Source organism: Epinephelus fuscoguttatus, linkage group LG18 (genome assembly GCF_011397635.1).
Source record: "Epinephelus fuscoguttatus linkage group LG18, E.fuscoguttatus.final_Chr_v1".
NCBI lineage: Eukaryota > Metazoa > Chordata > Actinopteri > Perciformes > Serranidae > Epinephelus > Epinephelus fuscoguttatus.
The window spans coordinates 9,769,567-9,913,745 of NC_064769.1; the positions used below are offsets into that span (position 1 = coordinate 9,769,567).

Genomic DNA, 144,179 nt, shown 5'->3' on the forward strand with positions numbered 1-144,179 from the left:
AGTTGTGGCTTTTTTAGGTGGCTAAAAACTAGCCAATGGTAGCATTTGCTCAGTGCCAATTCATTTTATGTGCATGATGCAGGGGTTTTCTACCTGGAAGTTATTGTAATAAACGTTGTGATTCAGTCATGAGCTTTTAAAAGGTGCTGATAAGGGATTTGTTTGAACCTTTGGGCATAGTCAAGCTGGTTTCCCCTGCCTCTGGTTCTTATGCTAAGCTAAACTTAGCTCCAGTTTGTGCCTCAAGATGTTCCGAAAGTATTAAAGACTTCATCTGGATGAAAATTCTTTTATCTAATGCATGATTAAAAATCTTTTTGACCCATTTCCTAGGTTTATCAGAAAGACCAAGGACATAATGGCAATAATCAGACTGCAAGCAAAACAGATCTTTAGGAAACACTGTCTGCACTATTATTTGCAAGTGATCAGATCAGATTTGTGTGTCCAGACATCACCAAGCAATCTGTGTGGGTTGCTGTGATAATGACATAGGCATCAGTCACTACTTATCTTCACTAGTAATGCTGCCTTCCAACTCAAAAGCATGAGAAACTTTTTGAAAGTTTAGCAAAGTCACCTGATTAAATCATTTTATTCCAATTCAGTTAGCAAAGGGCTAAACCGGAAGTTAGTTGCTCAGCTGATGGAAGATAGCCACTCTGCTGCCATAAGCGTCTCGTGCACTTGCTCTATGGGCCCAAAAATACAGATGATGTTGGTAATTTTACATGGAAACCGAAGTTTTTTTGCCATCATGCACTGAGCAACTTTCATAGGAATAAACTGGGCCTTGCCTCCAATTTCGTAACCTTCTCTTTATACATCCATGGGTCTATAATTTCACCCTCCAAACAATTGCGCCGTCTGGTCATGGTCATTCATTTAAACTTATTTTGCTGTCTGTCCATGGACTATTGTTTTCCATGTTGTCCTCCATAGTACTCTGCTAGTAGCAGCATGGATTCTGCTCAGTTCTTCCGTTACTTGGATTTAATGCTGTTGTTGTACAGACACAGACACTTTGAAATTTATTTTAGTGGCCAGAGCATCTGGACTGCAACACATCACTAGAAATCCGATTGGAATCGCACTTCAAACCACCTCCAAATGTGGTTTGGAGCTGATTTGCAAAATCACATTTCATGTGGGTTTTTTGCTGTCAAGACTTTGTAAAACCAATCTGGATATATCAGAAAGCATATTTGGGCTGGCAGTCTATACAAGGCATGTCATATTGGCTACCAGGGTTAGGAAATACAGTCACAACTTGAGAAACAAGTTAAATGTTTTGGAGGGGGGTAAAACAGATTAATAGTGAATATTTTTTCATCCAGATGGTCTGAAGAGTCATTGGGGATTCTGGAGATACTTTCAGAATAGGCTGAGTACGTAACAATTTTTTGGGGGGGTTTCAGAGATTGCAGCCCATGGTTAGCACTGTAACTCAAATGTAACAGTAATACACACAACCTAATCACCAGAAAAGTGTTGGCATTGTACATTTCTGCAGACCACAGATATGTTACATTTGTACGTAATTATGTAGCAAATACATGAAAACTTAACATCCAATAATGCTGTGGTGACTGCGTGGTTATATTTAGGCACAAAAGCCACTTGGTTATAGTTCAGAAAAGATTTGGCTTAGAAAAACTACAACAGGTCACTAAAACACAACCGGTTTTGTTGTTTGTTGGTCTCCAACAATGGTCTGCAATGGTCTGCAGCTTCACAGACATCTCACCAAGGTGTCACATCATCCTTTGTCACTTTAGAAACATTGATATGATAAGTATGAATCATACAAATGTACTGTATTTGTGGTTCGCAGAAACGTACACTGCCAACATTTTCCTCTGGGGACTGGGCCGATTTGCAAGACCTGCAAACTTTGGGTAAGGTAAGCTAACTACCTACTGGCTCTGGCTGCATACTTACCAAACAAACATGAAAGTGATATCAATCTTCTCATATAACTCCAGGCAACCAAGAAAAATGGCCGTATTTCCCGAAGTTTCATACTACTAGTTTAAGAGCAGATGGATTCAAGTACCTTGCTGTACTACAACTTTGCACTACCATGATGTCCAATAAAACAGTGTTTCCATTTGGAAATTAGTAGACAGATTTGTAATATGTTGGTAGGAAACTTCCTTTTCCAGACAGATTTCATTTTCAAACTTCACTTCCAACCTATATTACTTTCAAATACTTTAGCTGTTCATCGTGGCTGTGTGTGCTAATTGGACCTGCTTTTTATTTCTTCTCTGACATTAAGTTATAGCAGCTATTACATTTTTGAGAGGTTTACTAGTGCATGTCCTTATTTATTCATGACAGCTGCCTCTTGATTTCATAGACATCTATAAACTAATCTTTATTGTACTGTAGTTTTAGAGCCATAGAAAGGGAGGCGACAAATTTGTTTTACTCTAAGTAAAAGACTGTAAAAGTTTCCATCTAAAACTGACATACGCTCTAGTTGCAACAGTAGGAGGAGGGTTAGAGTAGAATGAGGTACATGTGGGAGGAAAAGTTCCACAGCTAACAAATGATCAGCATTCAGATGCACAGATTTATGTGCTCGCTCTGTGACATCCTAGCACCACCCAACCAGCACTGCATTTCACCCCTCTTCCCTCATCGGCACATGGTAACCCTATCCCCTCTGGTGTCGGGCAGAGAAATGGAAACACGCTGATCTGTGTAGCATATGTGCTCAGACTGGACTGAGACCATGTCCTGGACCCCCTACCGCTTCGTTCCACCTGAGTGCAGAGTGACGGGAGAGGATGGAGAGATCAAGAAGAGGAGACCAGTGCGGCCAGTGAATCAATTAAGCTACTGTAAAAACAACAAGCTGCACAGGTGGGTGGAGAAGTCCCAGCTGTCAGAGTTGTTGCTGCTGTCTGCATCCTGTCTGCATTGCGGCTTCAGACAACCTCTTCTTGGATTTGTTGTTAAGTTTGTTTTGTAAGTTTTAGTAGTTAAACGAGTCATTCTCTAGCTGGAATTCAGGAATGGGTTTCAGGAATACATAACTTTCCCTTCAACTTAACTCTCATTAACAAACACATGGTGGGTTCATTCAGATGGCTTTCAGGAAAACATACCAGGCTCTTTTTTAAGCAAATTATTAATATTGTCAGAATTCTCAACTATGTTTTTCTGGCACCTAATAGCTTTGGTTTTAAAACAAGAACTCACTCTGTAATCCAGCTTTGTTGAAAGTTTCCAAATGTATTATTCCATCATGTTTGAGTTGGCTGCATCAGCCTGCAGCCCTGTACATGAATCAGTAAAGAATAAACAGCCACTGAAGACCATCCAGGGCATCGTTTGAGAAACTTCCACGGCTAAAGAAACAAATACAGACTTTAAACAAATTTTGATATTGTTATCTTAGGCCACACATACAGCAGATCTCAATTAGTAAAGCACTGCATATGGTCAGCATAACCCAAGATAATCCTGCAGAGGAACATGAGAACATGTCACAATGTTTTATCGTCAGAGTTCAAGTTGTTGTCATTCATTTGGCATTTTTTTGTTTGGTTGCTTAATTGAAAAGTAAATAGTGAAGGTGCAGATACAGTACAGAGCTGCATGTGCGAGAGCCCATGGGAAATACCTGATCAAACACTGCACGCAAAAGGCCAGAGCTGACCTCTGGACTTACTGTCATTATCTTTCATTTTACTTATGTATCTCAGGTGCTTAGTCTTTATAACAATACCAAACTAATTAAGAGACTAAATCATGGCCGTATGAATACTAAAGTAAAAAAAACAAATTCCCCCAGTGCCAACTACAGACTGTATGAAATACTGGATGTAGCCACTGCGACATCACCCACTGGTTTGTGGACACCTGCATAGAGCATATCAGTCGTTGCCATCTTGGATGTTTGGAGCACAGGTAACCATATTTGGATGAGAGGGTGGAGCTATGGATGAGCGAGGGGTGTATCTAACTCATAGACTGATGCCTTGCAGATGCCTTGCTTGTCACTGAAAGCAGCTTTCCTCAATTATGTGTAACTTTAGGCCTAAACTGTCAGCAGGTGAGTTATATAAAAATTCACTCCCTGTACAGTTGTCATAAAAAGGTAAAATTATTAATACAGACGAAAACCATTTTTGTACCAGGCTGTAAACATCTTCATCTCTGCTGTAAAGGGCATTTTAACATAGGGATCTATGAGCATTGACTCACTTTTGGAGCCAGCAAGATCAGTGCCAACCCATCCCTGAAGAAATCTCTGTCTAGCTACCAAAACATTTCCTGATTATTTCAAATTTTGTTTAAATTTTAATATTTCATTTAATTTTATATGGAGAAATGTTGTTATGTTGTGATGTTAAAACATCACATCATATCATACCACATTTGAATTCTTTTTTTTTTTAATAACTGCTTAGCCTTCACATCCTTCAAGCAAATTATGCAACGGTGGGCCCCTGGGCACAGATATGCAAAGAGCCCCACCACCTCTCCTAATTAAGAGCAAGACACACAACCCATGTGTCACCACAGTGATTTGGTTTCACATCCCCTTTCTGTAGTAATTTTGTGTGTCTTTGCAGTTCCTTTGCATCTCTTTGTGGTCATTTTGAGTTTCTTCATGGTTGGTACTTGTTCATTTGAGTGACATTTTGCAAGTGAAAGCCAAGGGGGCCCATGGTACTTTGGGCCCCTGGGCCTGTGCCTCGTATGCCCATTCGGTAATCCACCCATGAGTTATATATAGTCACATACCACAAATATGTGAGAAAATGATCCATATGTGAAAAGGTGAATTTATGCTATACATTTTTCTGGTAAAAATCGTATTTGATTAGAATTTTAATTAGTTGTGACCTCATGTGCAATATATTAAAAAATAAAATCAGAAAATGTATTTAGTCTAACAATTATCATAATCATCCTTCACAACTCACTGTGTCTATTTTGAGGTGTAATGTGTAAACTCAGCCAGTTTGTTAAAACTCCTAAATTGCTCATTGAATTATTAACCTGAAATGTCAAAACTGTAAATATGAAATGAAATAAGCACTTTGATAGCTGGCAGCTCCTCAGTGGCCACATCATCAGTATCATAGAGTCAGAGTAACAGCACAGTTTCATAGTAAAACAGATATGTTGCTGTTTGGAGAAGGCTGCTTGCATAATGATCACACTGAATTACCACTATTGGATGGCGGTAATTAGTCTTGGTGTTCACATTTAAGTGTGTGTGTGCACTGATGGTATGTGGGTGTGTAAAAGCCACTTTTGCAGCTTTGCCGTGTACGAGAGGGCAAAATGGAAGCATAAGTGAGGCACTCTGAACATTGGAGATAAAACATGTGGAAAAAACCCTAAGCAGAGTGATTGTAGATTCAACTGGGATACATGAAGCGAGTTCACATTATGGAACTTCAGTAAACACACAAGATGGACCTCTTTACTGCTCCGTGAACTGTTGCAATTTGTGTGAATTGAGTAGGAGAGCAGCTTTTTGGGTCCCGATCAGGTATATTTAGCTTGTAAAAGCAGAGGAGTTACATTAAAATTCAGCCTGTAAATTTAGCCTGTGCTAACACTAGAGTTAGGCTACATTTCAGCAGGTCTGCTGCACCCTGCTGCGTCCTGAATATGTATCCGGTTACCTGCCAGTGGAGCCACTTCACATATCCAACAGAGTTCCGTTCAGAATTGGCGGGCCTGGCCACCCTGAAGCACAGGGGCTGCTGGACACCCCCCTTAGTGAAGTTATACTTTGATAGAGGCCCCTGAAAATGTTGTGACAGGGAACAGGAAGTGCTTACTGACTTGGGAGGAAATATCAAATACAACAGCATCTTTTTTTCCACTTCAGTGAGATCTTGCCAGTTAGATATTTTCTATAGCAAGTTTTAGCACTGGCGCGCCACACAAAAGGGGACTTTTAGCAGGACCTCGCTAGAATATACAGTGCTTTTACAGTTTTTTTTCCTCCCTTTGAGAGAGTCAACATTGTTGTTGCACACTAGGTGTATGTTTTCTGTCATTATTTTACCAAACCTGTGGGGGGGGGGGGGGGGGGGACGGGAAGGGAGACGGGTTTGGTAAAAAAAAAAAAAAAAAGCCAGCATCAATCTCCAGAAAGTTTCTCTACTGGCCTTAAACCAATCAACAATAAACCAAGTTTTACCTAAGTTGGTGCACGCGCCCGTGATCTCAATTTTTTGGTGCTAGTTGGTCATAAAGGTCAGTCCAAGCGGTCTTTTTCTTGTCTTGACGTTTCATTTAACCAAACCTGTTTGATATTACTTTTTTTGTTTTGGCTCATGCAAATACTGAAGTTCATTGACATGAACATTGTCACCACATATAGGTTCGAGTCAAATGACTTGATTGCTTTAGACTCAACTTGACAAATTCAAAGATGATTTGCAACTTAACTTGGACTTAAACGCCAATGACTCTGGACTTCATGAGCCTTTTGTCTTCTCCCAAGCACAAATATTAAAAAGTATGTTATTTAAAAATGTGCCATCAATCATTTCATTTCCTGAATCAACTGACATTAACACTATTCATTCCCAGAAAGTTGATATTTAATTCCCCAGATCTATTTTGTCTGAACCAATCTTACAGCATCCAATCAAGTTGTAGCAGAGATCCAAGAACACCAAGATCATTTTGTTCACTTACAAAAACTATGGTGGTCACCAAAAAATAAATTGCAATATGCAAAACATGCAGGTTGAAAATTACAAAGGGAGATGCAGCAACTTCCAAGAAACCTGTCTCAACAGAAATTCAAATTTAATATTTTATGCTGTTGTTAAAACAGAATCACATTTGACGAAGACCCCATAAGGACTCGTTTAGGACTCAAAACTCAAAGTTTATAATAAAAGACTTGTCTTGGGACTTTTCAGTCTTGACTTGGGATTTGAGTACAAAGACTTTGGACTTATTTGTTACTTACAAAACAATGACTTGGTCCAGCCTGCCAGCTGGTGCTCTCTCTCCAGCACCAAACAAGAAACAGCAAGAGGAGTAGACAGCAAACATGGAGGGGACCTCAGTGTGGTGCAAGAACATGAACAAGTCTTTCTCATTCTCTTTGCTAGAAACTGGTGGAGTTGTGGAGTGAACTCGGGCGTACTAGAATGTATTTTAGTGAGAAGTCTTAATTTTCTGAACAGTTTGCCTCTCATCCTCCCAGTCTCCTCCCGCGAAAATAGCACAGCTAACCAACAGAGCCTTTTAGTGATTTAAGGTGACAAAATCCAAAATGTAAAGTTTGTACACAAACACAGTTTATGGATTACACTGATGCCAAATTGACAAGAATACTGTTGACATGTGACTGCCAGCATGCTGGTATACCAGAAGTAAAAGAGGCATGACAAGCGTGACATGTAACACAACGGTTTTGGCTTCTAGTATGACATTTAAAATATGCATTGGCGATTCTTTATAAACACTAACAATGGCATAACATGGCAATAAGAGTTATTTACTGTCCCTGTCACATGGTAGCTGATCTCGTCCTCTGCTTGGAGGGTAACGAGCTCCCAAACCTCATTGTTTACCCAATTTGCAGGCAGTTTCAGGTTCTGTTCTACTTTTTTGAGTTAGCTGCTAACTGCTTCTAGCTGCTTTTAAATCTCCTAGTGGTGGGTCACACACATAACAAGTCATCAAAACATTATGCCCATCCCGTTCCGTTTGGCACTGTTACTAGTTCCTCTGCCACCTCAAAGGTGAGACAACTCTGTCCCCCATTCTGCGATTGTATGTGAGGCAGTGAGGCCAAATAATGGTGAAAAAGTTCCACTTTGAACAGGCAGTGTAAAGGGAGCTATTGACTCTGCAAGATCCCCTTAATCTTTGCAAAATATTACTGTCTGTGACTAAAAACTCACATTGCTTTTAGATGTTAGAGGGCGTAAGACATTAGTGACTGCAGGCCACTGTGAGCTGTACATGCACACATGCAGTAAATGTTGGGAAATGAACACTTAAATACTCACATATACTGTATTTCCTCTCATTCCTTCCCCCCCAGTAAGTGTTCTTTTTCCAGGCATTACCCAGTCATGACTCAGAGGGCAGTTGACAATTTAAGAATGTGTCTTTCTGAGGCATTTTCCTCACCTCGACAATGTCATACATAACCATGCAGTGTGTGATCACAAAATCAAAGCTCAGATCCCTAATATGTTGCAGAGGGTCATGGTTTTGTCTTTTATGTGGCTCACATTCTGGCTACATCCAAGAGTCGGGGTGCTTGTGAGTGTGTCCTAAAATCTCTGGATCTAATTGTGGGTCGATCTGTTGCTGTGTGAAGAGCACGTATGTCAAATATTGAGACAGATTCGGGCAAACTTCCAAAAGCCTGAGAAGACACAAGCGACACAGAAAAAGGTGGGGCGGCTCAATCCCCACCACTTAAATGCTCAGCTCCAGCGTCTCCCTGCTCCTTTCAGAGATCGGAGTCATCTGCCATAGACACTTTGTGGTCGAGTCAATGAGGCGGAGAGCTGGAGAAAGAGGAGGATGGGGGGGAAAGACATATACAAACAGGAGGGAATGTTCGGGGGAGGAGAGGGGAAGGATATTTAGGAAAGGAAAAGTGAGGAGTGAATGGGCCTACATGGGTGGCTTCCAGTGTTGACGTTTTTCCCTTTTGAGTGACAAGGCCATCGTCATTGAGGAGTCGATGACATAACACAGAGGATGCAGACTGAAATTTAAACCTGGAAGCTGTTTGAGGAAGCCAGAGTTTGAACTACCCCCCACACCACCCCTCCATCCATCTACACAAGGGCATAGTTTTTGTTTCAACATTGGGGGGGACACATACGCATGGGTAAATTATGAGACAGTGGGCCCCTGGACATGCATGCAAAGGGCCACACCAACTCTCCTACAGACCTGCAAGTCATACAGTCAACTTTTTTTTTCTTTTTTTTTTGTTGTGTGTGTGTGTTCAGCATCTCTTCGTAGTTAATGTGAATTTTTATACAGTTTTGTATCTCTGTGATAATTTTGTGTGCAGTCATTTTGTGTCTCCTTGTGGTTGTTTTGTGTCTGTTGTTGTTGTTTTGTTTTGATGAGATCATTTTGTGTCATTTTGTCTTTTGGTAAAAAAAAAAAAAATGTTGGTCATTTATGTCTCTTTGTAGTCATTTTGTGTCCTGTCCTTGTCATTTTGTTTCTTTGAGATCTCTTTGAAGTAATTGTGTGTATTTCTTGGTCATTTGTATCTGTTTGCAGTCATTTTGTGTGCATATTCTGCATCAATTCATGGTGATGTCATTAATTAGAATTAATTCTGACACTTTTTTTGGACAAATGCACATACATATTTTCTAAATATTAAGGGGCATGTGTCCCCTGCATCCCCCCCAAATCTACACCCATGCATCTACACAAGCATAAATGCACCACATATGTATACACAAAGGCAAGCGTTTTTCGCCTGTCTGGTTTACTGGTTTTGAATATATCCTATATTTACTGAGTGTACCGTTGTGTGTTAGATTGCTGGCAGTCTGTGTTTAGAAGCTCAAAGGAAATGTTTGGGTTCTGCCTTGTGTCAGCTGCAGCCATTGGTGTGGATTACCTGTGGGTGTCACGATGATGAACGGGCTGCAGGAGCTCGATGAAGTGTTTACGACCGAAAGGCGTTGTTGCATGTAACTAATCAGGCCTGAAGCTGGTAGAGCTTCTTTGGCAGAGCCCTACTGAACGGTAAGGCGATGATGCTTAATGATGTGTAGGATGCAAACGGTCAGCGGATGCTGCGGTGACATCACACAGCTGCTGGAGTCAGAAGCCTTTGGAGTGACCACAATTTGGGACTTTCCAACTGTGGCTGTATGTGCAGTCGATTTCTTTTTGTTCTATTTATTGTTGTAACCTAAGTAGGAGATGTCTAGGTAACCTCTGTACTTTGTTTCAAGTGGACAGAATAATAAATTCTGCTGTAACAAATGGTTTGTTTCAAGCCGCCTGTTATTTTATCATCACATTCTGCACAAGCGTGATGGATAAGCTACGGGCCCCCAGTTGTTTGTATGAGCGGATAGCATGCCAAAGCAAACACGTGCAGGGCTAAAAAAGTGAAAAATGCAGTGAGAGGCAGCAACATAATTCTGCAGCAGATCCCGGATCTGCGAGTTCACACCGGGGTGAGACAGGCAAGATGTAGAACAAATAAAAACACCTCTGAAAGTCTTCAGCTAAATAAATTATGTGCAAGGACGCGTAAGCTTGCACTTCATGAAGTGGTGAAAGCTCGGTGTTTCTCCCCGGCCTGTCTGGAGCGAGGTGGCCTGGAGCCAGAGTCTTTAATTCCTCTGTCAAACAGCACTTCATGCATCTCTACAGCTGTTACTGTAACTGGGAGTCTCATCATGTGTACTCATCACTGCTGCACGCTCAGGCACTGTACTTCCACCATCACTCTGTGTCTGTTGGGGAGCAAAAGTGCTAAAAACATGATGAAAGCTTTGTTCTCCTTTTTGTTAGCAAGCTCTGATGTGAGGACACAAAAAGAAAGAAAAAGAAAGAAAGAAAGAAAGAAAGAAAGAAAGAAAGATGTAATGGGTCAGAAAAAGAAAGAGCAAAAACGATGGCATTACAAAAGGGGAAAAGCAGAATGTATCCCAAAGCCACTCTTGTGTAGCAGGTCCTTGCAATTCTGAGCAGCCTCTAATTAGGGTAGTATTCAGGGGTGGCATTAGTTCCCAAACTTTTTAATGGGGTGGAAAGCGGAGCTCCTTTTAGAGAGAGGGGATAAGTGTAGCGACTGTTCCATACACTGAATAGCAGATGGAGAGATTCTGCACCTCCCTGGGAGGTATTCACTCTTTTTACTCTTTTTATTATTTTTTTTTACATTTCACTCCTTGTACTCACCCTCTTTTCCTATTGCTCTCTTTTTCTTCATATTTCTCGACACATTTCACATCAACAGATGTTCTCAGAGTTTACACACATTATTCTTGCTTCTAATTTAAATTAACTGATCCGAGGGAAAACAACTGAAATGTAGTCCTTCAGTCAACTCTGGCACATTAACAGTGCTGTTGATCAATGTGCATTAACATATGCATAGATTTGCCTCAAAACCATTTCTTTTTTACAAATTTATTTTTTGTGGATCAAACAGGAATTAATACAAAATTAATTCCTGACCTCACTATGAAAAGGAAACTTTAAAATACTAAATATATTTTAAACTTGTGCCAAGATATACAAAAACGTGGAAACACATAATTTCTAATATGCATTATGTAGGATCTTTTAGCTGCATCCTTCCTTTAAAATGTCTTTGAATTTAAAATGCTTTGAAATTAAAAAAAAAAAAGAATAAATAAACATTTACATTGCATTTATGTTCTCAGACAAAAAAATGTTGTTTTGAATTAATTTCCACTATTTGTGCTATAAATTAAGATTATTATGATAATGGTGATTTTTTTTTTTTAGAAAGTATAATATCAAACAAATTTTTAAAAATCACATGAATAGTCCTCACTGAGGACTTCCGGTTACACCTAATGCAGTGCACCTGGGGCTGTAAATAATTAAACATTTTATAGAGGCATAATGAGGCCAGAAACATGACATGTTCACTATTTAACTCTTTTGCCAACTGTTTTAGTGAGATAAATTAAATGAATGTACAGGTCAACTTGCATTTCTTATTTATTAGTGAAGGGTTATAAAAGTGTAGTTGTTGGCGTTTTTATATCATAGTGCTTGTAGGCTTATTTTATTAACCTTCAAATATTTCTAATTGGAGGAAAAACAAATATTAGTACAAAATTTTACAGCGTGGAGTCATTAATAGGCTAAGATGTGCAAAAGTGATAGCTCATTAAAGCAACACACCAATGAATATTAATATAACTGTACGGTTATACTCTACAGTACTGTTTTTTTTTATTTCATAGCAACACATTTAAAGCCAGGAGACATTTATAAAATTTATTTTACAGTTTGAATCCAAGTAGTGTATTCTCATTTGTTGCCAGTTTTCTGTCTTTACAACACATTTGTGAAGTGAGGACAAAAGCTGATGAGGTCAGTGTGAGACTTACTTATTCAGTAGGACCATAAAGGTGTCCAAAGGCAGCCCAAAATGACCTGTTTACCGGCCCTGCAAGTTTTTAACGAAAGTAGCCAAAAGTCTTTACTGCTTCCTTTGAAATATAGATTATTCTCACAGCCTTGAATGCCCCAACACATTTACCCAAAGCCCAAAGTCTTTTATGGGCTGAGTGTGGTGCTTTATCCCCTCTCCTCATGACCTGTGACCCAGCAGGATAAACTGCTAACTGAGCTTCAGTCATGCTCAAGACGGCTGATGCCCACATGATCCATGACATTTCATGAAAAGAGCCTTTTTTAACTGCAGGGCTTTACCTACCTATTTGTTGCTGTTGTTAGTGACTAACGACCCAAATTCTTAGTAGATCATTGCAGACATTTTGTCACCTGTATGCACAGATAGTTTCATGTATATCTTTACCGATCTGTGTTCAGCTTTGTTGTCCTTATCCTCAACGGTCTGTCTATTTATATCTATCTATCTATCTTTCTGGAAACCGCACTTGGAACTGTGTGTAAGTCCAAGAGAAACGAAATTCCGCCGTCAGATTCCCTATATGTTTACATACTTGGAAAAAGAAGCTGATTCTGATTTTAATATGAGGTTTAATATTTTACTGTTTGCTTATTGGTGAGTGAACTCATTAACCTTAAACATTGCCTGCTCCATTTTAAACACTCCTACTGACTTCCTTTAGTTTTTATTTAAATATTAGGCGCTACACTGTTTGATCAGTCTGTTCAATTATCTATAAGTTCTATTACAGAGTGCTACTACTGCTACTCCTAATAATAATAATTATTATTATTATTAATAATAATATTATTATTATTATAAATGAGTGGGCGTATGTATAGGCCGTTTTTCTCAGTACAAAAATTGTGGAACAAAAATGTAGAACCATTTTTGGTGATGTGATATACAACTATACCATTTTAATCAACCTCACTAGTGTATGTAGCCCACTGGCTTAGATAGACAGATGGATAGATAGATATCGCCGTGATCGACGCACGTTATCACGCGCACGTTATGTTATCGTTATTTATGACTTTATTTTTTCACTGAGCCTTTTTTTTTTCATTTCACCCTGAAGTCTCTTGAGCTGCGTCATGGAAGCGCCAGAATCACATAAAAATATAATTTACAGTGTTGCCATAGTTCAATATATCACAACAACACAGGCCATGAGCGGCGTAAAGGGGAGTTTGACTTCATTCACTCTTGTGTTTTCAATATGGCGTTTGGATGCTTGGGGAAAGCAGTGTTTCCAGAGGAAGTGTATAAATTATTCCAAGCCCAGGATGAGTCTGCATAGGCTATATTTTCGCAATAACAACCCCCCCCCCAACGTTAGCAACTAATATTTTACAAATGTGATGTTACCAGCGCAATTACGCAGAGAAAAGACTGTAAGGTAAGGATGAAGGAAATCCTACAGAATATCACAGGGCCGCAGACACACTGTATCTATTTATAGAGAGAGAACAGAAATATTATTTAAATATTTCAGATATACCACATGCGATAAAACACCGTGAGAGGGTCATAGTTTTCACTACAGAATACCTCTAATAGGTAACACACACTATTAGTGTATCTGGAATATACGTACATTATATATTGAAAATTCCCATAAAAAATCCCATAAATTTCAGTTAACCACATATACAATGCCCACATACTTTTATTGTGAAAGTACAGCAACTGGAAAAATCCCGCGCGGGTATTGACGTTATTAAAATATGTCTCGTCTTATTAATTAATCTGGCCTCTTCCCTGTTTAACCTTCTGTTTTTGTAAACAAGTCCATACAGTACAACTGACCTGCTTCCCTGCTCCTGCTCTCCCTCTCCCTTCAACGTGTGTGTGTATGTGCCTGTCTTTCTCTCGTTGCGTGTTACATCATCACGCAATAGCTGTCCTCTCGTGGCCTAGTGAACTGGCTCTAAGCGCTGCACCAATTTAGCTATCTACTACACACACGTTGCTTTGAATCAGGGGATGCAGACACACGCAGTCGACGGGCGCACACATCCAGTCACGGAAGCAGCGCTGCTGTACAGTAAAGGCTGCATACAGCAGAGCTCGTGAAATATTCACAAAGCAGAGGTCTGACACATGCAGCATCACCCAGGAGTTGCAGCCCTGCAGCTTCAGCACCTGCTTCAGACTTAGAAGTGGGGTTTTTTGGTGATTAAAATATAATAAATATTAAGTAATCCACTCCCAGGTCTTTCTTTATAATATCTCCTTATGGTGCGTAATTATCTCCAAATTTCTGCGCTTCTGCGTAAAAATGGCACACTTTGGCTTTTTGTGTCAAACCACATGCTCTTTCCTATATGGGGGCAAAATGAAGGTGAGCTAACACAAAATAATGGTGAGTGGATTAAGATGGTTTTAACCTCCACTACACATCCGTCCATGAGCCCTGTTGGCCCCGTGGCGCGCCAGAGCGAGACTCCAGGAGCAAACATTTCATTTTCTCTGGGAACAAACTGTGTCAAATAAGAGCAGATAATGAAATATTACACCAGGAGTGTTTTCTCAAGAGCTGACCAGCTGTCGACATCAGCACCGGTATAATCACCGACCTGAAGCAGGCAAAATACAGCCCCTGTCTCACCTCGCTGACACCTTCCTGTCCGCTCACCGTAATTACGAGGATGAGTGTGAGAGAGGTCAGATGGACACGCAGGGCCTCGTGTGCGCATGTTCCAAAGCACTGACATTAGAGAGTGTGCAACATCTGAACAAACTGTTTGATCTCATAAACAACATACAGAAATGTTTGTGTGTGTGTGTGTGTGTGTGTGTGTGTGTGTGTGTGTGTGTGTGTGTGTGTGTGTGTGTGTGTGTGTGTGTGTGGCTTACACACGCTTTCTGAAATTGAAACTCTCTCCACCCAAAGCCATACAGCTGTTATTCTACTGTATTTGGGTTGTTGTTACTATATCCTCTGATTGATTACCATAATCCCAATGCAGAGACCCTTTTAAATCAATAACACTTCCAACTTTAGTTTTATGGCAACATTAGCTGGTCTAATTAAGTATAAACCCCGGGTTTATAGTGGCACTACAGGCCCAGGATGCTGGACGTTATTTAATAAATTTATTTCCAAACAAATTACTTTTTTGCAAAACGAAATTTATTCTTGTTGAAAAACAAACTGTGTAAAAATATCACACTTCAATTACACAATACTTGCCCAAAAAATGTACAATGTTTTATTACTGAAATAAACACACACTGCATATTATTATTATTATAAATGTATGACTTGGCTCTCTGTGTTTTTTTTTTTTAATACAAACTTCAAATCAAAACCACTAAAAAAAGTTTTGATTTGCCAAACTAATAAAAAGAAAACATGGATGTGTTTGACACAAATACATTATTAGCCTATTTTAAAAACATGTGATCATTTATAACCTGTCCATTAAGTCCTGAGACGCCCTAAAACAGTGACTGAAATGAATTACTTCATGGAAAATACAAGGAAAAGTTCGTGGTCAACAGTCTGATTCACACCGAGAAAATGAACATAAATATATCTTTTTAAACAGCATGAATATAGGCACAAATAGTGTTTCTTTATGTCCATCATTCAGCTGCGTGCTATCAAATAAACATACAAAAATAATCCTACCTTCAAAGAGGGGCGTTTTTTGTTTTTGTTGCTTTCTTTTTTTAGTTTCTTGAAAAGTTTGTTGTTAAGACATTTAACAGTCGCTATGCCGCTGACAGCTCTGTTTGGAAAGTTTTATACCGGGTGTAAAACAGCTCCGGGATGGACGGTCTGCGGCTGACCGGCCGCTGAGGGCCCCAGAGAGGACGGTAAGACCGGGATAACTGCCGGAGAAGTCCTGGAGGGGCTCAGGGACCCCCCGATGATACTCTCTATGGAGAAGGGAGACCGCTGCACCGGAGAGCTGGACTTCTGCACCGGGGCTGCAGCCTGCACGCTGGCTGATCCCAGACTGGAGCTGAGCTGAGGGTAAAACCTACTCCTGGCTAAGTCCGTGGTGGTGGGCATCAAAGACGGTGCAGGGATAATGGTTCCCGTGTGTGCGTGTGAATGCCTGGAGTGCTGCTGTTGTTGCTGCTGCTGCTGTTGGAACGCAAAAAGTGCAGAGTGTGTGTGGTAGGACTGGAGCTGGATGCCGTATCCTCCGCAGCCGTACGGTCCGTACCCATACGCAGCAGCGGCGGGGATAAAACTGTTGTGTTCCCGCAGCAGGTCCTGCGCCTGCTGCCGCTTGAAGCGCTTCCTCCGCCTTAGAAAGCTCCCGTTGTCAAACATATCAGCCGACTCCGGGTCCAAGGTCCAGTAGTTGCCCTTCCCAGGGTTCCCGGGCTCCCTCGGTATCTTCACGAAGCAGTCATTTAGGGACAAGTTGTGTCTGATGGAGTTCTGCCAGGCCGGGAACTTCTCCCTGTAGTACGGGAAGCGGTTGCTGATGAAGTCGCAGATCTCGCTGAGAGTCAGCCTCTTTTTGGGACTCTGCAGGATGGCCATGGTGATTAAGGCGATGTAGGAGTAAGGGGGCTTCACCAGGGTGTTCTTGCCCGCCGGCTTGTAGGTATCCCTTGAGGAGGTGGAGCTGTCCAGGCACGGAGGAGGAGAGCCAGCCAGGAGGATGCCGTCGTGCATCTGTGCCACCTCGTCCACGTAGGAGCGCGTCTGGTTGTCTCCATCCTCCCCTTCGCCGACCACGTCTATGTCGGTCTCTTCCGAAAGGATGGAGGCATCCGACATCTCTGAGCTCAGAGTCATGGCTCACACACGGCTGTGCTCCTCCGACGCCAGATGAGGAAGACGATGAGATGCACAAGCTGCCCTGCCCTCCCTCTTCAAAAACTCATATGAGGAGGGGGAGAGGAGAGGAGCACGTGTCGCCGTCGCTGAGAGATGTCCCCTGTTTTCTCGCTATTTCCATATGTTTTCAGGGTTTTCTTTTTAAATAGCCGACTAACGAGCAGTCCCGTCGATGCCAAGCGGGGAAAATGTGCAGGGAAACCTGCAAACGGGTCAAACCTGAATCACAGAGGGGGCGGATCTTCTCCCGTTATTTATACCAGCGCCCTGATCACATGGGGAGGAAACGTCACCGAGGCAAATGAAAAGAGAGAGAAAAAATTAAATAACACAAAAGGTCTTTGAAAATTAACTGTGAGTGTTTTTTTTAAAGTTTGGTGTGGCCTACATCCTTTTAGTGGTCATGGACGGTGGCCTATAGCGCGCATCAATCTGAAGCTTTTATTCCACCACAATGTTTTGCGCAAAAATAGATGTTAGAATTAAAAAAAATCTTAAGGAAAGTCTAATCAGTGGCACAGCCATTGCTAAGATCGACGAGGATATCTTGATTATTTATTCAGGCTTTCATTAACAAGAAGTGCACACATGTTCATTTTTTTTAATGTGCAGAATTAATACCTCCAAATACTTGGGATTAAAAAATAGGTTGCTGCTATGATATAAAATTTTAATATGGAAGAAGATATTTAATATGAATGCGTTGTGAAACAGTGCCGGAGAGTGTTGCACCATATCCAGGCAGCTCAGTTTGCGTGATCCGGTAGTTATCTAGATTATCCGCGAGCCATTTGTAATGGAAAAGAGTCAGCTGTTAACTCGAATCAGTCACGGGTCACGCAGAGCATGCAAGCCCCAGATATAAGGCCTCTGCCGTGCGTCTGGAGCATGGTGCTGTGTGTGTGGTGCATGGACATTTTTATTAATCTTATTTTATTTTATGGAGTTACGATGATGGAATAAATATTATGAATAGGTGTCTAAAATATTTTTTTTTAAGTTGTAGGTAATTTATATAGAAGCAACAGAGTGTCAGTTAGTGAACATTATACATTGTGTGACGGCCCTTTAAAAAGTATGATAATAAATAATATATATAGCCTAATTGTCTAGACTGTCTATTCACATGGAACCTAAATAAAACACGTGCCCAAGTTTGTTGAATTTATTATTATTCGTCGCGGTTCACTTCCTACACTTGTTATTAGAATATAGATGCGTGAGAGTGAAGTAATACAGTGTGAATTATGTTTTATTGTGATTTAATTTTGACGGACCACCTCGCTGCCGTTCATATGGGACTGTTATTGATATGGTTGCCTGAACATTATTTTTTAAGTTCTTTGGGGTTTTTTTTTTTCTTTTTTTCTTGTCAGAGAAAACAGCAGATACGCTCTTTTTTTCTTTCGAGCAAAAGCAATTCAAACAAAGCAAGCACATGCACCAAAAAATAATGCAGTTTAATTAAATTATTAAAGAAAAAACAACTTTCCCAAACTTTATTTCTCACCTTATCTGTTCTGAAAAAGAGAAGCCAGTTTTCCTAAACGCAGGTGGCATAAAAACACATCTATACTTCTAACAAAATCTCTATATAAAGTGGTTTCTCGTTACCTTATTTTTAAATGATAGATGTATTCAGGTTTGTGGCCCTTCAGAAACTTTTTCAGAGGTTCCCATTTGAGCAGCGCCATCTAGCGACGAACTTGTTTCACAGTTAAAACACTGGAGGCCTATAAAAGTTAAAAACTGTTGCAGCTGTGTCACAACCAGCGACTGATTAACTTCTCTTGAACTAATCGTTTTTAGTATTGATTTAGGTGTATATAAAAGTATAAGTACTGACTTTTTCTAACTTGTCACCCTTGAAATAAGCTCCACACTATATAATACTGCACTCATAACTTATTTTCATGCACAATAAGCGTCACTTATTTAAGGTTTAGTTTTAAGGGAAAATTACACTTATTTTCTGTAATTTCTAAAATAGAATAGAATCATTAGCCTATAATAAAAAATAAATAGATAAATAAATAAATAAATAAATAAATAAATAAAAAGTGATTGTGATTTGCCTCGATTAAAACTGATTGAAGGATGTATTTAATTTATTAGACTATAACTCACCATCACAGAGTATTCTGCACCATCACCTTATAATAAACTCATATACCTTATATTGATTATTGTAATTTAACTTATGGACAAAATATAATCTGATGAGAAACCTCAACAGGAAAAGTTAGTCACACACTCTCTACCCACACTTTATATGAACTGATTAATAAAATAAAAGTGTTTTATGAGTTACTATTGCAAATAAACTGAATGAATTATTGCAGCAATGTTGCAACAAGACATGATGCTGTTTTAATCGAACAGTTCTGGCCGATCAGTTTCCATAAGCTACTGGCATTGATGTTATCCTAATAATCAATAACCAATGCATATGGATTTTGCGATGATTTCAGATGTGTTGTCCTCCATCAGGAATGATAGCAGGCTAAAACACTCCATCGTGGATTTATCAAATTCACCTTCAGTCTCCAGTGAAAAGAAGGTGATGTGCCTGTTTCCAGTCAGCACGCTACGGACTCGTGCGCATTAAACAGTTACATGCAAGCCTACATTAACTCTCTTTATCTTACTCCTCAGATCGTCATTGAGACCAGCATGCACGAAACCAGAATGCAACATCAAAGATTAGTTTTCATGCAGCAAGTTAATTAATTGTTGATTGTTTTGTTTTAAATGCATAGAATATGATCAACATTACATTTCAGTTTAATAAGGCGGGAACTGCAGAGCCAAAATGATCCAATTTAAACACAAGACGTATGTGAATGCACTGACTAACACTGTCAGAGGGGAACAAGTCCGCATTAAATGAATGAAGACCAGGTGATTTTTTTTTCCTCTCCTTGAGCCGACACTTCGAACAGCAGCTCTCGCATGTGTGGTAAACCGCCTCTAAAGTGTTTCTAAATTCCCCCTCTGCGATCCGAGGGTGTTTCCGTGCCACGGGGTACCAAGAAAGCACTTAGCTGGTTAAACGCAATCCCTGCCTGCCTGCCTCCTGCTCTGACAAAACCCCTGAGTGTCACCAAAAAACGGGCCGTCTGAGAGGGGTCTGTGGGGCATGTGATTAATGTGTATCACATGCAGGAGAGGCGAGACAAAGCGCCATACCAACAGAGATACTGTGCGTGAGGTGGACTGGAGTGAAGGAAATTAGCCTGTGGGCCTATATACATGAAGAATACCGCATCCAAAAAAGTCTCTGTTACATGAGAAATATTTTTACTGCATTAAATGTCAATTGAAATATTTAGAATATAAATTAATATGGGTTGCACCTGAAGGGAACAAACACCCATTTCTTCGGGTATCCCAATGTCTCCAAAATATGGCTCTGAAAGGGCTGTATACCTGTTGCCGTTTCTCATAGCACCACTATGATCTTAAATTTTGTGCTGTCGATCATTGACGCCTCTTTTCAAATGTCCTCTGTCACATTACTGAACCAAACTTAGCTGATTCTGACTGTCTCCGGATTTTCCCCAAATTTATAACCTACATTATTTTTTGTAATCCCTGTGAACTTCTCATCGCACTTATTTTACATGCATTAATGAATTCAGCTTAAATTTACACGCTTTACTTTTACATGGGGGTAATTATCACACACTAATTAGAGCCAAAGACAAGAAACATTTTCTAAAGCCCCCCAAAAGTTCCTTAAACTGCACCGAAGGTCCCTGATGCAGCCTCAGGTCAGGTCCCCGATCAGTCAACTGGTAGAAGACATTATCATGGGGATGCACGTTATGCATGTTATAAGGCTATATATATATATATGTATATATATATATATATATGTATATATATATATTCTATTTAGGAATAAATATAAGTGCTATTGTATATGTTGTTTTTATTGGCTTACATATAGGACATTGTACCTGGGGCTGTCCCTAAAGGTTTTTACCTGTCTTCAAGAGAACATGCTTTTATGTTTATTTATTTTTTTGGCTGTGCATCAGTGTCATAGGGTGAAAGGTGGAGTGTAGGTGCTGCATATATTTGCTTCATATGCAAGTGTGTGTTAACACACAAAAGGAAAATATTTAAATTAAATACCAGATGAAAAAGGAAAACCATCATCATTGTTGTTATGGATATGGCATGTAAGCTAAGTGTTGTGATAATTTATTAATTATTCAATTTGCTTAGTTTTTATGCAGTTTGATTTGGGAGATAATCTATGCACAACCCAAATGTGTATCATTTTAATTAATCAAACACTTCTATGTAAAATCCCTCTGATGTTGATACCATATACAGGCAGTAACATCACTAATAAGTTTTAGTGACAGTCCATCAGAATCACAGTGAAAATGCTTCTTTCTTTTCAAATTTACTGTTCAACATCACACAGAAAGAAATGTTCAGAGATACACTAGTTTTTTAACTTACAGCACCCTCAGTAGACCAGAATGCAATGCACTCACTCACAAGACAACCACACCACACACACACTACTGGGTCTACCGGAGCAAAGCTGATCTGATCTGAGGTGAAATATCCTTTGAATTCAAAGAAAGTCCACGAATTGATATCATATCCCCATTTGGCTTTTTTTTCCTACTTTTTTTTCTCTTTCACTGCAGCAAACAGCAGCTTAGACTGAATGATGAGAGCAGAAATGGTTACAGGGGAAAGTTCCTCGATGGGAGGACCAGTGACTGTAAAATCTGACATGTTGATCTTGTTTAAAAAAATCCAGGAACGAGATGACCTGTAAGTAAACGTAACCATTAGTCTTAAGATATGGTTACTTACTAATAGTGGTGTTTACTCATAAAGACTAATACATATTTCCTCCAGGCAATCAGTTGATTTGTAAGATCCACTTGTCAGATTTTCCAGTGGCCATGTGCACATGTTGGATATGATGGACATAATTTGCCTTTATGTGCTTATGAGGTTTACAGAGAATAGAACAAAAGGATCATTTATGGTCATGAGTTATTTGTCATCATGAAACACGAGTGAAGCTGAAAGCAAATACTCCAATGACCAAATCAAAGAGCAATTTGGGGAAAGAAGATACATAAACCACATCACATTAACACCATGCATGGTGTTTTTGTATTTTCAAATTTGATGTAGAATAAGATTCTAATAACGTGCCAAATATTCCTGATAAATGACAACAATTACATTAAATGTAATCTAATCACACTAATGTAACTGGTGTTAATCATAAAACAATTGTCTCACTGTCATTATCATGCAGAAACAAACAACATGTCAACAGCGCACTGTGATATGCAAATTTATTATCAGCACACTTAATAGGGTAATGGTCATTAACATTCCTTGTCCTCTTTCCACAGGTGCCGAACATGTCCATGTCTTATGGCCACCCAGCTAGTGACTCTGTAAACCTATAGATCCATCTGAAGGAAGCACTGCAGCTGCAACCTGAGCCTCTTTTGCTGCGTTACATCAGATGTTGAAAAGGTAGAAAGAGTGGTAAGATTTCTTAGTGGTTTGATTTTGAATTGATCTCCCTTTGAGGCATGCTTACAGACTTGAGGAGAGTTAAACAAAATAATGGCCATAAAATGCATTTAACAAAGGGTGGAGTGCTGATCTAGTGATAACCATCCCAGCTGCAGATTTATTTATATCTTATATGTGTGATTGCATTTCTGAATAAACAAGGTGTCATATTTTTCCACTTTGTTTTTACTGGGTGCACCCCTCAGAGGCTGTCTGGCAACCCTGCATGGAGGTGTCCTATTGGCACCTCTCACTCTGAGGTATATCTCCTCCAAGGACCCCTCCCATTTAGAATTCTGCAGGTTGCAAATAATCCTGAGGAGAACAGGGGATCTTGTTGCCCTGAGTTGGCACTGGATCATAATCCCTCATCTTTTTCCTGTCCAATTCAATGCCCTGACAAAAGAACACTGAAAATGCAGGAATACAAGATTTACTTCAGTGAGCAATCAATTCACTTTTCAAACTCTCTAAAACATCCCCAGACACTGTGTGCACCTGCACGTGCTCCAAAGTAAAATCTTTCCACTCTTGAAAATGACAAAAGCTATGAATAAGGTAAGGAAACACCAATGGAGGGCTTTTATAGTAAATCAGTTTGAAGAAGATGCCATTAACAGTATGCAGATGTACTTGAGGGAGCCTGGCATGCTTGTCAAATGTTAGTCTAATCAGGTCAGCACTTTTAATTAAAATTTTACTTGTCATTAAAAATTATGCATATTGATACATAATGGCTGTGTATCATATTAGCCTATTGTTGTATTTATAAAGTGAAATAAAGGCAAAAAATGATTTCATCATGCTACACAGTTTATTCTAGCTGGAAGTCTGTATAACATCCAATGAAGTTGTAGCCTCTATTAAGCATTATCTTTTTTTTAATATGCATGTAAATTTAAAATCTATTTAAATATATAATATAACAATATATGTATATATCTTAAATCAATATTGCATAACTGGGCCAGCTCTGAAGCTAAACTATTTTTACTCCCCAGTCAGAACTTATTGACACAAGCTTGGCGTGGTGACAGTGTTGCCTGCAAAGCCAAACTCGGGGCAAGAAAAACCCACCACAGCCCTGCGCTTTTGGCCGTACGTCACTTCCTCCTTCCTCTCTCGCTTCCATCTTGCTCCCCGCATGTGTCTGCTGTTAGTTTACAGGTCAGTGAGGAGCTTTAAATACCTTCTTCTCTGCACTGTTTCCCCCCGATCCGACGGAAAGAGGTAAACGAAAGCCTTTTCTGACTAGATGGCTGAAATCTGCCGGGGTTTGAAGCTAACGTTACTGACGGTGGTGTGTTGGCTGTAAGTGACAGGCCGTCCACTCCACAAGCTCCCAGCTAGCTAAGAAGCTAGTTAAAGTTAGCCGACAAGTTCTGGCACAAAAGCTAAACCACACCTTGTTTCGGTACAAGGGTTGGCTGAATTAGTCAGCAAACGTTAGCTTAAATCTACCTGACGCTACCTGCGGTGCTTTGACTTATTCTGTTTGGCCCAACACAGCATTTTGATTTGTGGCTGTCCTCGCTTGTTGTCTACAATTCAGTCTAAATAAAAGGGGAACCGTTAGCTTCCGGCGGCTAATTAACCAAACTTAGTGCATTTGACTGTGACACTGACCGCTCTTAGTGGGTTTTAGCATGGAGTTGAAACGACTAACGTTAACGGTACCACACCCACACCAAATCCTTAGCTCCCTGCTGGAGTGTGTTAACATGAGTGTCTTTGTAGTAGGGTCTCTTAACATCTTATCACATGCTTACACCTTGATTACCATTAGGAATGCGAGGTATTAACTAAGTTACACTCTGACAATGTGTGTCCAGATCGTGTGCATGTCTTGATGTAGATATTTGAGAGCTCACAATGACAGATTTTCTTTCTTCTTTATTACTTTATATGAAAAAGCTGCAATGATATGTTTATCATGGCTGTATATAATATAATAAAATGGTGTTATAGTATGTATACCTTATTTGAATTGAATTAATATAATCATGCCCTCGATGGTGAGAGTTCTGCCAGTAAAACCTGTTTGTATGTACATACTCTATCCACATGTGCATGACTTCAGTAGCAGAAGTAGGGCTGGGTAATATGTTGATATTATATCTATTTTGTGATATGGGACAAAATATCATCTTAACTTGTTTTAAAAAAGGTAAATATATATTTAAAAAAATCCATATATTTTATAGTTTCTTGGTTCCTTGCTAATAGGGGTGGTGGACAAAATTGAGACAGCATAATATCACAATATTTGTGTATCAATATTGTATTGTCACACAGTGCCAAGTATCATTTTTTTTATTTAATTTTAATTATGTAAATTATTAATATCACAAATACAAATTAAACTTTAGGTAGCCTACTTGAATAATGCAATCAGTTATTTTTTAGTCCCCCACGCTCATTTTTCTGCCACAAAAAATGGCCGAAGTAAGATGAGCAGACTGAAAACTTTATCTTATTAAATAAAATGGATGTTGACAGAGTTTTCCCTCAAAGACATAATTTAAAGTTGAAAAAGGGTAATAAATCGCAAGATATGGCACATATTTTATTGCAATACTCAGCATATTGCAACACATTTAAAGTCTCAATAATATTGTATAGTGACCTAAATATTGTGATAATATATCATGGAGCCTTTGGTGACTCCCATTCCTACTTGCTGCTTTTGTGTTTTTCATGTCTTTCTTTAGCTGTAATTTTATTACTTACATTTACAGTACATTTAGTACTGACTAAAATGTTTATACTTTTTTTCTATTCTTTTGTTTGTGTGTTTGTATGTTTAAACCAAGGGTCGGGGAGAAACAGCATTTCAATTCTGTCTATGTCCTATACATATGGCAGTATTGACAATTAAGTTGACTTTGACTTTAAATGCTGTGTTACAGTAAAGTTATGTAATTTTCTGAACTTACCAGACGGTTCTAGCTGTTCTATTATTTGTTTTTACCCACTTCGTCATTATATCCATATTACTGATAATTGCTGAAGGTTGTGATTTACCAGTGAGGCAGTGCAATGAATAATGAAGACAACACAATCAGTTCTTTGTTAATAATAACACAGAGTCAGCATGTCACATTTCAATTACACCTAGTGTGTTTCTGCTCCTAACATTCATGTTGTCAAAAGGGTGGGATCAGATACACTGCGATGTAATCATGATATAGCCCTCAAGAAAATGCCATAGATCATTCACCATCCATTTTCTCTTTCCATTATCCTTTACACCCCATACGTTTAAACCATATTGTTTGTTCATGGGTTAGATTTTTCAACAGCATATATTGTGTTTTCAGTGCTCAGTGAAATCAGAACCTTAAGTCAGCATAACTGAACTAGATCACCCCAAGTGCTAGTCACTAAATGCACAACCTCAAGTTGTTACTTGATGTCAGATTATCAAGATACCAAGAAGTGTTGCTGACTGAATATCTCCTTATCTGCATGGTGTGCTTCAAGTCTTGTTGCTTGCTTTGTGCTGTATCTTCAGCAACCATATTAAATTTAGTGTATTCCCTCTAACATGTCTTTTAATGTCGTGACAGTGTCATATTTCAATTTATTTTATCATAAGTTTAAGTTGTGAGCTATATAATATTTCAGTGTTACATGAGTTAAATGTTAAATGTCTAAAATGTATGTGAATTGTGTTAAACATGGATGCTGTCAGTGTAAATATACACAAACATAATTGCATGGAATGTACTTAATTTTTCAGATGAAAGAAGCAACTATGAATCAAGAAAAACTTGCCAAATTGCAGGAACAAGTCCGCATCGGCGGGAAGGTGAGTGACAAAATAAACATATTAGAGGTTTTATGAATTGCTTAGTTTTGTGCAAAGCACTTGACCTTTTTTGCTGATTCCTAATGCTTTAAGACGTGTCAGGCAGTGTAGCTAAATACATCTTGAGGTCTGATCAAGTTTTTGAAGGTAGTTTTCATGATACCCAACAATTATGTTTATAGTTTGTGTCATGTAGCAGCATTAATATTAGGCAACAGTGTACTGTGGGCCAGAGAGTGACCTGAAATAAAAAGACTAAAAACGGCTGTAATCCAGCATACAGGTTATGATGAATACAGTAGAGTACAGTATTCATTAATAGGTCATTAATCTGTTTGTATGTCCCTACAGGGGAGTGCACGCAGAAAGAAGAAGGTTGTACACAGAACAGCAACTGCAGATGACAAGAAGCTGCAGTTCTCTTTAAAGAAACTTGGCGTCAACAACATCTCTGGTATTGAAGAGGTAGGCATAAAATTTCATCTCTGTCTGGTCCCAGTGGGATTTTAGGCGACTCTGTTTCAGTATCACCTGGTGTTTTGTTGTTAACAGTATGAAACTTTGGTCTGTTACAGGTTAACATGTTTACAAATCAAGGAACAGTCATCCACTTTAACAATCCCAAAGTGCAGGCCTCCCTCGCAGCCAACACCTTCACCATCACTGGCCACGCTGAGACCAAGCAGCTGACCGAGATGCTGCCAGGCATCCTGAACCAGCTGGGAGCCGACAGCCTGACGAGCCTCAGGAGACTCGCCGAGGCTCTGCCCAAACAGGGTCAGTAACCTGTTAGTCCCGCAAAGCCAGGTCGTCTCGTGCTGTACCAGTGCTGCAGAAAGATCTGGCTGAATCCACCATAATTCTGCACTAAGGGAATAAGTGTTCTGGGTTGTTTGTATTTCTTTAAACTAATCCAGTCATCTTGGTTTGCACCAGTGCGGGGTTCACACTACATGAGAATCAAGTTGATTTTGGGCCTAATTCTCCCCTCCTGACATTTGTCAGCTAAGCCCCAGATTTGTGATGATTCTAAAGGTTATCTGGCCAGATTTTCCTGTGGTGTGAGAAATGTTAAGAATGTTTTCTACATTCCCAGATCTGCTGGGAAGACCATCCTGGCAGCACTGATTTCAAATTGCAAATACTCCAAAGGTTTAATATTTATGATCTGATATCCAGTTGTGAGAGAGGAACCCTGAGGATCACCTGCAGTCCCGCAGGGCTCAGAGGATTATAATGCATTGTCATATGGGATTCAACGCAGAATTTACTCACCTCCAGCTCACGCTGTGACATGTACACTCCACGTTCATGCCTTCTGAATGAATTTATCAATATTTCTTTTTTTGTGATTTCTGTTGGTCGTCCAGGATGTAAGACAGTGTCCTTGCAAAATAGTGCTGATATAGAACTTGTTTTTTTGGAGAGGCAAGTGCTGGCATCGAAATGGCTAAATCTCCACAAAGGAAAATGCCTCATAAAACATCAAAAGACATTTTACCATGTAGGTTGCTATCCTGGAGGTTGTTGTGTGAAAACAGAAGTTTGAAGGCTGGTCTGGCGTAGTGACAAGGATTTTGACAACAGGAACATGTAGGAACTATCTGAGATAGGCAGCCAGTGACAGGCTTTATACCCACAGTGTACATCCTGTGAGCCAGACTAGTAACCCATCATACTACAGCTTATACTAACATGTTGAATAAAATCATAGTAGAACATAAATGACACTAAAGATTGAGAACTGTGTTTTCTGGGGCTGTAACAGTTGGTGTATTCAAACCTGCACCAGAAACTTTTATCTGAATGACATAAGCAGAAGGCTGTGAGCTGATAGGTGTATGAGTCAGTCACACTTTGGTGCTAGTGAAACAGTTGAGCTGGAAGATTCTCCTGCAGGTTTTCAGTTGGCTACAACAACAACAGAGGAAGAGTTTTGTATAAGATGAGGGACGTGTGTGTGCATTGATCCACCACTGTAGTGTCTGTGAATAGAGACACACCCTACATGCTAAAGCACATTTGATGGCATCACTCAGATGTGCTGATAATTGGGATGATAAATGTTTAGGTGCTTTGAATATTCAAATGTAGCGGAGGTAGAACTAACTGCAACACTTCTCCTAATGCACAAGTTTTATGTTGTATTCTGCTCTGTATATTTTGGTATTTTCAGTTTCATAGCATAAGAGATGCTTTTCCTTTATACTCTGTTGTGACCTGTTGCCTGTGGGGAAAGTGTTCATTGTTCAGTGTTATACAAAATTGAAATTGTCATTATTTTTATAATGTAAGTAGTTTACCAAAGTTGCCAGTGAGTAAAATGCCCCAGCAGTCCCCTCATGCATCTGTTATTTGTCAAACTGTGATTTTTAAACCAGGGTATGAACCAAAGTGTGATTTTTCTGTATCGTTACACCCCTAGTATTTTCTGTTTATTCAAACTTTTAAAAGAGATGTCGTACAGCCTCAGAATTTAACCTTGATTGTTTTGTGGCAACTTGACCCTTTAAGCTCCTCTTCAAGCTTCTCACATATCTTTACTTTTCTTGCAGCTGCAGATGGAAAAGCGCCGATTGCAACAGTAGAAGAAGAAGATGATGATGTTCCAGGTGAGTGCTTAAACGTACAGTATGTAATTTTATGCCACTAGGGGCCCTTCACTCAAAACAGTGACAAAAGACAAAGCAGCGCTGTCACAGAGTCAGTTTCTCTCGGTCAGGATTCCTTCAGCGTTCGTTGGCACAGTTGCCACTAACTTGTTTATCTGATATCTTAAGATCCAAACATCTGATGATACAAGTCCTTCCTCTGGTTAAAACATATAGTTAAAAACTACCAAGATCAAAAAAAGTATTGCAAAAGTCAATTTGTGACAGTGTCTGGCAGACAACCACAACCCTGATACATGTGCAAAGCAGATTCCACTGAGTGGTGTCAGCGACCAAACGACACCAAAGGCGTCTTTGATCAAAGTTACAGATCCCTCTGGGTTTGAACGTTGTTGGAAATATTGAGGATAATGTAATTACACAGCTCAACAATAACATTGGCCTAGTCATTTTTAGACATTTTAATGCGGAAAGATTACACATTATATTTTTAAATGTCTGATTTTGCATTACACTCAACTGTCCATGTACAGCAGTCTGTACAAACATTCAAGATGAAACATTTCTTCAAAAATGTCTCACATAAAATTTCGTCCTGCGTCAAACTCCTTTGCAGTCTTATTTGGAAATACTCCTTCGCACTTGTCCATTATGGGGCAAGGTTTTTTCTTCTCTTTCTCTCAGTTAAATAACCATGGCAGGTTTGTTTTCCTTTGGCTTGTGAAAGGGGTCGTATGAAGGGGATTCATCAATGACTTTAGAATGATGGTGCAATGTTTGAATCTCGTGTTCATTGTTTAGACGATCTTAAGATCCAGTTTGCTTTTCTTTGTGAGGAAAATAGGCCAAACACATGAGGTTGCCATTACAATAATCTCAGCTTTTCCCAGGACTTCTCTCCCTGTAGCTCTAGTTCTCACTAATGTAACAAACGATTACACATGTACTCAGCAATGGGAGCAGTCAGAGCCTGATGGCGCAGGGGTTAACAGCCATCGCCATCACGCTGTTATTGGAGTTAAGTTTCTTTTTTGTTCTCTCACTGAAGGAACATGTTTACTTAGACCTTTTGAATTGTTTCCATTTTAACCCGCGACCCTTTGAGCCAAAACTCTGAAAAGCAGATTTCTCACATTTCATGGAGTAATTGAATCCAACCTTTTGATGCTTTTACGCCATAATTTTTACAGCTGCTTTCAGTAGTTGTGAGGGCCTCATATGTTGAGCACATTGCAGTCTGTGCAGTAGTGGGGAAAGATGAGCAAATAATTTGGATTGAGTTCCACCTCATATCACGTTTCAGATAAACATGCTTTTCCTGAATTGTGCTGCGGCACCTCTGAGAGTCATTTGTGCAGATGGACATGCCATTCTCCCCGACTCCCATCAATTTACCATCAAATCTTTTGTTGTTTCAGATCTGGTGGAGAACTTTGATGAAGCATCCAAGGATGAGGCTAACTAGAGGAAATGGGACTCCCTTAAGTGTCAATACTTGACAGGACCATGTGAGGCACAAGATGTTTTTCTGTCTATTTCGAGGGGTGGAAAGCTGATAGTTAAAGTACCTGAGAAGATGGATAATCTGTCAACTTCTGGCTGTGAGCATTCTGTAAAATGTGCAACACCTGAACAAAGTGCTTGAATACATTTAAGTGAATTATTTTGGAGTAATTTTCTAGAATAGTACTCTAAAGTATTAAATACCAAGGGGGGTAGCAGTATTTAAGCGTAAGGTATTTTAGTACTCATTCCACTTCTTCTCTACCAGACTCTCCAAATGCTTGTTGTGCTCTGTATGTCCAGTTAGAGTGAGAGACTGTGTGTAAAATGTGATGTTTAATGCTCCTGCTGTAGTGTACATCTTTTTCCTCCATGTTACTGAACCTTAATTCTTCGTGGCCTCTCTCAAACCACCATATCTGGAATAAACCTTTGCTACTGTCAATAAATAGCCGATGTTTATGTTTTTTTTAATCCCTCAAGTATGATTTCCAGGGTTGAAATACTATTATGCCATATGTAAACTGGTCAGCATTATTGTTAAAGGAGCACCTCACCAAAAAATTAAGTAGATGTGAAATTAATTTTTATATATATATATATATATATATATATATATATATATATATATATATATATATTTGGAATCACAGATTTTGCTTATAGTTTTGATCTTTTGAAGTGGGGTTGTATGAGGTACTCATGCATAGTCAGTGTATTGTATACAGAACATGTCAGTCGGCATGACCCCCAGTTTATAGAACTAGCTCACTGAACATGAGAGCTGCTGGTCTGCAGCTGTTTCCATCAGTTAGTGTTACTGTGTGACTTTGGTGAATCCAGAATAATGCCAAAGTCACACAATAACAAAAACAAACTAACTGATGGAGGCAGCCATAGACCAGCAGCTCCTGTGCACAGCTACATTAAATTAATATTTTTCTCAATGGAGTCTGGCTTTGAGGAGAGCGATGTGACTACTTCAGTTCCCTGTAGGAAATCACTGTTTGACAGCAAGGTAAAGTCAGTGACAATACTCTAAAAATAGCATACACTTAAAATCCTGGGTCATCAACAAGGATGGGATCCGCAACCGTTAGGGGGCCTTCAGTTACTGCAGAGGCACCACCAAAGTATTATTTAATTTTAAGAGTTATTTTCTTTTAATTAAACTGTCTGAATATACACATTAACATGAATCAACATACTAAAAGCTAAGATAAACTGACCTAATCATAAAAAATAAAAGCATTTAATTTACAGTACACAACATTGATGCTAAGCTACCTGTTACCCATGAATCCTTGTGCAGTCATGTGAGCTAGCTAGCGTTAAATCACTGTGCCCACAGTTTAATACAATGTATGTAGCAGCGAGTCCCTGCTAAGTGGTCCTTGGCCTGAAAACCACTGAAGACCCCTGCTTTAAACTGTTAGATTGTGTTTTTTTTTAAGTGGCTAAAATATGTTTTGTTGCTGCCCCCCATCCACAACAGTACATCACTTACCTTTCATGGCGGTACTCCTGCCTGCTCCTCCAAACTGGGGGCATGCAGACTTAACATATACTGGATATAATACACTGACTATGGATAAGTACCTCATACAGCCCCACTTCAAAAGATCTGAGCTATCCCTATAATGTACAGAGCTAACCTGTAAAAGTATTTTCCAGTCAAGTATATTGATGTTGATACACATAAAGAAGACGTGACATAATCGTGAATAGGCAGACAAAATCTATAAGCACACAACTGTGAAATAAACATGTCTAGCGCTAGTAGCATGTTATTAGATTCCTGGCTTATAATTAAGTCCTTTAGTTTTACATTCACTGACAGACCCCTCCCCTGCTTCTATGTGCAGCACTCAACAGCAACTAAAGTGTACTCTCCCCATGACTGTGACTCTGTTTGCAGTTTAAAAAGATCTTTTAATTAAATAACAGCTTAATTTCTGCAACTATAAACAGTGGTTTTACCTTTTTGACTTGTGATCAGATAAATATCTGTACAGCATAATGAGTGATACTGAGGTCAGGACAAGTTATTTCTTGAAACACCACTTATGTCTGATATAAAACACAAGCACCCTTACACAGTGGCAAACAGCACCACAGTAACCTCGCGGGACATTAAAATGAGGTGTGAGGTCGTTTAAAATTCACAACACATCAGTGAACATCAGTATCATAAATACACAGAAACAAAACAGACTTACATCAATATGAGAGTTTTATCACATTACAACACAACGTCTAAAGTATTCAAATAAATAAACTCGGAACAACCAACACAAAGATCTTCAGGATCAACAAACAATATGGCAGCGTTATAAAAACACAGTCTGTAACCGTGTGCATTCCAGTCTATATGAGCCTATTTTCAGTCCACCCACTGTGCAGTGGTCCTCATGAGAGCAAAATGAGACTCAGAAATGTGCTCACTGTGAAGACCTGACAGTATGAACATGAGGCAATTTGTATTACACGAATATTCCTTTACTTTTAAAATCTTTTTTGATCAAGGTTAATAAGTTATATTTAAAAAACACTTGCCATGATGGGGAAAGTATGGAATGGCCACTGATGGCATGTAATGTAATATACAATATTAAAAGACTCAAAACCTCCATGCTCGGTTAAACCAAAATCAATCTTACACTGCACTCCATTTGGCAGCATGAAAATCTTTCAGTGTCTCCGGATCAGATTTGCAACTCTGCATTCAATATGAAACGTAATGTAAAACAGTTTTTGAAAGATGGTTAAAATTGTAAATTCGTAGCATATAAACGTCACGTGCATCGTGCCAACAAGACGCTGTTGACATGATGTTGAAATGTCACTTAATGAACTAATATATTACTGTTGGCAGGCAGCCTGGGCGTGCTACATGATTGTCCAGAGCCCAGCGTCGTCCCTTCCGTATTTGTTTTCCTCAAGTGTCACAGTTCACTCTCTGATTCCCATCAGTAACTTCAGTAGATGTGCCTCCATCACCTGTTGAACTGAGCAGAGGAACAAACAGTATTTTACTGAACAGAGCTGTGTGTCATTTCAAAGTTAACACTAATCAAACTTTAGGAGATGGCCACCTGTCACTCCTAGATAGGATAGATTTGGCAGGAAAAGTGATTGTTTTTCTGAAAAGGCTTTTACATTCTTGGAAGCAGCCACATTGTCAACAACTTGTTTCCTGTTCAGATCAAAGTACAATCAGCAGACACATTCTCATGGACAAAATTTCAAAACATTTCAATGACTTTTCAAGGACACTAAGTAACATTTTTTTCTTGTCCTGCTTGTCGTTGTTTTTTTTTAAACATATCAGATTCAAACTATTCAAACACAATTCAGGTAGCCGGCAAACATGAAGGGAGAATCAGAGCATGGCAGGAAAATGGAGAAACGTACGTGATGGTAAACAATACGTCACAAATTGACACATTGGAGCTACAATATGTTGACAGCCACAGAAAATAAATGTGCCATTATGTTACATTACTTGGAAGGTTCTCCACGAAAGATTACTGTAATCATTTTATTACACACTACAAAATTTCCATGAGTTTTCCAAAACTGTCATGATTTTCTCAGGCCTGGAAAATGTAATTGTGAAATTCCATGACGTTTCCAGGTTTTCCATGACCGTGTGAACCCTAAATATTTGTACATATGAAGGAAATCCAATTTGCCTCCTTTTAATCAGTGCTTCTCACTTTGGGGTTCATGAGGAGGATGAAGGGTAATCTTTGACAGGATTGTGAAAGTAATGAATAGGAAACAAGAAATATTTTAGTGATTTTTAATTTTTTTTTTTTTTTAAATTGTACAATTTATTTAAACAATGTCAGAAATTATGGGAGACATATTGACATTGTATCAAAATCATGATATGAGACTAGATGCCATCTTAGATTTTGGATATCATAATATCGTAAGTGTTGTCTTTTCCTGGTTTTAAAGGCTGTATTACGGAAGGTCATGTAATTTTCTGAACTTATCAGACTGTTCTAGCTGTTCTTTTATTTGCCTTTACTCACTTTTAGCCTTTACATCCAGAAAATAGAAATGTTTATCATCAAAAATCTCATTGTGTAAATATTTGTGTAAAAGCATCAATAGTTAGCCCAACAATATCGTCACAATATCAATATGGAGGCATTTGTTTAAAAAAAAAAAAAAAAACTGGTTGTGTTGTGAGAAAATACTATTGTCCACATAAGACAAACATCAGTTCTCAGCCTGTGTGTACCTACATGTTTTTTAAGCATTAAATGTAGGTTTACTCTGTGTGTTTAATTTACACATACCATTCCGGTGGCCCATAGCCACAGCCATGTCCATTGCATTGAATCCAGAATCTGACTCAATAGTGGGGTCAGCACCACTCTCTAGAGGACATACAAACATACAAAAACTTTGTTATTGCACAGATATATCTTAGACACTTAACATTTCCTGAACACATAAGAATTTCTATGCTTATCCTTTAAGAACTATGAACACAGATGGATGTCTGACCACATGTGCTTCTTTCAGTGAAAGATGTGTCCTCACCTAACAAAATTTCAACACAGCGCACATGGTTCCCATGGACAGCATATAGCAGAGGGGCTCCTCCATTCTGAAACCCAACAAACACGCCACATAGAATTATATTTGATAGTAAGACCAACATTAAAGACAGTTCACCCCCAAAGTCAAAAACGCATAATTTTCCTCTTACTTGTAATGCTATTTACTATTTGTTTTGATGTGAGCTGCAGAGTGTCGGCTGTAGAGATGTCTGCCTTCTAATAAAATGGAACAAGGTGGCACTCGGCTTGTGACGCTGAAAGCGATGTCTCTTTGCAGACATAATGACCTGATTACTGAAGAGAATCCACAGACCTTGATGTGAGTAGTTTCATGTAGGGACTATTTTCTTTCTACTGAACTACACTCACCAGCCATATCACCATGCAGAAGGAGGCATGCGTCTTCAGCCAGCTTACCTAGCATTACTGAGCTAAGGAATGTTATAGCTCAGCTGGGGAGGATGCCACTGATGTTTACATCACATGCTGTCACAAGCACAAGCCTCTCATCCATGAGCAGATGAATGCTTCCTTCTGTGCAGTGATAAGTTTGCTGGATGACATGAAACTGACACACATGTTCATTACAAGGTCTGTGGATTATCTTGAGTAACCGTGTCATGATTTCTGGGAAGAAAGGCACTGCTGTTGAGTTTTTCTAAAGTATTTTTTGGCGCTTTGAGCACCACAAGCTGAGTGCCATCTAGTTCCATTATACTGGAGAGAAGGCAGACATCTCTACGGCTGATATCGACAACTCACAACAAGACAATCTGGACTGATAAACAGGACTACAGGTAAGAGGAAAAATATATATTTTTGATTTGGGGGTGAACTGTCCCTTAGAATGCCCAGCACAAAGTGAGAAAAGGATCTCACTTATATTCATACATCAGTTTCTACAAAACCAGTTCTAGTGAAGATCTGATAAAAGCTTTGCATTCTTACCCAGTCATATTCATTGACATCTACACCACAATCAATAAGCATCTTCACAATATCTGTGTATCCCTTGCTGCAGGCCAAAGACAATGCACTTTCCCTCCCTTTGGCCAGGAGGTTGGGGTCAGCACCCTACAGCAAAGAATGATACAGACCAGTAAATAAACGGAGACGGGATGCTCTGATATAAAAAACCCACAAGATCTGAATGATACTTCAAGTTCACTTTTCCATACATTTTGGAGGAGAAACTCAACAACAGCAATTTGTCCGTGTGCAGCCGCCCACATCAGGGGGGTAAAGCCTTCCTCATCTTGGAGATTGATTACAGTCTCTATTAAAATGATACAAAAGGACAAATAACACCATCAATACACATAGTTTATCACCATACCTGCTTATGCTTTGCAGGAGCACAAAGATGGAGACTCACAGTTATTTATTTGGTTATCACAAAATATTGTATGTGTGTGTTAAAAAAACACAACCAGCCAACCCAGATATGCTGCCTACCTTGTTCAATCCTGCTGGCCAGGAACACCATTTCACCCTGGGCTGCAAGCTGATGAATGGACAAAGCTGAGAGGAAAAACAGGCATGTACAGATTAACATTTTGATTTGATTTCTGATAGAAACGTTAAAATAAATGGAGTTAAAAAAAAGCTGTGATACTTACAATGCACCAAAAGAGGTGTGGAAGAAACCTCGTTGCCACGGTGTTTATTGGTGAGGGTTGTGGACTGTTTGATGGGGGAGAAATGTTTGGTGGTGGAGGGCGTGTAAACATGGCGCACTTGTATACCTGGGGAAGGTGAGGTCTGGATGTTGCACTCAGCTGAAAGAGAAGGAAAATATGATCAGATAAGTGAGCTCATGTAAGATACAGCCTCTTATATTGGACATTGTGACAAGATGTAAACACTATAAGTTAACTTTAGAGACACATGAACGGGGCTCTTACCTTTAAATAAAACAGAAGCCACCTCCAGATCAGAGTTGACCTGGTCCTGGATGTTCTTGCTGTCCTCCTCGTTTAGCGATTTGACAAACCTTGAGCAAACATTCATGTCAAAGCGGTTGGGGAGGATGAATTTGATGCCCATGGCAACATTCTGGGTGCCTGTGTCATCTGGACTTGCACCCATCGACTGCTCAGTCTTGATGGCACTCAAATCCGGCATTACACAGATCCCCTCCATATCCTCTGCTGTCCCACCTGAGGCTGACACGGTAACGTTGTCCATCCTCTGATCACTCACCGAGCTGTCACACTGAGATTAAACTGAAGACACCGCACGCCTGAAACCAAGGGAACAAATTAAAGACACAAACCAGTATTTTCTTACAGTTTACAATAACGTTACCTAACTTTGGCTGATGATGTAATCTAAATGCAGCAGGTTCTATTATTAAATGCCCAGTAAACAGCATGTTAGCTATCAGTTAGCATGCTAGCTATTGTTATCCTATACCTCCCGTTAGTCGCACATACGAAACGTGGGGAACTAATTTGTACAAAGAAACACATAAAGCACGGGTTTCGAAAAAATAAAGACATTTCTCACCCGATAAGGCATTGTTTTATTAAATTATCCCCAGGCGCGGTCACCCCTTTTCACTCGATGTTTTGATGTGTGTACGCATGCGCAAGAGGATCGCGTCAACAAGAGTGTGCATCCAATATTACCCTCCCTCTTTTTCGTTCCGGTGTCGGGTTAACCCTTGGATAGCGTGCTTTTGCTGGGAAAGGAGGAACGTCTTCACATTTACAAAGGTTTTAGACATGATCCGTACACACAAAATAAATGCCTAATAAAGTGTCTGTTAGCTATCAGTTAGCATGCTAGCTATTGTTAGCGTAACCTTCCGTTAGTCGCACCAACGGGATTGATGCACAAATTGATGGAGTGATTGATACATTGATCCATTGACTGATAAAATACTTGATAGTAGGGTAGTTAATAGTCTGCTCTGAGCTTTTAACAGTCACCTCAGCTAATACGGATGTGGCTTACAGTTGAAAATGTATTTCAGACAGAACAGATGCAATTTTTGTTCTGCCTCTGCTTATTGTTTCCATTGCTGCTGGTGTATTTTTCCTTTTATCATGTACCATAACATTAGATAACACCGTCCCAAACTGTGTGCATTGTTGTCTTTAGGTCGTCTTATTACATTTGATTTATTATGATACTTTATCAAAGTTTATAAAAACAAAAACACCCCTCTAATATAGTGTGCTGATTATATCAGCTGTGTCAAAAATGTAACAATGCGCAAATGCAAATGAACAGCTTACATTTTACACTTTTCAAGAAATTTCACGTTAATCCAACATTAATTAACATTAAAGTATATCACAAAACACAGTATAATTATTGATGAGTATTAGTCTTTACTTAATTACACACAAAACCCATAACGTTTTAAAAAAAAATACATTTGAACTGAAAATTGAATTATGAAGTATTTAAAAGTTATAGTTGTATTAATGCCCAATAAGCTAATATATTAATGCCCCCCAAAGAAAAGCAGGTTTAATACTCAGTCTATAGACTTTTAGCAAAAAATGTGGTGGTCAATTAATGTTTAAATTTATTTAAAAAGAAAAAAACAACCTTAAGTTTAACTCTGTGTGTTTTTGTTTTTGAATATCCGTTGTAGTCTGTTCCTGTCCTGTTTGGTGGTTTTTCCAAACCATACAGTGGTGGACTTGCAGAGAACAGACTGGATTGTTGCAATGTAAAGCTGGATCAGCAGCTGGGGGAAGAAGTGCATCCTCTATTAGATGTGCAGACCACTGATGTGTGGAATTTGGTGAGGTAGTGCAGACATGAGTATAGTTGTAAAAATGCAAAGGCTCCAGAGCTTTCTGGAACAGATATGTGTGTGTAGGAAGGTGCAATTACTTCCTGCCGTTTCTATAACCTGGTGTGTTGTTCTTTGTCAGTTTAAGACTGCTTAGGGCCCACAAACTCAGAACTGCAGGAGGAAGCACCGTTGCACAAATGTTAAATATTATTTGAAACTGTGGCAAACTGAGACTGGACTAGACTGGTGAATGTTGGGAGCATCCTGTTAGGAGTTAAGCAGGAGCTGAACTGCCACCTACAGGGGATAAACCATGCGGCAGTCGTACCTCTGATGCCACCCTCAGGTTAATAAACCCATGTTAGAGTTTTTTCCTCTCATGAATAATCACTACATCCTCACAGCATGGATATAGACTTTTAGTCTTATTGTGGAGGAAGCATCATTTATGTTTGTCTCACACACTCAAAGTAATGCTTAGATACTTACATTACTCAAAACTGTCAACTGTGATGTTATATTACAAACATGGCAGCAGAATTGTGTTGTTATACAGGTGTGTGTGTGTGTGTGTGTGTGTGTGTGTGTGATATTCTGCAGTGGCTGAATGCCTCCATTTGCTTCTGCTCCCCTTTCTGAATGTTTACTAGTCCAATATGTTCATCTTCCTTCTTCCTGATCTTTGACAGTTTCTCAGAACTTTTGAATGTGTCAATGCTTTAAAATGACAAATTAATCCAGATGACTCAGTGTAGCTGCCTGTTTAAAGAGACTCCTGGTGGTGAAGCTGTTTTAGCAGCATTTTAGCCACTAATACATTTAATGACACCTGCAACTGATTCACTATTTAAAAAGCTTCACATGAACTCAGCATCATTGAAGTTAAAATAAAGCTCACAATACATGGTGTCACTTTATATGTCTGAGAGTTGATTTTATTCAATTCAACAGTAAACCAGTGAAGTTTAGAAATTAGTGTGACAGAGTGCTCCATGGACAGCTCTATGTGGTTTGGTTCACATCCACTCTCAGGAGCCCGTGGACACAAGAGGAGTCCTGCCCTGAAACAACAAACACATCTTTGTGTTATATATGAAGGAAATATAATACAATGTCTGCTGTCAGCATCAAGGTTATTTAACATCCTGTTGTACTGATGGACTGTTAAGTGTGGGCCTGCAGACTGAATCATCTCTAATGTCACATTATTAATCTGTCACAGGTTATTTTAGTGTAGTAAACATTCACAGGCTTCATCTGTCACACTGACTATAATACAATATATGTCAACAAATTAGCTATAAGAAATATCATCAGCATATGTGGCTGTATTGGTATTTGTGTAATGTTAAGATATTTACTTAGTGGACTAAAACACAGACGACCACTTCTCTCCAGCAGTCATGTCGAGGTAACTGTGGATGTGCTGCAGGAACACTGAGTCTGGGTCTTCCTTCTTTGCTGCTTCCTGTGTGAATGTTGGAGCTGCACATAATCCTGCAGACTGACAGTAAGACATAAAATAAGTGATAATATAAAGATAAACAGCTTCATATGTGGCCAGTTTACACAATAACATACATCACTTTATTTATGTTTCTATAAGTCAGAAGCTCAAACTCACCTTTTAGTCCACAGTGAACAGCAGCAGCAGCTCAGGTGGTGGAGAAAGAGAAATAATGGTTTGTGAGACAAATTCAATTTTTTTTTTATTAAATAAATTATGTTAACATGGAAAACCAGCTTTACAAAATAAGTCAAAAGCTCATACTCACTTTTTTGGCATGAGGAATGAGAGAGAATATAAAAAAATGGTTAGTAGGGCAGAAAAACAATCTTTGATGAATAAGTAATCAACTGATAAACAGGTTCACAATAAAATTCACTGCTATCTATGTGCTCAGGTGGTGGAGTGAGATCAGACTTTAGGAAGATGAAAAAAAGGTTAGTGAGACAATAAGTCTTTGAATTATTGAATATTATGAATGTAATGTATTTTATACTTTACCTTTTGTGGCCATATTAAGGCAATTTTTGGTTCCTGGGAGAAGATGCTTAGGAAGTATAATGTTAGGAATGTTTAATTTTAGTCAGTCTTTAACTAAACTGTTTTCGGGGGCTTTGGTGTTTCCATGAGGTTTGCTAATGTCGGATGTTCTGGGTTTTTTTTAGGTGTCTGATGCACTGTAAGTCGTGGTGATCTAAGAGTGAAGTGCCTTTTTTTCTCTTTGATTTTGCAGGATTTTTTTCCATCTTGTCAGTGCAGTGGTCTTCAGTGACATCTTCAGTGTTGATCTGGATGGGACTGCTGCCAGCTTCACTGGGGGTGTGATGTGTGGGTGACTGAAGCTATTGTTTGGCCTCTGGAGAAGGATGTTTAGGAAGCAAATTGTGAGTGCTTAATGTTGGGCAGACTTTAACCAAACTACTTTTTGGGGGGGCTTTGTTGGTCCCATGTTTCTACAGAGTTTGCCAACGTTGGATGTTTTGGGGTTTCTTTAGGTGGAGACTGATCAGTACGACCCACTGCTGCTGTGAGAAGGAGTGTAGTTTTCATTAGAATGCTGACAAAACTGAAGGTTCTTCGCCCTGCCAGACGCAAAGGCAACTTGGTCTTCCTCAGCCCTGCCAGACGCAAATGCTTCATGCACGTGGTGTCAACAGCCCTGCCAGACGCGAGAGCTTTCTGGGGCATTGCCGACCTCGCCAGACGCAAAGGTCCGCCCTCAGGATGGGAGAAACGTTGATCAATCTACCGTGCAATGAATGAGGAGATACTCCAAATATTCCCAGTGCAAGACGCTACCTGGGGTGTTGACCTCCCTGCCAGACGCAGAGGCAGTGTTGTCTTCCTCAGCCCTGCCAGACGCAAAGGCTACTATGCACAGTGTTGTCAACAGCCCTCACCTCACCGGCCTTGCCAGACGCAAAGGCTGGCCCTCAGGATGAAAGAAAAGTCGACCAATCTACCGTGCAAAGAACAAGGAGATACTCTAAAAAAGCCCCGGTGCAAGACGCTACCTGGGGTGTTGACCACCCTGCCAGACGCAGAGGCAGCTTTGTCTTCCTCAGCCCTGCCAGACGCAAAGGCTGCTATGCACAGTGTTGTCGACAGCCCTGCCAGACGCGAGGGCTACCTGGGGCATCACCGGCCTTGCCAGGCGCAAAGGCCGGCCCTCAGGATGTAAGAAAAGTCGACTGATCACCCGTGCAAAGAACGAGGAGATACTCTAAAAAAGCCCCACTGCAAGACGCTACCTGAGGTGTTGGCCGCCCTGCCAGATGCAAAGGCTGCCATGGAAAGGCTGCCACGGGGTGTGATGTGGAAGATATGAGGGGCAGATGTGTGATTGCTCCGATGTTTCAAGAATGATATTCAGCTCATTCATTGTGGAGTCAATCTGAGTCGCTCTCTTCAGCTCACCGCTGCCTCTTCGCATCACACTCCTCCCCGTCGTGGTCGTCTCTGGTCCTCTTCCTGGAGGAGCTGATGCCAGGAACCTCGACCTCGTCCTCGAGTCCAACAACGTCGATGTCAGACTCCCCGTCCTCTTCAGGTTCCACGTACCTGTTCCTAGCAAGAATAGCCTCAACAGCGTCATCAATGGATTCACCATAGCGATTAAGATGAGGCTCAGCAGGAGGGACAGCAGGAGCAGCATCAGCAGAAGCAGCCGAAGGATGAGGAGCAGCAGGAGGGTCAGCATGAGGGAAAGCAGGAGGAAAAGCATAGGGAGCAGCAAAAGGATGGGGAGCAGCACCAGGGAAAGCAGGAGGAGCATAGAGGTAGGGGTAAGGAGCGTAGGGATAAGCGTAATAAACAGGATAGGGAACAGGGTAGGGAACAGGATAGGGAGCAGGGTAGTATGCAGGGAAAGGTGGGAGGTGCTGCTCACCCTCTACATTACCACCCTGAGGCTCAGCCTCCTGAAGTCTGTCCACTACATCCACCCCGACAGGGACTGGGTCATCGGGGGGGCTCTCAGCAACAGGGCGCACAGTGCTCAGAGGCCACAGGGAGCCAACTGAAGAAAGAAAAAATATTTTATATATTTAAAAAACGTTACACTCTCCACTTCATAAAACAGACTGAAACATTCACAAGCACTGGAATATAATCAGTATAGACACTCCTTCATAGTTTACATGTGACCCAGTATTGTGTGACATCTGTGACATATATATGACAATTCATGAACATACCCACATACTGTCAGAATAACTTTGTTTTCACTCAACCTGTGCAGCATGGGTTGATTGAATAGTTCAAGTTCAACTAAATTACTCTGACAGTATGTAGTAAATTGTCACATTTATTATTTAGATAAGTAAAACAGATGAATTGTTGAATTTTAACTAATAAGCTGCTGAAATGTTACAAATACTCTATAAACTATCTGTAGACAAACTGTCCAAATAAAGTGTTCCTGGCTTTGCCTCTGAAACACATCTTGTTTCTTAAAACCACAATAAAACTCAGACTAGTATAACAGGAGTCAGAACAGGCCACAGTTTTGTCGTGTTGCGACATACATCGCCAAAATGTTTGAGCGCACAGACCTGTGTGCGCAATGACGCACGCATTTTGAGGAATTTGTGAAAATTAGTTCACTAATGTGATCAATTTTTTTTATTTAAGAGGACCCGACAACATCTCCGGATACATTTTAAGCAGCAACCTCGCGTATCCACACAGAGGAGCGGGCCCTGGTTTGTTTCCACCTGCACGTGCTGACGTGTTGACGTTTGCTCCTAAACGTTCCATCGTCTCCATGGCGCACAAGATAAACTCATTTTTGGCATCGTTCAAAAACTGGCCCGGTCGCCATCTTTACCTCCGACAATATATGGACAATTCAATCTCCTCAAACAATATTAACAGTGTTTTCAAATCACTACACAATTATTAACACCTTCCACACCTGTCCCGCCAAACTCAGCACATGTTGAGTGTACTCAAATAGCGGCACCCTCACCACATTATAATAATCATATTTACACCGAGTAAACGCCAAATATCACCAAAACCCTCCTAACAGGCCGACTAATATTACATTGACCGTTACAGTTTAGTCCACAATGATATAATAACCTCAGGCTAACAACAACAATAGTAATAATAAGAGTAATAATAACAGTTTACAATAATTAAATGCAAATTTTGTACTAAAATTCTCTTTCAATGATTTAAGCAACATTAATAAAAGGCTAAATTTGACAGGACATTAAAAGATGTCTTACCGGCAAAGGAAGTGATCCACCGCCTGACTCGGGCCAGCAGGTGCTCCATCGCGGGGGGTCCGGACGCCATCTTTCAGCAGGTAGGTACAGCTGGAGTTATCTCTCAGTGTTTTCTTGAGGGTTTTGTAAGGCTCGCAGGTCAACTTGTGTCCAGTCTCAGTGCAAAGGGGAGATTTCGGAGAGGCGTGCAGCTTTTATATGACCTCGGTAGAACGCCACCGTTCTGTTTCCATGACTTTGACTGGCGCACGTGCATGCGCGCGCGTGCGTGAGTGAATGAGAGATTATATAGGCTACTGTAGGTGTTTCCATAATTAGGTGATGTGTATGAGCTTCAGAAACACCTGATGTATCACTGTAATGATGAACACACACAGCCAGGTCACTGCAGGTCACACCATCTTGACCCAGAGGTCAAACTAAGAATGAACCATGTTAACATCATTTAATTTTATTGTTGTTTTATTTTTAAATACAGAATAATGAACAGCAATATCCACAGACACTAAATGTGACTCAGTATATGCTTTCATCATGACAAGACTGAATCATTAATTCAGTCTCAGTTTATACAGCATGGCATTTCATTGCTGCTTCCTATCTAAGGAGCATTTTAGTGTTTTCACTGAGTGAATGTGTCTTCTCTAAACCTGTGATGCTTTTATTTTTCCACTTGGATGATACAGAGGAGCCCGGAAAGCACCAGGTTCCCTGTGTGTCTTAGTTTGGGAGTATGAGAATGTGGCTCCTAAAGCAAATTACCAACAGACATGACAGGACTTTCAGCTGGGTACTGCTTTTTCAACCTAACCTGTCTCAAAGACAGGCCCTTTATCAAAGTTCGTTTTAAGACCTTCATTACTGGAATTTTGTGCTTACATGATGCATAATCCTAAATTGATTTGTTTGATTAATTTGTTTGATAAAATGACACCACAGAAAATCTGGGAGCCTCAGCCAGCATAGGAACACTGTACACACTGCACAGAGGATGTGAGGTGAGGTGACAAGGTTTATCATGGACCCAGTAGCTCATATTTGCTCCACAGTGTCCCTGCAGGTTCATCTAACCATGCCTCCACCCGACTGTAGTCTTTATTTTGAGGCTTTCTGGGAGAGTGGAGACATGAAACATGGCTGAGTGGCTTCGTCTGCAGTAGAAGAAGCAGGTACCACAGTGTCAACATGGGAAAAGTATTTTGTTCCAACAAGGCCTTTGCCATTTACCAACTGCTCCACTGCAGCTGAAGGTAAAGTCTTTTGCAATATTTTGGATTGAATCCCATCATCATGCACAAAAAGAGGCAGTTATTGCTGATTATTTGTGTGTTTGTTAAGCCTCTGGTGAGGAGGGTCAGGGGTCATGGTCCATGCATGTCGCTGCGATGACACCAGGGGGTCTTTGGAATTAAAAGCATCAGTTGCACTGAAGAAGTTGCCTCATTCTGTGGATATCCAAGATCACACACGACTCTGATTTCAGCTGCTTTCTTTTAACAGCATGTGATGAATTCCACAGTGTGCTGCTCTCGCCATCTAGGGTCACATGCACTGAAAACAAGATGAGCAGAAAATACATCAGATAGTCCTGTGGACATCATTTTAGCTTACCTTTAACAATTCATGTAGAAAAACAATTCTCATATTACAAATGTTGCATGTGGAATGTTATCTGGAAAACTTCCACATGATGGCAGTATTGTAACTCCATTTAGTTTTTAACCACTGATAAACTTTTGCCAACAGATGGCACCACAGTCTCACTTTCAGTGCTACAAGTATGATGGGCTTTGTTCCTCTCCCACATGGCCTATAATCCATCTCTCCAGTTAAGCAAGACAACACTGTGCAGGAGAAACTGTGAGATTTACTCTGCCGACTGTGTTTAAAAGACCATATTGTTGTAGACTGTCAGCTGTGACCTCATTACACATACTTAATCTGTTGCTCATTATCAGTCAGTGGGATAAGTCCAGGAGCAGGAAGGGTGGGAAAGTCTTCCTCTGGCTTCCTGTTACTGTCATTTGTCTGTGTGGACGTCTGTGTGTGATTATGGTTACAATCCAACTGGGACCTGGAAGATCTCTATCCAACAGAAGAGCATTAGGAAGTGAAGTATTTCATGCAAATTGAACACTGATATGGAACAGCGCTGTCTTCTCTCCTCAGTGCACAAGTTATGTATACTTGACTGAATTAAAAACTTTCAGTTTAGTAAAACAAAACATCTGTAATCCTGAAATAATTTGTATATATTATGGGTTACACAAATCTCAAGCTAACTGATGCAGTGATATCATATACTTATGAAAATTCCTAATACTATAAGGTCACGATTGACGGCTGCTGAATTTCATTGCTTACTAGTCACATATACATCACAGGTATACAGTCAGTAATAGTTATGTAGTAACACAGTTAAAGTGAGCCAATAGGATAATGGTAAATGCTAAAACACATTCATAAACTGGTCATACCAGACCAAGTAAGTCTGTTGCAGCAAAACCTTTGAGTGTACTGAACTGATCAAAGTGCATTTTATTACCAATGATTTTAACTGCTCCTTTATAATGGAAAGAATGTGTTGTGTCTTCATTCATAGTGACATATTCTCACTTTAAAATAGTTGGATACATAGTCTTGGGTATTGTGTTTCATGTTTTACAATTTCTCATAGAAAGTCAGTTGGAAGCTCATACTTGTAAAGACAGAACTGCTGTGAAATCAACATTGTTTGATATCAAAATTAGGCAATATTACTGTATGCACTCGGTGTTCCTTCAGTGTTGGGTTATTTCGCACAGCCACTGACCACTAGTCCCAAACCTTAAAAGAGCTATCGAACATATTAAGAGAGTAGTTGCTGGTGCGTTCCATTTTTACTGTGGCAACAACAGCAACAGTGCTAACAGAGCTAAAAGTGTGAACCTCGAGGGACGCTTACCTTCAGCAATGCTGCCATCTTGATATTAGCGATAAGCGCCATATGAGTAAGGTGGAGAGCAGAGGTGATGAGTAGCCAGTGGGATACACACATGAGACTCACATGCACTAACATGCACATCTGGCCGGACTGTCTACCACAACAACGAACAGAGAAGCTCAATTACAACACATTGATGCTCTGATCATCATATAGCTCCTTTAAAGGGACACTGCTGATTTCACATGACGTTCAGTTAATTAGTCACGAGGAGTTCTCCAGTGTTTTGTCATCAGGGTTATGTCGGCTTAGTTAGACTTGAGATTTTTTAACAGAAAGACTGTGTTACCAACTGGAGATGTAGGACTTTAAAGAAATGGGTATTCAGAAGACAGTAGGTTCAATGGTGTTCATTATGTCTTTAGTTTCTGATAATGACTTTAGTTGTTCTTTTATTTCAGACATGTTAGGATGTTACATACCTTGACACGTTTCCACCTTCCTCAGAAGTGTCACTTGGTGGTGGTTGTGACGCGTCTTTATCAGCTGATCTGACGTAACATCCTGACATGTCTGAGATAAAAGAACAACTAAAGTCTAAAGTAATACTTGAGCTGCATTGTGGGAAATGTAGGATCCAGCACTTCTGGAACTTGACGCATTCTAAAGAGTAAAAGTCAGGATCACAACCTCTGCTAAAATAATGATCATAATAAAATGTCTCTCATACTAATCAATACTAAATTTCTGATGTATATCCTTTTTAATAAACACAACATCTTTGACACAAGCAAATGCTGTAGCCCAGTAAGTAAACACTAAATCCATCTGTTTGCTGTGACAAATACTGAGACAGCACAAAATCACAGGAGAAAGTAATCACAACTGCATTTAAGAATACCCAATACATTCCTCATGTATGACATTATCTCAGAGTCTGACATTCCCTGAGTCAGAGACACCAAAAATGCAGTGATGGAAGAGGTACTCAGATATGTTGCTCAAGTATATGTGTTCATATCATGGTGTAACAATACTTACAAGTACATATAAATCCTGAAATAAAAATTCTGCTTACGTAAAAGTGCAGAAATATTATGAGCAAAATGAATTTAAAGCAGACAAACACAAACTGTATAATTACATTGTTGTTACTGATAAATTTATGTGCAAGCAGTGTTTTGATGTTGCTTTTCATGCCATGCATTACACTTTCTTTCTTAATCAGATGCTGTGTGAGTGAAATAGTAGGCCTACCTAAAGCTGTGGGGGCTTAAAATAAATTTAGGGGAGTTCAGTATTTACCGCTAAAATATATTAAGTTACAAAATGGAAAAGATTCAAGTAAAGTAGCTCAAATTGGTACCTAAGCACAGTACTTTACTTGGTTACTTTCCACCACTACAAAAATGTGTTTTGCTTCTTTGTGTACAATCAGAGCCAATAAACTACAATAGAGCATAGGTGAAAGTGACATCATCACTCCAGCTTGTCTCTGATTGGAGGAAATTGAAACTATAGCTGACTTTAAAGTCTAAACTCTAAAGTGCAATGCAGTAGCCCAAATCGAAATACCAGATATGAAGTATGACATAATATATTGATGGGAATGTTTGTGTGTCCTTGATGACAGGCTTCACTCCTGCAGCCCAGTGTGTGTGTTTGTGTGTGTGTGAGGGGGCTGGACCAGAGGACACGGCTGCAGAGAGGAGGCACAACTCTGGCGACACCTGCAAACAAACTCCCAACCGACTCTCTCCCGGAGCGAAGAGGCGGATGAAGCAGAGAGCAACACAAATGCGGAATAAGGGAATAAAACGTGTTTATTAAGCGGAGAAAAGAGCAAGAGGGAAACTCTATTCTAAGATAACAAGTCGTGCGTTTTGAGTCGAGATCGGACCGAGAGCTGAGAGAGACGACAGCAGGTAATGGCAAGCTCATTCATCTGAAACTGAAAAACTTCTGCTTCACATCGTGTTTGATGAAACAAAGACTGTGCAGTGAGATTACCGGGATGGTTGCACTTTTGGGGCATGTGTCGTTTTATCCATTTACAGACGATCAAATGCAACGGTGAAACAAAAAAGCGTGGTGACTTCAATGCCTGCACTCACTGTTTCTTATGTGTCCCTGTTGTGGTCTTGCTGTGCTGCGTTTACTGGCTGTATATAACTGCAGGAGTTTCACTTCCCGGTGATAGCAGTACTGTATATGTTATTTATTGTTCCTGAATGATATGTTTGAGTGCTGATAATATGTATAGTAATTATCTAAAATATGTTTTCACGTCTTTGTGTGAGAGTTCGTCGACCAGTCCATTCAGTGGCTAAACAGGGAGGTTCTTCACCTTAGTTTCTTATTATAGGGCTATAAAGAGGTGGCTGAAGTTTATTGTTGACACCATGATTTAGTCACAAACCTTTTTTCCAAGGTAGCTTCATACGTGACAACTAATAAAGAAAGTTTTGACACCTTTTTTTAACACATGGTTACAATGACTACGTTGAGTGGGTATGATGCTTATTGTGGCATCTGTGGTGGTTTCATCATTGCGTCGAGCATCCTTTTCTAAGGAGTAATGTCTGACACTAGAACCAAATTTATCCACATGCACCAAATGATAACACACAGCACATTAAAGTGCAGTTACCAAAGGGCTGAGAGCACAAAAGCTCACCTTTTCATACAGCCTATAACTGATTGCAGCTTGTCATGTGAGAGGAATTATTCAATCATGCATCCCCTGCAAAAATGTTAAGGACAACAGGATCAGCTTGCTCACGTCTGAAAATATTTGCACTTCATATAAAGATGTCAAAATGAGTTTCCTCGATGCTTTGTGACAGTGTGCGCTCTCTTGTTATGTGTAATCTCTTTTCTCACGCTCTGCTCTGGAGTGCATGGCCACCAGCCAGGTCAGGTTTCTTATTCACACTGAACATGTCAGAGGCTGGAGTCAGGCTGAGGACAATGACTGACACAAATTCTGTTCAGGTTTGAAATACTGGACGTCTTGATTTAAGATTCACTCCCACAAGTGCTGTGTCTCGCTTTTGCTCAAGAGCTTTTATTGAACTTAAGAAGAAGCTCAAATCAAGATGGATGTTAATCCTTTTCTACATGTGGGTTCATATGTCTTTAAACCTTGCATAAACACAAGCATACCAGAATATTCACGTTTTGTTGACGTTATGGGGCGCAACCCTCCAACCTAGGACAATGTTATTCTACAATATGACACGTAAACCTTCTCTAGTTCCACGTTACAATAGTGTAGCTCTGTTGATATGAGTAGGATTAAGAACAAGTGATAGACGCCCAGGCCTGTGGCATTACACTTCTATTGATAAGATGTCATTTGGACACAGTATTATAGTAATATTATTGTTAGATAATCCCTAAGGACAGCAGTCAGTGTATTACAGTATAATGTGACTTGACCTGTTGTTAAGACACTGCACACTGTTCTGTGTCAGTTTACAGTTTCGTTTTCATAAAATAACATTAAGTTTAACCCACATACAGAGGATAAAGCAACCTGCCGCTAGAGTTAATTGGGCTACTCTACTTACTATATGTAGAAAGTGTCAACATGAAAACTTGTTAAATGTATTATTTTATTGTATTTGTTGAATAAGAATATTGAGATTAGATCCGAAATAATCAGTTGATTGACTTAAAATTAATCAGAAACCGTTCTGATAATTGATTATCCATTTAAGCAGCTTTTCTCACAGAAATAGCCTCAGACAGCTCCTCCAATGTGAGAATTTTTGCTTTTTTTCTTTAGAAGATAAAGGTAAATATAATGTATTATGATATAGACACATTGTTAGTCTGCCAAAACAACCAATTTAAGGCTGTAGTTGGTAACTTTTATAAGAAATATTTAAAAAAAAACGCACAAAAGCAACCAATTGACCACTGTGTCATTCAATAACTGCTGCGCTCAAACTGTCAAACTAGGCGGCGCTGATCAAATATCAATGAAGGTTCGGTTTCTGCATTGCATACTTCCCACCTCAAATGGTTTCAGAAACATATTTTAGTGTACTGTTTAGCTGTAAGATGAAAAAGTTTGTGACCCAGCCGCCATGTTGGAAACAATTGAGCCAAAATGAAGCACTGCGTCCAGGCTGGTTCACAAACTTTCTCTCTCTTTTTTTTTTTTTTGCCTTTATTATGACGGGACAGATTCAAAGTGAAAGGGAAGTGTTAGGAAGGAAGACATGCAGCAAAGGGCCATAGGTTGGAGTTCAACCTGCGGCTGCTGCGGCAAGGGCAAAGCCTTTGTACATGGGGCGTCCGCTGTACTAGGCAAGCAAGTGGGCACCCTAAACTTTCTCATTTTACGGCTAAACAGTACACTAAAATATGTTTCTGGAAACGTTTGAGGTGAGGATAGGCAATGCATTAACAGAATCTTTATTTATATTTGACAGTGCTGCCTAGTTTAACAGTTTTAACGCAATTCACCAGCAGTGATTGACATGACTCCTTGGCTCTGAATGGTTGTTTTCTTTCAGTTGCAATAGGAGGAACATAATTTTTTTCATAGACTATCTGTCTCACACACTACTGTCAGGATACAGTGATTATTTCAGAAAATATGCCGAAGTGTTTTTCAGTGAAAGTTACCAACTGTAGCTTTAAAGACGGTCACCCTGGGCTATGGGAACATTTGATGGGAACCAAATGATTAATCGAGAAAATCATCGTTAGATTAATCGACAATAAAAATTATAATTATTTGCACGTCTAAGGGGTACCTGAAGAGACAATTATTTGTCAGAAACTCCCCACAGGAGAAAAAAAAAAAAAGATTTAATCGTCCTCTTAGCCGAAGAATTAAAACTGTCACGGCTTGTCTGAGGGGCACCAGCTCATGCAACCGAGTGTCTAGACAAATGCAGCCTGCAGAGCTGACACCACTGTGCAGCTTTGAAGTCATGCACTATTCACAGCCGAGAATGGACGGATCCAGTGTGTGCTGATGATACAGTTACCCTTTCCTCTGCTGCTGCCTCCCGCCTGAAGAGTTGGATACTGCACTGTAGTGTAATGTCTTCCATACAGGTGGTTCTCTCAGTCACCTAAAGGCTGATATATAGCAGAGCCTCATATAAAGTGTAAACATCTTTCTTCAGAAAATGGCCTCAGGTGTTGTTCTATTCACCGTTTTAAAATCGTGATCAGTTCTCATCTCAGTTTACTGACTGCACCATACGTTTTTCCTTTTGTTTGAGTTTCGATGAGTTCAATTCAATGCATGATTAAATGATAAAGCACTCGATATTGTATTGACTACAAAACAAAAGACAGCTTTGGACAAAAAAAGCTAAAGGTCAAAGAATTTCAGTTGTTTTTATCTTGCCATTGTTGTAACATGAGTATTTGCTCCCTAGGCATCTGGTGGATGGAGAGAAAATGGAGCTGAACACAAGAGAGGTGCCTCTATATGTAAGTGCCTACATGTTTTGCTCCAGTTTGTAAGTGTCTGATGTAGTGGTGGTCTCACAGAGGGGTCTGGTTGTGTATTTTTTGGGTGTGGTTGGGTAAAAACATGAACTCTGAGGAGCAGTCTCCCATATTTAGAAGCAATTCTGTGTTTTCCTACTAGAATTAGAGCGCTCTAGTCTTTCCCTCCAGCCGTCTCTCAGGCCTGACTCTCCCTCTGTGCAGTGGTTGACTGGCAAGCCTTGTGTCGCAGGTGAAACTCAAGCCAGGAGGGTTTCAGTCCCTGGGGAAGCCAGGCCTTACACAGCCTGCTCACCAAATGACAAGGCCCTCTGAAAGCATGGTGAACATAGGAGCCAGAATGAGAGAATATACCTATTTGTTTCTTGGTTTTTTTTGCTGTAAGGAATACACCAGTGTATTAAGTGAATAAATACAAATTTTCCATATGGAAGCATGGTGTGCAGGGTGTGCAGGTGTGTTTGAATTATGTTTTTTTGACATTGTAGAACTCACTTTCTCCCTGCTACTTTCATTTCTTCCATCTGTCTTCCTTTTCCCCTTCAATCCCCCATATCCGCCATCTCTCTCTCGCCCTTATTCTCCTGTGTGTGTGTGCGGAAGCCTGGGTGGGCCAGTTACTGAAGCGTTGCCAGATTTCTGGTAAGCAGAGTGTCTGCTTGTTTTGCTGTGTCACCAGTTTCAGAGTGGGGAGGGGGGGGGGCTCGCTCCAAATCCTTCTTCTCCACTCACTCATAGAGGCTGATTGAGGACCAGTCTGAAATCCAAGCATGTGAATCATTATGGGCTCTACCACTCACACATACACCTCTCCATTAAGAGGAAGTGGTGTCTCCACCCTCTAAGGTCACAGCTCAACAGGAGCAACTCTCACCGCTGAATGAGATCCAGATTTCAATGCCAGGCTTTGTGCAGGCGAGCCACGGCACACTGCTGTGCTATAAAGGCTGTTATTGTAACACCCTTAGTAAAGTGTTATGGTGCGCCTTCCACACATACAACATAGTGTCAGGCCCATAGCAGATACTGTCCAGCTAGATCAATGGATAAATGGTTGCATTGAATTGCAGGCAGAAAGTGTGGGAGTTCCTGCGTTTGAGGAGGTTTTATTGAGCTGCAGTGCAGGACAAAGTGATTTTGTTCATCCATGTGTGTGTGTGTGTGTGTGTGTGTGTGTGTGAGTAAAAGTAATCTCCCTGCAAAAAAACTGAACTAATGCTGGTGAGCTGTAATGTGATAAGTACACATCTGGTGTGTGAGAGAAAAATACAAAACAAAACAAAACAAAAGTTTCTCAATTACTTATCCATCTCTAGCAGCGTAGCTCGAGGGATGGCAATGACAGTCTGTCTAACCTGTTGGGGTCGTTCCACCACTCTCCTGACTTTTCCTTAAGTGCCACCACAAGGTTGACAATTCCAGTTATGAGGAAGATACCACCGCAATACCTGGATGAATAGATAGAATTTTTTTGTCCATTAATTTATGTTACCCAAAGGATGAGCAGTAATTACTTTGGTGATCCCCTAAATTTTTAAAATGTTTCTTTGTCCAATACTTTGGTTTATAACCAAATACCTGCAAAACTAATGACATTCAATCAGTCGCACTGTGTGTCAGTGGGAGCGTATCTATGTTTCCCGGGTTCCATGTTCCCCACTTAACCCTGCAAAAAAGGTTCTACGTTCCCCGCTAACACAAAAAGGTTCTATGTTTCCCGCTAACACAAAAAGGTTCTATGTTTCCCGGGTTCTATGTTTCCCGCTCAACCAAGCGGGAAACATAGAACCCTTTTTGTGTAAGCGGGGAACATAGAAGCTTTTTTGAAGCGTTAAGTGGGGAACATAGAACCCGGGAAACATAGAACCCTGGGAACATAGGGATGACCCGTGTCGCTGACCAAATGTAGCACGTTAGCATACTAAACTAAGACACATCAACATGTTGGCACTGTGATTGTTAGCCTGTTGATGTTAGCATCAAGCCAAACCACTGCTGTGCCCAAATACAGTCTCACAGACCTGCTAGCTTCTAGCATGGCTGTCAACCCTTAAGGGTAATTTTGGTATTTTTCAACCTGGACTCTTTTTCTTATGTTTTTATGTCTATGTGACTAATGGAGACAACGTTTTTTGAAAGTGGTCCAGTATTAAGTGAAACTGCTGCAGCCTGCAGTAGCAAAACAGGCTGCAATGTAGCCTAACGTTAAATGGCAATTAAACACCATCAGTTATATCCTTTGAAAGTGTTTGTTTTTGCCACTGACATTCTCGGATTTTTATTTTTAATGTCTGACAACATTATGAAAAGGATCCCTACAGAGATAGACTTTTTTGTTAATAGCAAGATCCTTTTTGTTTAACAAGAAACAGCCCCAAAACTGACGCTAAACCCACCAGACTTTATTCAAATAAACAGTGATTTTATCACTGTAAAACACACTTCATTTTAAGTCAACAGAAACAAAATATAACTCACAAAAACCATTTTGGTTCATTTTTCCACTGTTCCACAAACACCAACTCTGGTTTGACTGAAATAAACATTTAATTCACCCAGTTAGATATGAAAATATGCTGGTTCTATACATGCTTAAATTACTATTAATTTAAATGGAATCTTGTGGGTTCGGCAATGGTGATTTTGGGCTGTTTCTGGTTAGACAAGAAGGATCTTTCTCTTAAACAAAGGAGTCTATCTCTGTAGTAATCCTTTCCATAATGTCAGACACTTAGACTAACACTGTGAGCATGTCAATGGCAAAAACAAGCACTTTTAGTGGATGTAAATTCAGAAATGCCCTGAGAAGTTGGATTACGTTGCTGCTGCTGGCTGCAGCAGTCTCAGTCAATACTGGATTTCAAAAATAGTTGTCTCCATTAGTCACAGAGACACAAAAACATTGGAGCATCCAGGTTGAAAAACAGGCTACGGGGTACTACCGTTTGAATTCGTTTCTTTATAACAGCTATCATCTCACACAACACAACTGCATGTTCACAGATGGAGATAGATTAGCTACATCCTTGTTGTACGGTACCACATTTGTTCAATTGCCTTTATGGTGTGATAGTGATAGTCATCACATTGCTCTTTGAGCTAGTGGGTGTGCTGCGTTATGGTTTATGATTTTGTTTTCCCTTTAAGTGCTGTGGTGATTGTGTTTGCCATGCTTTTCACATGCCAAACAAACAAAACCTCACCATGCCAGTTGTTAATTGACGTTTGATAAGCCAGTCATAAAAGAAGGAAAAAAATGCTTTTACTAGAATAAATAGACATGTGTGGTGTTATTACTATTGCAGTTAGTTATGTATGTATACTTATGTAACAAGGAGTCTACACCTGGGAACCCTCTTCTTTGAAATGATATGTTTGCGGCACCATGCCAGGCTTACTGACAGCATTTTCTGACATGTAGAGTATCTCATTAGTATCTCATTTGCACAGCAGATTAAATCAGAGGTATGTGTCTCAGCAGAGTATGAGAAAAGGCAGACAGCACAGTTCTAGCTGTCAAACTCAAGACTCCAATGAGATTCTGTTCTATTAAGTTTCTTTTAGCTCAGATGTACGCACTCTACAGTACGTGTCACTGTTGGTAAAGAGTGACTTGGAAATATTTAAAATACTTTCACTTTGAAACATTCATAGGAGTTTGAAAAGACTTTGTTAGCTTGCTTTAATGTTTATAAAATTGAGCATATGGACGTGGGTAGCATGTGCCTTTATTCGGCCCTCTGTTGGTTTTTGATCAAAGCCAACCATTAAGTAATAATGATTTATAGTGACTGTGTGAAGATTTCAGCACACTTCATTTTTTAGTTGAACTTGTCTTAACGAGACAAAATGTCATCTGTGCTGGTTGCCAAACTGAAACAGTATACTGTGAAAAACTGTTAATATTTAAAACAAAATATTGTCTGTCCCCACTGACGTCAGGCTGTCTTCTCACCAAGGGAACTGACTGTTATTGGAGCTGTTTTTGTTGTTGCAGTGGCAGTGATCTTGCTCCCCTGACGTCACCTACGTGTTGCACTCAAGAGATCATAGCAAAGAGCTCTAAAGCTGATGACTGCTGGTTTCCTGGAGACCACAGGCAGCAGATCTGACGTTGTTTTTCCTCACTGAATGGACAACAACATGAGATTATAAAAGCATGTCACTGGTGTGTGCTTGTTCTATTGAAAACAAATATTTATATGCACCAGTAATTATGTCATATTAAGGCAATCAGACACAACATTATTCGCTTTTAGATTTGTACCAAGCTGCTATTGCATATGTGATAGACCTCCTCATGTTCCATAATTAACACATTTGGCCTGACCTGAGAGCTGCCCATATAGAAGGCATGAGGTAAAAGCACAAGGTGTTGAATATTTCATTGTTACTGGATCAGGTTGTGTCATGATAAAGCCCAGGAGAGAAGGCCATAGATCACACCAGTCTGACATCTTATCACCAGCCAGCCTTCCTCCTTCCTCTTCCCCCAAGGCACAGGAGATACAGTTAGGATCAAGCAAATTTTGTCTGATCAAATTCTACCTGTCTAAACCAATATTATGTGAGGCTGCTGCTGATTGTTGGGACAATGAAGTGGGACCTACAGCTTCCTTGAAGGAGTGAAAACAAAATCAGAGGTTATTGAAAAAAAGCATGTATGGGTTTTTTTTGTCCTTCATAGTTATTTAAATCTATCTAGCTGGAGGACAATTGCGTAAAGATATAACAGCACAGACAGAGAATAAATAGATCTCCTTGATGTTATTATGATATATCAGAGTATGACTTGTTAGGTTAAGGTAGAATTATTGTGAGATTATGATCTTTGTCCAAAATTTAGCAGAGGGAAGTCCCGCCAGTGCAAAAGTTTTGTAATTTTTTTTTTTTTTTACAAAACTTTAAAGTTACTTTAAAAACACAAAGATAGTCTGTCACATTTTCATAAGATTAATAAAATTCTACTTTCATAATGAACGAAATGTAAAATAATCAGTGATGCCCTGTGACTCACTAGCCTTGCAAGAAATCAGGAAGGCTGCACAAACCAAGGGCTGACATCTTATCTTTGTTAGGTGGAAAAACAATCAGCGATAACATTAACAGCGGTAAGTGTGCGCTAAGTGGTACTGCAGCCAACCACTTAGTGCATACAACAAGCTGAGAAACTGTAGCCTATGTCAGACCCCTATTATCAGTCCAAACCACCAGCCTGCTAACACGAAGTCAGTGTCATTTATACCTCTGAAACAATATGAACTGGATTCAAATCTGGAAAGCTCCAAGAGTCTCAGGGCAAAACAAATAAAAGGGACACTGATATAAGTTTGAAGCTCAGTGAAACATTGACTGGTTAGCCAGGGGCATGATGGTCTTTCATTATGAGGTTGTGCAGAGAAGTATTTCACCTTAAATTTGTAAGATGCAAAACATTGCCCACAGCTGCTCAAGACTCTTAGTTTTGTTTTTAGATACTGATGCAGATTATATAATCAGTGGAACACAGTCTGAACTATAATTACCAACTGTGTAAGCTTCAGTTCCTTGTAGTGACTGACCACTAAATGGAGGCAGTTTACATTTCAGCATTTTTGTGGAATGGTAGTGGCCTTGCTTATCTCGTTTTACCAGGAAGAGGAAATCAAAAGTGGTTTTGAGATAAGACTTTTAGGCAAATGGAATTTAATGTAATACTTTGACAGCACAAAATAAGGCACTGCGGCGTTTTGTTTTTTTTTAAATAAAGGATATACAGACTTTTTTATTGTTAATATGAGAATTATATGAGGGGTGATCCATTTAAGTGTACGAATAGGATTTTTGAGGGAAGACAGCCCCCTGATGTAGATTGGAAGCTGTCTCCGGGAATCAATCATTTTGAATACTATAGTCTAGCCTTGCTAATGTTAACGTTAGATATCTGAGAAAGTATGTAACTCGATAAACCAATACAATAGCACAATGGCTAAAAAACGGTAAGAAATGTATTATAATTGGTCTTAAAGGCTATCTAGCTGCCTTTGAAGGGGAGTGGAGGGAGGGGGGCTATTGCCAGCTAGCTGTTGCTACTGCAAGCTAATATTGATAGCTTTTACTGCTGGGGCTAGTGCTCATAGACATATATACATATGTATATGTATATGTCTATGCTAGTGCTAGCTAGCTAGCTAGCTAGCTAGTGCCAAAGCAAGCTAATATCCTTGTTAATACCGCTAGGGTGGCTAGTGCTACAGCAAGATAATATTGCTAGCGAATACTGTTGTATGTGAATACTGCTGCGTGTGTGTGTAGTGCTAAAGCAAGGTAGTATTACAAGCAAATACTGCTGGGGGGCTATTTTCAGCTAGACATAGCAATGTTATCCGTTGTTTTTTCAACTTTTTCACTATTGTAGGCTAGCCATTCCTGATAATGTAAGAAATTATAGCCTGTGTGTGTGTGTGTGTGTGTGTGTGTGTGTGTGTGTGTGTGTGTGCGTGTGTGTAGCTAGCAATATGAGCTTGCTGTAGCGCTATCAGTGATAATGACGTTAGGTTTTCTTAAACAAATCTCTCCAATTGTAATTTGTCTGAAGCTCATGAATTCCATAATCAAATTGTTTAAATCGATCAAAAATCATTTCTGTATGTGTTATGTATAATGTTGCAGTTAAAGCAATAGCAATGCAAAATGTTTATATAGATAAAAATTTCTTGGGAGGCAAGATGTCCACTAGGGCTGTTCCTAAGGGGGGCATTCTACTTTGGTTTATCTATTAAGCTGCTCTCCCCCTAAAATGTTACAAGAGTTAAGATGCAGGAGTGCATCAGGAAGCAAAATGCAGTATTGGGTAGCCTGAGAAAAAAATGACTCTTTACATAAAGTTTAGCTGGTGCAGACCCTAAAAATATATTTAACATAATGGATGCATTAGCTTAATGTATTAACAATAATGATAAACTAAGGGTGACACCATTAATCACAAGATAAAACCCTGAGCTGAGCACAAGAAAACAAAAGATAAGGATATTGCACAAACATGGAACTCCAAGTATGCGATCCCTCTTGAACTTGAACGATACACTCTGAGCTAACCCTCTTTCCCTGGGGGAAAATTTATACAGAAGTGGTATAAATTAAGTAAATCTTGTGGTTTCCATGTTTGTAATCTAAATTGATTACGAGGACAAAAACATTTCACGTTCGCCTTGTTTTGGTAACCTAATGCTTGGCATCACTGCATCAGTGGTTATATGCTGTGGAAACATATCAGCTGCAATGAATAATGAGCAATAGAGGAAGTCTTTGCCTGTGTTTGGATTTGTAGATGTGGGCACACAATATGAGCTTCTACTCAGTGAAATCTATCTGCGTCTCTTGCCCTTCATGTCTTGTAGATGGTACAATTTTAGGAGGGTTGGTTAGTGTCTTTATGGTGATGCAGGAAAAAAAGCAGAGTTCAGATTAGGTCAATAAACAAGGTCAATGATGTAACAGAAATAATGAATCTCAATGTGAAGGTGGATCATGAGGTAGACACTCAGTGGGGTGCAGCTCACTCCCATTGTGAGAGAATGAGTGGTGTCTCTATTTTCTTTTTTCTTTGCTGCCCCATTTTTGCTCCTTTCTTCCAGTTTAAAAAGGTCTGTGAACTTTGTTCTTTTTTTTTCATCTCAGGGACAGGTGGAGGCCCACATACAGTTGCAAGATAGCACTCCTGATGATGCAGAGTTTTACGTTGTTGTACAAGGCTCGAGACTTACACATGTGACTGCAGCAAAGAGAGGAGATGATGGACTTACTCTTCACTTCACAGTTCCCGGTATGTCCTTATTCAGCCTCTGACAACACAAAGAGTTCTCTCTCTGCCTGCCATTGTCTCACCACCTCCTGTCATGATCTTCCTTTATCTCCCACAGGCCATGACCTTGTGGAAATTGCCTCTGTCACATCCTACTTTCATGCAGAGGACCAAGTCAAACTGTACGTGGGTGAAGCGTCTCTTGAATACCTCAGGGACGTTGCTCAGGAGGCAGCAGAGTACCTGAGTGCAAACAGGGACCAGCTTGGCCCCCAGAGCTACCTAGAAGTCCTGAAGAGGTTTTCCACATTGGCGCAAGCAGCTGATGAAGAGCTCTTAGCTGTGGGAATAGACTGCAAAGAGGAGGATGTGCAGCTCAGAGAAAGTTTAGGTGATGAAGCTGGATGTCTCAGGCAGCTGGATGAGAAGATCACACAGGCTATAGCCAACATGGATTACCCTCAGCAGTGGAAGAATACTGACAGTCAGCCAAGAGAAGGTAATGACATAGGAAGTAGGAGTGTAAGTGATGAGCTGTGATCTTGTAGGTTTTTATTTGCCAGAGGAAATTTTGCTGCCACTTCAGCCTCATTGCATATTATTGGTGTTTTCTGACAGCTCTAAAGCACAGATGGGTCTGCATATTGTGCTGTATTACTTATTTAAACTTAAAAAAGTTCCGCCGCAAAGCCTAGAGATCTTGCCCACTCATGTCCTAGTTTGTGCTCTGCTACTTCCTGGGTCATTGACAGAGGTCAAATATCAGGGATTCCCCTCTGTTCAGCAGATATAAAAGCTCTCAATGGTTAAACTTCCAAAGGATTTTTTTGTTCTGTTTTGTTTTGTACATTTTTTGCTGTTGTTGCTGTTATGCACATCCTGGAGATCTTCCTCAGGGCTGGTTCACTCAAGGTCCGAGACATACAGTATTTTATGACTTAACTCTATGTGTTGTCTCATTTGCACAGGTTTTGAGGTATCCATCTTATATTCATAGACACTATTTCTGCAGTAGAAAGGAGCTAATTGATCAGGTAGAGGATTATCCTGAATAAAGGGGACACTCACTCTGGAAAGACATGATCGATTTTTTTAAACTTACACTATACTCTTCCACAAGTGGGTCAGAAATAAATCAGTAGTTTTGTTAATAATAAAAACACATCTTCATATTTTGGCGGCATGGTGCTGCAGTGGTTAGCACTGTGACCTCATAGCCAGCGGGTTCTGGGTTTGAACCCATCGGCTGGCTGGGGCTCTTTTGTATGGTGTGCTATGTTCTTCCCATGTCAGCGTGGGTTTTCCCCAGGCTCTCTGGCTTCCTTCCACAATCCAAAGACATGCAGGTTAGGTTAATTGGGGACCTTAAATTGCCCGTAGGTGAGATTGTGAGCAAAAATGGTTGTTTGTCTCTATGTGTCAGCCCTCCAATGGTCAACTGACCTGTCCAGGGTTTACCTCACTTTGCACCCAATGTCAGTTGGGATAAGCTTAAGCCCCGCCGCGACCCTGAACAGGATAAGCGGTTATAGATAATTAATGAATGAGTTTTCATATTTTTGTTTGAACAAATTACCTGATTTTCATACAATTATTTTTATCATCAATATAAACTTGTTACTCTTTTCAAAATTAATATTAATACTTTGTTGCTACTCCCTTCCGAAAGTTATTTCTAACAATACATGTTATGTTTCTTTTCCGTTACATTCCACAAAATTGGTAACTTATTATTGCTTATATTATTATTGCTTATCGCTCAGATAGCTTGCAAATGATTTCTTACCTGGGGTCATCTGTTGTCTGTGACTGGTACTTTCCCAAGGATCTGCCTGAAAAACGAAGATTCAGTTGTGGAGATAGGCAACATTTCATCCACTACATATCTAGCCACAGGCTTCATTAGTACTTTGTTGCTTGCACCCTGAAGCTGTCCATAATTAAAATCCAGTTTTGGTTGTTTAGCCAGTGTAGGGCTACAGCCATCTTCTGCAGCTTTACATTGTTGTGCTGCCGTAGTAGGTATTTCAGGAGGGTTGAGGTCATGTTTTTCATAGTGGAAAGAATCTTAAGTAAGCTCCTAATAAATGCATACAATTTACATTTCCCATCAAATAATGTGAATATTTCCAGCTGTTAAAAGTAAGTGTTTCCATCTTCCAAGCTATAGCTTTACACTTCTTATCATTATTGTAGTGTGTTACTGTCAAACACTGAAAATCTCAGAACCTCAGATATCTCAAAACCTTGGCAAAATAAAACTGTCATCATAGCCTAATGCCACCAGAGGAGTTTTGGTTTTTTTGGAACTGCCCCTTAAATGAACAAACTATTAGTCACTCAGTTTAATATCATTGCAGTGGTGTTCTAGTGTTTAGTAGGTTTGCAACCCAACATGAGATCTGACTGTGTGCAGCCCAAGTCTTTTATCACATGATGTGCAGGACCAGCCAGCCAGCCGGGTAGAGGCCAGTGTGCTCCAAAGACGGAGCAATTACTGCCATTATTCCTCTTCAGCCGGATTAGAGTTGTCTTGCAGACCTCTGCGTCTATTAAATCAACTCCCACAATCCTCCTCTGCGTTGCACTCCCTCTCCTTTACACCACAGGCGTGTCAGAGTTGTTTCTGGCATCTGGCCTCAGACTTTGTTATTTATGATGTTTCATTATTTCAAAGCAGCAAAGTCTCACCTCATTTTTTAGGAAATGAGAGCAAAACACTCACAGCATCCCAAGGTATTACTATATATTGGACATGGGTGCATTTCAAGAGATTACATGCCTTAGTATGGAAAAATATGCAGAGGTGATTGAATTGGTACAGATAGTTTATTTCCTTCTTGAATTTCCAGATTGTTGGGAAGAAAATTTAAGAAACTAAATTGGATCCCTTAACAAATGCCCATATCATGTTTGGCCCTCAGCAGTGTAGTATACAGTATGTGCATTGCTTGCTTAGACAAAGCAAGTGTCCATGCAAAACACGGGTGAGGTGCAAATGCAAAGCAACTGTCGGCCCCTAGTTCCTCAGTGCACTATTGACTGGTCGGTTTGACAATGACATTCTTGTTTGTTGAACTTTGCATGAAGAGCATGTTCAGCATTTACTCCTCTCAGTCGGTCGAATCTGGGTCACAATTAACGGCGCTATTGTGGAGGTGACAGGGAGTTTCAGTTCATCTCAGGGCTCAGGCGACAGATTGGAGGGAAAAGAGAAAATAAGAGTTGAATTCTTCTGCACATTGTTTCTGGGTTCGCAAGATAGCACCATGGCAACCGTCAGCTCTCACACACACTTACAGGGAAGGCCCAAAGATAAAGTACCTCTGGTCCTCTCTACAAACACTCTTTCATCCTGTGCTTACAAAACAACAAGAGTGTATACGCAGGATTTGTGCTGAGCAGTGATCAGCAGAAAGCTGTTGCCACCCTCTGCTTCTGCATGATATTAGCCTAGAGAGTGCATGTGAGGGCTTCATTCAGAGTGATTCAGAATTGTTTATATACCCTTATACTCTTTCATGCTCCGCTGCACACACTTCAGAAGGCAGCAACTGTTAGAGCAGGTGTCAGCTCGGTAACACATCCAGTTTTTCTAGGTAATAGTATTATTGATATACTGCAGACCTTTCGTAACCAAGAGCCGTTCATTCCTGTACCTGAACGGTTTATGACTGCCATACATTCCACACATATGCAGTAGATGATCGGTACACCTGCAGAGTTAAGAGAGCATGTATAGAATAATACACTTTGATCAGTTTGAAGGTTGATTAAAAAGGTCTAATTAACAGATGTATGGTATAGCCTGATTGATGCTGTTTTGACAATTGATATTTGTGGGTTTGAGATAACAATATATCAGCTGATAACCTTTTTTTTTTTAACTTAAACACCTAAAGGGATACTTTGCCTTATTCAACCCGCTTTGTATCATAACAGTGTGGGTAGTTTATAAAAATGAACAGTGGAAAACTTCTGTAGTGGCAAAATAAGATTGGATTGGGTTTTCTTTGACTCCTGTTCCAATTTCTTGTTCTTACCACATGGGGAGTACAGGTGCACTGTGTCACACTTGCAGCCTTCATTCCAATAATATTTCAGAGGGTGTTTAGCATTCACTGTGGCTTATATCTTACTGCCAAAAAAACACATAACATGATGCAGTGATTTCAGTGTCCTTAGATTTAAACTGTAGTGTTTGCAGTTTCCATTCACCTGCGGAGCTTATGGCTGTAGTGATGCTAAGGTGGAGGTCAATGACGGCATCTGCTGTCACCTGCCTTCTCTCCACCAAATTAAAGCTCAGTGTCCTCACCACCTTTGTTATGCGAATCCAAATAAACTTAAATACAGCTCCTACAACTTTCCTCCATCTTTCCAATGCCCAGATCTCCCGGTTCATCTTTCACTGGCTCTCGGTATGGATAGGAGAACTAATAAGTAGGAGAACTGGATACAGCATCGGAGGCAGAGCCCTGTCATTCCTATGAAAGTTGCTCAGTGGTGCATGAACCCAAAAACGTTCAATTGCAGCATATAAAATTACCCAGATGATCAGTGCTTCTTCTGCATCATTTGCAACAAGCGCACTGGAGACTGATGCTGGCCGAGCCAACAACTTCCAGTTTAGCGTTCTGCTACCTTGAATGGGGATAAAATGATTTAATCACGCAGCTCTTCTAGACTTTCTAAATGTTATCGGACAGAATAGATCAAATACTGATATTGAAACAAATCATTTTGCAGCAGTTGTGATGCTCAAAAAATTTTTATCCACTGATTTACAGACAACTCTTTCAAAATGTAAGTCTATGGGAAAAGTATTTTTGGGCCCAATGTAGAGCTTAGATTAGGCCCAAAAAATCCAGCCCAACCCAACCCCGGCCCGTAGCCTACATGTTCTGTCCGAGCCCGGCCCGTCCCATCCCTTAAACTGTAATTACGAGCCCGAGCCCAAGCCTGAGCCCGGTTTAAACCCGACATTTTTTATTTAAGGATACGAACGTGGACAGTGAAGGCTGACTCTTGTCTTTCTTTCCATGGCAAGCCTTCGTCATGTGCCTCTTAAGTGTCGAGGTCCCTGTCTTTTTGCTGTCATATACCAGCATCGTGCTGTACTTAATACACTCGACGAAGCTGACACACACATTGTCACCGTCGACAACTCACATGTGCGCGACCCCTCCCCCCAGGTGTGGTAAGTAGTTGGTTCCATAGCCTAGGTCTATTATGAGGAGCCCAGCCTGTCCAAACTCGAGGATAGTGGTGGGAAATTCCGGGTTGGGCTCGGGCTCAGGCAGAGAATCTAAGTTCTAGCCCAATGGTATTAAATGATTGGCTTGGAAGTTGTAATTCCACTGTTTAGCCACTGCAAAAATTTGATTCAAAGCTAGACGCACTTCCTGGGGGCTCTTGGGATGTTGCTCAAACAACAGATTATACTTCCTCACCACGGACACAAGGAGTATAAAAGGAGATCAAGAGAGAGACCTGCCACCTCTACTGTACAAATTTGTGTTTCCTAGGATAGCAAAGGCATGACCAGCCCTACTCTCCCTCTGAGTGCCTATTACTGGTTACCGTCATTGGTTGAACTGTTTGGGTTTAGGCAAGAAGAGTGAGATTGATTAGGGTTAGGGTAAGAATGTCAGGGTAAACCAATTAAAGGCAAAGTAGGGTAGGTCATGACTTTGCTATCCTGGGAAACACAAATTTGCCTCTCCCTCTCTCAAATTTAGACTTAACTCCGATCCAATGTTAAAACTAAGCAGTACTGACCAAATATGAACCAAGATTCTGTTACTGCTTTGCCTATTTCTTGCCTCAGATGTTTTCAGAATCATATTTTAACTTCGTGTTTAACTGTAATTTGAGATTGTTTGTTACCAACTAGATGCCATATTGTTTGCTGTGGAAATGCATCCAAGCTTTCATTACATCACCCACCAGCAGGAGCGTCCACTGTGGTGTACTGCATTCTGGTAGTTATAGGTATTCCACCTGTTAAGCAAAAGTTTTTTTATAGACATGTAGCACCAGTTTTGTAAGTGTTTGTATTTCTCCTGCATAGACAGCCTAGTTTTATAAAAGGACCATCTTTCCAGCATTGAAAACCTTCTTTAAGATGAACAACAGCCTGTAAAGTATAGTATAGTATATAGTATAGTTTTGAAGACCTACAGTATAGACTAGTATGGTCCTAGTATGGACATTTTTAACTAAAGTATGCTTATTAAAGGGACAGTTTACCCCCAGATCAAAACTACATAGCCTTCCTCTTACCTGTAGTGCTATTTATCATTCTAGATTGTTTTGTTGCTGAGTGTTGGAGATTTTGGCCAGAGACATCTGGCTTCTCTTGAATATAACAGAACCAGATGGCACTAGGCTTGTGGTGTTCAAAGCTCCCCAAAAATACATTTGAAAAACTCAACTGCAATGTCTCTTTCCAAACATCATGACCCAGTTACTCAAGATAATCCACAGACCTTGCTGTTAGCAATTTCATAAAGTAACTATTTTCTTTCTACCAAACTACACCCACCAACCAAATCACTGGCAAAAGGAAGCATGCATCTACTGCTAGCTCACCTAGTTACACTGAGCTAGCTACCTTTACAGCTCAGCCGGACAGAATGCCAAGATGCTGAACCCCTGTCTGTTCATTCATTTTAAGATGTGCAAAAGCCTTATATAACTGCCGAAAGTCTAATGTGATTCTACTTGATTGCTTAATTCATGTCAGGTAAAAATGTAGTATACGTTTGTGTCTATGCCTGCACATCATTCCCTCTTCATTCTTTGTCTCTTTCTCTAGCTGCTGAGCTTCAACCCAAAGAAACCCTCCTTCACCTTGCAGTGCGCTTGGGTTTGGCCCATCTCTCCCGTTTCTTAATCCACCAGCCAAGGGGTCAAAGGTTGTTGACCTTACCCAATCAGGAGGGAGACACACCTCTCCAGCTGGCTCAGAAGGACGGACAGCATGCCATGTTCAGAGTGCTGGCAGCGTAAGGCTGTGATTTTATCTGATGTGTTATTTTTGACGCATGATGACTAATGAAGACTTCTGAAAAGGCTGATTCATAGGGGAGGCTCCTTTCTGTTCTGTTAACCTCATTTCATATAATCTGTCCTTTTCCTCATCAGTCCTCCAGGTCCTGTAGTCGGCCCTGTTCCAGGTTTGTGGTGTGTGTGGTCCGACAGCTCCTGCATGCTGAGGTTTTGTCCAGGGATGGACTCCCTGACACTCACTGTGCGGCAAACACCGGGAAGCTCCCCTCAGGATGGCATCACGACCTTAAGAAACAAAGTAGGAGACCACAGCATCCTAAAAATGGTGAGAGCAAACCACTGGGAACACCTTTATTTGAAAACCTTATCGCAAACCCATCTATCACATAATATAGGACAGGAATGGCTGATAAATACTCCCATGCGTCTCCATGCATGATGTAATGTGTCGTTGCTGTTGAGATAAGGCCATTTGTTCAGGTTTTGTTCAAGCTAATGTAAACAAAAAAGCCCTCGACTCCTACACACTTTAATATGCAATCAGACATTTTGATAAGAGTTGAGCAAGTAACAGTGAACAAAACACTGCAGCTATTGCAGCTAGTAAATCAAAGGACATGAGGCAGTAATGTGAAAAGGGCAGACAGTTCAGAATGCAGTGATCTTACATTGTGCAAAATAAACTTACTTGATGTTATTATGGAATATTTGATCACATAATTTAATCTGCAGGGTTTTGCTTTTACAATTCTATAGCTGTCTTTGTCAATCTTAGACAATATGCCCATATTACCTGATAATATCCTAATCTTTAAGCTGTTATGTGGTGATTTCTTAGTATAGTTTACTGCAGATGCAAAGATCCGATTCTGATATTGGATATTAGCTGATACTGTCTCAAATAGCTAGATCACAATTCAGTGATAATGGATCTATTCAATTAAGATGTTTTATGCTGTAATTTTTATTCCTTTGTAAGTTTTTAATTGTAATTTTGAAGATTTTGCATCAAGTTGCTGGTGCACGATTTGTTATTTAATTAATGATCAACAATTCAAATCTTTGTGTATTTTTTTTCATATTTTGTTTTACAAGGTTAGGAAGCAATGTTAAAGTCAGTTTTATTATATTTATATGTTGACACGCTTGCTTTTATTTATGTGACGCACACTGAATTTACCCTGTGTACACAAATTTGAAACAGATTTCTGTGGTGATGACTTTTTTTTTATGTAGGCAGATGTGGAAGTTAGCATGTCTCTGGTTCCCTCATCAAAAACCTAAGGGATTTTTCCATTGGATTTTGGATTATTGCAGAAAAATAAGCTCATAAAAAACATTTTGATACTTTCATGTTTTGTTTAGCAATATAATCTTTGCAAATTAACACCACTTTTGTGATTTTTGAGATAATGTATCATGTATTATCAGGGACTTTTATTTATTTTTTATTTTTTTACTTAAATACCTAAAGGAATACTTGGCTGATTTTCAACCTGCTTTGTGTCATAACAGTGTGGGTAGTACATCAAAATGAACATTGGAAAACTTCCCTCCATCTTTTCAGTGCTCATCTTTCACTGGCTCTCTGCATGGATGTATAAAGAGAACTAGATATAGCATTGGAGGCAGGACCTCATTCTTTCCGAAGAAAGTTGCTCGGTGGTGCATGAAGCCAAAAACGCTACGTTAATGCAATCAACAGCTGTAGCAAGCTAACAATAGGCTATAAATGAACTATACTACAGTTGCATGACTTAGCGGTGCCTCAACAACAAGGCTGTAAAACCATGTTCGGCGTAGTGACATTCTATAGACTCATTTAGCGTAAAAGCTTCAAAATTCACAAGGGGGGTGTTTACTGATGTATTTTATGTCGTAGAAATTTTCCTAAGCTTTAAGACATTATTTCAGGCATCTAACCAAAAAACCCATTTAAAAAAAAAACACTGACTTTGAGACAAGAGAACCGGGAGTGCTGAAATGCTGACTCATATCCTGGTGTTAGGACTCAGTTATTCACCACTCTGTAGAAATAAACTTGCTATTGCTATTGCTAAGCCTAATGTTGACTTGCATATAAGAAAGTCAGCTCCTCACAGTGAAGCATACAGTACAGGTTATTAACTAACGCTGGCCTTGGATCAGTACTTAGTATCGGCAGATGCCCAAAGCCCACTGGGACTGAAAAAGTCAGCTCAGGGTGCATTACGACTGTGTTCACATGAGATGCGTTTGTGTTCCAGATCAGCGTCCTCAAAGCTGATAATGAGGAAGACAAGAGAGGCAAAGAGGAAATCCTTCTTAGTGATAAAGGTAAGATGAAATATTCGTTCAAATAAACACAAGAAGTTTGTGCTCTAGATAAAGGATCAGCACTCAGTGAATAACCTCCTAAGCCCTATGATAAGCTATTATGGCAAGGCTTAACTATACAGACCAATAAGCAGTGGTAACTAACATGTCTTTGGGGTCATCAGGTGGGAACCTCCTTTCACCAGTGTTTCGTCTAGTTGGTCCCTCGACACCTCCAGGAGGCTAGACAGTGATCTCTGGCGTCCCAGAGACACTCCCCTACACACCCCTAATGCTAGCTCCCCGCACCGACCCTCAGCCTCCTTTACCTTTCTTACACATGGCTTTCTCAGCCCAAACAGCACTGCCACTTTCAACAAACCCAGGTGCCAGTGCTGTTTGGGTTGAGAAAGCCATGTGTAAATAAGGTAAAGGGTTAGGGTTAGGGTTAGGGTTTATTAAACTCTGCTGTATCAACTATTGAGTTGTTGTTTACAGTGGACACTTAATTGCATCTCACAATGAGATCTGGTTATCAGGGACTCAAGAGATGTATCACCATTATCCACCTGCATGAAAAAGTAGTCAAAGTGCAACACTACATGAATTTCTGAGTAGAATGACTGATTTTTGGAATAAAAAGTCCATGAATCAGCCCCCGATTACACTAATTGTAAGTAAGGACTTGTAATCAGTTGTAATCAAGTGTGTGTTTACCCGTGACAATTCTACATGAGACACACCTCAATCCAAACCCCTTTGTTCTCTGCGTTCTCCTAAATGTGCCACACGCTAGCTGCCACATGGATGCATCAGCTGTGTAACATGAGCTCTAAAAAACAAACGTCACACACAGAGCCAGACACGCACACACACAGTTACATGAGACTCACAGATGTAGTTGTGTCTAGTGCTGTAATTTTTAGTCGATTAATTAATTTCCCTGTTTTATGACATTATTGATTAAATATGTTTGGATTGTTTTTGCACTGTTGAAGATGTAACCTGTGGCTCTGGGAAATTATGATGGCCATTTTTACTCTTTTCTTACATTTTGGAGATTGAATGATTATTTAATTAAAAGATAATCATTAGTTTTGTCTTCACAGTGGTCTCTGCTTGCACAGACAGCTCTTATTTGCTGTCTGTCTGTGTACTGGCAGCATGCGAGTACAGAAACTTGCAAAACGTGCAAAACGAACCACCACAGATTCAGTTGAGCAAACATTTGTATGGTCAGACATCCATCACTTCAAACCTAAAGAGACTAAGAAAACACTTCCAGCAGAGACCATGAAAGGCACCCTCTCCTTTACACATGTGTTTGCTCTTCCTCAGAGGGTACAGAGAAAACTTAGGGGCCAGATTGTTTTTGTCCCTGAGGTGATGTGCTCAGGCTGGCATGCAGGCACACACAGTAGGAGACCCTTGCAGATTGTCCGTGCTGCGACTACCTGTTTTGTTTTCTGTCCATCTCGCTCACACACACACACACACACACACACACACACACACACACACACACACGCATTTTGTAGCTCTCACTCAACTGTTGGCCACTGTTTTTGGTAACCACAGAGACGGCACATGGCACTATCGACTCATAAAGGGAAGCAGGAAGTGTTCCTCAGTATTGACCTTAACCCTGTCCTGACTTCAGCAGCTGTCCATTAATCCTCTCAAAATAACAACCCAACAGTAGGGAGCATGTGCTCTTCCTCTGGACCTGCCGTTTCACACGAGCACAACATCTCCTTGGTTTGTTTTCCATTCCTGGATAGCAGAGTAACATCCAGAGGGGATGATGTTGTGCCGCCTGCACGGCGCTTGTTGGGAAGGGATGTGTTAGTGTGTCATGTGTCAACTTCTGGCTAAATATTTTTATTTTTTGCACAGGCGTTTGCAAGGAGCAGCGAGTAGAAGAGCATGTGCTGGTGGACAATGTGAGTATACAGGCAGATTTACATGGGACAGAGGTGCGCTGTGTGCTGTAAACGTTTATAGATTTGCTCTCTTAAGTTTGTTACTGGTTCTTGCATGCAACTGTGATTGTATCTGTCTTATTTTCAGGTAAACAGTACATGAATTTTTCCTAAGAGCTGCACTGTCTCTGTGTGATTTTTGGTTTGTTTAAAGGTTTTTGAAGAACAGCTTGTTCTTTCTTTGGATGATGACGACGATGAAGGAGAGTACCCATCCTCATTATCTGGTAATTCTTCTCTGCTGTTCTTTGTTGATTAATCCACCTCAAGGATTTAAGATAAATGAGAGATTTCTTTGGCAAACACAAAAGAAACCAAAACACAGTTTCCATTTTAATGTTATGGCTATAATACTCTAGCATCTGGTTTCAATTGCTCAGTAGCAGAGTTATATCCAGAGGACCTGATGTGCTACTGCTACTCTTCCTGAGAGGAGGGTGTGAGTGTGTCATGGATCAACCTCTGGTTAAATATTTTTATTTTGCACAAGCATTAGAAAGGAGCTCCATGTGGCTTAAATAATGAATGGGTAATTCATAACAAAAACACAACAACATATTTGTGGCTGTACTGAACAGCAGGGTGTGGGAACGATGCATAATAAGCTGACTGAGAAGCCCTGACTAGAAGCCTTTCTCTCATGGCGCTGGTACAATACGCAGAGCTCTGTTTTGAATCACATCATAGGAAATCAATACACTAACTGCTGCACAGACACAGACAGGGATTTACTTCTGTCTGACGCTGATGAGCAGTTTTCTTTGATTAAACTGATGTATTATCCTGCTGGAGTCTGGCTTCAGGCAGTGCAGGTTGGGTCTTCCACAATGACTCAGTCTGAGAGTCCAGGAATCTGCCCTGTCATTGGGACAAAGGCAGGAATGGGGTCAGGCGTGCGTGCCCCACTCAAACTCTGTCTGAGTTGGGAGATGCCCCCCCTCTGGCCTGTCACCCTGCCATCCCCTCCCCCGACTCCCCTGGATGGGACAGTGGAGCTCTGTATTGAATTGAGACGGGAATGTTAACAAGCTCAAATATGGTAGGTTTACAAAAGCTGACATTTTAGGTGAGCTGCATACATTAACCTTGGATTCTCTTTAAACACGAGCGTGCAGACAAGGTTGTATAAGCTGCGCTAGTGCAAACACTCACTGGCTAGTGAAAACTTGGAGGAGGATGCTTAGATATTTCAGGTGTTGCCACGGTTACTGTGAATGCTAATTTCCTGTGTGTTGTTGTGGAAGAATGAAGAGTTTGTTGTAAACTCTAGAGAGCCCATAAACTTTGTGACCATAAACTGAAGTGTGTGTGTGAGTGTGTGTTTATGATGTGAAGTGGTGACAGGGAGCATTGATCCCAATGTTTCCCCCCGAAGCAGGATTGCAGATTCTTCTGTGTTGCTCAAGTCATCAAATTTACTGTTGAGCTGAATATTTTTGTTGTTGATGACAGCGCCTCAAGGTCGCTGCGGTGCAAAGTTGTCATCCAGAATTATTGTTTTTTTCCAGATCTGTTGAAATGATCATAAGGGTTTCTTTGCTTTCACTGACATAACTCACCACTGTCAGTTGTTGTTGGAGCGAGCTGGTGTGACAATTAGTCTACCAGCTGAGACCGGTGTTCCGTCAATCTGTCACCATCCTTAAAATAAAAAAAGAGTAGATTGTAGTGTCTGTGTATAAATCTGTATACACACTAATAGTTTGATTTCAAGCAGAAAGACATAAAGAAAATAGAGAATACAGTGAATGTATATGAGAGGTCTGCCTTGTATGTTTGAACTCCATGCTGCTGTCTTCACTGTGGGAGAGCAGCAGAGAGGAAATGCCTCTGTGATGCCCAGGATTTCCCTCACATTAGTGCAGGCATGGCTGGTCCAGACTTCAAAGTGTGGGTGGAAAGTGCACAAAGAGCTATGAAAATGGCTTCTCATCAAGAGAGGTAATTTTCCACATTGTTGTGGTAGAAATTACAGACAGAAATAATGTACTTTTTACTTCATATATACATTTGATATCTTTACTTACAGATTAAGATTTATATACAAAACATATAATCATCTGTGTTGCATTATTTAGGGGACAGTTCACAGAAAAAATCAAAAATACATATTTTTCTCCCTCCCTGTAGTGCTAGTTATTAATCTAGATTGTTTTGGTGTGAGTTGCTGAGTGTTGGCAATATTGGCCATAGAAATGTCTGCCTTCTCTCTAGTATAATGGAACTAGATGGCACTTGACTGTGATGCTCAAAGAGCCAAAAAATACACTTGAAAAACTCAATAGCAATGTCTCTTTTTGGAAATCATGACCAGTTACTCAAGATAATCCACATACCTTGTTGTGAGCAATTTCATGTATGTCAGTTTCAAGTCACCTTCCACCTGTATCACTGCAGAGAAGGAAGCATGCATTTGCTGCTAGCTCAACAAGCACCACTGAACTAGCTAATGTTAAGCCGAGGAGGGCGCCATTAATGTTGACATCTCACTGGCACAAATGCAAGCCTGTCATCCAGAAATAGATGAGCTGTGGATTTCAGTGCCATCTAGTTCTTTTATATTAGAAAGAGGGCAGACACCTCTATGGCCGATATCTCCAACACTCTACAACTCTCACCAAAACAATCTAGACTGATATATAGCAATACAGGGTAAGAGAAAAAAAACATGTATTCTTGATTTTGGAGTGAACTGTCCCTTTAAAATACCCAACACTACATAAAATGTTGAAATGTTCACCACCTAAGTTTAGCATATTAGCATGCTAACATTAGTTAGCATGGCAGCACGGTGGTGTAGTGGTTAGCACTGTCACTTCACAGCAAGAGGGTTCCTGCTTCAATCCCAGGAGGGAGCCCTTCTGTGCGGAGTTTGCATGTTCTCCTCGTGTCTGCGTGGGTTTTCTCCGGGTACTGTGGCTTCCTCACACGGTGCAAAGACATGCAGGTTAATTGGTGACTCTAAATCGGCCATAGGTGTGAATGTGAGTTTGAATGGTTGTTTGTCTCTATGTGTCAGACCTGCGATAGTCTGGCGACCTGTCCAGGGTGTACCCCGCCTCTCGCCCAATGTCAGCTGGGATAGGCTGCAGCCCCCTTGCAACCCTCAAGAGGATAAGCGGTTACGAAAATGGATGGATAGATAGATGGATGAACATTAGTTAGCGCTACAACAGAAAGTACAGTTGAAGCTAATGGGATTGTCATTCATTTATTCATCTTCTAACCGCTTCATCCTCTTGAGGGTCGCGGGGGGGCTGGAGCCTATCCCAGCTGACATCGTGCAAGAGGCAGGGTACACCCTGGACAGGTCACCAGACTATCACAGGGCTGACACATAGAGACAAACAACCATTCACGCTCACATTCACACCTACGGACAATTTAGAGTCACCAATTAACCTAGTCCCCAATCTGCATGTCTTTGGACTGTGTGAGGAAGCCGGAGTGCCCGGAGAGAACCCACGCTGACACGGGGAGAACATGCAAACTCCGCACAGAAGGGCTCCCACGCCCGGGATCGAACCGGCAACCCTCTTGCTGTGAGGCGACAATGCTAACCATCACACACCATGCCGCCGGGATTGTCATTGTTTTTCAGCAATTTGGTCATATTTTAATGACCTTTGATTTGATGATGGAGCTACTGTATGCATGCCACCCACAGAGCTTCACTTCCAGTGTGTGGCTAAAAGTAAAGAAGATTCTGGATCAAGTAGCATTCAGTAATAATAAATGCTGGCTATAAAGAGTTAAAAACTAACCCAGGTGTTAAAATCGTGGTCTTTTTATTCTATTTCATGAATATCACGAAGAGAGAGGGTGTACATGAATATTACTGAGCAGATGTGGTAAATAAAAGAGAGCATGACTCAAGTCAATAATCCAGTTTTGTTCCGAGAAAGGAGACAGCCTGCCGGTAAGGTTGATATGTGGATTTTTCTGTGAAAACAAACCTTTAAAGGTCAAACAGGGAGTAGGTATGCAGCGTCTCATCACATTTTCCTTTCTTCCCTCTAAGCCTTGACATTTAAATGATGAAAGATCAATAAATTATAGCAAAATGATCCCAAATCAGTAGGAGGAGGCAGGACAGAAGGCTTACTGAAGTAAATAAGACTTAACAGTCCAGTATTATGTTTGGTAATTTATTTTCTCTGCTCTGGCATATCTGCTTGTTGTTGACATGTACATGGTTGTTGATGTGTTTTGGTTGTGTGGTTAGGATATCTGGTTAACTCACACTACTCTTAGAGCTGCTCTCTGTATTCAACAGGACATTTAAATCATTCAGCAGGATAAAAACAAATTCCTAGTAGACATCTTGTACAGTACAATACGCTCCTGTAGAGCAGTTTATCTTTACTGGGAAAAGGGAGGGAGACAAGTAGTCTGTTTGAATTATTGTAAAATATACTGAAGCTATCCTGAGATTGTTCTTTGTTTATTACAGTAAATGGGCATCCCATTCAGTCCAGTGGAGAGGAGAGCAGGTTCACCCAGCGTGCTGCAGACCCTCTGCCCTCTGTGATCAATAGCAGTGATCAGACCATCACACAGTGGACTCAGGTCATACATCAACCCCCCTTCTTTAAGCCCACATTCATCATTTTATCTTTTGTGTTTTGCTGCTTTTTTAATACATTGCTTCTTTTTATTTTTATTTTTTTTTGCAATTTTTCTCCCGTGTTTTTTACCATAGGAAGAAGATACAGATATCAAGTGTAGCGTCAGTGGAGTGACCACGGACAGCACGGGGACAGACAGTGGGTTATGGGACACAGTGGACTCAGAAGATCTCCTGCTGGCCACTGACACTCCTCCACCCTATTCAGAAGATTCCTACCCTCCCTCTCTACCCTGCTCTCCCCCACTCTCCCCCCCTGACCAGGCCCTCGCTAGGCTGAACCGTCCCCTCTCCTCCGAGCCGACCAATCAGAGTGAAAGTCCACCAATGGACACCTGCGACCTCAGGTATTAAACATTGTAGAAAGATTTCTTCAGTAGGCAGTGTTTTCAGGTGACTCTATGTGTAACTGGCCTTTTGTTGCTCCAGTCCCAGTCTAGTGGCTCTGGAAGTAGACAGTGAAGAGGACAGTATCGAGCCAAAGTCTCCGCTCTCTCCGCTCTCGTCAGATGTTGAGAAAAGTGAAGACAAAAGGGAAAGCTTCCGTCCCTCCCCTGACCTCACATGCACTCGCAGCCAGTCTGCCTCCTCAGCATGTGAACCCACCATAAAAGTAAAACAACATCTCAGGCTCTTGCACACTCTCAGCAGATTTTTCCGCTTCTCCTAATATCATGAGTTTGAAGTCTTATGTCTTTGTTTTCAGTTATTATTATTTTCCTTTTCTAGGAACTGGGGGACCAGGGGATTCGACTGCGTTCATATTCTTACTCCTCCCCCAAAATCAGCTTGCGGCCTGCTCGTTTTGCCCGGGACAACCACACGTCAGACATCAGTCCTGGTCAGTAACACCAGGACAGTTTATTCTGTCACATAGTTAGAGATGTAGTCTAACACTTAACTAACAAAGTTTTCATTAACTAACCTCACTTGTTTGGTGCGTCACTAATGGTTGGTGCAAGAGCTCACTTTTTATGTTCCGTTCATTTTAAACCAGCTGTCAACTGTAGATGGTCTCACTACTGATATAAAGTGCAGTCAACTCCCCAAAATGAATGAGCTTAAAGGAACTGCTCATCACAAAATCAAAAATACATATCTTACCTGTAGTGCTATATATTAATCCAGATTGTTTTGGTGTGAGTTGCTATGTGTTGGAAATACTGGCCATAGAGATGTTTGCCTTGTCTCAAATACAATCTGCTTGTGCCTGTGACAGCGCATGATGTAAACATTATTGGCGTTCTCCTTGGCTGAGCAATGTTAGCTAGCTCAGTGGTGCTAGGTGAGCTAATAGTATGCACCCTTCCTTCTGCACAGTGATATGGTAAGCAGGTGAAGTTCAGTAGAAAGAAAATAGTTCCAACATGAAACTGCTCACAACAAGGTCTGTGAAATATCTTGAGCAGCTCTGATTTCTGGAAAGAGATACTGCTGTTGAATTTTTTAAATGTACTTTTTTGGCACTTTGAGCACCACAGGCTGAGTGCCATCTAGTTCCATTATACTGGAAAGAAGGCAGACATCTCCATGACTGATAACTCTAACACTCGGTAACTCACACTAAAACAGTTTAGACTGATAAGAAGCTCTACAGATAAGAGGAAAAATTGTGTATTTTTGATTTTTGGGTGAACTGTCCCTTAAAACAAAGTTTTCAATGTTGGGAAACACGCCTATTTGTATTCTTGCCAAGAATTAGATGAGAGGATCAGTACATCTCTTTCATTTGTCTGTTAGATACGAAGCTGCAGTAGGATGATTGGCTCATCTTAGCATAAAGAGTGGAAACAGGAGGGAACAGCTAACCTGGCTGTATTCAGAGATAACAAAATCCACCTTTGAGCACCTCTGAAGCGCACTAATTAACATGTTATATTTTGTTAAATTATACAAAAAAAACACCAAGGCTAGTTTGGAGCCACAAAAACAATACCTGACAGACATGAGACTCTTGGTAACAAAGCAAGTAAGAATATTTTTCAAAATGTCAAACTATTCCTTTTCAGAAAATGATTGTAGTTATATTCACAATGAGCCGACAACACTGCAATGAATAATGCTTTAAGAACTCTCAGTCTGGAGTTGACTGTACTTGGTGACAGTTTGCACCCTCTATAGTTGATTTGTGAGCAGCCTTCTGTCCACTGTGCCCTGTAGATGCCGTGCTCCACAGTGTCAGCCACAGCCGATCTCTCCTTCAGGCCCTCTCTCTGTCTAAATCTCTGTCTCTTCTCCACCCCGGTAGTAAGTACTGGACACCTGCAGCCGTCACACTGCGCTAAGGCCGAGCATAGCCAGCATGCCGCTGTCAGTGCCAGTGCTTATATGTGTGGGTCTGTGAGTGTAAACGTGTGTGTGCATGTGTGTGTGTGAGTGCGTGAGTCAAGGTTATTGACGGTTATTTTACAGTGATTGATCTGCTGAAAAATAAAAGGTTAAAACATTTGACTTGATTCAAAGATACAAAAATGATTTTAAAGCAGCTATAATCAATACTTTTATATCAACAATGGATCACATGACTAACCCACAGAGAATTCCACTGACAGTGCAGTTCCCCTCAGCTCTACAGAGCTTTGAAGCACATTTAAGCTCATTGTTTTGGTTTTGTGCCCTAGACCTTTACTTCTTTGGTTCATTCAGCCAAATATCAATGCAATGCAATAACAGCCCTCAACAGCAGAGGAATTACAGTGCTTTGATCATGACTTGCTGCTGGTCCTTTTCTTTTCTTTTAAGTGTCAATGTTTTATACATGTACCTTTTTTGCGTGTTTTTTTTAGATCCTGTAAATGTCTTGGATGTGTTTTAAATGTCTTCTCTGTGTGTGTGTGTGTGTGTACACCTGGTGTTGAGCCCTGTCGAAGACAAATTTTCTGTTGCCTTTTGGTTCCAGACAATAAAGTTTTCTATTATTCTATTATTATTCTATTATATTTTCTTCTGGGGTTAGTGGAGACAGAAGCAAAGGTAAAAATGAGAGTGAATATTGGACTTTGATTCATCGAGTGGCCAAAAATATGTCTCCTAATGTTGCTTTGTATCTGCCTTAATGTGTAAGTAAGCAATAAGTAATAAGCAGGCTCACCATTTCAATTTGATAATATGTCACTGTTGTGTTAACAGCATGTTTCAGCTGCTCCCAAGCGACTACAAGTTATTTTAGCGTTTTTAAAAATGACAGTACATGTGAACTTAAACTGGTTTTAATATCATTTCCATCTTAGAAACATGATTAGGAAGTTTTGGTTTTATCCTGTGTGTACAGAGCAGGATTTTCTGTCATGACTGCCAGTTGTTATCTTATTTTAGGGCTATTATCCAACATTATTTGAAAATACAAATGGTGTTCCCTGGTGAACATGACATGAAAATTTGACTCCAACTGCTGTAATCATCTTAAATATAAAATCTGTGACTATTTATGTGTCATAGAGCTTATAGTGAAATACAAAACTGTAGAAAATTAACTACAAGTAAAAACAAGGTTGATTAGAGAGGGGAATTAAAACAATATTTTAAGTAAAAACTAAATTAGAATCATAGAACTGTAATAACCTTGGAGTGTGTTTGCGTGCGTGTGTGTGCGCGTGTGACTTCCTAATCATAACGCAGCCGTATTGTAATCAGAATGGCAGTGGGAGTGCAAGAAGTAATCACATTTGCAGTGATGAAATGAAAAGACAGCTGATTGCCTTGGAGCCTGGTGAGAGATATGAGGTGTCTCTGAGGGGTCAGCACTTTGTGTCTGTCTGTGCTACAGCTTTCATATGTATTGTTCTGTCTTGGTGAAGTGCTTGTGGATCATCTGTTACTTTGCATAACAATTGTGATTTTATTGAGATGCTTTTATACAAGCAGCTCCTCTGGCATGTAAATGAAACATGACAGGCTTTATCAAATGTTCACTCTGTAACAGTAGGAAGTTAGAAGAAAGCTTACTAATTCTGTTCCTCCAGTCATATTGAATGTTGTGTATTCTGCTGCCTGACTTTATCTCAGAGAGGGGTCATCTGGTGCAACATGTGAGTTTTCTGTTATTTAAATGTGTTGTCAGGTTTGTAAACGATTAGATTAACAACATTTTCATGTCTTTATCTCCACAGAGCAAAGAGCCTCCAGTATATCAGAGCAGTCACATGAAAAAAGGTAATTATATTTACTTTTAATTTACTTAATGTCATATTAAGGCTGGAGTAGGCAGGTGTCTGATAAAGTATTAAGATTAAAAGAACAGCAGAATTTGAAAATACACCCTCCTCCCGCAGCTCTGTTTATTGTCTTAAGCGCTTCCCACTAGACAACCACAGGCATATGCATGCGCTTCACACAGTAACCCAGTGTTTCCTATACATCTTATTTCATTGTAGAGCTGCGTGCAGTGCATTCGCTCAGCTCATCCTCGCCCTGCTGAAACGTTCACTTAGAGCCTCTCCTTGGCGTTTGAGCAGCTTTATAAAACTCTTGAACATGTAATGGCTCCTTAATTAGCAAGTTGACTTTACATAGACGCCATAGCTTTTCAATTTCTCTTGACATTGTGTTGTTTGGTTTGTTCACCGCTCCGCGACATGCGCGTTAAGGCCCGAACATACTCGGGCGGAACATACGTGGAACGGATTCCGCCGAGGTCCGCGCGGACTCAAAGCGGACGTCCGCAAGCCCTGTGCGCGCAATGCTCAGATTTTACGACCGTGCGGACTCCGCTCCGCGCCACCAGTGACTGCTCGGCATGTATTTTTCACATCGCGGGGATTTTTCACGGACATTTTTACAGGAAACTACAACGCGGAAGTGCGCTCGACTATGAAAGCCCGAATGACTGCAGACATTCCTCGCGGAGTCCGCTCCGCTTATAGTACGCCCGAGTATGCTTGTGTCGAGCGGGCGGAGGCGTTGATCGTCGATCTGATCGCCCATCGGCAGAACCCTAGAGCAGGTAGCAGCTCAGAGAGCAGGTAGCAGCTCGGACACAGACCTTCGGTCAGAGGCTGTAACGGCTCAAATTTGGCCAGCCCAAACTCCACAGTGCCAGGTGTCAAAGTGGACTGGTGGCCCGGGAGCAGCACCAGATCTAATTTCTGTAATGGCAGCAACAGAAAGTTTAATGATCCAGTGGGGAATTGGAGCCGTCTGGTCCCCTTGGAGCTGGGGTTTAAGCTGGCTGAATGCGTGTTGCTGCAGCTGCTGCAGGGTTCTATCTCCAGAGCTGCTGCCTGCTCTCCTCCCAGTGAGATGGTTTGTAGCGACGGAGAGTGAGGTGGAGGACACACTGATTTGAGGCTCTAGCTTACGTTAGTTTCATACATGTGAACTTGAAGCTGAAGCCATGAGCCTTTGGCTCCAGCTAGCAAAAGGCTAAACTATTAGCAACATTTTGTCACGATTTCTGAAAAGCTTTGCCGATGTTGACACGTGTTTTATTTTGTTTATTGTCAGACTCCATTTTAAAGTCATTTTGATAAGTCCATCTGGCTTTTTTGGGTTGCTTTGCAGTGTAGACAGTCGTTCTCTGCCATTGAATCAGGCTTTTACTGAAGGGACATGCACGTACATCTGCATTTGTAGTACAGTCAATAGGAACTTACTTCTCTGAAATGACCTGTGATTGGCCAAAGTCTCCAGTTACAGTCTAGATTTTCCAAAGCCTAAATAACAGAGCCAAAAGGAGCCACGGAAGTTGTTGTTTTTTTCAGTCCACTTTAATTACAATATGCTAAAAGGTTCTTATGATATTTTGCCCAGTGATGCTAAAATTAAACCGCCTACCTCAGCTTTAAGTCTTTTTTGGATTACATTGTATTCCAGATACCTCTCTTTTCTGTCTGTTAAATTTTAGTGTTCCTCTGTCCTGTCACATTGGCCTCACTCATAGGGGCTTTTGCTCATCATTAAAATGACAGTACGTTTCATCAAATACGTAATCCTCAGCGCCAGGAGCAACATATGTGGGTAATCGTGACAACCAGGTTGCTTGGTGACAGCGGGCACTCTGTGAAGTTTGCTGCCGTCTTTTATGAAGCTCTTTTGTCCTTGTCAAGCAGAGCTGGTGTTTTGATCCTGTCTGGGTTTTTTTTTTCGAGTGACAACAGAGGTAGTGACGTACAGATATCAGTGTGACCCTGAGCTTCTTTCAACTGTGTCTTCTTGCCCCAGATACGACAAGCTGCATCATAGATATAAGTTACAATGCATGAGAAATGCACTGTGTTTTAAAATGCACAGTATAAACGGTACTAAATGATGACAAGTCTACAGTGCTACTTTATGTGGTCTGTGCCTGCTCTAAGAGGGGTGGCGCTGATTATAAAAAGGACATCCTTTACTCTTCCTGTTCCACTCGTCCTATTTTCACTGCCAATGCTAACTGATATTTCCCCTTCCTCTTCATGGATAAATACCCTAATTGAACTGCCAGCATCTCAGTAGCTCCCCCCAGTGGAAGATACTAGACATAATCAGGGTTAAAAGATGGTATCAAAGGCTTTAGCAACCATATTTTTCTTTAATATGTAATTGTGGCATGTCTCCTTGGCCTTTGTGGCCTCTCATTAGTATTAAAATATCAGTGTGTGTCCGTATGTGTGCGCTGTTCCTTACAGGGAGATTAAGTTCCGTAAGAGAGCCCAGTCTGCTGAAGATGAGAGCAGCATGGAGCTGGCAGAGTCCCTCCAACACCTCACTCTGTCTGAGTTCCTCAAAGAGTATGTGGGCGGGTCGACCCCTGTTTGACTGTTCTAGCACCCTTTAACCATCCACTTCAAGTAAACTAACCCTTACCAAAATGTATAGCATGTATGGACCAACTGACAACAAACCACAACCTCCTCACCTCCCCTCTCCTTGTTTCTTCTTCTCTCCCGTTTCATATCCTCTCCTTGTTTCCTCACGTCTCTTGTCTTCTCATCCGCTCTTCTTGTTTCCTAACATCAACACCTTGTCCCTCATTTCCTTCCTCTCCGTGCTCCTAGAAATATAGTTAAGTTGTTGTTGTCTTTTAACAATATACACCCAAAGTCTGTCATGTTGCATGCATCCAGTCCTAACAATTGTACTAATTTAAATTTACTTTCACAGCACAGAGTTGCAGAGAACTAACACAATTTTTTTTCCAGATTTTAGCGACTAACAAGGGTTTGTCATTTCATGGCAGGACATTGCAGTGTGAACTAACCACAACCCACATCATGAGCCCGTTATATACTTGTGTACCATAAGCATATGAAAATATACAGCTGAACATTTCACACTCATATGGACTCTCCACCTGCACCTACACTAACCCATCATACTTGCTTTTGTTGTCCTGTAGACTCAGCAAGAAGAAAATCAGGATGGCGTTACTTTACCAGCTAACATGTCTGCAAACAACAATGATTTGATGATGATGTTTTTTTGGCTGGTGTAAATTAAAGAACACAAATGCAAGATAACAAATTGCACTGACATTTCATTTTCCCTCAGAATTGAAGAGGAGGAGTTGGATAAGTACAACATCCCTACAAAGGTGGAGTCAGAGAAGTACAAAGTCATCCGCACCTTCAGTTTTCTCAAGAGCAGGATGTCCAGTACACGCAACAAGACCAAGGTAAATGGAGACTACAACCACTCCACGCCTCTGCTGTTACACACATCAGAAATTATAACAAGAATAATAACTGAACAAAACCTACAAGCCAGCTAAACATGCTAAAATCCACTCTGATCCTCGTTAATATCTTAAAAGGAAAGTTCCAAAATCAAAAATACAAGTTTTTTTCTTATCTTTACTGCTGTTTATCACTCTAGATTGTTTTGGTGTTAGTTGTCAAGTGTTGGAAATATCAGCTGTAGAGATGTCTGCATTCTCTCCAGTATAACAGAACAAGATAGATCTCAGCCTATGGGGCTCAAAGCGCCCAAAAAATATATTTGAAAAACTCCACAACATTGTCTCTTTCCAGAAATCATGACTCAAAATAATCTACAGACCTTGTTGTGAGCAATTTCATTTAGAAACTATTTTCTTTCTACTGAACTACACCCACTGAACACTCGACAACTCACGCCAAAACAATCTAGACTGATAAATAGCACTACAGGTAAAAGAAAAAAATATGTATTTTTGATTTTGGGGTTAACTGTCTCTTTAAAAATACAAATGATGTTTCCACTGAAGTGTGTGATCAATAGCTGCAGGTGTATGTACTGTCTGATGACATTATTTACTCTGACAGAGGTATGTGTGGAATTGAATGATTGAATTAAAAAACTTCAGTGAAGGCCAGTATCCCAGGTCTAGACCTAGGTGTGGAATATGTGACTCTGTGGGAGACAACCAGGAAATGTTTCTGGGAATAACTCAAGGTCAGAGTGACAGACCAAACAGGGTGTCCAGCCTCTTTCCTTTTAATGATTAATCCCCTGTTGTTGAGTCAGCACAGAGACTGGAAGCCCTCCCCGACCTGCATCTGTTGTTTATGCTAAGCTCCATTTCCTTGTCGGCTGACTTTCTTACGGTTTGGAAACAAGGCGGGGACTCCTGCCAGGCTCATTTATCTACATACATGTGGAAGAGATTACTCTGCAAATTGACGCTCACCCTGGTTTTTAGAAATATCAATTGAGGCCTGCTTGGCTCAGAGGTTTTAGCTGTAGCTGTCACATTTTGTCTCTACATGGAGTCTTTGTTTACTCTCATGTCTCCGGCATGGTTCTCCAAGGGGAAGGGGAAGGACAGAGAGGCCAAGGATAGGCAGCTGAATGGACATCGGTTTAACACAGGGTCCTGTTTGGGCCCCACCATATGTGTGGTGTGTGAGAAACCAGCATCTGGAAAGGACCTGCTGCATTGCGCCAGTAAGTAATGGCGTAATTCCAAGAAGTGTGCATATATTTTTTGCAAAAAATTGACATAAATGAACTTAAAAATATCTTTCTTTCCCAGGTTGCACTACTATCGTCCATAAGGGCTGTAAGGAATCTGTCCCCCCATGTTTGAAGGTGTGCATTGTCTTGAAATAATAGAATAAAAAATTTGTTTAAACTACTCCTCTCCACTGGATCCTGCCCTTGTGTCAATTGTTTATGTGCTGTAACCAGCCTCTGTCATTTGTATTACTTAGAAACTTCAAGATAAGTATGCTGTTACCATGGTGAAGAATAGGACAGCATCCCTCCCACAGAGTGAGTTTACAACACAAGGGTCGACTGTCACCAACAATTTTGCTGTCACATTTCCTGTTTGTAGCATTTTGCCGTGGTTGCACTGCGAATGATTGTTGTTAATTGTCTTTGCTTTTCCCACAGACTTCACAGTGAGAGACAGTCCTACTCAGTGTGTGATCCCCATCTCTAACTCTCTACCTCTTATGAAAGACACTGCGACCCCGCCGTGCCCCCTTTCTGGGACTTTCCCAAATAGTGAGAGGTCATAAAGCCTTATGAATTTCATCATATGAAGATCTGATGTTGTTAAAAAAAATGTAGGTAATAGTGGTTGTCTGTGTTCTCTGTGTAACAGTCGGCTCAGTGAGAGTCCAGAGGCAGAGTCTGATGCCTGGAAGGTTACCAGTCGATCAGAAGAGCTCCTGCCGACTCCAGTGTCGTCAACCTCCACAGAATCATCCTTCGTAGAAGGTGAGAGATAAAAAAGAATTGTTAGTTTTAGTTCTTACAGATTTCCAAATACCTATAAAGTAGCACATAGGTTCCAGTTTTTACTTTAAATGTATGTCCTTGGCACACAAGTGTTGCTGTTGTGTTTCCTGAAATAGTTTAAAAACAAAGTGGCTGCGTCTAAATGGTTATTTTAAAAATGCCATTTCATGCAGATTGTGTTACAGTTTTTTAAAGTCAGGTTTTCATCCATTTTTTTTAATTCTAAAATTATTTTTTAAATTAAAAGCAAGCACTTTTTTTTTTTGAGAAAGATACTGGCATACTGGTGACAAATGTGTGTTTCTTGATCCGCAAACAAAAACAAAGACAAATATGTATCATGATTTTTGAATAATTTAGAATATTAGGAATGTGAGCCATTAGATACCAAAATATTGTAAATGTAAATAAAAATATGTAACTAATTATTGTCTAATCAAATGGGGAAAAACTTTTGTATGCGTCAAGAAAAATGCCTTTCCAACTTTGAAATTCACATGAATGCATTAAAAATAAACTTAGACTATGAAAAAATGGTAATAATAATTTCACAGCAGGTAAATAAATGCAGGTAAATGTATTTATAATATATAATAATAAGAGTTGGATTGTTGTATGCCTGTCTCTTTCCAGTAAATATTGTGAACAGTGGTAAATAAAACAGAATCCTGGCAGTTCAGATTAAAAGTGATTTTGTACCTCATCTGTCTGTAGACTGCGTGGATGGGTGTATCCACAGTGACATCTCGGCTGATGCTGTGGATTACGAGGCTGAGTCGTGGAGTCTTTCTGTGGAGCACAAGTTCTGCAAGAAGCAGGACAAACGAGCTGTCAAGAGGCAGGATGTAATCTACGGTAAGCAGATGTCAGAGTTGTGAAAGAAAACCACTGGAATGTGTCATTTTCTGCCAGTGTCAGTATTTCATATAAAATTGCTGTAATCACACATAATTGTTTAATATAATTGAGTAACAGATTTCTGGCACAATATAATACATGTTTTTATGTGACAAACACATTGAATGTCTACATGTGAACCACAGAGCTGATGCAGACCGAGCTTCACCACCTACAGACGCTGCACATCATGGCCGAGGTTTTCCGGCGAGGCATGAAGGAGGAAGTGCAGTTAGATACAGACGCGGTGGAGCGGGTCTTCCCCTGTCTGGACCAGCTGCTGGTCTTTCACCACGCCTTCTTTGCTGCCATGAAGGAGCGGCGACTCAGCTCAGCTCAACCCAAGGGACACAGGAACTACCTCATCCAGCGAATAGGAGACATCTTGCTCCAACAGGTAGCTGGTCTTCTGGAGCTACGTTTTCTTTTTGGTGTAATAGATGGAAACTGTTGAAGGTTTGAATCACTGGGTTTGTTTATTTCTCTGCAGTTTTCAGATGAGAACAGCGAGAAAATGAAGCAGGTGTATGGAGACTTCTGCAGTCGGCACAACGAAGCAGTCAGCTTTTTCAAAGACCTCCAGCAGCATAACAAGAGATTCCAGAACTTTATTAAGGTACTTAAAGTGATAGTTCACCCCAAAATCAAAAATACATATTTTTCCTTTACCTGTAGAGCTATTTATTGATCTAGATCCTTGGAGTGTTGGAGATATCGGCCATACAGAGGTACAGTTAGTGTTAAAGTGAATAAGCCAGCTTGAGCAGGTGGGTTTTGAGATGGGATGTGTAGGATGCTATGCTGTCGGATTGTCGGATGTGTGGTGATAGGGAGTTTCAGAGCCTGTGGGCAGTGCAGCTGAAAGCCCTGGCACCCATGGTGCTGAGGTGTGAGGTGGGTATGGTCAGGAGAACAGCAGAGAAGCCAGAAAATAGTACCTGCATCACACTGCTCACAACATGGTTTAATTAACAGCACTTTAAGAGGAAAAATATGTATTTTTGATTTTGGGGTGAACTATCCCTTTAACCATCCCAGAATATATGTAACTTATGTTCAAATAATTTCAGAATGAAAGCACCACTACTACTCTGCTCAGGGAGATGTAGTAAAACTCTTGATGTTGTTGTTGTAAGCTACTGCCATTACCGTCTATCCCGCATCTCTCTCTGTCTCATTGTGTCATACGGTTTACTGTAAATTTATCACATTGATCTGTTCTGTACAACATCTATTGCTCGTCTGTCCGTCCTGGAAGAGGGATCCCTCCTCAGTTGCTCTTCCTGAGGTTTCTACCGGTTTTTTTTCCCCGTTAAAGGGGGTTTTTTGGGGGAGTTTTTCCTTATCCGCTGTGAGGGTCCAAAGGACAGAGGGATGTCGTATGCTGTAAAGCCCTGTGAGGCAAATTGTGATTTGTGATATTGGGCTTTATAAATAAAATTAATTGATTGATTGATTTTTTTTTAAGCAACAAGGTAATAATTCTTTGGTGAGACGGAGAGAGATCCCAGAGTGCATCTTGCTGGTTACGCAACGGATAACAAAGTACCCAGTGCTGCTGGAGAGGATCCTAAAATACACTCAAGGTCAGTCATCTACTGCCCTCTGCTGGCTACATCATCGTATGGTCAGCTACAGCACAATATACAGTGCATCAGTGAAGGTAAAACAAGATATCTCAATCATTGTGTATTCCTCCTTGCTGATCCTTTAGAGGAAACAGAGGAGCATGCCGACCTTTCCAAAGCACTGGCTCAGATTCGAGAGGTGATAGCAGCCGTGGACCTGAGCGTCAGTGAGTACGAGCGGCATCAGAGGTTACAGGAAGTGTGGAGCCGCATGGAGAACCGCAGCTCAGCCAAGCTGAAGAACGGCCATACCTTCCGCAAGCAGGACATGATGGGGCCAGGACAGACGCTCAAACACCAGGGCGTGCTTCTGTGGAAGACCGCCACTGGTCGGCTTAAAGGTGAGACTGATGTTTGTTGTTGGATTAATCCTAATTGTGCATCCTTTTTACATGCATATAGTATGTACATAATGTAAATTAATGATTCAGCTTGTGACATGTTTTTTCTGCTTATCACTTTCATAGATGTCCTGGCACTCCTTCTCACAGACACACTCATCTTCCTGCAAGAAAAAGACCAGAAGTATACGTTTGCCACTGTGGTACGCACACATTAATCACTTTGATCTCAGAGAGACAAATACCCAGCTGTTATTTTATCTTGGGCCATTATCACATCGTGTTCATGAAACAATATTCCTTCCCAACTTTTAATGTGCATCAGGATCAGAAGCCTCCAGTCATCGCACTGCAGAAGTTAATAGTGCGAGAAGTAGCAAACGAAGAGAGAGGGATGTTTTTGATTAGCGCATCAGCCGCCGGGCCAGAAATGTACGAGGTCCATACATCATCTAAAGAGGAAAGAAACACCTGGATGAGGCTCATTAGAGAGGCTGTAGAGAGGTGTGTAGAAGCCTGTTTTACGTGTGTGTGTGTGTGTGTCTGTGTGTGTGTGTGTGTGTGTGTGTGTGTGTGTAAACTGAGAAGGATATTGAGAGCTACATATTCAGATTTCCCCATTTGTAAAAAAGTCTAACCCTCAGTTGTTGTTTTCTCTGCTTAGCTGTCCAGAGGAAGAGGAAGAATACACCAGTGAATCTGAAGAGGAGAAGCGAGCTGCTGAGGCTCGTATCCAGAAGATCCACAAGTTACAAGGTATATGAAACCAGTGGCATCATTTGTTTGTTATTTTTGGCTTCGCAGTCTTGCACATTATTTACCCCCGAGTAAAAGTTTTACAATACTTCACCCATGAACCCCGTGACCTTGTGTATCAGAGAGTCTGATGAGCCAGGACCAGCGGATCTGCTCCAGCCTGGAGGAGAAGCTGCAGGTCTACGCAGAGCTCTCCGCTCTGAGTGGGAGGACGGACGCCTCGTTGGTTGAACCCCGACTGCTCATCCAGCCGCACTCTGAGGAGCTGCCCCAGGCTGCCGTGTTGCTGGCTGCAGCTTTGAAAGAGGGTGACATATTTTTACATGTACTGTACCCCTGCAGGAACAAACACAGAAATACAGTGCAGCTTTGTTTGTGTTTTGGTTTTTGACAACACAGAACAAAAGCAAGAAAAATATTAAATACACTTTACTTTAACCTCCGTTTTTCATCTACAGACAATATATAAACATATAATACATGCTTTACCTGTAGAGTAATTGTAGGCAGATATGAGAACATTTTAAGTGTTTATTAATGCACAGAACTTGTCAAAAATTATACCTTCTATTACAGTATGAAGACATATTTAATATTATTGTAACTATGTTTTACTATATTGCTATTTATTATCTGTTTATACATTGTTAACTGATGATGTCCACAGGAGGAATAATAGTTGTGGACAAACACATGCATACAGCACAACTACATTATAATGTGTTATAAACCATTTATTAAATGTTTATGTGCTGCTTATAAATGCTAAATAGGGGGGTACTAAGTGCCTAATCAATAAGTAGGTAAAACCAAACATTTTTCTATTTCATAAAGAAATGCAGACTTTTTTGGCAACATTATACTACAGAAACAGGAACAAGGAAATTACACATGTAACAGGAAACATCTTATAGGCATGTGTATGTGTTCACAGTAGATTCTTTCACCAGTTTTTTTTATGCATTGTTTGAGTAATTATGAGATGAAAGTCAGTTTCTCAATACGGTTTATTTAATTGACAATTGAAGTCCAGTCGTTTTTGGTCTGAGGGTGTTTTAAAGAGGTATTTATGGAAGTCTATTTCTGTCAGTGTGATTTTAAAAAAAAAAGTCATTACACTTTGAAACTTTCTCAAAATATTTATTGATATCTCAAAACAATGAGTTAGTATCTCAAAACCTAATGAGAAACTTAAAATAATGACTTACTTATCTCAAAATATTGACTTAATATCTCAAAATAATAAAAATACTAAGTCAGTATCTTGAGAAAGTTTCTTAGAATTTTGAGATAAGTAAGTAATTATTTTGAAAGATATTACTATGTCATTATTTTTAGATACTAAGTCATTATTTTAAGATGTTATTAGAATCTTTTTTGTGATAAGTAAATCATTTTGAAAATGTGTTTAGATATTAACTATTTTGAGAAAGATTCTCATTAAAATGACTTCCAGGACCTTTTTTTATTATTATACTGGCAGAAATGGGATTCCATAGTATATAATCCTGTGATATACATTTATCCCAGATTTTGCTCAGGTAGAATGTGACAAAAAGGAGTCAATTTATATTTCAAATATTTTCATTATCTCTTCAGCAGTCTCTTGACAACATAAAATATTAAAGGGACAAGACCAGAAAATATAGTCATCCATTTTTATTACTAAACTGTCTCTAGTTTGTTTTGTCCCTGAGACCCCCTTGAGCCACAAAACATTGTGTCATGTTCATCCAACATAATTCTCAGTCTCATATTTTAATTGACTGAGCAGCTCATTTAGTATCACACTTGTTTTTGTTTTTCCAGTTGAACACCTGAAAACCACGCTGTCATCCAAGGCCTGTTCTCCACCGAGTCACAGCCCAGACTCTGACACAGACTCTGTGTTTCCTGTCAGCCCTGCTACACTTGTAGAGCCCCCCTCTGACTCTGAGGCCTCACCTGAAAACCCAGAAGCCAGTGAGGGAAGTTGGACTGAGGTCCTCCCGAGTCTCTTGCAAAAAACAGACGTGAATGACATCGACTTCAAGGTACAGCACAGTTTGTGTTATATAAAATGTATCGAGCGCCCAGTGATTCTTGTATGACCTCATGATATAAATAAAGATTGTGAATTTAATAGGTGTTTTTCAGTTAAATATTGATGCAGCAATATGATGTAATGTGTTTCCCATTACTGTGCTTGTGATGGTGGAGGCATGGTGGTACTGCGGAGGTATTATGGGTCATTATAGCCTCTTACAGCCTGCATCTGAACCTCACCACTTTCCATTTCTTCACAGATGTGTGGCTCAAAATTGCCAGTTGTTTTAATAATTCAGTACAGTCTATTAGAATTACATTTCAGTCTTAATGTGATGAATCATTGATAAGCTCATAATAAAGGAAGAAGTCCATTTAGTTCCCAAAGGTATTGCGCTATTAAAAATGGATATGGAGACTTATTCCAATTACCGTGCCACAGTTATGCTATCGTTTGCAGCTTTTTGTGACCTGTGAGGTAAATGACTCTGATAAAAGGGAATAATTTCATTATAGACTGCCCTGTGTTAATTCAAACCTGAACTGTGTGGTTGCAACCTCAGGGGGGCGCAAATGTTGCACGAATGTATTTATGTGTTACGCTATCCATTGGCTTGTATAACTCTGTATTTAGCAGAAAAATGTGGCATTTAAAATCCTCAAATTCATGCATGAGAAACACAGCATGTTAATCTTCATGTTGTGTGTGGTTTTGTCCTTTGATAGGTCGCTCAAAGTGTCCAAAGCCTGACTCAGTTACTCTACAGTCTGCAGGTGAGTGCATTTCTCAGTGTGCAACCGCCAGCTACTTTTTCTCCTGCACACAGCCCTCATCGATATTATTATCCAATCAGCAACTTAGTATCTCCTCTGTTCACACTGAGAACATCTACATGCTAGTGTTATACTCGGCCAAGATAAAAGCTTTAAAATGCCTGCACACTCCAGCTTCAGGAAATAGAGAACTAACACTGCGCTGAGCTGTTTGAAGCCAAAGGGAGCGATCTACAGGAGTGAGAATCCTACTGATTGTTTTTCTGCTGAAAGACATACTAGTCTTTTGTTTCCCTACACACACACACACACACACACACACACACTGCTGTTTGGTATAAAATGTAAATTTGTGCAGAGAGAGCATGTGTGTATTTGCATGAGGGGATGTGTGTGCATACTCTTGCCCATCTGCGTGAGCTTGAGGTTTTGATTTCAATGCTATTTTCATATTCAAAGTTCCTGTGTATCCTGTCTTGCATATGAACCTGCAAACCACAGCTCTACCAGTGGCGGTGGGATCATTTCACCATGTTCAGAGATTCTGTTGCCTGAGCACATAAAAAGTCAGGGCACCCAGTAGAGCCCGATCATCATGTCCATCACATTTTGCCATTCAAATCACCTCAACAATCACCTGTTGTGAAGATGCACATTTGGTTAAAGTGGTGGTTGGGCCATCTCTGTGTCTTTCCATGTGTGCCAGGCCGCCGTGACCATCCAGGACACCTGCTGTGAGGTCCAGAGGCTCCTCCTGCAGGAGACTGGGCGCCCTTCCCCTCGCACCCAACGTCCGCACCTTCCAAGCATCCGGGGCAACACCCTTCAGGAACAGGAGAAGCAGCGTAACCTGGAGAAGCGGAAGGAGGAGGTTGCGGCGGCTCAGCGGCTCCAGGAGCAACTGCGCCAAGAGAGGGAGCGCTGGGAGAGAGAGTGCCAAGCCAGGGAGAGCCAGCAGGGGGAGCAGGAGAGTAGGCTGGAGGAGAGGGAGAGGCAGTGCCACCTGGAGATGGAGAGGCTGAGGCACGAGAGGGAAGAGCTGGATGAGCAGCTGGAGGAGTACCAGCAGAGCCTGGAGCGGCTCAGAGAGGGCCAGAGGAGTGTGGAGAGGGAGCGTGAGCGTCTGGAGAACCAGCAAAAGATGCTCCAGACCTGGAGACACAGCCGGCAGAGGAGTCTGCCCACTGTGATTCCTCACATGGTCATCCCTCTAGATGGGCAGCAGGTAGGGGGGGCCAACACACAACTGACAACTGTTTCTTCAGTCTATGGATTTTAAAATAACCTCTGATGTTTAATCTGAGGCATTTATTGAGGGCTCAGTTCTGCTCCCGACCAAAGCTCTTGACCCTGACACAAGTGTGAGGTAGATATGCAGTGTTTATGGAGTATTTCTTGGCTGAAGTCATTAATGAGAAGCTTTTCTCAGACAGCTATCAGCCTGAGTTACGCTGGTTCACTCATTTACGCACAGCAGCTCAATCCCCTCTTGATATACGACCTGCGATAATGAGAGCAATTTCAGCATCATTTGTCTTAGTGCTCTGGCAGCTCCACTCACCAATAAACATCTTAATGATTGATGATAATTAAACCGCTGCAAATAAAAGCTCCGACAAAATAATTAAAACCAGAGGCACGCAGCCCGAGAAACCAATCAATCGTGTCCGAAAGGACTTAAATTATCGACACTTTGTTTGAAAAGCACTACAGTGAAATGTCCCCCGCAGCTGGAAGGCATGGAGGATAAAGGGTGCACTGTTCTCCGTGCCCTTTAAGACTCAATGTACCTCACACAGACAAGCAGCAGTGGTGAAACTAATATAGCACATACATCTATGCAAGCCTCTGCTGCTTGGTGCTGCTCAGTTCAGCAGGTGTGACTGTTGAAAAGGAGCACTCGAATGGACAGACAAATGAGCAGACTCGTGTTACAATATTCCCTCGCTCCCTCATTAATTTACACGCCACCGTGGGCTTTTTACAGGCTGGATGCGATGAGGCTCTCCTGGCTTTTTGCGGACTTATTTATTTCCATTCATCTATTTTTGTCAGTGTGGAGGCTGCATTAACAGCAATGGTCTGACAAAGGCGTGCGGAGGCAGTGGAGGTCCTAATGTTCCCCTGCTAATGTTTTAGCCAGAGGCAGCAGTTCACAGGGTCAGAGACAGATCGAATGACTCTCGCACACACATACACAGAGGCACACACGCACACCCACTCTCAGGTCGTTTCTAATTAGCTGTGCTGCCTGCGCTCCACAGAGGAAAGAAGGCCATGTTGATGTGAAGATAGGACAAGAGAGAGGGGGGCGTTAGGAGAGGACAGGGGGAGGGAGCTGCAGCAGTGACACTTTTTAACCGTACATTAAAGGGTCAGTTCACCCAAATGACTCAACATTTTTTTTACTTAAAGGTTAGTGTATAAGATTTAAGAGGATATTTTGGCAGAAATGGAATATGTTTTCTTTAGTGTATAATCACCCGAAACTAAGAATCGTTGTGTTTTTGTTATCTCAGAATGAGTCGTCTACATTTAAGTAGACAGCTGGTGCTTGTCCATAAAGTCTGCTATGTTGCACCCCCATGTTTCTACAGTAGCCCAGAACTGACAAAACAAACACTGACTCCATTCGCGTTTATGTACCGGCCACAGTGATTAGCAGCCCCTCTGCGACAAGTTTTTAACGTGAAACTGCTTCACTCAGTGTTTTAACTGGTTTAAATCACGGGGACCATTTGTTTTGGAGAGGAAGAGACCTCTTGCAGATAATTTGGCTTATGATTAAAAGCTCCTTACGTCTGGATCTTAGATTATCAGAGAAAAAAAGTGAGCACACATCAGCAGGTGCTGGGCTAGCATCCCATGTTCAAAGAGCCGAAGAGCGTCGGTGAAACAGTTTTTATTGTAAAAGTGCTTTAATCAGTGTTTTTACTGGTTTAAGTCACCTGGTCAGTTCATTTTGAAGAGGAGGAGACCTCTGTGGATAATTTGGCTCCCAGTCAAAACCACCTGAACAATGAACACGAAAGGAATTCTAAGCAGGAAGAGTTTCAGCTGGTTGCAATCTGCAGTCCTCATCACTAGATTATACACACTGTTCCTTTAACTCTAGTTGTCCATTCACTTCTATTGTATTGGTTTGGAGGCTGAAATCTCACAGAGCAACATGTCAAAACCTGGACAAATAAAACCAGAAGTTTCTATATATATTTTATCTATCTATTATACTAGATACCACTAGAGGTAAATAAGAAAATAGATTTGGGGTCTTTTTAAGTACAGTCTTAGACAAAACTGATCTAAAACCCTACTAAAAGAGCACTTTCATAAATTTTGCACGGTAATTTGAATTTTCTGATCCATCATGTAAATGCAATCATTCATCAATGTCCATTCTTGCTTTAGAAGTTGTCATCTGGTCTTCATCTTAATCTGCTCACAGTGGTCTTTATGTCTGTCTCAGCTCTGTAGCTGAACATGACCATGACCTTTGCTCTCTCCCTCCTCCAGGACTCGACATCTAGTCAGTCCAGAGAGCACGCCGGCAATGGCTCTGTGTTTGTAAACGAGGCTGCGTTCGCCAGCACCAGCGTCAACAACCGCCACGTCCACCACAAAAGAAATGACCCCAGCGCGCACAATTGTCTGAACACCCTGCTGGCAAGATCCAACAGCAGACAGCCCCCCATCGCTAAGACTCCTCACGGTCCACACTCAGACTCCCAGGGGTGGATGATGGGGGCAGAGTACCTCTACAGCCCTGCAGGAAGGCTTGAGCTGCAGCATACACCTAATGGTAAGAAGTTAATGTTTTATCATCTGTGATAGAGGGGGAGTTTAAAACAACACAAATCGAATGGCGACGAGGGGCGCATTGGACCTATATTTTATTTTTTTTTGTTGTCGCCTGGCACTGTTATACATGCTGTGTGGGATGATTTTATCTGTGTGTTGGCCTGTCTGGTGTGTGGACTCAGGCTCTATCTAACAATTATTCTCATTATCACTTTTGCTAATTATTTTCTTGCTAAGTTGCTCTGTTACAATTTGTTGAAGCCCAAGGTGACATCCTTAGATACCTAGTTTTTTGCAAGGCAGTTCCACCAATACAGTCTCCCAAACTTTTCAGCTTTTGACTCCTTAAATACAGCAGCGTCCCCCTGCACACACAGATGTAACGTTAAGCTTTGACCTCTGAATTTTTATCTGATGTGAATACATTTTTTAGGCACCAAGAGATGAAACTATAAGATATTTCACACAAGAGCAAAGATTGAAAGTAAGAATTTAAATCCGTGTAGCAGAAGTTTGCTATTGCAGTAAGTATTTTGGGAACCCCTTAAATTTAAAGGGGCAGTTCATCCCAAGATTCAAAAATATATATTTCTCCTCTTACCTGTAGTGCTATTAATCACTCTATATTGTTTTGGTGTGAGTTGCCAAGTGTTGCAGATATTAGCCGTAGAGATGTTCCAATATAATGGAACTACATGGCACTCAGAGTGCCAAAAATACCTTTGAAACAATCAACAGCAATCTCTTTGTGCAGATATAGTTTGGTATAAAGAAAATAGTTCCTACATGAAACTGCTCACAACAAGGTCTGTGGATTATCTTGAGTAACCGAGTCATGATTTCTAGAAAAAGACATTGCTGTTGAGTTTTTCAAGTGTATTTTGGCGCGTTGAGCACCACAAGCTGAGTGCCATCTAGTTCCATTATATTGGAAAGAAGGCAGACATCTACACAACCAATATTTCCAACACTTGAAAACTCATACCAAAGCAATCTAGATTCATAAATAACATTACAGGTAAGAGGAAAAACATGTATTTTTGACTTTGGTTTGAACTGTCCCTGAAACCTGTGAGCCATTTAAGCAGTCTCCACCCTGGGTTTGGAAACACTGAAATAAATACAAAAATGCAAATCATCACATAAGAGGTTGGAACTAGAAAAAAATACTTAAACGATAATCAGGATTATTAATTATTAATCAGTTGTTTAACTAATTGTTGTAGTTCTAGTGACACAATCACTTTTAGAGCAACAAAAAACTAAATGAGCAGATTAGATTTTTGAGCATGTAACTATAATAATTTCCATATTAATGAGGAAAAACTGATTTTTTTTTCTCCAAGCTTTTTTTTTTGCACTCAGGTACCATCTGTGAATGGACATAATGTAGTGTGGAAAAATGCACTAATGAATGCATCAAGTATCTCAATTACTAATTTTCATTAGTGGTTATGTTTAATATCCTGTATCATAGTGCTAATGGTGTGACATTACACAGCTGAAGTGCCTCTCGTATTGGACAGCAGTGAACGGTTATCACAGTGTCTCTGCTGCTTAGCTTAAATGAGAAATCTGCTTCCTGTGAGAATGTAAACAATCCCTGTGCCTGCACTGGTTTCACCCATGTACGTGAGAGCGTACTGTATACACACACACACACACACACACACACACACACACACACACACACACACACACACACTCTGCTCTCAAGGCTCTATCCCTGGTGAGGCCTTGTCTGTCCTTCCTCTCAGTTAATCAGTGTCTCCTGACAAAGAAACCACCCCCACCTTTCCACCACTACCACCTCCACCTGCACCAGCAGTGAGCCGGGGGCCCCTGCCTGCCAAAGGAAAAGAAAAATCAATGGTTCCTCTATCCATCGACTGGCAGGGCAGACAACAGCATGTGAATCACAGTTCACAGGCGATGGCGGACTGATTGGGACATCGATCTAAAAAAATCTTTACAAAACTCATTACAGCATGACTTGTCATCGCATCAGGAGAAGCGGGGAGGTGCGAGGTGGGGAGTGAGAAATGCAGACACGTATTAATCTGGTTTTCACTCGCGAGGTGTCAGCTACATTCTCACGCTTGCCCGTCCCCATTCCTAATCCATTCAGCTCATTCTAATATTCGCAGCGGGCGGGGAGAAAATTACAGGTTACACGTGTCTTGTCCCTCAGCCATGTAAAAAATGGGGTCAGCGTTAAGTGCAGCTGATGCAGAGTTTCTGGTATTGTTTACCAGCCGCAGCAGGCAGCACAGTCACGTCCTCATTGATCAGCTTATTAACCTTTCCTCGTTATTGAGCGCACACAAGCCCTGGTGAAACCTGAGTCACTTGTTAACAAGCCTGGGGTGTATACTTGGCTGCAGTCCGCAACGCAGGGTGCATTCCACCTACCCACAATGCATTCCTCAGTGGATCCCATGAGGGCCTGCCATGAAATACTCATAGACTCTGAATAATATTGCCCAATCATCATATAATTCCCCATTAGATTTATATCTCTGTAAGGAGTCATTTTCGTATTTTTATGCGCTGTCTCAGATTTGAATACCTCCTCATAGTGGATCACATGCTGCCTGGTCTGTGGAGGAACCTGGTATCTCTTCATCAAGTGAAAAGAAAAGGAATCTCTTTTAAATGCAAATTACCCATTGTGTCATCAGTCACATAGAAACATGATCTCACTTCTCATCCTCACCTGAGCATTTCTTCTCATGCACACACACACAAATACACACCCTTTCTCACTCAGTGGATTTCCATAATTTGTTCCCACACAATGTAATCTCGGGGAACCAGTTGGATGGAATGACGCCTCATCTGATGAGTTGAGTCAGGTTTTTGTTGCTCACCTTTTCATACAAAAGATGAGAGCATCATGACTTGGACAAAGATGAAAAGAGAGATGAAACTGGTCCTCTTTACAGTAAGTAGATTAATTCACACCTTGTATCATATGCAGCATAGTGCACAAACCTGATTGGTGACTTTCTAACCAAGTATCGGGCTGCACAGTAATGGTTAAATAAATGATACTAATGATTCTTAAGCTTAATATTGAGATCACAACTAGGATATAAAATAAAATAGTCCCACCAGAGCAGAAACTTCTCTTTGTCTTGACTAATAGACAATAAACAGAGTAAAAACAATAAAAATGAAATAAATAATGAGCAATACACACACACCCCACCCCCACAGACGCTGTTCACTGACAGTGCAAGCATGGAGGGTGAAAAAAGTGTTAGCTTGGAAGATCTGAGCTTGGAGGTGAAGATTAAATCTTTATTTAACAAGGTGAATCAAACGTTCTGTAGCACATGGTCTAAAGTGTGTGGTCTAAATGCATTTAGGGCGTGTCCAAATCCACTTTTGCTAGTGAAATAGTGTGTAAGCTGGTCGCAAAGTAAAGCGCAAAAGGCAAAGAAGATGTATTTAGTTAATTATTAATCATAAGTGTGTTTTGGGTGTAACATATAAATTCAACTAATCAGAGTGTCATCTCCCATTCCTTGTAAAATTCAGGTGGACCTGCACATGGCACACTGCTATTGCCATGGCAGATTCAGCAAATTGGAGAAGCAAGCGATTTTATAATAATACAGTCAGAGCAATAATGTCACTGCAGCAAATATCATGGGACATTCAAGCATCAAAACTAAGAACTGTAGTTATAAACATGACAGAGGAAACACAACTAAACTTTAAGCTTCTGAAATAATCAATGCAGAATGTTAATGTGCACATTGTCTCTCTTAATGGAGGTTGGAAAGCAGCTCTGTGGCTCTGCTCTGCTCGCTGCTACGTTCACATTTTAGAGAATGTAATTAATATTTTCTATATTTATAATTTATAATTTCACCCACCCGCATCCTCTTTGTAGGCCCGTCTTTCTATCTGTATAATGTGCTCTTTAAAAAGCAGGAAAATACTGCAGCATTCTGACTTTAGACTCGTTTTGTTGTTGGTTAATGGAGCAGTCACTTTCTGCTTCCTCAGAATAGCAATACGCCAACAATGCACCTGATCACACCTCATTTTAAGACCTACACACCCTTGGGTGCACAGATGTGTGCAAGTGCATTTTCCACTTAGGCATCATGAGCACTGGCCATAAAAATGACAACTGCATCATTCTGAAACTAGCAATAGCAGTTGCACTGCGCTGTGCGCCGCTTTGCACCCAGTGTGAGATAGGGTCCCTTGTGTTCTGCAGGTTAAAATTACTATTTCTTTAAAAGGAGTTTGGTGGCCGTGGACAAGAGCAGCAGAAAAAAAAAATTCCAGCCTCCTAAAAAAAGGAACACCTAAAAAAAATTAGATCAGTTAACCCGAACACTATATTTAGATTATTTTTACGCTTCAATTTGTCATCATCCACCCCTTTGTGGTGGGGAACTGAAGCTGATATATCACCCTCTTCAAAGCCACAAGACTCCATTGACAGAAATATTAATTTCACCTTACAGGGCACAGGAGTTGGTGGTCTACCCGCTGCCTTGATTGTTTAGTTTGTTTGTGTTATTGTGTGACTTGGGAATCGAACTAACATGTGTCCAGAGCAATATATGGGATCATACTGTATGTAGCAACATCATCATGCAGAAACCTGTGTCAGGTCACATGGGGGAAAAGGTTTTCGAAGGGCTTGGGGGAAAAAAGCAGTTTGATGCTAAAAAGATACATTCTTCAAACAAAAATTTGGAAAGCTACAAAATTATATAAAAACATTAAAAAAATTGAGCTGCCCTTCAGTGAATTAAAGGATGTGGATATGTTAGTGCTGTTTGTAAATTATATTGGCACAAAGAATCCACAGCCCTAACCCTTGTTTATCTTTTTATTTACCAGATTTGTTCTATAGCATTGTCCACAAAGCTTTAACCCAGATTTAGAGTGGTGGTGTTTTCCTGTATACAGCAGTATTTTACATAGCATCTAATTATGTTGGCAAACCACAATTTTGCATGTTGTTCTAACGACCCTTGCCAACTGTTCTGTTTGCCACAGTTGGGTTACCATACTGGGCTGAGATTTTCTCCAAATGCTCTGCTGCTCTTGACAAATTCATTTATTTTTTTCTGTTGCTTTCTTTAAATAGCAGGCATTTGCTGTCTGTGTTGTCACATATTAATAATGCTAAAATGGTATCACTTCATGGATAAAGATTGAGTGTTTTTATCATCTGGCTGCACACTGATGTCTCATCTATCAGGGGCCAGGCCTATATGGTGGCTAACAGAGCTACTCTAACAGACTCTTATATAATTAATCAAACAGACACTTTCCTACAGGGACACAATGAGGCAATTTATAGTTCACGCCATCTGTTACCATGACAGCACACCTGCCCTAATGCTAGACAGCACCCACCATGCACACAAATGTAAGAGAACACACATTCTCAACTAGATGTCACCCGCAAAAACACATTCTCTTTCAGATCACCTTTAATTGAATAATAATGCGATTGATCCTTGAAGGGAGCAGCCCTGAAGCTGGGGATGCAATATGTTGCTCAAAAACACTTCAGCAGGCCACATGTCTGCCGACTCAAGGGTTTAAATCCTTGTTATCCGGTTTAAGGCTGCTCTCGCTAACATATTTGCTCATCCTTCCTCGTTTCCGGCCCCCATTTCCTCATCTCTTCTTGTTAACCATCAAGAGTGAGGAGGCGGGTGTCATCGAATCCCGACCATGACGATGGATTATGTTGACGAAGATAATGATAAAAGTGACACCTCTGAGTAGAAGGGGGGATGATGGATAGCTTGAAAGTCTTTTTGTTTTCATTCCCTGTGCCATGCACCGGTGCAGCAAGGAGCAGCAGTCTGAGCTGCAGCAGCTGTGGTTGATCTATGTGCATTTAGTGATTAGATGAGTGGGCTGAACAATTAGACTGAGCTCATTAAACAAGTGGCTACATGTCCCATCCTGGTGATTATGTATCAGTGGTTAGTGAATGATTGATTTGACCAGAGTATTATCAGTATCAGTAACTGCATTTCTTCTACACAGAGTGTGATAGTAGTGTTTTTTCTTGTGCTCACTCAGATCTCAACAGTCACAGCTATATCGGGGAGACTTGGTCGTCAACAGCAAGCGGAGCTGACCCGTATCCAGCGCTCCCGCATCCTGGTGACCCTCAGTTGGACCTCAGTGCACTTGTTTCCTTGGAGACTGACAGCGGCGGGGAGGAGGGCAGCGAGGAAACCATTGTGTATCTCTGAATATTGATACATTTCAGACTGAACAGCCAACCCAGCACTTGGAAAAGGATAAAGACATTCATGAAGCATCAGGATCGGCTCTAGGGTGGCTTCAGAAAAACATTTCTCTCATGCTTTTTTTTCTTATTTGAAAGATTATTTTTGTGGTCTTTTTCAAAGTTACTGGACACACAGAGAGAGAAACAGATAAATAAGGTTGTTTCAATCTCACATGTGTCATGCACCTTAGCTCGGGGCACCACTGGGTGTTCAATGTCTCTTTATTTTCAGTTTTTTTGTGTGTATGTCTTTATTGACTGGGTCCCTGCAGCTACACTTTTTCCCCCCTTCTCTGCCTCTTACTATCCCTCCCTCACTGCCTTGCTTTCTCAGGTCTTTCTCACATCTTGTCCCTCAAGCACCATATTTATTAAATTTACCACAAAAGAGGAGAAAAAGCGTATACCCAATATAAGCAAAACATCAGGCTGCATCTCTCTAGCGGGTGATTGTCTTGCCATGGAGCTAAATGTCCCTCTTCCATTTATCAGACAGGCTTTGTTTATGTTCAAGTCGTGCATAACGTGAGGCACAGAACATTAGGATTGAGAGATGAGGTGCGACAACGTCAGTCCCACGTTTTCCAGACCCACGCTGCCTGTATCATTTATTTCGTTTTATCTGAAGCATGTTTTTCTTGTTTAGAGAAATAACCGTAGGTGTGGTTTTAAGAGAGATGTTGCAGCTGTGCTAATATGTCAGTTTTATCAGAGTGTAGACATTCAGCCGCAAAAGCCAGAGAAAGCAAGTTTTAAACCGTTCTTGTAAAAGTGAAAGATTTTTTTGTGGTGCAGGAGGATGGACAGAAGGAAAACATGTTGGGTCAAACCATTTTAAGCACTGATGTTATTATTGTACAACAGTTCTCATCACAATATCTGACGACATTTGTCACTTTTAGCCACACTAGTAGCATGGCTCTAGGGACAGTAATGCTGCTCAGTCAATCCACCACTTTGGTCCATAGCCATGAAATTTTGTGCAGACATTCATGGTCCCCAGATGACAAATGATTTTAGTGATTCCATTAATTTTCCTATAGTGCCAGGATATTTTTAACATTTGTGGGTTTTAATGAAATGTTTCACCACCTACTGGATGGATTGTCATGACGTCTGGTCAGTCATGTCTCCCTCAGGATAAATTATAATACTTTAGTGATCTGAAAACTTCCATTTAGCGCCATCTTTAGGACAAACTTTTAACTTGTTCAATAAGTTGGTTCATTGTCAAATACCAAAAAAAAAGATAATATTCCCATTAGGTCTGTAAGGTATCAAGGTAGGAACAAAGTACTACAGAAATTTCTCCAGTCAAACGATACCTGCATCCGATCAGCAAACATTCTGTTGCTGCCATCTCCGTAGCCGCTCTCATGCCCAGCAAACATTCAGTTTAACATCTGACCCTATTAGCACATGCTAACACAGCAGCAGTGGCTTACAACCAACAGGGAGCCGTTAAACTGTCCCAACAAACACAAACTGACATTTAAACGGCTCAACACTGTTGTTAAATTGGTTAATGTCATGAGGTAACATTAGCCATGTGATGCTAACAGTTAGCCCTGTCACTGTAGATGTTTAGCTGGTGACTGACATGGCAGCTACAACCAGCAAGCTTTAACAGTCTGTGGTGTGGGGAGTTGGCAGTTCAGCGTGCCCAGATGCCAAAAAAAACATTCAAAAGTATGGCCGTACTACACATTATGGAAATTAAATGAAGTACTCTATTGTTAACAGTATCACTTTGGGGGGTACTGGTATTGGCAATGGTCACAAAATGTTTTAAACAATACCTAATCCTATTTCCCATCAGCCTCAGCTCTACTTTGTGTTAAGTGCTAATGAGCAAGTGTCAGCATGCTAAAACCCTAAAGTAACATGGTGATCATGGTAAATCATACCTGCTACACATTAGCATGATAGCATTGCAATTGCATGTTAGCATACTGACTTTAGCATTTAGCTCAAAGCACCACTGTGCCTTAGTCTGCCTCACACCTGAACCCTTAGTGTGTTGTTATTTTTTATTTCATTTATGTCATTACTTTATAAAAACCCCATCTTTACTTTATACAGGCTGTAAAGAATGGAAGATGTTGGCCTAAAGTTATCACTGCAAGCACCCAGAACAATAAGTTGCCTTATTGATACTGTCATGCCGAACGCTAAACTATTACACTTGAATATTCATGTAGTATATTTACATATTATCTCTCATGGGCATTTTTATGTGTAAAGAGCTCCCTGTGCCAATGCTTTAGGTGTCTCTTGATGTTTTTGTTTTACAGACGCTATAAAAATTGAATTGCTTTGATTACTGTTGTAGTTTCTCAATGGGACAATAAGGCAGAGGCAGTATTTTGATGTGATTTTAGCACCATGTATATATGTTTGTGCTTTTATTTATTTATTGCAGTACAAAGGAGTTTTACAGCGCTTTGTGAAGGGTTGTGTTGTATATAGAAGTGTACCTGTGTGAACAGATGTGTTTGTTCGTTCGTTCGTGTTGTGTGCTCAGACATGGCCGTATTGATAAAACAACTTCTATTGAACTTGAAACAATGCTTTGTTGTTCTTTAGGCTATGAGATGGGGCTCGGCAAAGGTGTCAGTACAATAACAGCAAACTGGTTGAAACACAAACTCAGTGCTCAGCTTGGGTACAAGCATCATTTCAGTTTTATGGCCCTGGTTTGAATGTGAGGCGTCTCCAACAGTGTCAGCAGATGTATTCAGTTGCCAGCAGTGGCAGGTGGCAGGCCAGGTGCATGAATGTCAATGATTTCCTGTTTGACTGTACCTCTGAATTGCAATCACAAAAACCACATCAGTATCGGATGAACGCGATATTGTTTTGCTGCGGCAAACAGCCTCGTCAAGAAACTTCTGGGTCATTAAATTCTTTGAACAGACTTTTAAAGGTAGAAAGATCCCCACCAATCACAGCCTGTCTCTGAAGTAAAGGCTAAAAATAAAAACAGAGATGCCTCAATTGGAGCTTCCTGGCTTTCCCTGACAGCAGTAATGTATTTCATATGCTCCACCTGTGTCTCTTCCTCTTTCCCTTTTAGACAGAAGAGCAGATGCCTGAGATCAACAGGGTCCCTGCTGTACCCCCAGTATGCGCCTTATTATTTCACAGAGGTGCTGCATACAAACGCCCACTCCATTCCTTGTCAGCCTCAATCTTCAATCCTTTTTCTGGCTTATTAAATGTGGCTTTATGAAATGTCATTTGCAGGAAAATCCAGTGTAATTCATGCTTTAATTACCATGTATGATTTTAATAATTAAACTCAAACTTAATAGAGCTTATTCTTATTTAATCAGCCCCTCCTAACTTCAGTCTAATGAATGAGTCTACAGCGAGTGATGAGATCAGAGGTGGATAAGCCCTTCTAATGAACTAGTACATGCAGATGTCATTTGTATAGTATGCATCTTTTGCATATCTTTCTCTTTGATTTAAATCTTCCTGTGAATCATCCACAGGCCACCAAAATGTTGCTCCAACTGTTTCTGATAACTTTGAATAACTACTGTTTATTATCGGGATTTATATTTGACTTTATATTTCTTGAAGATTATAACATTAATATTGATAACTCCAAATGCAGTAGTATTTGAAGCAGCTTAACATGAATCTATTCAAATACTTTTTACAGGACAGAGACCATGTTGTGTAGTGTGTATATCAGTTAACAAAATATGGAGTCCCCCAGGGGTCTGTTTTGGAGCATCTTCAGTTCATTGCACTCCTCAACTAAATCGCCAGAAAACAGGTAGCTTATATGTTTCTGCAAACCATGAATATGTTACATTTGCATGTTATTATGTAGCAGATACACTGAAATGTTATATTTCAACAATGCTGTGGCAAATGTGTGGTTAGGTTTAGACACAAAAATAACTTGATTATGATTGGGAAAAGATCATGTTTTGGTTTTAAATACCCAGTTTAGGGCCACAAGCCCTGCTAGAGAAGCAGCACCAAATTTGGGGGCTAAAAAGCTGCAGTCACAGGTAAAAAAAAAAAAAAAAAAGTAGGTTTGGGAGCTGAAAAGCTGCTGGAAAAAACAGCCACAGGTTCTGAAAAAACACGTTTGGTGCCTCAAAAGCTGTTGGAAACAAAGCAATGACTCACTTAATCACAACCTGTTGGTGTTTGTTGGTCTTAAACCGTGGTCTGAAGCTTGGTAGGAACCTTGCTTAGGTGACACACCATTCACTATCCCCTCAGAAAAGTACAATGCCAACATTTTCTTCTTGTTCTCCTTTTTTACCTCAAATTATGTAAAACACTGAGTCTGTGACATACTACTGCAATGATTTACCAGGTCTTTATGGTAATCTGACATCTCCAGCTCATTGAGATTGCTGCTGATATATTACTTACCAAGTAACAGGGCTCTCACACCCACAGTCTGTTTAATTTGATTATGTGAAATATGTAAACAAACATTGTGGATCTTCTAGGATGCTATTCATACTTTCTTGGTTGTTTGCACATGAGTTTTTCTCCTGCTTTGTATCTTGAAGTATTGATTTTAAAATGCTCAAGGCCCAAAATACCTCTCTGATCTGCTTCGGTTTTACTAACCCCCCAGGCCTCTCAGGTCATCTGGGACTGCTTTGCTTCCAAGGGTTAAAACAAAATATAGTAAAGCAGTTGTTAGTTTCTCTGCACCACAAATCTGGAACAAACCTCTGGGAGATCTGAGGTCTGCTTTAAATCTAACCTCTTCTAAGGCAGTGTTTTTCTTTTTACCGCTAAGTTTGTGGCTGTTTTTGCTCTGTAACCACACTATAACTTTAATTCCTTTAGCTAATATTCTATTTATATTTTATACATACCTAATTTAATTAAGTCTTAAAGCGACAGTTCATCCCAAAATAAATAATTCATATTTTTCCTCTTACCTGTAGTGCTTTATATCAATCTAGATTGTCCCCTGGATTCTCTGTAGAGATGTCTGCATTCTCTCCAATGTAATGCAACTGGGAAGCACTCAGCTTTTTTTGTGTGTGTGCTTTGAGCACCACATGCCAAGTGTCAGCTAGTTTTAGAGAACTATTTGAGAAAAGACAGACATCTCTACAGCCATACCTTCAACACTCAGTGACTCACACCAAAACAATCTAAACTGATAAACAGCGCCACAGGTAAGGGCTCATTCATACTCCCTCCATGTACAAAAAGAGATATGTCTGTTTCAAATGTTGTAAACATCAGTGCCCTCATATTTTCATGTGTCCTTTATGATGGCATAGATACAGTCAATACCTGGTATTAAAGGCCAAAGTCAAAAGTTCGCACAACAACAAATGTGGTGATGGTGGAGGAGGTTGTAATGTTGTACCTTTTCACAGAGACAGCGTTGTAGATGATGGTGGTCTATGAGGCCATTAAATACATCATGACATGTGAACAGATAATTATTTTCACTATATTACTGATTTATTGCAGCATTTTTTAAATGTCTTCATCGTCTCCCATGTTCATATCTTGCTTGAACTACACTGCACTGCCCCTGTGATTTCAGATGGTACTGCTCTGTTTTTTCCGTATTCGCTTTCAGAAAGCGTGCAAAAATACAAATGAGAGGACTGCAGAATGCTAACAGAAGGCTCCATCTGTGTCCGTAACGTAACATTGAGCATCAATGAGCCCTATAGGGAAATACTGTAAGTACTTTTGAATTAGGAGCGAACTGTCTCTTTAATCAATTTTATTTGGCTTTTCATTGTCTTTTTTTTTTTTTTAAGTTTAAACATTAAAACAACAACAACAGTTTAAGCATTAGCATTCCTTATATAAGCACTTTTTGTTGCCTCAACACTGAAGAGCATGCAAAGATGTGGTCAGACCTGTGTTGGATCCTCTTTGTACTTCTGGTAGCCCTTCAGGGATCCATTATGCTCATCATCTTTGCTGTTAAAGTTATGATTACACTCTCCTCCATTATCTTTTTCTGAGTCTCTACCTTATCAGTTTTGACACACTGTGTATGCCTCAGTGAGCTGGCGCTTTTAGCATTATTTTATGGACCCTATAGCCAAACCTGTGGAAGGCACCAAACAGCTGGTTGCGGAGGGAATGTTTGTGTTTGTGTGCGACAAAGAGAGATAGCAGAGAGGTGTGGAAAGAGACGGGAGGAGCACATTTTACTGTAACACAAGCTTTTTGTATGCATGTCATGGAGATGTGTCTCTGTATATACGCTCTGTTTTGTGTTTGACAGGTTTTATTGCCCATACAGGCGCTGCTGTGATGTCACTGCCAATCAACCATCTGGGTATTTCCACTTCAGCTGACAGTCTCTGATATCATACCCCGATAACATTACAAAGGCTTTTCATTTTCTGATAACTCCACAAAGTTACAATCTCCCTCTCCCCCCAGTCTGTCAACAGTGGAGCCAAAAGTATAAATATCCTTAAGTGAATTCTTCTTTCAGTAACTCACACACTCCCCACATTACTACTGAAATAATGTTAAATACTTAATAGCTCTTTAGTGTTTCACTCCCTCAGCTTTAGTCTGTGTGAATTCAATAATCACAAGTAGTTCCTTCCTCATTATACATTAAAAAAACAGTACTGTACAGTATGTGGCCTCTGTCTGTCTCCCCTAGTTGTTTTTTAATGACCCCTGTGGAGGGTAACCAATAACGCCAAAGGAAAACCGATAAAGGGGAAATATATTATTGCTGAGTCATCTGCCAGGGTGAAACACACGTTGCTAAAGCTTTTCCCAAGGGGAAATGTAATGATTTCTGTAGGCGCACAGAATAAACCTGCCCGGCCCAAATATAAATAACAGCCATTAAAGCTTATCCCAGAGAGGAATGCTTTTATGAGAAACCTGAACAATATACAGCGTATATACGGGTTATTAGATTTCTCTTGGGGTAAAATATAGTGACAGGCTAGACTCAATATATATACAGACTGCTCACAACCGCAGTAGGAGGAGAAAACCTTCGACTGCTCTAATGACTTACTGTAAATTTGTTTGGCTTTCAGTACTCTGTCAGGTTTTCTTCTTTTCTTCTTTTTTTTGTGGAACTTAATATTTCAGTGCACATTTAACAATCCTTATAACATGTCAGTGCAGCTGTCGTGGCAAAGAATGCAGGGTTGCTTTTGAAGTGACATTTTAAGTGACACATCCCCTGATCTTTACTTTTGACCCTGGATTTAATTGGGCTCACTCATCACGTCCCCTTTCAAGTCACGGCCATCTCCCGCAGCGTGTCAGAGCCAAGTGCAATGCTGTTTATCCCCAAATAAATGCTAATTACAGCACTTACACCTCAGACAGCTTCAGCATCTCAGCCACGGGTCTGAGCCTCAAAGCAATGAATGGTATGCAGGTCAGATACGGCAGTGTTTTATAACATCATTGAAGGCTACAGTGGCAAAGCTTACACCATTTCTACACATCCTTCATTAAGCCTGGGAGAACAAACCTGTAATTTATTTACTGATGAGTTAGTTCAATCCATTTTTGCATTTCCAGTTGGCCCTAAGATTTTATTATGAGCTGGATCCTTCAATGAAATGCCAACAAACTTTGGCTGGATTTCCCTGTTGTCTGAACATAAAGAGGCAGATAAATGTATGACAGTCTGAAGAGACTAAAAAAAAGATAGTCATCCACAAATGAGCCACAAAAAAAGATTCAAATTAGAGTTTGTTTACCTTGCAACGGTTAACTTGCAAGCCATCCGTGTTTGTTTCCTTTCAGACATTTCCATAATACATAAAGCCAAGCTGGATATATCACAGCTTTAGGAAAAACACATCCATCAGCCAGTCAGAGTTACGACTTGGATGTTGGTTTTATAAGCTGGAAAACGGCAAATTTGTTCCTTCCGTATGACGTGAGCGCAGCATTAATAGGCTTGCCAACATTGTTATTATGGGATTGCTTTGCAAATTTCTAGTAGCCTTGATAAGTCTCCCAGGACATAAAAGTTAACTATCACTGTTACTTTTTTTTTTCCACATTTTACCAGGACCTCTACGGAACTCCAAGTAAACAGCTTCATACATATATATCATATATTCATCATCTGAGCTGAAGGGTGATGGCAATGAATATCTCAAACATTATCAGAAATACTGACAAAGCACTTATCTGCCACATCTGAGGTACATCTGATTCTGCTTTCCTAGACTGAGGTTTGGAGGCGATGGAGTTCTAAGAAGATGATATAATACTACAGAGACAGACAAAACACAAATACACATACAGTGTTTTCCCTCACTGTAAAACATGATCACAAAAAAACATTTCTGACATTTTCTCATGCTAAAGAAATATTTAATATCAAACCTAAAGCATTAGGTTAGTAACACTGGGGTTGTTGGTTGTCATAGCCCCGTTATGATACTGTACAGCCCTATTTTATTAAAACCAACCAGCTTAGGCGCCAGAAGAAAATGTTGGCATGTTTTTGCAAACCACAAATATGTTACATTTATAAATTTCATACATATTATATCAATGTTTCTACAGTGATATAGTGTATGAGCTGACGTTGTCATCAGGATGGGGTGACACCTGGGTGAGACGCCTGCCAAACTGCGGACCGCTGCATTCCACAGTTTAAGACCAATAAACAACAAAACCAACTGTTTGTGGTGAGTCATTGTTGTGTTATCAGTGACTTTTTAGCTACCAAATGTGTGTTTTTCGAGCAACCTGTTGCTGTTTTTCTTTTCAGGATAGTGCCATGGAAACAGTTTACTTGGTACAGAGACATCATTGTGTTTCCAGTTGGAATAGTGCCACAAAAAGCAATTGTTTTTTACCAAGACACTGCTGCATTTCCTGCCAGGATAGTGCCACAAAAACATGTTTTTAAGCAAGACATTGCTGCATATATTGTCAGAAAAGTGCCACAAAACGTGGTTGTCTTTTACAGAGACATTACTGTGATTCTTACTGGGATAGAGTCACAAGAAGTTAGAAGGCAGGATATTCTCACGAAAAGCTTTTTTTTTTCTTTTTTTTTCTCGGGATATGCTTTTGAGCATATTCACTTTATCTTATATTATCTCCATCTTTTTAGAGAAAAGGAATATGACATGCAGCTAAGGGCAGCAGGTCAGAATCTAACCTGTGCTGCTGCAAAGGACTCAGCCCATATGGAGTGCGCACTCTACCGGGTAAACTAGAGGTTGCACCAATGCAGCTGTGTTTTTTTTTTAACAAAGATGGCATTGCATCTCCAACTGGGCCAAAAGTGGGGGTTTTTTTCAAGCCTAAACATGATCTTTTCCTAACCAAAACAAGTGTTTTTGTGCCTAAACCAAACCACAGATTTGTTGAAATGTAAAGTTTCAACATATCCACTATGTAATAGCAGATACTTAGCCAATTTTCCTTGGTGAGTGATTTGAACCACACTGAACTCCAAGTAAACAACTACACACACATGAATTCATCATCTAACCCTGAATGATAATGGTAATAATTAAGAGACATTGACAGAAATACTGACAAGGCACAATATCTGCCACATCTGAATCTACTTTCCCAAACTGAGGTTGGAGGCGTCGCTACAGATGAAGTTGGAAGAAGATGATAAGACACAGAGGAAGGAGATAAAACATATATATATTGTGAAACCCAACCACCAGCAAAACATTTCGCCTATAGGTGAAGAAATATTTCATATTGATGTTATTGGATGTGTCAAAAAGCAGTCAGAATTGATAATCCATGGACTTCTAATAGCCTCCAAACACCTCACACTGCCAGAGGGTGAGCACAAATCAACACAAAAATGATCCATATCCATCCAATCAACACTGCATATATGCTGCATCTATCCTTCTCTCCCTCCTCTCTTCTACGCTTGTTTATATCTATTTGCATTAAGCTTGCCAACTACGATCAGGCAACATACAGTACGCTTTTTTGAAATGTGGATGATTTAAATTAAGGGGAAAAATTAGTTTGAAGATAGTATATGAACACATGCAGCATCTGTCACACCACCTGTTAGAGGTACTGCTGCCATGAACAGTGGATCATTTTTCACGACGTGTGTCCACCGCCCACTGTCCTGTCAGCACTGCTCCATTCTTCCTGTCATCAGTGTCATCAGTTGTTCCTGTGATGATGTTGGCACAACAGCATCACAGGAGCATGTGTATGTGTGTTAGCTTGTATGTGAAGGAGAAAAATGTGTTTAATCATGTGTGTGTGGTTTGGACATGAAAGCATGGTAACATTAGAGCATCAGCTGTCTGCAGCTCACAGGGCTTTTAAAAAAATTCACAAAGGAAGACAGACAGCAAAACAAAACAAAAAAAAAAGTTTTTTTGAGAGTGTCCTGAGAGTGCGGCCATTTTTAAATGCCTCCTTTAATTGCCGGCTTAGTGCTTTTGCACTGGGAGGGAAGGGAGTGGTTCTCCAGGCCTTCAGAGGCTCGTACCTGTCAGCACTTGAGGGGTGTGTGACGTGCATCTGATGCTGTTCGTGAGAGCCTCGGGATGAGCAGTTCACTGTGATCCTGCACCGTGACGGCTTGGTAATCCTCAACAATAGGCTTGCTCATTAGCTCAACCCACCCACCTGCTTCTCAAAAGGACCCTAATTTTCCATCTTTGTCCCTCTAAATTATAGAGGACTTTCAGGTGTCCATGTGTCGTGCGTGTGAGACCAAGGCAGTGTAAGTATTAGGTAATAGATAATGGATAGGTGGGGTGTTGTGTGGGTTTTCAGCTATAGGATAAGTTGATGTAACTTAACCTGTGGTCACTGGATAGTATAGCAAACATGATCTCACTATGCTTCCTACATGCAGTAAGACCTACAAGATATCACTACTCAGCTAACGTAGTTCTGTGTTGGAATATTTAAAAAAAAAACAAGGGTTGAGTTACAGACTGTTCCTTATTTATCAGAGGAGGGGGTTAACTGGGGTGTGACTTTATTTATTTATTGTGTTATCTTGACCCTCCCTGGAGCTACACATATTTCCCCTTGAGCCTCCTTGATTTTTTTCCACTCACTAAATGTAGTTATGAAGCCAATGGTACACACATCTGTGGCAGCAGCAGCCAGAATAATATCAGTAACTTGGCACGGCAGCTAAAAATTGAAAACGAAATCCTGGAGTTAATAGAAAAAGCCTTGACTTTTCTCTATTGCCATGCATGCAGGAACGCAGAATTTTGTTTTTACGGGATCTGGTTGGTGCAACCATTTTTTGTGATATATAAATTGATTTTGAAATATCAATATCAATATTTTAAGCTTAGGTTTAGTTGTGTTTCCTGACAAAAGCATTTGACCCGCATGATGTGTCCAGGCACTGTCTGAAATGTGAAAATCACATAAAAATTCCTGGTTTTACAGTTTTTGACTATGATAGGTGGTGTCATTTTGGCAAGTATTTAAAGTCTAAGTGTTGTGCAAAATAAGAAAAGGCATGTTGGCCGATTCTGACAGTTAATTTTAAAGTCAGTATCGTCCGATACCAATGACGTGCTGATATTATCATGCATCCCTACATTAGAGATTCAGAGGTTTTTTTTTTTAAAACAAATACAAAATACAACAATTTAAAGTTAAGTTTAAAAAAAGAAAACAAAAAACATAATTCCCTCTCCAGTGTTTAAAAAATTATTTGACGTGCCTCCCCATTTTGCACTATCCTCTATGCCCTTATAAATAATGAACAGTCCCTTATGACCACATTTTTGATTTTTGGATGAGAAAGAGCTGTGACTTCACTCACAGACACACAAAAACAGTGGTCCCATTAGAAGATTCATATACTGACATCCTCCTACTGCTCTACCTCAAAATTCCTGGTCTACATGTTAACATACTCCTCATGCTGAGAGCAGGTGACATGGTGATGTAGCGGTGCAAGGAACTATTGGTTAGACGATAAGCCAACAGTTTTGCACATTTTGGGGGGAGTAGAACTGAAAGTGAATGCACTGAAAATGTGAATAATCCCACATTGTTGGTCTGTAAAGTGTGATGGATGGTTACAACAGACAGACAATTATACCGTTTGCCTTCATTTGTCTTCTGAATAAGTCTGGCTGATGTGTGGGTCTGTTTAAAACCTGCGTGATCATCTGCCTAATGATTTAAATATGTCTCTGTTCCCAGATCTTGGTAATTAACTTGGTACATGCAAAAACTACAAAAATAAGACCCAGGCTGAAATAAGCTGAAGTTATTCTTCCTGTTGTCGGCCCATCTGCATCAGACCTGAATGCATACGTGTACGTGCACTTTCTCCTTTCTCTTAATGAGTATCTCTTTCTGTTCATTGGACCGTGAGCTCTTTAATGTCAGTCTGCTTCCCTTTGATAATGTCCTTCCCAACATCAGACGAAGCAGCAGTTAAGAGATAGCTGGCCCTCCAAGATGAACACTTGGTCATTAAAATAGGTGAAAACAAGGTCAGTCCACACCTCCATCCGCCCGTGCACAAAGAGAAACTGGCATTTATAGCTTTCAGGGATCATTTGCTGTTAGTCACAAGTGTAGCAGCCCGGCCTCTGCTTTGTGATCAGCTGAGCAGGCTGGAGTTAGTGATGCTCTGTACAACAGCTATTTAGGCCAGAGCAGATTAAACAGGTTAGACATCCGTGGCTGAAATGGGTCATCATGCATTTCCTTTGAGCCATCAGGCAGAAGAAGAAACTTGTCCTCAGTTTGACACTGCTGAGAAGAGACAGATGGAAATAATGGCTGTCAGAGCTTTAGACATCTATGTAGTGATCATCTGTCATCGGTGTGCATTCAGTGGTGTAGTGGTGGTTGATGAGGTGGGTGGACTACCTGGTAGATAGTGTGGTTACTAAGGAGGAAGTGGGTATACTCTTATATATTCTAATGGCTTTTAGCTGAGGGGTGAGTATACTGTAAACCGCCAGGAAAAGAGGTGGGTATTCCCCCGTATACCTGCATAAACCAAGGTCAAAAAGTAGCTTACATCAGTGTATTAGACATTTTATTTTTAGTATACTTTAACTTTTTTGCGCCTAATTTAAAGTATATTTAACGTATACTTGTCTTTGGAATAGACATTATTAAGTTCAGTGCACCCAAAATAAATATACTACATTTGCAATACTTGAAGTGGTATTTCAGTGAACTAATATGTACGTTCTTGTAAGTGTACTGTAAATTGTAAGTCAGTATACTTTTAAAATGTATACAACATTGCAAATAGTTATAGTGGTTATTTTAGTTTACTCATGAAAAGTACACTTCTTTTCAAATCCTGTGTAATGCCCTATGAGTATACTAGATTAAAGTGTAGGCCTACTTTAATTTCACTTCATTAGAAGTGCATTTAAGTATAGTTACAAACAGTGCACTTTAATGTTAGTTCAGTTTTAGATGTACTTCAGTGTTCTTTGAAAAAGTATATTAAATTGCAAATCTTTATAGTGGTTATTTAGTGTCGCCAACTTATGATATTCATTTCATTAAAGTGTATTGTAGTACAATTACCCGAAGAGTACTTTTCTATGTTAGTTTTAGGATTTTTTTTTTCACTTTAAATACATGATCCTCATCTCAAATATAGTGGTGCTTTAGTATAACACCCTAAGTACTTTGTTTGCATACTTCAATATGATACTATGGGATTATACACTTAGAGAGTGTTTGCTTCAGAGGTGGACTTCAATTTACAATTTAATTTTTAGTCAAATCAAATCATCAATCAAAATGTTTATTTCAGCACACTTGTGGATAGTGCCCTTTGTTTCCATCATCAGGGAGGATCAGGGGAGGATATATCCTCCATTACACCACTGGTCTGATGTGCTGATCATCCTGTTGCATGTCACATATATGATGCTGTGCATATCTTAGAAACAATGGGGAAAGTAACAGATTATTTACTCTAATCACTGTAACAAAGCCGTATTTTGTTAAGTTTGTGGCCATTACAACAATGCAGTATAATAAAGTATTATGCTGTGTGGGTTAAGGGACGCATTAGGCCATATTGTACCTCAGCAAAGGTGAAACAACAAGAAGAATACGGGTTGCATCCACCTTTATCAATCACTGGTTTATTCAGTACGCTAAGTGACACAAATCAAACACACCCACGTTTTGCGTGATCAGCGCGTGCACGGGTCTACCTAACTTGTAAGCCAAACGCTAACGGCTTGCGTGCAGCATCCAGGGAACCTTTGTGTTAAGTGAAGACCTTTTACCTTAAGTAAAGCGAGTCTTTTCTGTTGGTTTTGACCTGTTAATGTCTGTCAGAGGTGAGACTGCTGAACCTAACTCAGCTAAAAACCTTTCAAACGGTGTGGAGTGGTGTGGACAGAGAGGCTAAGAGCTCCGGTTAGCCGCTTTGATAATGACCTAGCAAAGAAGTTGAACCTGGAGCAGGTTGAGGAGGACTTCACGGTGCTGGCAGATTCACACGACAAAACCTCAACTTTGGTAGGTAACATTGCTGTTTGTGTTTCTGTTCTTGTGCAATTGTGCAAAAAATTGATTTTAAAAAGTGGTGGAATGTAACTAAGTACATTTACTCAAGCAGTGTGGGCCTACTTAAGTATGAGTTTGAGGTACTTATGTGATCCATTTAATAATACTTTCTATTTTATTACATGCCAGAGGAATATATTTTAGCCCACATTTAACCTCTCAACTACTAATGTATAGTTACTGTTTACATAAATTTTACATACAAATATGTGTATTATATCCAATGCATTGCTATAGACCAGAGGCCCCACATACCCTCACAGGTGTTTTCAATTGTGTTTTTTGCTGATTAGACCTCCTCAGGTTGGAGTTGTGTGAAGAACCCTGTAAATAAGAGCTTTATCCAATTGCACACAATAATACGTTATTATTTTGTATTCATAAAATACACAAAAACAACATTGTGGAAGGCTCCAGTAATTTTATACAGTGGTATTGCCACTTAAATGTCCAGTGTGTAGGATTTTGTGGCTTCTGGTGGTGAGGTGGCAGAACTGAATCTTCTCCTTCATGTTGGAGAACTACGATGGCTGACGCAAAAATGAGAATGGCCCTATCTAGAGCCAGCATTTGGATTGGCTGTTCTGGCCTACTATAGAAAACCATGGTGGACTCTGTGGAAGATGACCAGACACCCAGGAAGTGCGCAGGGCTTTGCAGCCAATTTTTGTAGCAGCCAAATAGTGGTACTGCAATTTCTGAGGTCCATCACATGATGCTATTGGACCCAAAAAGACTGGAAAAGAGATGTGTATAGTTCATTGGAAACATTTTTTGAATGTCACAACCACCGCAAAATGACACCGCAATGTTCCATTATTGAGATTTAATTAGGGATGCACCGAATATTCGGTAACCGAATATATTCGGCCGAATATTGCAAAAACACACACATTCGGTATTCGGTGGAATAAGTTAAAAGCAAGGCCGAATAATAGCGGCTTGTTTTGATAACGCAATCAAACAGCGTGCCGTGATGCACGGAGTAAAATGTTGGCAGTGTGGCGATCCGTCCCTCACTGCACTCGCATTTGCGACTAAAAATAGTTTTGAGTGAGCAAAATAGGCTTAAATCATTCAGCATGCTGTGCGAGCAGCCTACAGATTTCAACCAGCAGTAGAAACGAAAGGCGAATCCCACCGATTGTGGGTTGAACGGGGTTCACAGACACAGACAGTAATGTATTCCTGTCAAATATGGCGGCCATCGGCTTACCGGGGATGGATAAGTCGGCTCCAAAAATATCCTCTTCTTGGCCTCTGTGCCCAGAAGTACCTGAACAGCTGAGCCAGCCGAACACAGGTATGTGGCATGTCAGAGGAGAAACGAGCCGTTCACAGCCCACAAACCTCACCGCACTTTAGGGACTGTTCTTTACTTATGAAGGGGAGGAGGGTGGCTGGTTGATTCTTATTTTATTTATTTATTTTATTTTGATCCCCCCTATGTTAATCACTTATTGATGCTGTTTTTGAAGTATGAATAAGTCAATAAGTCATTTATTCCATTGAAATATCATTGATGTATTATAGAAAAGTGATTTATCTTTGACAAAAGGCACATCTGCCTCATTTTCGCTGTGGTATCGTGATACTACTCAGAACCATGATATTTTCATTGGTATTGTACAGTGGGATCCAATTTTGGTACCGTGACAACACTAATCTGGAGGGGGTTCATCTGCAAAAACTAATGAAAAACTAAACAACGATATTCGGTATTCGGCCAAGCATTTAATTTTATTCGGCTTTGGCTTCGGCCACAAATTTTCATTTCGGTGCATCCCTAGATTTAATCCATTTGGTCAGATAACAATTGAAAAGTCTAAAAGAGCTGCAACATTAAATTACTTTATCCCCATTCAAGTTAGCAGAGGGCTAAACTGGAAGTCAGCCGCTTGGTCTCACTCAGCTGTGGTCAGTGGCTATAAATCTCTAGTGCACCTGCTCTATAGGCCTGATAATGCGAAGCAGCGCCGATCATCTGGGTAATTTCATTCCGCAGAGATAGAGATTTTTCACATCATGTGCTACTGAGCAACTTTCATAGGAATGAACAGGAGCTAGCTGCTAATGCTGTATCCAGGTCTCTTTATACATCCATGAAGATGACCTGCTCTGTATGTAGATATAAACAGCTCATTCTAAAGTAACATGAACACAGTGATTCTTACAGATAGATATTTATGAAACAATGAAAACATAGTTATTATTATTGTACACAATTTCTGCCAATAGATACCCCTAAATCCTTCACGCTGGACCTTTACATAAAAGATCTGAGTACTTCTTCCACCACTGGCTTGTCTATGTGTGGTTGTGACCACAGCCACTGTGGAGTTTATACTGTTTCTGCAGCTCTGTGTTGTGTTTGCGTTGGTGATGTTTTATTTTGCTGTTAATGAAGTGGCAGGTTATTTAATTTATGTGGCTTAATAAGGCTTGTTTCACCCACCGCGGTGTCCAAAGCTCTTTTTTGTCAGTTATTTTCATTTAATTGTGCCAATTTTGTCCTGCTTCCTAATTAATTCTAGTTCGGCTACTCTGAGGACGGCTGTTGTGTAACTGATAATCAGTTATATGCACAGGCAGCAAAGTGCAATCCGTAAATGAATATACTGTTGGTTTGTATTTAGGGACTTTGTGGTGTGGTGTACACATTGACATGTCAAAAAAAACTTTATTTTGGAAGGTAAATGTGTTCTTTAATTTAATTGGTCTATCATATGACATCATCATCATCATCATATACAATGTGTTTCCTTTACCCTCACCCTACCCACCTTTCCCTGTGAAAATCATAGTAATGTTTACATATCACGTACGGTTTACTTTTATCTAAGTACATTTTTGCACAAATAGTTTAACCAATACTAGAGTTAGATATTCTGGTACTCTTTCCATCTCTGCCTAGAGGTTAACACCTATGCTGTAATCACATACGGAACTCATGCCTGCACCTTGTATTGGCTGATTTCAAGAGTTACGCCTATTCACTTGAGTTGCGTCTCATGTTTGAGATGCAGCACTACATCAGGTGCTCGCATCATCATGTGTCACCTTTAGCCAGTCTGTTCATTACATCAGCATAAACAAAAGACCAATAGCAGGGGAACAGGGTAAACAGACTCTTCCATCCTCCCAGTGATTAAGGTTAAATTTAAAAGCTTTGGGATGGGGCAGAGCAAACAGAGCAATCACAACCTTTCATTTTGATTTTCAACAACATTACACTGTCACTTTAGGTTACACAGCCCGTGCTGAACAGATAACTTGCATATTGTTTGTATTGCAAACCATGTGGAATGATGTGATGCTCTTTGTTTAGGCAAATGGCATTCATTCTAACCTCTCTGCCTTTGAGTCACTGTTATGGAGTAAGGATGCATGGATCATGTCAGAGGTTGGATGACCTTGAAAACTGAATTGATAAATGATGATGACAACAAGTGTCTCGTAGGTTTACATTACTTAAGGTATATGTCAAAATCACTTGACGATACCAGCCCCCATCTGTGCATGGTCAGAGAGGAAAGGGAGAGCCACTGAATGAGTTCTCTCTGAGTGTAAAGTCGCTAAGAGTCTGAGAGGTCCAGGGCTGTTCACAAAACATTTATGATGCCCAGGTCTAATGACACCGCAGTTTATTCCACACTACTGAAACTGCTCCTCTTTTTGGAACCAGCGCATAGTCTGTAATAATTTTGCTTTCAGCCATGCTTGTTGTTGCCATGGGTGACAGTACGGCATCAATATGTCAACAAGTTGAAATTTTGAGTATCATTAAGTTAATTTTTCATATCATATTAAAAATATACTGGTATTATTGTGAACAAGATGATATGGCACACCCCTAATGTATGTAGTTTTTTGTCAAGCTGCGAGCGTCACATAGGTGTAAAATATCACCAGAGAGAGAGAGAGAGAGAGAGAGAGAGAGAGAGAGAGATGCTGCGGTGCTGTCGGAGGAGCTTCTGGCTTAGTTCATTCTGAGCAGCAAGTCGCTAAAAGAGTCTGAAAAGTCCAAGGCTGTTCATAACACATTCAGGATACCCAGGCTCAATGACGACACTGATAGCACACTACGCACACTATGCTGTGATTTGGTGTCAAAAACTTGAAATGTGGTGACTTCTGTAAGAATTGCTTTTCTCTGCAATTGCATGGTGAGCACTTGTGTTCTTGAAACTGCTGATAACCCCCTTATTTTCAGTGTACCTATGAAAGCTAAACATGAGTATGTGTGAGGTCTCTAGTTTGTGGCTGTAAAGTTTCATGAGGTTGTGATTATCCTAGAGGTCACGATAGGTCATTTTTAGGGATGCACCGAATATTCGGTAACCGAATATATTCGGCTGAATATTGCAAAAAAACACACATTCGGTATTCAGTGGAATAAGTTAAAAGCAAGGCCGAATAATAGCGGCGTGTTTTGATAACGCAATCAAACAGCGTGCCGTGATACACGGAGTAAAATGTTGGCAGTGTGGCGATCCGTCCCTCACTGCACTCGCATTTTCGACTAAAAATAGTTTATAGTTTAGTCATTTTATACAGTGATGTCTGTTTTAAAAAAGCTTTCACTACAATGAAATGGCTGCTATGAGGGCTAACATCACCACACATGAATAAAATTAGGCTCATTGAATCCACAAGAGTTCCAGCTTTCCGGTTATACACATATTATACAAATCTGTTTAGGGACCTAATATACAGAAATATTTAAACACAATAGGTGAAAATAGCACATTTATACTGCATGCAAAGAAGTACATAGTTTGTGCCCAAAACTGTATGGCACTAGCTTGAAGTGGGCTTGTCTTTAAAGGGGAGACTTGTGGGTACCTATAATACCCATTTCATTCAGATATCTTGGGATGAGAGGTCAAGGGACCTCTGTGAATATGACCATGCTGTTTTGCCCTCATCAAAATTTCGCCTGACTGGAGCTTACCTTCCTCTGAAGCTAGCATAACATGGTTGGTACCACTGGATTCCTTAGGTCTTCTGGTTTCATATGATACCCGTATCATCACTAGCTTTAAAACTCAGCCCTTTATAGCCTCTGAAAGACAGGAATGTCGCCCGGGATCGCTGGCGACCTGTTGGGTCTCGGAGGGTTATTAAAACTAGCTGCAGCTATTGAGGTTCAGCAAAATTTAAAGGAAAAGGCGCCTCTCTCTATGGCACACATTTAAGATGACGAAATGTTTCAACATTTTTTTTATTCTGTGTATAGGCTATACATGTTTACAACAGGAGAAAGTAACAACCATTTTAGGCTCACAGCAATGATAAATGAAAATCAGAACGTTGAAAAATAACCATTCATTCATTTCCATGTAGTTTTTTGTCAAAGTCACAGGGGGCCACTGAAGAGGGACTAAAGAGCTGCATGTGGCTCCGGAGCCACAAGTTGTCTACCCCTGTCCTATAGCATGTGGGGAGTTTCACACAATCATAAGGAGGGGCATGAAAAAGATATTCCCAAAAACAAGTCCACTGCTGTGCCAGCACCTCTGTGAGGTACTTTGTGTGTGTGTGTGTGTGTGTGTGTGTGTGTGTGTGTGTGTTTGTGGTCACGTTAAGGCTAACTGAGGCTTATCAAATCATTCTGAACACTTCCTCTGAGAATGAATTATTTTAGTTGTTGGCGCTCAATTTACCGTTGCGGTGAAATTAAATGGCCTGTTATTAATGAAGATTACTGGTCTGCAAACTGCAAGCATATAAAATGTTAATTTAAAACTCATTTTCATTTTATATCCAGGTCGCAGTGTGGTCACAGATTTACATTTGAGACCCGAGCCATTGCTTAGTAAAAAGAAAGTCTGTCAGGTGCAATACATCAGACACAAAGATTTCCTCATCTGTAGTTCAGCTGCAGTTCAGCTTTAATAATCTTTGAGGCAGTATTTGCTAGCCACGGTTCACAGACTCTGGTTGGTCTTGTGAGATGATACTCATTCGGCCTGATATCGACGCTCCATGTTTTCGGTCTTTTGATGTCTTTGATGTGATTTCTCCTCCAGAGGAAACTGCTGCTCTTCCCTTTCCACCCTGACAGAAGGGGAAAACTGCTCTGAGCTCGCCTGTACACACACACACACACACACACACACACACACACTGACAAACACATACCCAGTTATATTCATAACTCTGGCAGTTAGGGCATGAGTTAAAAGGATTTGGTCTCATTAAAAGATTTCGGGGGGATATAGAGGAAGAGGGATCAGACTTTATTTGATAGCCTGGGGCTGGTGAGTACTTCAATCACAGAACAATTGCTTTAAAATCACAGCCTCTTTCTGTATTAGCTTTCCCCTCCCCTCAGCTCAACTACTGAGGCTCCATGTTTGTTTGTTGTTCACGCTGCTACTTATGATTGATGTAGCAATGTTGCGCTGCCAGGCAATAATCAAATGTTATTCCTCTTAAATTAAAAACGCATCTCAAAGCTTCGTTGCACGGAAAGTGGTATTTTAAATGCATTTATACATCAGGCAGCTTGCAGCAGTTGTTCAGATGCACTCAACAGTAATGGCTGACAGCATCAATCATTTAGTTTTATAGTCTAGGGTTAGATGACTCCATATAGGTATACATGGATTTTGATTTATTCTGTTTTTCACACTGACTATAGATGCATAAATCTTTGGAGCCCACAGTCTTTCATAAATGGATCAAAAATATCCATATCAGAATGTTCTGGTTAATAAAAAAATATGCAACAAGATTAATTAAGTTGGAGTTTAAGTTTGTGTTATCAGAATCAAATTGTTAAACTTGAGAATATTAGGGTTTATCTCTCCAAGGTATGCTAGCTAAGCTACGGGGATACTGAGGTTTGGCTACAGCATCCACAACTAGAGTAATCTTAGCTAATAAGCATTTAAGATAAAATAGAAAATGGCAGATAATTTTTCACATCACTGCCATCGGAGTGTAGCCTCAATGTTATTTACACAGCCATCAATAGTGATGGCAATATCTGAGATGAAAAATAAGTAAGGGGAGAGTCGCCATAATTTACCTACCTATCTAATATTTTCAGACGAATGACCTACATGTGTTTGCTGCTATAAAGCACTTAAAGTTTTTGATGAGAGTGAACTAGTTGTGAGGAAGTGTGGACACTGTCCGATGTTACAAATGAAGTACATGTGGGTATTAATTAAGACAGTGTGAGTTACAGTTGTTGCTGAAAATTAACATTAATCAAACTGTTTTTATGTCAAATTGACAACATTTCAGTCAAGCATCTGTACATTGTTTTCACACCAAGGGTGTGATCAGATTATGTATAAAATGTAATGATATAATTAAAACTCATTGGATTTAGCAGCTGCCGCATTTATGTTCTTCCTCATTGGAAAAATACATTGAATTCTCCTACATAGTCAGCAGATTTCATTGATGGAAGTTGTAGAAATATTATACAACCCATATCTGATTCAGAATATAATGACTGACATCTGACTGAGCACAGAGTGCATGCTTTTTGGGGAGGCCTGTCTATAAATGCTTACTGACCTCTGGAGGGTCAATGTGGGAACACCACAAATCACTGAGCTTTACAGTTCATGCTGTAGCCACACAGTCCATTTATATCTGCAAGTTTTATTGATGAAAAGCAGACATCCAAGTCATATGTATATAATATTATAAGTAATCAAGCTGTGCTCATAAAACTTGGCAGTTTCAAGTGCAGCACATTGCAAATGAGCCGCTGGACGCGTCCCTGCTGTGGTGTTCGTTACAGACAGAAGTAGCATGCATGACATGTGACAACTATGCCAACAGATGAACAACAAATTCATGCAGACAACCATGTGGATTTTAGCTCCAACAATATACAAACATAAATTTATATTTGAAAAATACCCCTGGATCTTATTTTTTTACTTAGTTTGTGCTAAACTGGTTTTCCAGCCACCATTCCCTGCAGAGTGGATGAAATCTGTTGATATACCTCAGAGATTTTTACCACGATACTGAATACATGCCAACATGATGTCATGATTACATTAACTTTGCAAGAGAAAATGTGCATGTTCCAACTGTGATGTGTTACATTAACGGTGACTCTCCCCTTGTCTTGCTGTGTAAAATTAAAACAGTGTAGCTGCATTCTGTAAAGTGATGACATGCTGAAATACTTTTGTCCCAAATATGTTGCAAAAAAAGTTTAACAGTTTTTTGGGTTAATGGTAGTATCGATTTTTGACAAATGATGAAAACCTCCATATAACCAAAGTGCATTGTGGGTTAAATGGACATTTTTGACACATTCTGTATTTTCTTGGTGTTCACTTTTATATTAAGGCATATAGTGGTAAGTAACTTAAGAATGGCCATGTAATCACATTGTATTAAAAAGGGGAGTTGGATTAGATAATTTTACGTCTTCCCTCTCCTTGTTGAACCTATGGCTATTTTTTTTTTAATTACAGTAGTAAATGATTGGTTGTTTTACTTTTGAACCAGTCGCATTAGCGATTACCTTGCCATGCCCCATTGCCTAACACTACAGTAAACTTCTTGTAGAAGATGATTTATGATTTCTTAACACTCAAAAACAGACACTCATTCAGCAAACATTCAGTATAATTTGGTATTCATTTTATCTCCATGTAAAGTGAATAAACGGAATGTTTCTCAGATAACGCTACGATGCAGTTTACACATTTTTAAAACTTCCGATTTTATTAAACTGTATAAATTTAGCAGCAGAGCTCAGTAATATCAGTAATATAAAGCAGTAGTAATATAAATAACTTAAGGCATTTATTTTTATATAATATGGAAGAAGCATGGTAAGTTAGTAACACATTCTCAGCTGGAGTTGAAATGTAGACACATCCTGCACCTGGCCATTGGTCATACATCTGTGGGCTTCGAGAATTTATAGTTTCTAAACTGTTCACAGGTGTATACACTGATACTGTAAACAAGATAGTTGGTAATGTAGGTGGTATAATAATATTAAACATGAGGCTGGAGGCAGCAATGCAAGGTCAGCATTCCAACTTGTTGCTTTAAGGTTGTATGGATCAGTATTGGTCATAGATAGCAGTATTTCCCACAGAACTGAAAACTGTGACCGTAGGTGACAATGGGAGGTCAGCAAATTTAGCTTTTTTTTTTTTTAAATACTCTGTTAAATCACTCTGTGTCACCTGTATTTGCTGGTCCATGAACGCAACGCAGTGGAACTCCCATGAATTCTTTTTTCCTGAGCAGCAGTTTGTGGAGTTTGAGTCATGGGGTGGGTAAAAGATCAGTTGATCAGATCAGAGCTGAGCAGATCAGATCTGATCAGATTAAATCGATGGGTAAGAGGAGCAGCTGCTGCAGAGGCGAATGAATGCAAACTTTTACACACAGTGCAATTGCAGTTAAGCTTCACTTTCACTGAGCCCACCATTCTGCTGCTCTGTCTGTGCCTAGAGTATGCACTGTGCTCTGAGAGTGTGGTGCAATAAATAAATGAACAATATATGTATTCCAATAGCGTTCCTAATGAATGGTCCAGTTCCAAAAATAAAAAGTCAACACATGGTGGCACATTTGCCGCCACAAATAAATGAATGTGTGGGAAACCTTGGATAACTACTTAGCTAAATAACAGTCCCTGGCATCTTTGCTGAGTTTTCTCTGTAGGGTATTCTCTCAGTTTACTTCTGCTTCTCCAGATTGAGGATTTAATGGGTTTGATAACTTACTTGTGTTGTTTATTGTACCGCTAACTGTAGTTTTACCTTCAAAATGATGCCTGGGTAAAGTTGCAGATAATTCTCACATGGCTGACAAAGATGATCATATTTGTTAACCAAAGTGATTGAAATATCCCCAAAAGACTTTTTTGATGAACACTGTGAAGGTAAAAGGAAACTTGTGCATTCAGGTGGACCTCACAGGGAATTTTAGCTCAGTGGATTAATGATCTTGGATAGGTACCAGTGTTAAAAACACAGAAGCACAAAGTTCCAGTGTGTGGAGGCCAGTGCTTTTCATGCCTGAAGCAATTTGATTGAAAACTTTGTCTTTAATCAAAACAGAATGTTGTGTTACAGGCCTGTGAATCAGGCGCTGGCACATCCTACCCTGCAACAGTTGAGAAAAGAAAGACTGAGAAAGTGAATGAAAGGGGAGGTTTTTACAATGCCTAGCTTGATTTGCCAGCACGTGGGATGCCAAAATAAACAGGCAACCTGAGAGTTTGGCTCCAGAAGTAGATGAACAGCTAACAGGATATGATGAGCAAGAACTGTGAGAATGCTTCTCAGGGTCCCTGTAGACAAACAGTAGGTGTTACTGTGGGAAATTAGCCAGTGGTTGTTATCAGCTTCACTGAAACCTCAAGAGAGAGCAAGCTGACAATTGTTGAATATATCTTCAATAATTAGTCCTATATAAATGCAGTCCATTCATCATCAACCAGTCCAGAAGACAGTTTTCCCCCAGCACTGCCTGCCAAACAGGCATGTTTAGCAGCCAATAGGACTACGGATGTACCCAACTCTGCACACATTATTCATGTGAAAAATGTGATGGAAACAGATAATATTTCAACCAGGAGTTGCTTGTTATTTGGGGGGGGGGAATCCATGATTGACATGCTTGTACATGTTTATTCCATTTGATCCATATCATTGTTGATGGCCACAAGATAAAAATACCCATTTTGTTTGCAACACAGGACTCTAGTCATGACTAACTAGTCATTTCGATTACTACGCATCATTAAAAAGTAATTGTGTTTGCCTGAGTCAGCAGGCAAGCAGGCTGAAAGCTGACCATTCTGGCTATCACTCTTGTGAGGAGGGGTCATCATGTGTGGGAGTGGCAACGGATGTTTCACTTTGTATTTCAATCAGTATTCATTAATTTAAGACATAACATGCTCTATGTATAAGCCATACCTTACATGGAATTTTGACTGACCATCACCCTACCAACAGTTTCATGGTATTATTTAAGATGGAAATCAAGAGCTGGGAAATGAATGTGGCATCAGGAAATACAAGTTCCCTATAAAAAATAAATAAGGAGCCTTTCTGTGTGGAGTTTGCATGTTCTCCCCGTGTCAGTGTAGGTTTTCTCCGGGTACTCCAGCTTCCTCCCACAGTCCAAAGACATGCAGGTTAGGTTGTTTGGTGACTCTAAATTGGCTGTAGCATGAATGGTTGTCTGCCTCTATGTGTCAGCCCTGTGATAGTCTGGTGACCTGTCCAGGGTGTACCTTGTCACTTGCCAATGTCAGCTGGGATAGGCTTCAGCCACACCCCGCGACCCATAACAGGATAAGCGGTTACGCAAAATGAATGATTGAAGGAGAACTTATAGAGCCCCCAAAGCATTACATTTTCAATGGTATTTCTGTGCTCATGTTACTGATTTGTCTGCATTGGGGAATGACTCGTTTGCAGATGATACAAACTTCTGCATGCAACATAATGGTCAATCTTGTGCGTACAAGATAATAACTTGTGTGAACAAGATAACAACTTGGACTCATTTCCCCAGACTTATGGGGCACTGTAACTCCATAACTTCTCACAACTGCAAGCAGCAAAATTACATTTTCTCAGACAATATTGGATGCAAGTGAAATATCGTAGCTTCTATAATAAAAGTTATAATTGAAGATAGTGAAACCACCTGCAGTATCTCTTACTCAATACCATATTAGAAAAGAGATTCCAAATAATCATGTAAATGAGCACGTCAGGTAGCAAGCAATGTAAGAGGCTCGCATAAATGTTCTTATTTTATAATATGTTTGATTTATACTCTGCTTGCATACCACGTGAACTCGCATCAATTATTTCTAGCAGTGAAAAGACTGAGAGAGGAAGTGAACTAAAAGCTATTTACATGGTTTGCTCTATTATCAAAACCCCCCACGCCTCTCCCCTATACACCCACACACAGACACACACTAACCTCTGGGCCCCGTATGAATTTTAATCACAGGAGGGTAAAGCAGTGAAGTGCAAATTCAGACACAATGCCACAATTACCAGCCTAGCGGCAGTTTCAGGGGCCCAATTAGCAGCAGAAAGAGTGGCGGAAGAGTCTCCCATTAGGCCTTCTTTTTGCTAACAAGAGCTGCGTGACAAAGGTCAAAGAGCTTGCTGTAGACTCTCTTTGGATAATTAATCCGCCTGTTTAAAATGTGTGATACAGTGAAATGTTTTTCTCCACTTGTATCTGTCCCTTCACATTTATCATATACAAGTCAGGAGCTGTAATGAATTTTAATGGCAATGAGCAAAGAGTCTAAATACATGTGTTTACCATGAGAAGGCTTGGAGCACTTAAGCTTCCATATGATGTAAACCCTCCCAGCATGACTCATGGATATGCTTAACTTAGTGACATTTAATGAGGGGAAAGCACTTAACACTCACTGGATCCCCTTAAAATACCATAAAAGACACTTTGATGTACAGAGTTGTGGGTTATTAAAAATTTTCTTGCTTAAGGATTCTCATTTAATAACAAATGGGCACCAGCTTGGTCATGGGTGAGTTACTTCAGGCTGTTTGGGCGAGTTTTTAAGAGACCACTTCATCCAAAATACACAAAAAATGAAAGAAAAATAATTATCATGCAACCCAAGAATTGATAGGCAGTGGAAATATTTGTCATTTGACAACAGTGACCGTTAAAATAGAAAAGAATAAAGTAAAAATGTCCCTCTCAGAGCCATGAACTGTATTATCATGAGTTACACATAAGTTATAATTTGTGCCATATGTTGTCTCTCTGCTCAGACAACTCAGCTATACACCAGCATCACTCTGCAGTATATGGTAATCCCGTGATTGTATACTAGAAAGCAGAGATGAGCTGTGTTGTCTGGAGCACAAAGAGCATCTGCATTTCATTATACCAAAAGAAGGTATGGAAATCCAAAAGGAGTTTTGTCTCTCAGGGGGTGTGTGTGTGTGAACAGTACATGCACATACACACCTGGCACACATTACATATTTTGGCTGTTTGTGCTCGTTAAGAGAAACAGCAAACCGACAGTTGTTTGCCAGTGCAGGAAAGCATTTCCTGTGTGTGTCTTGTGTTCCTGTGGCCCTATTGATGGCTGCTTTATTTATTTATTTATGTATTTATTTTTCCTTTACCCAGGACAGACAGCACAGTGGTGCAGAGAAAACCAAATTTATTCATGAAGAATATAATAATCATACAGTAGAAAGGAGAGGAGGTAGGGAATGGGAGCTATTCCTGAATTGTGATGGGCTGCTGCGTGTCCTTGGTGCCTCTGTGGCTCGGAGGTTGAGACACAGATGGATACACTCACTCTGAACAGGGTGACTGACAGCTCCTGTCTCTGTCTGCGTTTAATTTACACGCCGGGCTGTCTCTCGCACTGATAACCTCAGTGATATAGCTGCAGCGGTGGTGACAGAGAAGAGGGTAGAACTGTTTAATTGTGATTCATCTGGTGGTCACTCATCAGTTGAGGCTCCATGCTGCGGCTATAGGAGAACAGGCCGGCTGGGTGCTGATGATAGATCATGGGTAATGAGAGTGTGAGAAGTTCATGTGTCATACAAGTCATCAGTCCCTGTTCACCTCCCTTTGGTGAATCACCTCCTCTTGTGTCGAGCGAGAACGAAAAGCAGCACAAGAAATACGCTCCTATTTAATTTGTGAGCGAGAGCGTTGTCTGTGATCTATCAGCTGGTGGAAATGTCTTTCAGAGAGCAGAGTCAGAATGTCAGTTGGAGCTCAGGAACAACACAAGAGTGACTCACTGCAATGGGGGCGTCATGTCTCGGGAATGTCCTCAGTTGTGGCCTTTCGCTCTCTGAAGATGTTTACCCCAAACTCCTTCGACTTAGGTTTGCCTCAGACATTTTATTTATGTGTGCATTCTCCGCACTTGATTCTGTCGTCCACTCAAATGAGATGGAAGAGGTGTTGCTGTGGAGTTGGGAAATGAGGGAGCTGAAATAATAAATCATGTCAGGAACACACGAGGATGAGGGAGCGGTGCCATCGATCACCTCTGCTGTGTCATAGCAGTGCATTTAACAAGGAAATCTGTACAGACAAAGGGCGGAGATTGCAGTCTGTCAACGTGGGCAGCTGTCAATCAATTCTGAATTCAGGTATTTAGAGATGCTCTTATTGAAGGCAATTTATTATGATACAAAAAAAAATCTGAATATTTTTGCCAAATGCATTTGTAATCAAATTAGCTTTTGTGACCATGTAACTCTGTGCTACTGGAACACTGACCATGATTGGTTACCATTGGATTTTGTTGCAGTACATTAAAGGATAACTGCCTTTTATTACAACTAGGGATGAGTATCAGTACTCCTTGTGTATATTTTAAGGTATCAACCAAAATAACCCACTTCCAAGTAGTATTGAAATATCACCAGTAGGGTTGGGCGGTAATATGGTAATAAGGTATCCCGCGGTATCTAAAAATAGCAACGGTATCAGTTTCATTACTGTCATTAAAAAAATCTGCAGTGCATATAGGCCTGTAGGGGCCTTATATAATATTATATATAATTTATTTAATGCCTAAATAATGAGGGCTTGTCCGGCACCTATGTATGTGTGGTTGAGTTTTCAATTTAATACTAGGCTATTACAATTTAAAACTAATAGTAGGTTATAATGTTTCTCTTATAACTGCCCTTAACTGTTTTTTGGATGTGACATTGTCATATGACAGCTCAGACGTGAGAAAGAGAAGAAAAGATGGCAAGCCGCGCATCAAGCCAGTTGGTTCCCCCAAAAAACCCCACAACTTCACAACTTCAGCAAGCAGCAGCAGCAGGTTCAGTGGCCATCAGAGTGAAGGAGGGAGTAGCGCAACCCGAACCACCCAAAAACAGATGACTATGTGCAGTCTCCTTCAAAGAAGAGCCGATGCGGTGGCAGGTCCGGTCGGCACCATACAGGAGTAAGCAGGAGCAGAGATAACTGCCTGTTGTCGTGAGCCTGTTATTCATGGAGATGGAGACCACCCTTCTCTGGTGGAAATGTGATGGAGCCAGGCGTTTTCCTCTCATGTCGAGGGCTGCCCGACAGTACCTGTGCGTTTGTGCCACAAGCTCTCCATCAGAGTGGGTGTTCAGCACCGCAGCCAAAGTTGTCAATCCACTACGTTCCCTGCTCCAGCTGGAAAAAGTTAACATGCTGGTTTTTCTGGCGAAAAGACTTGAATAGTTTTGAAGCATATGATGCTGGTGTAGATATAATTATACTTTGTTTTTATTTTATTTTCAATGAGGAGTAGCCTGTTCTGACAGACAAAACAGTTGGGACTTGGAGAGGGTGAACTTTTCAAACTAAAGGTAGGCTCTAAAAATAAACCAGCAAACAGTATTTCCCGTTGCGTTCTCAGGATAGGATTATATATGCCCATTTTCGGTTATGCCTTGTTATTTATTGTTCTGCTTTTCTTATTTGATAAGCGCTAGTACTGGATGCTGTAGAGCGGTGCTTTAATTTATTTGATTTATGTTGAAAGATTCTAAAAATAAACCAACGGTAGGCACTGCGGTCTGAGGATACGCTGTATAGCACACATTATCGTTACTGCCGTTGTTATTTATTGTTACTTTTTTGGAGTGGACTGTAGCCCACAGACAATTTTTTATTTCATTCCTTTTGGTTGACTGCTGTATTTGTACTTTTTTCTTTTTTGGAATATTTGTTAATAAAAGTTATTAATGTTATAAATGTTTTCTTGTTAATTTTTCAGTATTCTTAGGCCTATGTAATGTTTGCTATTCTGTTTCTGAACGGTATAGGCACAAGCCGACATTTTTGCGACTCCCTCTGAGGCCTTGAGAGTGATTTTTAATTAGTCACTGTAATACCGTATACCCGGGGAAAATGTGGGGAAGGTTTGACGGTAACAAAATTTGGATACAGCCCAGCTCTAATCATCAGTTAAATGATGTCCTTGGCTCAGAGCTCACACTCCCACAGCAGCACCAAATGCTGGAGATTGTAGCTGCACTTCATGCAACTCCATTCACAGTATGAGTAGTGAAAAAGGTACTCAACTGGTATCAGTATCACTTTAATGGTACTGGTGTTGGTACTAGCAATGGAATTTTTAATAAAAAATCCTCAGCCCTGATTACAACATGGAGACTTATTTTTGTAGTTTTTGCCAACATGTCATTTCAGAAACACTGCTCTCATTTGATACAACAGGGAAGAAAGACAAACGGTCACATGATCAGTTTAGCCAAATTGATTTATCAGGGAATAAAATCTACCGCATGTACATTAGGACAAAGTTAAACCAGGAGGTGGGTGTATAAATTGTCATGATGTTTGTAACAGACAGTTAAGAGAAAAAAGATTTACTGTTTTTACTATCACTAGGAATAATGGCCCAGACAAAATCATGAAAAGACCAAAAGCAACAATGTGTTGGTCCATCTGTTTATACTTTATAACGACTCTGTCTGTTGCATTCAGCCCCAAGCTCATTGGTTCCTACTGGAGATTTAAATTTTCAAAAACTGATCACACATTTCATAAAACAGCTAGGGACTGTGGTATTAGCAAACCTTATTCAAGCATGAGTAAATACTGTATTTGTTGGGGACTATTTTCAGCTGCGAACTTCAGCTGCAAGCTGTGAAATGACCACAACCTCTTAGCAGCTGGGTGCACATAATGTGCTAAATTATGTGGTGGTGGCACAGTTAGCAATTTGTTTTTCCTAGAATGGCAAAGGCGTGACCCGCGTAATCTTCTAACACACCAAGCTGACGGTTGGCCGTCAGTCAGTGTTGGCCGTTGGTGAGCATCTGTCGCCCTAGTCAGTGCAAAATTCCCCACACCGTTGCCCTGCATCGGCGCCCGTTGGCTTTTTCTGGCTGATTCAGCATGTTGAGTTGAGCCCATATGTGAATGAACTCACTTTCACTGGCAGCTCAGCTTAGCACATGAGAAGAGAAACAGAAGTGAGGAACGTAAACAAACAACTAAAGTCAAGAGGGAGTGGCACCAAAAAAAGATGTTTCATGAGGTAAAATTATTTTTTTCCAGTCATTGAGCTCTTTAGCAGAAACGTTTTATGATGGTCTGTCATATTGTTCACAGGTGCATGGTAAATATATTTTATTTGCTTGTGTTATTAATGTGCTAACTAGCGTCAAGACAGTCTTCACTTTTTGAATGACGCATATAGACTAACGCCATCCTCTGGTATGGAGAGTTATTTCCTCTCATGCAGGTGCAGAACGTAGGGATGCGTACGGGGAAGAAAGCGACATAAGTCATATCATGTAACTTTGTTAAGTACGTAAACTTAAAACAAAACATGTCCATCCACCACCTCAGCCCTTTTTGGTACACTGACTTTCTTGCTCTTTATACTACTGTGGGGTTGGAACATTAACTAGCTCCCATAGTGTAATGTTTTTGAATCAGGGAATCTGTGTGTTCACCACCACAAAGGATCCTAATTGACTTTCCATTGGCGCTGTTTCCTTGGTACCAGCATGTTATATTAACACATTACCTGCCAACACCATACAATGCAGTGAAGTTGTGGTATAAGCTACAGTACCCATGTTCACTGAAATGGAGGAAAGTATAACTCATGAAACAGTGTGGCTCATTCTTGCAGTTTTAATAGTTTTTGGACAATGGAGCTCTATGACAAAGTATCAGGTTTTAGAAACAGACAATACTTGTTAATTAGATCAATTCATCGCTTCAATTTTTTTTTTACTTTTAATGGTAGTTATTGACAATAAGAAAAACATAGAACATCACCAGACTTTTCCTTTTATAACAGTCAGATGCTATTCAGCTGTTTTGCGATGATGACTTGTATACAGCCTATAGAATATTACTGTAATAGCTCACATTATGTTACTTTACATAAAAAAGGCCTGTGATGGCCTATTTGTGTCTATAGAATGTGTTTCTGTCTCTCCAAATTAGGCTTAATTATTTTAATGGAGGATATCGGGAGTATAGTTTTCCTTTGTTACACTCCTTTAAAGCTGAGCAAAGGACTATTAGCATTACTGCTGAGGGAAATACAAAAAGTCTTGAGACCCATGGACAAGAGGACTTGATATAATTCAAGCTCTGTGGCCATGGGGGAGTCAGTATATTGAAGAGCTTTTATCAAAACCGAGGCTGGGAGAATAAAGAGTAAAAGCATATAATGTAGAACAGTTTTGACAATCCTATGTGGTTCAGGTAATAGGATCCCACACACCTGTGTCTGTTGTGCAAGTGGAAAATGAGTTTTGGGGGAGTTACTATAACAAGAACTACTGTTTTTTTTTTTTTTTTTTAACCTTCATACATGACAGAAATGACATATGAAAAAAGGGAGCGGTAATTGCATTTTCTCTCGGCCAGTTCATATTACAGGAGAAATATGAGAGGACTGCTTGTGTGAAGGGTTGTCTGTGGTAGCTTTGACAGCCAATTTAGTCCTGCAGAAAGAGAGCTGCCCCTGCAGCACTGGGGGGTTAGAGCTGTCACACATGCTCTCGCATAGAAAAGACCTCTTTCTTCTTTTTTAACCCCATCACCCATCCTTTTCCATTTGCTGTAGTCTTGTCTTGATTAGAACCAATTCAGATTTGTCACTAGAAACCTGCTTTATACTAAAATGCGGGCTGTCATTCGAGGCCTTTTTCTTCTGTCTTGACTGCAGCTATATAGAAACTGCTCTTCGACAGAGTGTTTTATTGCTTGAAAAAAAGGGTTCCTATTATGGATTTATGAAGATAAAAAAATCTTTGAACCAATCAATGTGGACAGAGACGAATGGTTTCATATTTTGGAATTTACTGTTTTTCAGGGGGACCTCTGCTTTTTTCACACTGCTGAAGGGTAGCACAATATGGGAAAGGTCTTAAACTTATCCCATTTAAAGTACGGTTTGGTTATCTGCCTTGTTTTGTTGCAAAAGGACAATATGAAACTTATATTCTGCCTGTTTGATGATTTAAATTGTATTCCTGACACAGTAATACTCTCTCTTTGTGCTATTCGTGCATAAATTTTCAATAAGTGCTGAATGAATACTAATAATAATGCTACATTCTGGAAAATATGCATATTACGTTTTTTTGTCTGAGAGTTAGATGAGAAGATTGATGCCCTTATCATGTCTGTGCATTAACTATGAATGTTAGAGCTAAGAGCTTAGCAGCTTAACTTAGCATTAAGCCTGAATCAGGAAAACAACTAGTCCGGCTCACTGCAATGTCAGAACTATGACCACAGTACTAGCACCTCTAAATCTAAGCAGTTATTATGTTATATTGTGTTTGGTTAAAGGGACAGGCCACCTCAAAATTAAAAATACATATTTGTCCTCCTACCTGTAGGTGTATTAATCAATCCACATTGTTTTGGCATGACTTGCAGGATGTTGGAGATATTAGCCATAGAGATGTCTGCCTTCTCTCCAGTACAATGGAACTAGATGGCACTCTGCTTGTGGTGCTCAAAGCACCAAAAAATACATTTGAAGAACTCAACAGCAATGTCTCTTTCCAGGAATCATAACCCGGATACTCAAGATAATCTACAGACCTTGTTGTGAGCAGTTTCATGTAGGAACTATTTTCTTTTTACCAAATTTACACCTGCCAACTGTATCATTGCACAGAGGGGAAGCGTGCATCTACTCATGGATGAGAGGCTTATGCTTGTGACAGTGCCAGATGTACACAGATTGGCTGAGATCTAATGTCAGCTACCTCAGTGGTGTTAGGTGACCTTGCAATTGGTGCATGCCTCCTTCTGGGCAGTGATATGGTTGGTGGGTGTACTTCGGTAGAAAGAAAATAGTTCTCACAACAAGGGTAACCAGTTCATGATTTCTGGAAAGAGACATTGCTGTTGAGTATTTTGGATATATATTTTTTTGGTGCTTTGAGCAGCACAAGCCGAGTGCCATCTGGTTCCATCATGTTGGAGAGAAGGCAGACATCTCTAAGACTGATATCTCCAACACTTACAACTTACACCAAAACAATCCTGATGGATAACTGGGACTACAGGTAAGAAGAAAAATATGCCGTTTTGATTTTTGGGCGAACTCACCCTTTAAATAAGGTTCTGTACATATCAAATAATACAGTATATTTATTAGTGAGCTTTATAGGTGATGGTAGGCATATTTTTTATTTTTAGCTTTGTAGTGAGCCAGGCTAGCTGTTTGCTTCCAGTCTCTATACTGAGCTGAATAACTCCAGCTTTGTTGTGCTGACAAGAGAGTGGCATCAATTTTATTAAACTAAGAGAGCCAACAAAGGCATAGCTCCAAAATGTTGAACTCTTCCATTTAAAAGTTGAAACTAAAGAGACAAATCCTGTTGTTATCCTGTGTAACTTTTCTCTCACAGCATTGCCCTTCTGGAGAGGTTGCATAATGTATGAGGGATGGGATGGGTGATACTTTGCCTGAGCTGGATACAATGATGCATTAGAAGTATAAGTCACTGATTAAGAGATAAATCCATTTCATTTGCTGAGCCCTGGCAACGCAGTGAGATATGGTCATAAGTTTATCGGGCTGCTCCGTGGCGGAGTGTTTGTGCCCACTTCAGCTGCTGTAAATCAACAAGGAGGTTAGAAAAATCACAGCACAGCATCAGATAACTACCAGTCCTTGGCTAACCTTCACTCTGAGTGCATGTGTGTGTGTTTGTGTGTGCTCTGTGGAGAGGGTGTTCCATACATTAATGTACACTATGTAGAATTAATATGGAGCTTTGTTGTTTTCAAGATATTTCACTGTCGTGTTCGTTCTAACCCCAAACAAGTGAGGCATCATCACGGATAGTCTCGTCTCCAGGTGTGTACACTATGTGAAACATCAATTAACGGCGCTGCACACTCACTGCTACAGGTCAAAGGTCAATAAAACTGCATGCGGCCTTGCTCTCACAAGTACCACTTGCTCATTTAACCATTTTTAAAGCTGGCACATGTGACTCCAGCTGCATACTTATGTGCAAATCAGCACACATTGCTGACACATACACTGACATCGATACTGGCACACACACACACACACACACACACACACACACACAAACTCATACAGTAAATCTGGGTTAGGCTTGTCTTTTAAAGGACGCCTTTGTTTTTCATTGAAATAAAACACAAATCCACACTGCACATGAACAATAGTGGCATCAAGACCATCTATGATCTTAACAAACACTCCTACAATACATAGGCTGCATTTAAATACACACTAATACAAGTCTGAGGTCAGGAGTCAATACACAGGAAGCCAGATTTGGTCTGTGTAACACAATTGCACTAAGCTCACCGGAGCTCTGCTGATCTGCAACTGATCATCTCAACCCTGCGCTTGAGAAAAGAGCAGGAATGTTAGGCCTTTACTCTATATCATAGCACAACAGCTCTCAGTGGTTTACAGTAATTCTCTTTTTTCTCTTCTTTAAGTTTGCAACAATACACCTGACTATTGAATAAAACATGAAAGGCTTTCTTATTAAGCCTGCAGGCGGATGACTCTCAGGAGAAGTTGCACAAGAAACTGGACTGTGTGCTGTGCTTCTGCAGTGCTTTCCATGTCAGGAAAGGCTGAAAGCAAAGTCAAACCTGTTGGGCTGACACAGAAATGGTAGCTGCAGCCTAGGGCTCTCTGCCCCAAGCAGGAATGTACCTGAACTCTGACTGAATAGCTCGAACATAATGGCTTGCAGCTGATATCTATCAATGTCAAACAGACGAGCCAACCGAAGTATCTTTGGTCATATTTCAGGAAACTTTTTCTTACTTGCTCTTTTCATGTTTGCTTATTGTGTTTAGATGTTGTCAAGTCGGAGATACAGGTGATTCATTCTAGTGGCTCATGTAGCCTTAAGCTGCTAGCCTCAAGCAGACAGAGCAGGCTAGCTAACCCTCTTTCTAACGCTACACCCCCAAACTCTTTTCTTTTCAAACTTTTTTTTCTTTCAAAGTTTTCAGCCCCAACCAACGCTGACTCAAGTGAGATCACTTGAGGCAATTTATCAGACTTTGCAGAGCTCCCTCACCACAAAAGAGTTTTACAACTTTTTCACACATGCACTCCCCAGGGTTGGAAATGTACTAGCCACTCAGTAAATTACCATTGGTCTTTGGCTGCTGGTGAAGCAAATCTAGCAGCCACTTGCATATTTTGCCAGCATTTGGCCAGTGGCTGGTGCTAATTTCCAACCCCAATACTCCCCAAAACCTTTGAACAGACATTTTTGCATAGATGTGTTCATTGGGAATTTGCAAAGTGTAAAATATGCAAGTGCACTAGAAGTATTGGAACATTCCATTTTTGCCATAATAGTTAACACAAATAAGAAACACAGTTTATTAAAATACCACCTTATCCCCTGTATGGTACATTTGTTACATCATTCAGTGTGTTCACATAAATGTAGTATTTAAAAAGGTAAAATATACCATTACATAGTATAAAAGTTCAAAGGCCAGAAATAATAAATGTAAGTACATGGACATCTCAATAAATAGGGTCTAACAGGTCATACAGTTGAAGTTTTTGGCTTTTTTCTTGACAGGATCATTGATTCAGTGTTTGTGTGCTGGGGAATTTTCAGATTTTCAGTTTTAATTGAACATTTTTCAGCTGCAGTGGTTGAAAGCAGAATAAAATACCTCTCATGATGAGTCATGTTAAGTGAACTGACAGCACCCAGTATCCAAACTTCAGGATCAAAGTCAGCATGAGATTTTAAGATTTCAGAAGTTGTTGCGATGACGCATTTCAGAAACCAGAAACCCTGTAGGACTGGACAGCTCTTGAGTCCTGTTAGACATTCATAATCTCTGACATTGCAGAGTTACCACCATTAAACTTTTTTTTGTCAATAATGAGTATAATATGTTCTGAGTAAAATGTCTGTGTTATGTAGAGTACACTTTTCACCATCATCGTAAGAACACCCTATGTCAGATTCCAATTTTTCTTAACTGAAGATCTGTGCTAATCTGGGATATTACTAATAAGGATTTTGTATATAAAAGAAATTAGGCCCTTTGTAGAAATATGAAGCAGCTGAATTTCCAATGGGGATTTTTCAGGTTTATGAGGGAATGAATCTTACCACTGACTTCTAATTCACTGTCTTAATAGGAAGTACTTAAATAGATTATTCCTTGGTAAATCAAATCCGTAAACAGACTCCTTTAGCATCTCATGTTTGCTTCAACATGTGAACTAGCTAACATATTTTACAATGTCAATCGTCCGTTACCTCGTTAATAATTCAAAATCTGTTTATTAGCTGTTTCTGTTCTACTTTGATATTTTTTTTTACTTAACTGAGGATAGCAGTAGCTGTGTCACTCATAATTACGGACATAAATTATGATAAAATCCTAGAAAGACAAAAGTTTCTGGAAAAGCTACTTTTTGACAAGAAAGATTCTGCAAAAGTCAACATCTAAAAGTTTCTGTTACAAGCAGCCATGTAGTGCCAGCGGCAGAGATCCCATCTCAGGTGAAGGCAACATTAAATCACACTCATGCTCGTCAGTTCCAAATAACGATAACTGTACAGCACAATAAGGAGTGTTCATGCCAGTGCCTGCAATAGCTGTGTCTGAAATCACTCCCTATTTACCATATAGTGCACTACCTTCTGCTAACAATCCCACAATGCAACGTGATGCATTTTATAGATGCGAAAATTACGGTTGATCGACTTCACAGCTGTCAGTGATGACACAAAATGATGATGATGATAAGTATGTGTTAAAAATTTCAATGCACTGCTCACTGTAGAGGATACTATAGTGTCTGTTGTAGAGGGAGAAGATGATATACAGAACAAACCGTATATTCAGTATATTGGAGTAGTGTTACGATTATAGAATTAATTCTACCTTTCATTTATTGTAACTTTTCACTTCATAAAAGAATAATACTGAATATGTGACATGTACTGTATATGTGTGTGAGTGATGAAACAAGCGCTGCCTTAGCTATTCAGAGTCATTTCTCAGCAGGATCTATACCACAAAACAAAAGCAGTACTTCACAGTGTAACAATCTGAGCTACTAGGTCATCACATTGTTCAACAGAGTTTGAATAAACATGCAGTGAGTTGTTGAATTCCCCACATGTACTAAATCAGGATTGAACAAAACAACATACCGTCACACCCTACAATATACAATAGTTGTGCAACCTTTCAAATGCCACACAAAAGAAAGATGTGAATTACAAAAGGGAAGGTAGAGCAGATAATTAGTAAGCATTCAGCAGGAACAGGTTTTGTTATTGTCAGCGCTTGAATGTGCATTATCTGCTGTGAAATAAAATGAAAACAGTCGCCTGTCAGTATGATTGCTCAAAGTCATTCTGGCTCAGATGCAAACAAATACCCCTGTTGTTGTTTGGAGAATAAATCCAAAGGCACAAACAGCAACCGCATATTCAAATGAGCTCCATCAAACAACAATAACCACCCACACATGTCTGCACTGTGCTACAAGGACGGACAGAGCGGGAGAGAGAGAGAATATGTATATGTGTTTTCTTTGGGTATCTGTGAAATATTGTTTTTAATTGCTTCTTCTGAGAAAGAAAGAAAGCAGACAACTGTACATTGTGCTGCATATGTGGGGCTTTGTTGACCAGAGGAAGGTTAAATGGACAAAATAATGCTTTCAGAAACATCACAGGAGTTCTGAGAAAACCTGCTGTCTCTGAGAGACAACACTCACCACGGAGCAGAGGTATCATGGCTGTAGTTCAAGCTATTATCGACCTCAATGGCACAGCTCAGAGCATCTTAGACGATCAGTAATGGCAGAGACGAGAGATTTATCTGTTTAATTCTACTTTTGTATTAGCTCCTGACAACTCCATTCTGCTGTCTGGCCAGAGGTCTCAGAAAGCACAAGAAATTATCCTCTCATTCTCCTCTAAAGGTTGTTCCACATGCAACGGGCTGCAGTGTGGTTTCTTTTATTTATCATGGTTGTCACTGTGGTTTGCTAGTAAAACAGCTCGTGTGCAGTTAACACAAGGAGTGGGTTTTAAAATGAGTGCTGTGAAACTGTCTGAATTAAGCTCTGCTGGAATCACATACATAAATCCTCCCAACCGCTGCATTTACAGCTTTAAGAATAGTTTTAAAGAATCCACTTTGCATGCTCCTGAGTCTTAATTAGAAATTCAGTTTGCAATTACATAAAACAGGTCAACTTTGGTGTCATGGCTGTCGTGTTTACTGTATATACCAGAGGCTAGTCAAACAAATTTATATGGAAAATGTGTATAATACGAACCACAAGCCCTTTAATTGATGATGTAATGTTTTCTCTTTACAGTCACGCTCTCTAATACTGATCTAACCCATGACTTTATTATCAAGATTCCCAGCAATGAGGGTGGATGGCGCAGTGAGGCAATTTGCTGCAATATGGCTTTTATTTGCCGCTGAATTATTAACAGTACACTGTCAGCCGTTCCCAATGAGACTGTCACACTTGTACAAGAGAGCGAGGCAAATAGAGTTCGAAACAACAGGTCAGCTCATGATGTCACCAGAGCTGTCAGCTCTCACTGGGTGACTCACTCAAGTCTGCCCGTAGTTGAGGCTGCATCAGTAAATGAATCATCCGCTGAGCTTATTTCACGCTTTCACTTCTCAGAAACTCTCCTGAAATATGGATGGATGATAGTATTTTCCACATCAGTGGTCAGGGGCTTTGGTATCAGGGGAATTTGTAAAATCCAGGGTCAGAGGTTGAGCTGGTTATGATAAAACCGTAGAGAGGAGAGTGGAATGGATTGTCATGCAGAAGGAAAGAAGAGGGAGAGAAGTGAGACCCCCAGATAGGGAAGCTCAGACAGTGTGACACAGAGTAAGAGGATGACCTTTCTCAGAGCAGACCAGGGGAGCGAAGGAGTCACCTGGTACTGAGTGACCTTCAAGCTGTGCTGTGTTGTATTCATCTGTCTTTACATCCCTCTTTGTCTGTGGTTTCATTGTTGAGGTTGGTTCAGTCAGACGAGGAGCAGGTCTGTTCACCTTCTTTGTTTGACAGGCATGATGAATAAATACATGCGCTGGAGAAACCTTTCCGCTCAAACTCTGAAGGTTTGTGGAGGGAAGGCTTCAGGGACCTGGAGCTATTTCTATTCTGAAATGAAAACATCTCACCGCACAAAGGAGCACTGCACAAGGAGGCAATTTTCCAACAGTCCAAAATTAATATAACTTTTCCGATTGATGTTTTTAACTGTCGGAGTGTCTCTAATTTCGTTGATTGATACCATTCTTCTGCGCCAATTACATTGTGGAACACAGGGAGGTAAAGGGAATAGATTTCCATTTTTATGTCTTGCGTTCATGTCACCAAAATCATGATAGCAGCTGCTTATTGTGCTTCTGCTTTTATTCCATTAAAATTTAACAGCAACACACATTGTTTGTCATTGCTCTCCAGAATGACGCATATGAGTATTTTCTTATCTGATGGCACAATAGGCAGGACAACATAATTTGTAAGGATTAAAATTGTTGTTGTGAAAACAATAACAAGGTTTAAAGCCCAAACTATTTTTTATGGTTGCATTGTGGTTGCGGTTTAAAATATGGATGCATGATAATATCGGTATGTCATCGAAATTGGCCGATATAGGCTTCAAGATGAAATATCGGAATCGGCCAACATGCTGATAATATTGGTACATTATCAGTATCGGCCACGATTGGCTTTAAATGAACTATCAGAATCGACCAACATGCTTTTTCTTATTTTGCACAATGAATATTACATTCATTGAAAAGCATCCTGTTTCATGTCTCCATCTGCTGGTGGGCCATCAGGATAAGAGTATGCACACATAATATGATGTAAATTCCACTACAAAAGAGACTTGATGATCACTAAAATTAGGTAGGGAAAAAAGTGGCTGTATCAATATTGGTATCGGTTATCAGTCAGTTGAGTTGTTATATATATCAGCTTATCGGATACTGGCAAAAAAAATCCATATTGTGCATCCCTAGTCTAAAATAAGTCTGTATCACTTTATAAAAGGTTCCACTTTATAAAAGGTTTCTGAACATTGATGAGTGGCTTTATCATTGGTTAATAAATACTTCAGTAATCCATTATAGATCATTTATAGGCATTAATGAGAATAATGTTTGGGTTGCCAGGTTTTGGAAAATCCATCAAACATTAAACACAACATTAATGCAATGTACTGTTCCAACAAGTCCTCCAAAACTTTTAACCACATAGACTCTAAATTAGCACACATACTGCTTGACGACAGATTACATTATTGTTAACGTGTGCAGTTTCAAACAAATGGTTAATACTGTGAAATGAAAAAGATTATGGTTTGGTTTAAAATATAGTACCTTTATATCTCACA

At 40.3% G+C, this 144,179-nt stretch overlaps 5 protein-coding genes across 9 annotated transcripts; 2 read left to right on the forward strand and 3 right to left on the reverse strand.

Moving 5' to 3' along the window:
- Positions 1 to 15,274: 15,274 nt before the first annotated feature.
- Positions 15,275 to 17,141, reverse strand: foxd1 (forkhead box D1). Its single transcript, XM_049560018.1, has one exon. It carries the CDS (start codon positions 16,884 to 16,886, stop codon positions 15,873 to 15,875), a length of 1,014 nt encoding a protein of 337 aa, XP_049415975.1. The 5' UTR covers positions 16,887 to 17,141; the 3' UTR covers positions 15,275 to 15,872.
- A 6,455-nt stretch (positions 17,142 to 23,596) lies between these two features.
- On the forward strand, positions 23,597 to 30,871 carry btf3 (basic transcription factor 3). Of its 2 annotated transcripts, none has more exons than XM_049560029.1 (6): positions 23,597 to 23,726; positions 26,239 to 26,307; positions 26,659 to 26,772; positions 26,883 to 27,084; positions 28,863 to 28,919; positions 30,338 to 30,871. In XM_049560029.1, exons 2-6 carry the CDS (start codon positions 26,239 to 26,241, stop codon positions 30,382 to 30,384), a joined length of 489 nt encoding a protein of 162 aa, XP_049415986.1. In that variant the 5' UTR covers positions 23,597 to 23,726; the 3' UTR covers positions 30,385 to 30,871. The 2 variants fall into 2 exon arrangements, with proteins under 2 accessions (XP_049415986.1, XP_049415987.1); XM_049560030.1 differs by having other exon boundaries at positions 23,604 to 23,663.
- Positions 30,872 to 32,642: 1,771 nt separating this feature from the next.
- Positions 32,643 to 37,617, reverse strand: ankra2 (ankyrin repeat, family A (RFXANK-like), 2). Its single transcript, XM_049560020.1, has 9 exons — positions 37,511 to 37,617; positions 36,907 to 37,244; positions 36,622 to 36,780; positions 36,458 to 36,523; positions 36,181 to 36,278; positions 35,951 to 36,076; positions 34,983 to 35,049; positions 34,736 to 34,816; positions 32,643 to 33,430 (listed from the first exon to the last, which is right to left on the reverse strand). Exons 2-9 carry the CDS (start codon positions 37,187 to 37,189, stop codon positions 33,375 to 33,377), a joined length of 936 nt encoding a protein of 311 aa, XP_049415977.1. The 5' UTR covers positions 37,190 to 37,244; positions 37,511 to 37,617; the 3' UTR covers positions 32,643 to 33,374.
- A 4,467-nt stretch (positions 37,618 to 42,084) lies between these two features.
- On the reverse strand, positions 42,085 to 44,169 carry LOC125878659 (wiskott-Aldrich syndrome protein family member 2-like). Its single transcript, XM_049560027.1, has 2 exons — positions 43,998 to 44,169; positions 42,085 to 42,781 (listed from the first exon to the last, which is right to left on the reverse strand). The coding sequence occupies exons 1-2, from the start codon at positions 44,065 to 44,067 to the stop codon at positions 42,177 to 42,179; spliced, it is 675 nt and encodes a 224-aa protein (XP_049415984.1). The 5' UTR covers positions 44,068 to 44,169; the 3' UTR covers positions 42,085 to 42,176.
- Positions 44,170 to 48,581: 4,412 nt separating this feature from the next.
- On the forward strand, positions 48,582 to 108,727 carry arhgef28a (Rho guanine nucleotide exchange factor (GEF) 28a). 4 transcript variants are annotated; one of them, XM_049559965.1, is made up of 36 exons: positions 48,582 to 48,845; positions 52,326 to 52,380; positions 60,058 to 60,202; positions 60,300 to 60,680; positions 67,002 to 67,191; positions 67,331 to 67,520; positions 69,442 to 69,511; positions 71,387 to 71,433; positions 71,627 to 71,699; positions 75,926 to 76,041; positions 76,175 to 76,446; positions 76,529 to 76,712; positions 76,829 to 76,940; positions 78,260 to 78,346; positions 80,209 to 80,251; positions 82,705 to 82,806; positions 83,567 to 83,690; positions 84,805 to 84,940; positions 85,029 to 85,084; positions 85,207 to 85,267; positions 85,391 to 85,511; positions 85,605 to 85,720; positions 86,456 to 86,596; positions 86,785 to 87,035; positions 87,129 to 87,254; positions 88,107 to 88,224; positions 88,353 to 88,607; positions 88,734 to 88,810; positions 88,933 to 89,111; positions 89,272 to 89,363; positions 89,486 to 89,671; positions 91,173 to 91,396; positions 92,115 to 92,162; positions 92,869 to 93,387; positions 95,676 to 95,961; positions 102,033 to 108,727. In XM_049559965.1, exons 2-36 carry the CDS (start codon positions 52,348 to 52,350, stop codon positions 102,206 to 102,208), a joined length of 5,337 nt encoding a protein of 1,778 aa, XP_049415922.1. In that variant the 5' UTR covers positions 48,582 to 48,845; positions 52,326 to 52,347; the 3' UTR covers positions 102,209 to 108,727. The 4 variants fall into 4 exon arrangements, with proteins under 4 accessions (XP_049415922.1, XP_049415924.1, XP_049415923.1 ...); XM_049559967.1 differs by lacking the exon at positions 82,705 to 82,806; XM_049559966.1 differs by lacking the exon at positions 78,260 to 78,346.
- The last annotated feature ends 35,452 nt before the right edge of the window (positions 108,728 to 144,179 follow it).

What these genes read in the sequence shown, in the direction of transcription:
- foxd1 (XM_049560018.1), bottom strand. Translation starts at nt 16,886, where the DNA reads ATGACTCTGAGCTCAGAGATGTCGGATGCCTCCATCCTTTCGGAAGAG.
- btf3 (XM_049560029.1), top strand. Translation starts at nt 26,239, where the DNA reads ATGAAAGAAGCAACTATGAATCAAGAAAAACTTGCCAAATTGCAGGAA. An exon ending in AAGTCCGCATCGGCGGGAAG is followed by an intron (nt 26,308 to 26,658) that starts GTGAGTGACAAA and finishes ATGTCCCTACAG; the next exon opens with GGGAGTGCACGCAGAAAGAA. An exon ending in ACATCTCTGGTATTGAAGAG is followed by an intron (nt 26,773 to 26,882) that starts GTAGGCATAAAA and finishes GGTCTGTTACAG; the next exon opens with GTTAACATGTTTACAAATCA.
- ankra2 (XM_049560020.1), bottom strand. Translation starts at nt 37,189, where the DNA reads ATGGACAACGTTACCGTGTCAGCCTCAGGTGGGACAGCAGAGGATATG. An exon ending in GGCTTCTGTTTTATTTAAAG is followed by an intron (nt 36,781 to 36,906) that starts GTAAGAGCCCCG and finishes CTTCTCTTTCAG; the next exon opens with CTGAGTGCAACATCCAGACC. An exon ending in GGCTATGGGCCACCGGAATG is followed by an intron (nt 33,431 to 34,735) that starts GTATGTGTAAAT and finishes TCCTCTGCTCAG; the next exon opens with TTCAACAGGTGATGGAGGCA.
- LOC125878659 (XM_049560027.1), bottom strand. Translation starts at nt 44,067, where the DNA reads ATGGCGTCCGGACCCCCCGCGATGGAGCACCTGCTGGCCCGAGTCAGG. An exon ending in GTGGATCACTTCCTTTGCCG is followed by an intron (nt 42,782 to 43,997) that starts GTAAGACATCTT and finishes TTCTTTCTTCAG; the next exon opens with TTGGCTCCCTGTGGCCTCTG.
- arhgef28a (XM_049559965.1), top strand. Translation starts at nt 52,348, where the DNA reads ATGGAGCTGAACACAAGAGAGGTGCCTCTATAT. An exon ending in CAAGAGAGGTGCCTCTATAT is followed by an intron (nt 52,381 to 60,057) that starts GTAAGTGCCTAC and finishes TTTTCATCTCAG; the next exon opens with GGACAGGTGGAGGCCCACAT. An exon ending in GTACCCATCCTCATTATCTG is followed by an intron (nt 71,700 to 75,925) that starts GTAATTCTTCTC and finishes TGTTTATTACAG; the next exon opens with TAAATGGGCATCCCATTCAG.